The 144,179-nt window shown below is 37.4% G+C and overlaps 1 protein-coding gene and 1 pseudogene across 1 annotated transcript; one reads left to right on the forward strand and one right to left on the reverse strand.

Moving 5' to 3' along the window:
• Window positions 1-22,527: 22,527 nt before the first annotated feature.
• On the forward strand, window positions 22,528-82,398 carry RFX6 (regulatory factor X6). Its single transcript, XM_059399120.1, has 19 exons — window positions 22,528-22,750; window positions 23,063-23,219; window positions 25,964-26,087; window positions 28,072-28,133; window positions 40,712-40,789; window positions 42,018-42,045; window positions 59,031-59,138; window positions 62,908-62,985; window positions 63,089-63,202; window positions 64,777-64,826; window positions 67,358-67,517; window positions 68,607-68,751; window positions 70,207-70,316; window positions 71,295-71,412; window positions 73,408-73,530; window positions 74,194-74,400; window positions 75,569-76,081; window positions 77,133-77,345; window positions 82,223-82,398. The coding sequence occupies exons 1-19, from the start codon at window positions 22,528-22,530 to the stop codon at window positions 82,396-82,398; spliced, it is 2,787 nt and encodes a 928-aa protein (XP_059255103.1).
• Window positions 82,399-120,263: 37,865 nt separating this feature from the next.
• LOC132017330 (large ribosomal subunit protein uL22-like) lies at window positions 120,264-120,855 on the reverse strand (annotated as a pseudogene).
• Window positions 120,856-144,179: the final 23,324 nt, after the last annotated feature.

Raw genomic sequence — 144,179 nt, forward strand, 5'->3', positions numbered from 1 at the left:
AACAAATAGATAGAAACCTCTCTAGTATGGCTGAAAAAGATAGTGTAAAAGATAACTAATTTAGAAAGATGATTTTACATATGAGTGCTTTATAGAATCCAAGTTGGTTAGTCAACTGACCAGTTGTTTCAATTTAGCTCTTTGAACCCATGATTGTCCTCATATACTCTAGAAATAAATGTACGCAATTCTTTAAATTTGTAAGTAGAAAATGAGAGTTGGAAATAAGAAATGAGGTTGAGTCATATATAAATTTGTGCTGATAGACTATTTAAAAAACTATTTAAATTCAAGTTAGTTAACATATATTATAGGATTGGTTTCAGGAGTAGAGTTTGGTGATTTCATCACTTACGTACAACACTCAGTGCCAACCCCAACAAGTGCCCTCTTTAATACTCATCACCCATTCAGCTCATCCCTCCTACCCAAATCCCCTCCAACAACCCTCAGTTTGTTCTCTTAACTGTAGAGTCTCTTATGGTTTGCCTCCCTCTCTGCTTTGACCTTATTTTATTTTTCCTTCCCTTCCCCTATATTCGTCTGCTCTGTTTCTTAAATTCCACGTAGGAATGAAATCATATGATATTTGTCCTTGACTGAGTTATTTATCATAGTACCCTTTAGTTCCATCCATGTTGTTGCAAATGACAAGATTTCATTCTTTTTGATGGCTGAGTGATATTCCATTGTATATATATATATATATATATATACACCATATCTTCTTTATCCATTCATCCATCGAGGGACATAGACTCACTCCATATTTTGGCTATTGTTGATAATGCTGCGATAAACATTGGGGTGCATGTTACCCTTTGAATCATATGCTGATAGACCATTACCAAATTCCCTGAGGTACTATCAAAGGTAAACTGATTATGTAGGAATTCAGGGCTTTAGGGAAGTGTAGGAAGAACTTGGATCATTGATACTTGCAATTCTATTCTGAGGCATGCTTTATCTAAATTAGCCTCAGACAGTTAGCTGGCAATTGATCCAAGTTACTTTTCATTTGCCTGTAGATGCTTTCCTTTCTTGGGAAAGAGGCATATTAAACTGCCTATTGTTTGTGTGTATATGTGTATGTATATACATGTATATACATATACACACATACATATGCATATATACATACATACATATATATTTACTGAGTGTCTACTAGGTCTCTGGCACTGTTCTGGGTGTGGGAAAACACAAGTGAACAAAATGGGAAAAGGGAAACATCTCTCATGAGGTTTACATTCTAATGAAGGAGGCAAACAATTATATCAAATGTATGTTTATCATATTTTAAAAGGTATTAAGAAGGTTGTGAAGAATAGTAAAGCAGAAAAGGACATAGAAAGTTCCAGAGTAGGGTTGGAATTTTGGTTAGGCAAGCCTAGAAGATGATATTTGGGGAAAGATTTAAAGGCTCTGGTCATGACCCAGGGTCCTGGGATAGAGCCTGCATCAGACTGCCAGCTCAGTGGGGAGCCTGCTTCTCTTCTCCTTCTACGGCTCCCTCTGCTTATGCTTTCTCTGTCAAATAAATAAATAAAATCCTTAAAAAAAAAAAAAAGAAAGAAACTTTTAAAGGTGAGGGAGGGAGCCTTGTGGATGTGGGAGGGAAGAGTTATCTAGGTAGAGGTGAGTGCAAAAGCCCAAAGAGGGAGAAGAGCAGGAAGGCCAGGGTATTTGGAGGAAAAGAAAATAAGGCATAAAGTAGTAAGAAATGATTTAGAGAAATGACAGGGGACCATATCTTGAGGGCCGTACAAATCATTGTGAGGATTTTGCTTTATACTCTAAAATGGGAACTTACTGGACGGTTTTCAGTAAGAGAGCGATATATTTTTCATTCACATGTTTAAAAGGATCATTTTATGTCTGTTGAGAATAGATTGGAGGTGAGTTGATAGCTGTTGCAATAATTTAGGCAAGATAATGCTGGTTCTGATAAATCTGGTAATAGTGGAGAAAGTGAGAAGTAGTCAAATTCTAGATATATTTAAAAAGTTGAGACATCAGAATTTGCTGACGTCATTACTTAGAAAAATTACCAATTCTAAAATTCATATTTTTTTCCTTTCTCAGTTTCCATCCGTATATACACAAAGGATGAATCTGCTAAAACAGATTCAGAAGGTCGTGTTATTTGGTTAAAGAGACTATAACTTGAGGTAGATAAAAGCTCAAGAAAACTATATATTTCTCAATATTATTATATTATTATTATATTTTTCCCAGAATATTCAGATAAAATGGAAGAAAAGATAAAATGCAAACTGTTTTTTTTCTCTTAGTAAGTATGTAATAAATATAATTTTTAATGAGGTGTGGCTGAAACATTTAATTTGGTCTTCATGGTTCAGTCTTTGTGTTTACCTAACAGTAACAAAATAAGTCTAACTTGGAAAATGAAAAGATCAAAGAGTTTCCTCATTTGGCTTCAAAAAGGAAAACAGGAAAGGAATAAAAGCTGATACTTTTCAAGTTTTGAACTCTGTTACTATCTCTTTGTATATTTTCACATCTCACTTTCTTGGTTAGTTTAAATCACTATAATTTACTGTACTAAACAAGAAATGATGAAAGCATTTTCTTGTAATTATAAAGTAAACAAAAAATTTAACTCCACTTTAAAAAAAAATCTTTTAGGGGACATACACAAGAAAACAAGACTCTAATGAGTTAGAATTTCAGTGAAGGAGAGAATCCCTACAAAGAGAAGGCGTCTGATGACTTCCTGACATGGATGCTACGAAAATCCAATGGAGAATTTTATGTGAGTTACTAGAAAAAGAGAAAAAGAATAAATTCTCTAGACCAATGTTTCCTACACTTCCTTAAGATGTTATTAATTGTCCTTTGATAAAATGATTTTTTATCTAAATAAAATAGGAGACACTTGGGTGGAGCTAAGTAGTCCGACCCCTTCTTTCCCTCCCAGGCTCCCAGGGTTCCCACTTCTCGGCCTTTATTCACCCTAGAGAGATAGGACCACATGGAGCTATCTTCCACAAGGTGCATGATCTAAGTGTTTAGCCCATTTGAAAATGAGGTTTGTCCATTTAAGGAGATCTTTATAAATTCTGCTAAGCAGAGACATTTAAAATATTGTTTAGCATTCTGTCCTCTGTCTTCTCAAATCCCTCTCTATTGTTATTTCCTAAAGTTTCAGAGAAAAGTAATGTCTTATTTAGGTCAAGAGGACACGTTCAAGGAAAGAACTCTCCTGGTAAATCCGGAAAGCATTGTTCTTTTGTTGCTAACCCAACAGCTCCCAAGTAGATGCCAACAGCCCCCAGCCCCGAGATGGAAGCTACATTTGCTATTGAGTGCTGTGGTTTCCTCACTGGAGAGATAACCTTTGTTAGTTTCACTAAATCTTTGGGCTCTTCAGTCTGAAGGGGCTCCCAGGATGAAACAGACCATCAATTAGATATTTACACGGAAGTATGACCTACAACAGACAGGCTTAACTTAGTCTCTCTTTTAAAAATCGATAAATGAATTTTGATGTCTTATTAGGCAGATGAAAAATAAAACAGGAGTCAACCAAGGGTGAGTTAAAATTCTCTACCACCTAGCAGTTGAAAGAGTTTAGGCAAGTAACATAACTTCATTTCTCCATTCCCTTCTTTGTAAAATAGAGCTAATAACCTTGCCCACCTAGGCCTGCTTTGCAGATACAATGTTACCAAGTATAGAGAGCACCTAATTTAACACCTGGTACCAGTAGCTGCTTAATAGCTATTATTAATAAAAGGAGAGGATGTCAACTCAGGCTCTACTCTAGTATTTTCAGTAAGTGAGTCAGACACAGGCCCTTATTTGTATTTTGTAATCCACTCTCGAACCCCTGAGTCCCAGACTGAGATGAGGTATTGATTTAGAGTCCACTAAGCTGTCAGGAGGCAAGAGGCTGAACCATTGACTTGATGCAATGAGAAGGTCTCTCTATAGGAGCCCCAGAGTTCACCTTCTAGGCTGAATCCAATCATTTTTATAGTCATTATGAAACCTTATAGGTTATTTATTATTTGGGGGGAAAAGTGTCATTAAAAATAGGTTATGCAATATAATAAGGCAGCTGTTTATTCACAGGCCTTTTTTTTTTTTTTTTTTTTTTTTTAAGTCAGGAACAAGTCTTTTAACAACGCAGAAAAATGTTGTTCAACATCCCCACCTACTGGTAACTCTACAGAATAATGTATTACAATTACTGAAAGAACTGAAAATCGCTAGTTTTCCAAGAAATACATTACTACTACTAATGACAATGATTAACGTGCACTGAGCACTTATTTGGTTTGGAGAACTTTTCAGAGCTTTATGAAATGATAAATCACAGAATAATAAAATAGTTTTTGGATCGAGTCAGTCTCCTAAGGAAGAAATAATTTTCAGCATTATCACCGGGCAAGAGAACAAATCATTGCCCCAGTCCAAAGCAGGATCTTGGGTCCACGCTGTCTTAAGTGCAGAAGGCTGCCATGGCCTCCTAAACTGCCCCTCTGCCCTGGGTTTCCCCTCAGGCCTGTCCACTCTGCACTTTGACACAAATTTTCTCATGGTGATCAAACACAAAGAAAGGATTTATGTTTTGAATAAGCTCCCCCCACCAAAAAAAAAAAAAAAAATCTGAAAAAAAATGAGCAGAGACAATAGTCTTAAAATGAAGTCTTTCAATGGATGGGATTGGACCTGTGAGAGAAAAGGATGCAATGATGAAGCCCAGAGACAACAGGGCAGGAAGTATTTGACTTGTAAATTTGATTTGACAAAATGTGTGATGATGTCAAAGCAGATTCCCTACCCTGATTAGATAAAGTTCTCGTAGGCTAGGCTGAGGGAAGCCGAAGATGGGGCAAGTTTGTGATCTAGACAATGAGATCCTAAACCTGAGCTTGAAGCTGGTATTACAAGTATTTAGGGAAGGAAGGAGTGTGGTTTTTTGTTGTTGTTGTTGGTTTTTTTAATAAGTGGAGGATTGATTCTTCTCCTACCCACTTAAGCCCCCATGTTGCATCATAAATGAAACAAGATGGGATTGGGAGGGAGACAAACCATAAATGACTCTTAATCTCACAAAACAAACTGAGGGTTGCTGGGGGGAGGGGGTTTGGGAGAAGGGGGTGGGATTATGGACATTGGGGAGGGTATGTGCTTTGGTGAGTGCTGTGAAGTGTGTAAACCTGGTGATTCACAGACCTGTACCCCTGGGGATAAAAATATATGTTTATAAAAAATAAAAAATTAAAAAAAAATAAGTGGAGGATTGTAAGTTATTTGTGGTCAGAGAATAGACTATAGAGATTGTCATAAATCCTTTGACACTTCTTTCTTAGGGACATGTGATATGTAATCTGTGTCCCCTCTCCTTGAATTTTGGCTGATTCTGTAACTTCCATGATCCATGCAATATCACAGAGGTGACCCTATGCCAGTTTTCAGGCCCAGCTCTGAAGAAATAAACTGCTTCCACTTCCTGATTCTTGGAACAGTCAGGGAACGCCACAGCTCTATGCAAAAATCCAGTAGTCCCAGTCCTCCATGGTGGTGGCACTATGTGTAGGTTGACAATCTGAGCCCAACTGTCCAAAATGCTAGACCCATGAAGAAGCCATCTTGAACTCTCCAGAACAGCCCTTCCATCAGCAAAATACCACTGAATGACCTCAGTTGATGCCACGTGGAACAGAAGAACTACCCAGATGAGACTTGTCTGAATTTTTTACTCATAAAGCCAAGAGGTGTAATGAAATGGTGGTTGTTTTGTAAGATTCTTTTTAGGGTAAATTACTAGCCAGCAATAGATAAACCAGAACATTCCCCTGCAGTCCATCCTCAACTCAGAAGCCAGAGGGAGCACTGAAATATAAGTCAGATCTGTCCCTTCTTTGTCCAGAACTCAGCAATGGGTAAAGCCCAAAGTTCTTGCAGTGATCTTCAAGGCATTACATGATCCAGTCCCTATTACCTATCTAACTTCTCTCCCTGCTTCTGTCCTCCTCGCTCATCCATCTCCTGCCACACTGGCCTTCTGCTCTCCTGAAAAACAACTCCACACATTCCTGCTAATGTCTTTAGCAATTTCCTCTGCCCAGAATACTGTCCCTCCACATGGCCACTTGGCTAACTTGGCTAACTCCCTCTTCTCCCTGAAGTATTTGCTCAAATGTCACCATCTCAATGAAGCCTATCCTGCTTGCCTTATTTAATGTTATTAACGATCCTTGCCCTGCCCCCATATTCCCACCACCCCCAACACTCTTGGTCCCACTTATCTGGTAATATTTTGACTTTTTCCCATATTTACATGCTTTTAGCCTATTACACAACTTGTTTATTCATGGTTTTATTAAATTGTCTATCTTCTTGGCTGGAATAGAAATTCCTTAAAGACAAGATCTTTTTCTGTTCCCCCCCCCAACTGATGAATCCCAAGTGCCTGGCACATATAAATATTCAGTAAATGTTCATTAATTATTGGAGTAGATGAGTTTACCTTGAATTAATAAGGTTACATTATCTATCGCCAAGCAGATATAGGACATCCAGAAGTAAGTTTAGTTTAGTTTTAGAAAGAAAAGTATGTTAAACCTTAGCTCACCCGAATTTTCTGAACATGCAGACATCTTCTGTACTGTATTTTTTTGAACCAAAGACAGTACACAAGGCTTTAATCTTGTCAACAGTTAGTTTTCCAGTTAGAAAACAATCACTATCATTGTCATCACCATCTTCACCAGCTTTGTGACTGCTTGCAAACCCAAAATGCAAAACAATTTTACTAATGTGATTCCTTTTGTGAGACAATAGGCAAAGCAGAGCCTCAAATATTTATTTTTTAAATTTTTTCTCTAATGGTTTCCCCCTTGTGAGCCCAGTTAAACCCCAAGCCTCCTTGTTTGCTGAGTGTTTTGACCCAAACGGGTGCTGAATTATGTCAAATGCCTTTTCTGTTTGTTTGTTTTTCGTTATTTTGTTAAGGTAGTTAAGATGTTTGTTTTTCCTTATTCCGTTAAGGTAGTGAACTATATTGATTGATTTTAGAATGTCAAAGTACACTTGCATTCCCAGGATAAAAGCTCTTTTTCGAAATGGCTCATCCTTATGATATCTTGTTGGATTCAATTTCGTTGATAATTTTTGTGTAATGTCTTTGTCAGCTTTTGGTAATAGGGTTTTGCTGAACTTATCAAGTGAATTAGAAAGCATTCCCTCCTCTGTTTTTGTGAAAATTTGTGTGAGTGACATTACTTTTTCCTTAAATATTTGATAGGAAACTCTAATGAAACCATTCAGACCTGTAGTTTTATTTATGGAAAAGGTTTGGCTTGTGATTTCAATTTTTAGAAATATAATAAAGCTATTCTGATTTTCCATTGCTTGTTGAATCACTGTTAATGAGTTGTGTTTGGAAAAAAATTGTCCATTTTGTCTAGATTTTAAAATTTATTAGTCAAACCTTGCTCAGAAATATTGACTTCTGCTATATCCAGGACCTATAGTAATACCTCCTTTATACTTGAGAGTGGTCATTTGTGTTTTATCTCACTCTTTAAATTATTCCTGGTAGGGGTTTATAAATTTGCTAATCTTTTCAAATATTCAACTTTTTGAGTATTCTTTAATGTTTGTTTTTTATTGAAATGATTTTTCCTCATATTTTTATTATGCCTTTCCTTCTACTTACTTGGTTTTAATTTGCTTCTCTTTTGCTAACTTCTTGAGATGGAAACTTAGATCACTAATTTTAAGCCCTTTTTTCTTTACTAGTGTACTCATTTAAAGTTACACAGTTTCCTGTAAGTACTGTAATAGCTGAATCTTACCAATTTTTGTTCAAAATCAAATTTGGATAGCTTATATTTTTGTTATCATTTAGTTAAAGGATTTTCTTTTTCTCTTGTGATTTTTTTTTTTCCCTTTGACCCATGTGTTACTTAGGAATATATTATTTCCAAATATGTGAGGATTTTCGAGGTATCTTTCTGTTGCTAATTTCTAATATAATTCTATTTAAAACAAGCCCTGTAAGATTTCAACCTTTTGATATACACTGTCTTTATAATCTTAACATTAAAGTTAAACCCAGGGGTGCCTGAGTGGTTCAGTTGGTTAAGCATTTCCTTCGTCTCAGGTCATGATCTCACTGTCCTGAAATCAAGTCCCACCTTGGGCTCCCTGCTCAGTGGGGTCTCTGCTTCTCCCTCTGACTCTCCCTCTGTGCTCTTTCTCAAATAAATAAATAAAATCTTTTAAAAAATTAAAAAAATAGTTAAGACTAGAATTTCATTATCTACAACATGCATTCATATTTTCACAAATTTTCATGAGTACCAATTCTTCTAGCTTAATATTTGGATTCATTCACATCAAAGTGGATGATGAAACAACTGAAAGTCTAAGAGATGCCATATGTTGGCACTGTGGAATTACTTTTTCTCTCCAGAGGCTTGTAACTACCAATACACTTGGATAGGGTCGAAACAGAAATCATCCTTACCATGACCCTGACTCAACTAAAATTCTTCTTTTTTACCTTAATCACTTCCTGTCTCAACCATTGCAATTTCCTTTTTTTCTTTATAGTCATCTTCAATTTTCTTATTTCTTACTCTAAGTGAATTCTGAAGGCAGCTGGGGATCCATAGATTATTTAATGGAAACATTGTGGGAGAATTTTCCATTAGTCTAATTTTCCTTATGTGGTCCCCTAGCAAGTCGTATAATGACCTTGATAAATGCCCTACTATTTCTGGAGGGATCAATTAACTTTTATGTCTCTCATGTCTCCCTTCAAAACTAACTCATAGTTAGAAACAGATCATCAACCACCTTTTTGATGTGATTTAGGTTACAAATTAGTGGTTATAATGGCTATGCTGTAAGGATGAAGTGGCTATTTATTCAGTTCATAAAACTGAAGCTTAGTTCACCATACTGTCAGTTGGTGAGTAAGCTTATATGCGACTTGAATTTACATCTGATTTTAAGTTGCCCTACTTGTCAGTGGGTTACGTTTCTGGAGATATGAGTAAACAGAAATTACAAGTAGATCAACCCGCAATGTGTGATCGTTATTTGCTTTCCATGTTAACGTAATTGTTGCTATAGTATGCTTTTATACTATGTGACATTTAATTCTTAAGTTGATGCATTATTTTCAAAGTTACATATTCTGATTTATTTTGATATGCCTAATTAATGTAGAAAGATACAATGTTGAACTAAAATTCAACCAAGTTTGACATGTTTAGGTTGGTAACTCTAATTTTTAGTACTACATGATTTAGGAAAATGATCAATAAGCATTTTTATTTGAAATATTAATTGTTTGATGTTTTAGCTATTTTTGGTTTTCCAAAGTTAATATCAAAGTTATTTTTTGACTTCTTTATCTCTTATTGATTTCTTCTACTCATCTTTATTCCTTTTTTTTTTTACCTGGAATACATGATTTTTTTAAAGATGCTGACATGGAAACAAGTTCTATTGCCTTTCTATAATTTTGTACTTTCTTGTTTTATATTTTGTATTTATATTATAGCCTCATATTTTATGTAAAGTAATAAAAATTCTCTTGAAATTTCACTTCATGTCATCAAAATAGCTAACTGAAAAGGCAAGATATGTAAGTTGTACATGCTTTCTAATACAACAATTAAATTATTTCATTCAAATGTAAATAACAGTTATCAAGAAAAATGTTCTACATGTAATGCTATGTCCACTTAATAGTATTCCATAACTGACTGTGGAAATGGGGAAACTCTCCCATTTCCTTCTTTACAATGAGCTGGAAAAGGGCCCAGCAGCATCCTGGCATTAGCCTTCCTATTCTTCAAAGTAGAAAAGATAAAGCCAGTGCCAGGCTTTGCTGAGGGCATGCAGTGATGAACACTAACAGAGTGATGAATGTTCCCAGAGCATTTTCCCAAGAGGATGTCTTCAAAGGGATAGCATTGATCCCCTGTCTCTTGCAGTGTTCAGAATCTCTGGTCTGTTTCCCTCTTGCTCATGTGTTTACCCCAATGTGCTGTATAAAACTTGGCCATTTTCTACATGAGCCATGGTATGGAAAACCGGGAAAGCACCACTGAGGCCACTAAGAGATTATGATCACCTTCTCATTCCTCAACCTGCCCACTTGACTCTCCCCCCCTCCTTCTTTTCACTCTCTCCTCCACACTGCCTTTCCAAATGAGCCATAATCTGCCTGAAAGCATCCTCTATTACCTCTCTAAGATCTTAGACTATGACTTAGGCTGGGACACAATATCCTTCCTTGTGTCTTCTGAAGCCCGATTTTCCTTGTCTTACTGTGAGAAATTCATAATATGTGATACTGTATGGATGAAATACATTTATGCAGTAATACCCTGGTTCTGAATGTGTATCTGCATATTTCACATTTACTTTGGGTAATGCTGATGCAGATGGTCCAATTTCAAGAAGGATCATCGCAATCCTTGTGTTAAATATACCAACTACCTTTTCTCTTGACCTAATTTACTATGTCATTCTCTCATTACTTATCCTCTACTGGCACCCCAAATCAGTAAGTTATGGAAAGAGTAGCAGTTACTGAGCAACTCGAGTTGATAAATTGTTCAGTAAAGATGGTGTATTGAGCTCAGAAGCTTCAGACAGAGTGAGGGATGAGGAATAGATGCATTGCACACACAATCTTAGAACCACGGCCTGGAGTTAGTAGGTAAAGTTATCCATTCTGCTCAGTGACAGGTTACAGAATTCATGACTTAAGCAAAACTAATCTTCTGTAGCTTGAGGAAATTACCTGAGTTCTCAAGAATTATTGATTTCAATATTGTATTTAAAAAGTAATTCATTCATCAAAATTACTATAATTTTAATTATTATATACAGAAAAATGATTACAATTAACATCTTCACATGTCTTTTATATAAAATTCGAAGGATTGGAAGGCTGAGGAAAAAATGAAAGCCACAATCTTTAATAATCTTGGAACAGGGATTCTAAGTAAAGGAACCGTTTAGAGTGTATTTCACAACTAAGGAGTGATTTGCATAAGTCCACTGAGAAGATAAAGAAGTTTGGAACCAGTTTGACTACAAACCATTCAAAACAAATGTATGAGAAATCATGTATACTGCCTTAAATTTTAGATCACCTAGTTTCTTCTATATTTCTTCTATATTATCCATGATAGTAGGTAAAACATAACTAAAATTTTATGCTTACAATGTAAGTATTTTAATTTCAATTAAATTTGCCCTGTTATGATAAGAATAGTAAGGCTGAAAAGCATTCTGGTCTTGCCCAGTGATTTCTCCCAAATGAACACTGCTATGACCTGGAACAGTTTATTGTCTTCCTCTTGTAGACTACACATTATATTTTGAAATTAAATGCTCTATAAACTAGCAAATCTTATTATATAATTTATTATTTGGAATAGTAGGCACTCCAACCCCAATGCACTAGGAAAATATGTGGTAACTACTGTAACTAAAAAATTCAAAAATAAAGTTGAGTTTGTTGAGCCTGAAACACTATTCATTTATTGAGAGGATTTAGGGCTCACACACCCATACTGTGTGTCTCTGTGTGAACACTTCTTTTTGAAAAAGCAACTGCACAATTCTTTGTGTTTGGAAGAAGAAGTTTGCCCATGAAAATTATATTCCTCCTATAGTATGAAACTTTAGGGATCTGTTTGAAAGTGTACTGGGAGACCCCAAGTTGTTTCTCCCCAAAATGGGATGTGTGAATGCCTATCTCTCTCTCTCTCTGTACGTGTATAGCCACTTGTGTGAATTCCTAAAGTCAAATAGAAAATAAGTACATATAATCCATACATACAGAGCTATAAGGTAACAATTATTTTTCTTTTAAAGATTTTATTTATTTATTTGACAGAGAGAGATCACAGTAGACAGGCAAGCAGAGAGAGAGAGAGGGGAAGCAGGCTCCCTGAGAACCTGATGTGGGACTCGATCCCAGGACCCTGAGATCATGACCCCCAGCCGAAGGCAGCGGCTTAACCCACTGAGCCACCCAGGCGCCCAACAATTATTTTTCATTTGGTGTTTTGGTGTATTATTACTGCATTGGATCTTTATATAAACCCTTTGAAGTAAGTTTGATTATTCAAAACTTCCCTCACCTTTGAGTTCTATTCTTCCTTATCCAAAAAAACAAATGTAAACAAACAAACAAAAACCATGAAAACCAAACAAAATCACTGCACACTCCGTTTTCAGACTGTTTTCCCACTAGCTACTGCTACTCCCAAGTCTCCGAAGTACGACCAACTTTTTGTGGCAGTCAGGGGATATTGTCCTCGACCCGCAAGGACAAGAAGCCTGGTTCGGATGCATCTTCTCTCTCTCTATTTCCGCAAGTCTACACACTTATATATGCTTACATGACCAATCAGCGAGCAGGGTACAGAGGGGAGCGAATCAGGCTGTGCACCTAAACGAACAACTTCGCTAGCAACCAATGCTGTTTACTTCCTCTTTGGGCATTCCACTTAGTCTCATGAGGCAATCCTAACCTGGCAACTAGCCAGGCACCATCTTTTAATGGCGGAGGCTGCCCTGGCCAGGGGCCTGCCTCGGACAAGGGGATAAACTATCAGCTAGCCTATTACTGTATCAGTTAGTTTTTGCTGTGTAACAAACCACTTCCCAATTTTAGTGGCTTGAAACCACAGTTATTTTCTCGTGTACAGTTCTATGGGCTAGCAATTTGTGCTGAGCTTAATCCTGAGCCTCACTCATGACAGTGCACTCAGCTGGCAAGTTAGCCAGAGGCTGGTTATTTTAGAATGGCTTTATTTACATCACTGTCTTGTAGTTTGTTCTAGTTATTGGCTAATTCTAGCTGGCAACTAGAATAATGGGTATGACATGTTTCTGGCAAGCTAGTCTGGGCTTGGCCACCTGGTAATGGTCTCAAAGTTTTCAGCATCAGTGAGAGAATGCATAAATGCTTTTCAAGCCTCTGCTTGATGTCTGCTAATGGCCAAGGTTAGAGTCAACATAAGAGGGGATTACCCAATGGCATAAATGAAGGATCCATGAATCACTGGAGGGGCCAGTACTGTAAAAATTTGTCATAATCACCAAGAATGTATCATTACATTCTTGAATTGCCTCTTTTTTTTCTGCCTTTGCCACCATTGTCCTAGGCCAAGCCTTATTTTTTATTTTTTTTTAAGATTTTATTTATTTATTTGACAGACAGAGATCACAAGTAGGCAGAGAGGCAGAGAGAGAGAGAGGAGGAAGCAGGCTCCCTGCAGAGCAGAGAGCCTGACGCAGAGCTCAATCCCAGGACCCTGGGATCATGACCTGAGCCGAAGGCAGAGGCTTTAGTCCACTGAGGCACCCAGGCGCCCCCCCCTTATTTTGTTTTATCACATGGTTTTCCTAACTCTCCTCCTCCACAATCCACTCATTCTTTACACTTTCATCCGAAAACCCCTCAGTGATGTGTTATTATTAGTTGCAATGTGTATCTGTTAGCTTGAACAAGGCCCTCAAGATCTGATCGCAGCTCATGATCATTCATGTTCCGTGATCTCCTTATCCTCCAGCTGCACCCAGCCACCATTCCTCCAGCCAGCCATGTCTTTCTTGCCTCTGTGCCTGTGTACATTCCGTTTCTTCTGTCTTCCACCTGTGATTGCATACCAGACCTTTAAGATTAGTTCACATGTTATACTCTCTATGAAAATTTCTCCCTTCTTGGACCAAGGCTGCCCCTGATCTGGGCTGGTCATTCTTGCCTCTGTGCTCTTTAAGCACTTTGTCCTTACCACCATTGTAATATTTATCATGTCGTATTAAAACGTATCTGCCTTTTCCACTAGACTGAGAGTACTGGATGGAGCAAAATCATGTCTTACTTATTTTTGAACCTCTAGGTCATAATAAATCATTTTTGGTAGAATGAAGGAGAAGATGGAGGGTTGACATTATTTTCCATTCATTTTTATAACAAATATTTGGTAGACATCTACTATGTGTCAGTTGTTATTTAACATACACATCTAATATTTAATTTGATCAGCAGGTCATATTTTTGCTATTTATTATACTTATTGTATATACAGTATATATTCTCAAATGTAAGAAGTTCTCAAATACACATAAAGCAGCATATTACTTAGTTTTGTATAAGACTAACTTAACCCATTTTCTTTCTTCACTATTGCAAGCATATAATTCATTTTATATTAATCTAAAAAAGATCATTAGACTATATTTTAATTGGAAATGAAGAGAGAGCTAAGTGGTTATTTATATGTGAAGGATAAAAGTTACTGGAGACAGTGAACATAAAGTTTGAACAAAGTAACTTTCCATAAAAATAGGGTTACTTAATTTATTTAGAGAAGTGAATATTGAAATCTTTTAAATCTATTCTTTCCATTTTTAACAGTAGCATTATAATAAAAACACATCTTTCCTTGGCCTTAACATATATTATGTATGTGTATGCATCCCTAAAATTATGTAAATATCTTTTTTATAAACAAGTATAGGTCAACTTTTACTAAAGATAAAAAAGTTTGGGGTGCCTGGGTGGCTCAGTGGGTTAAAGCCTCTGCCTTCGGCTCAGGTCATGATCCCGGGGTCCTGGGATCGAGCCCCGCGTCGGGCTCTCTGCTCTGCAGGGAGCCTGCTTCCTCCTCTCTCTCTATCTGCCTCTCTGCCTACTGGTGATCTCTGACAAATCAATAAATAAAGTCTTTAATTAAAAAAAAAAGCTTATTCCACTTTTTAAAAATTTTATTTTGAAACAATTTTAATCTAGAGAAAAGTTATGAGTGTAATGTAAAAAGCACCCATGTACTCTCTTCTTCCATTTCTATTTTCCTAAGCAACACATAGAACAACAAATAAGTGACTTGCATCAGTCACTCAGTAGAATTTACAGTATGGAAAGTTACAAACCAAGAAGAACATCTTCTCACAGCCTTGAGGAAAATCTGAAGAAATGTCTGGACACTGGACTGGGTTTCAGCAGCTCTCAATCAAGGCACTTGTGATTCAGGGCTGAGTTATTAGGTCTGTGCCCCAGTGCAGGCTGATGTCCCTGTTCTGAATTTGAGACACGTGTCTGTTTTTGGAATGATGCTAGTAAAAGGGGTAGCTGTTATTCATGAGTTGCCTGTCTGATAACATTGTGTTTGGCAATGACTGTAGTGTGTTCTGGGACAGAGTCAGAGCCATTAGCTGAGCAATTAATTTACATGGAAAGTCCTCTTATTTTCTTTGATATCTCCTGAAGACAGCAATCTGGGAAATAACTTTTCTGTTCCATGCAAGACCTGCCCACTAGTCACCAGGAAATGCTGATTCTTCCTTTAAATCACCTTAGTGCCGACCACTCACTGCATTTCTAGCCAGACACTCCCTTTCCTGGTCCGGATCACTGCCCAGATGTAATCTGGCTATAGCGGTGATCTGCAGTTTTGGAAAAAATGGTTCTGCCCATACAGAGACTAAAGCCATCAACTCTGTCTCCTAACTTCTAACTGGATGAATTTCATCTTTCCTTTTTTTATTTTACTGACTCCTTCAGTCTTTTCAATCATTTCTTAACCTGCCCTCTCCCTTCTCCTCTTCATTCCCTATTTCCTATTATTTCCTTCTCATCCTACATGCAGTAAACACAAAAGAGAGAAAGAGAAAGTTAAATTAACATGGCACAACCAAGTTTGAAGGACGAAGAAATGAGACTTGAAGAAGGAATTAAGATATAATTTGTTGAAATTTACAGGGCAATTACAAAAGTAATGACTCATATTTTAAGAATAACCCTGTGAAGTTTGTCCAAACTAGTGACTTTTATATGGTAAGAATGTAGCAGATTCTTAAGTAGTTTTTTTTTATATCCCTGACTTTGCTTATTAAAAAATTTTTTTATCGAGATAAAATGCACCATTTTGACCATTGAAGTGTATGCTTCAGTGGTTTTTAGCATCTTCACAATGTTAGGCAACTGTCACCTCTCATTCCAGAACATTTTCGCTACCCAAAGAAGAAAGTCCATAATCACTGAGCAGTCATTCCCCATCACCTTCTCCTTCCAGCCCCTGGAAATCCCTGATCCACTTTATGTCTCTACAGATATGCTTATTCTGCACATTTCTCATAAATAGAATCAAACAATATATGGCCTTTTATATTTGACTTTATTTATGTAGCATGTTTTCAAACTTCATCCATATTATGGTATGTCTCCGTGCCTCACTATTTTTTATGGCTGAATAATATTCCTTCTTATGGGTATGTCAAACTGTATTGATCTGTTCAACAACTGATGGGCACTTGGCTTGCATCTACCTTGACTCTGATGCTTAACTCTTCTACAAACATTTGCATACAAGCTTTTGTGTGAACATGTTTTCAGTTTTCTTGAACATAAACCTAGGAGTGGAATTCCTGGGTCATCTGGTCACCCTGTTTAACTTTTTTAAGGAACTGCCAAACTCTTTTCCACAGTGGCTGTACCAGTTTACATTCCCACCAGCAGTGCACAAGGGTTCTTTTCTCTCCACATCCTCACCAACATTAATTTTCTTTCTTAAAAAAGTCATAGCTATTCTAATCCTAGTGGGAGTGAGTGGTTTCCTTACTGTGAGTTTGATTTGCATTTATCTAAGGCTGACGATATTGAGCATCTTTTCCTGTGCTTATTGGTTGTTGTATATCTTCTTTGGAGAAATGTCTATTCAAATCTTTTACCCATTTCTAAATTGGGCTATTATCTTTTGATTATCAAGTTGTAAGAATTCTTTGTATGTTCTGGGTGCTACACTCTTAGTAGGTAGATGATTTTTAACTATTTTGCCAATCTGTTTGTTGTCTTTTTATTCTCTTGATAGTGTCCTTTGATGCACACATTTTAATGGAGTTCATTTTGTCTATTTGTTCATTTATTTCCTGTCTTTTGGGTGTCATATTTAAGAAATATTTGTTTAATCCAGGGCAATGAAGATTTATACTTAGATTTTCTTCTAATAGGTGCACAGTTTTAGCTCTTATATTTAAGTCTTTGATCTGTTTTGTTGTCATTTTTGTATGCAGCATGAGGGAGAGTTTCCAATTCATGTGGAAAAGCATTTCTCTTGCATGTGGATATCTGATTTTTTGAGCAGCATTTGTTGAAGTTTATTCTTTCTCCATTGAAGGGTCTTGGTGTCTTTGTCAAAATCAGTATCTGCTTCATGTATTTTGGGGCTCTGTTGTTAGTTCATAACTGTCCTTACTTTCATTTGAAAGTAACAACTACATGAAATTTATTACCTGAAGGCAAAATAAGAAGTCTTTTCTATATTTAAAAAGCAGTCTTGGTGAAAAGAAGAAAAATTAGAGGAGATATATGATTTCACATGTTTTATAGTAATGACACCTCTGGATTATACTACGCCTAGAAATAGTCTAGGAAAGGAGAAAGATGCTTTTCAGAATCATTTCGCAATGAAAGAGGAAAAAATTTCTTCCCTTGCCTATGAGCACTAAAAGAGATCTAAGTTGCAGAATGAAATATTAGATACCTTTTATAAGGGCATACTGCTTCAAGCACTGTATTAGGTTAGACTTTATAATATTTCATTTAATTCTTACATAAGCCCTATAATGTGATGTTTCTGTCAGCAGAACTTGAGTGAAGTAGTCATCTACAAGTGATTCTTAAAGAAATATTTCCAGGAGAACCAGGTAAAGGAGTAGAGGTAGCAAGACAGTGAATGGGAGGAAACCAAACAAGGATGGGATTTCAGGAATAGTCCAGCCAAAGATGCTTCAGTGTAATTCCACAAAGGAGCTCTGAGTTGTAACTTGCAACTCTGGCTTATCTACTGTTAGGTCAGAGAACTAGGCTTTTACTTTCCCTAAGCACCAGTTATTGGCTAAGGGATACCCACGGAGTGTGCAGACACTGAGGCTCTTGGGCTCTCTGTGACTGTGGGCAATGGTGGTCTGGTAACCAAGAGCAGTCCCTGTTCTCAGGTGGTGGCAGTGGAGCTGGTGACTGAAAACAAATGGAGTCGGAAGTTGGAGAAAGAGTGCTCAGAAAATTTAGAGAGAAGTTAACAAAGGTTAAGTACCCAAAGACACAAAGAGAATGAGTGCAAATGTGTGTGACTCCAAATTCCTTTTCTTTCCCCTTTAATGTGTTGCTTCCAGTCACAAAGACACTGTCATTGGAACTTCCAAGAATCTCCTATTTCAGATATCATTATGCCCTTTTAAAAAAACTGAATAAAATTTTTTAGTTTTTTTTTAAAAACTCAGGATCTGTCAAATTGCAAACAGAATTCTGCGTATATAATATGTGAGTTTATTCATGAGCCTTCTCCCCTCCTCTGGGGAGAGAGTTGATGGTTTACATAAATTTCTTAAAGGGAATTTAAAAAGCTAAGGGTTAAGTATCACTACTTAAGAGGTGCCTGGGTGGTTCATTCAGTAAGCATCTGCCTTCAGCTCAGGTCATGATCCTATGATTTCCTGGGATGAGCTCCGTGTTGGGCTCCCTACTCAACGGAAGCCTGTTTCTCCCTCTCCAACTCCCCCTGCTTGTGTTCCCTCTCTCGCTATCTCTCTGTCAAATAAATAAATAAAATCTTAAAAAAAAAAAAAAGAATCACTATTTAAGAGATCATTCTCCACATTTACCTATTTTCCTGCCTAAGATCTTATGACTTTTATCATTACATCTTTAAAACATTGGTCTCATGAACTCAAGTTAATTAAACTAATTAAAAATTTAAAATTAGGTAATGACACTCCTCCCCACCCTGCCTTGAGCACTATTTTCACTTGTTCTTATAAGTTTGAGAAGAATTGGCATTAATTCTTTTTTTAGGATTTCGTGTAACTCACCAGTGAAGGCTTTTGTCCTAGGGTTTTCTATGTGGAAGTGGTTTTTTTTTTTTTGGTTTTTTTTTGGTTTTTTTTTGTTTTTTGTTTTTAAAGATTTTGGTTATTTGTTTGAGAGAGAGAGAAAGAGAGGGCACAAGTGTGAGGGTGGGTGTCCAGAGGGAGAAGCAGACTCTCCACTGAGCAGGGAACCCAACATGGGGCTCATGGGGCTCAGACTTAAGGGGCTAGATCCTAGGACCTTGGGATCACAACCTGAGCAGAAGGCAGATGCTTAACAGACTGCCTTACCCAGGCGCCCCTCTGTGGACATTTTTGATTACTGATTCAATTTCTTCACTTATTATAGGTCTATTTAATTTACATTTCTGATTAGGAGCACAGAACTTAAATGTTATACTGTTTGGCAGATGGTTTACTTAAAATTAGGCAAAAAGTTCACTAAGGGCATTAAATGAGTTTGATTTGTATTTCCATTGTTCAATTCAACTGGATAATTGCCAGATATTCATTTAGTGTCTGTATGACTTACACACACCCACACCCAAACACACACAATTAGCCTGGATAACAAGAGGTCAGTATTTTTAAAAATTCAAAAAGAATTCCCAATAATTTCCCTGAATTTTTTTTTCTGATTATGTGATATAAGCAGCAGAGTCTTTTTATATACACATAGATAATCCCTAGAACTTTTACACAATGAGTCTGAGGGTGTCTCTATAAGGGGAAACATTCTAAACTTGTAGAGCTAAGCTCCATGGACTGAGAAAGTTCTGGGGCTTTGGGCGACTGAGTAGAGGAGACTGATAGACAAATTTTCCCTGGGGGATGGGGCAGGTAATAGCCTCTGATCTTTGACCTGTGGGTGCATGGATGGGTGGGTAGCCCCAGCCTGAACCCAGCTGCTGGAGGTACCAGGTAGGGAGAAAACTTTTTTTTTTTCTTTTCAGCGTAACAGAATTCATTGTTTATGAACCACACCCAGTGTCCAAGCAATAGTGCCCTCCATAATACCCACCACCTGGCTCTCCCAACCCCCCCCCCCCCCCCCCCCTTCAAAACCCTCAGGTTGTTTTTCAGAATCCATAGTCTCTCATGGTTCATCTCGGCTTTCAATTTCCCTCAACTCCCTTCTCCTCTCCATCTCCCCATGTCCTCCATGCTATTTGTTATGCTCCGCAAATAAGTGAAACCATATGATAATTGACTCTATCTGCTTGACTTATTTCACTCAGCATAATCTCTTTCAGTCCCATCCATGTTGATACAAAAGTTGGGTATTCATCCTTTCTGATGGAGGCATAATACTCCATAGTGTATATGGACCACATTTTCCTTACCCATTCATCTGTTGAAGGGCAGCTTGGTTCTTTCCACAGTTTGGCGACTGTGGCCATTGCTGCTATAAGCACTGGGGTACAGATAGCCCTTCTTTTCACTACATCTGTATCTTTGGGGTAAATACCCAGTAGTGCAATTGTAGGGTCATAGGGAAGCTCTATTTTTAATTTCTTAAGGAATCTCCACACTGTTCTCCAAAGAGGCTGCACCAACTTGCATTCCCACCAACAGTGTAAGAGGATTCCCCTTTCTCCACATCCTCTCCAATACACGTTGTTTCCTGACTTGCTAATTTTGGCCATTCTAACTGGTATAAGGTAGTTTCTCAATGTGGTTTTAATTTGAATATCCCTGGTGGCTAGTGATGATGAATATTTTTTCATGTTTCATGTGATAGCCATTTGTATGTTTTCATTGGAGAAGTGTCTGTTCATGTCTTCTGCCCATTTTTTGACATGATTATCTGTTTTGTGTGTGTTGAGTTTGAGAAGTTCTTTATAGATCCTGGATATCAACCTTTGTTTGTACTGTCATTTGCAAATATCTTCTCCCATTCCGTGGGTTGCCTCTTTGTTTTGTTGACTGTTTCCTTTGCTGTGCAGAAGCTTTTGATCTTGATGAAGTCCCAAAAGTTCATTTTCGCTTTTGTTTCCTCTCTCACGTTGGATTCCTCTCTCACGTTGAGGTCTTTTTATCCATTTTGAGTTTATCTTTGTGTACGGTGTAAGAGAATGGTTGAGTTTCATTCTTCTACATATAGCCATCCAATTTTCCCAGCACCATTTATTGAAGAGACTGTCTTTTTTTCCATTGTATACTTTTCCTGCTTTGTCAGAGATTATTTGACCATAGAGTTGAGGGTCCATATCTGTTCCACTGGTCTATGTGTCTGTTTTTATGCCAGTACCATGCTGTCTTGGTGATCAGCTTTGTAGTAAAGCTTGAAATCAGGTATCGTGATGACACCAGTTTTGAAAACTTTTGACAGCAAAAGGATGCCTTTCTCAAGTAATGCTAAAAATAGGATAATGTTCAAATATAGGTAATCTCAGCTGCGTATGCCGGGTAATGTTTTTAGATTATATTACTCCTCTCTGTAATTCACCCTTCACCCATCTACCATCATGAGTCCCATTTTGGTTTTTCCTAAGTAAAATTTTGATGTAGTTTAATATTAAATTCAAGTTCAGGGGTGATTTCTCTCTCTAATGCTCCACAAGAAGATGGCAGGTTTTTGGCTGTGGTGAGGCAACGGGAGCCAAAGCACATTCCTTGCCTTTCTGGGGAGCACTAGGCATACAGTAGGCAAAGGACACACGTCAAAAGAGCAGAAGATGGAAGGAATGAAAGATTCTGTGGCAGTCAGGCAACACACACCTGAACTCTCTACAGATTTCTCCTTCTTAAAAAAAGCACAAGTCATTTTTTTTTTTTTTTTTTTCACTCCGCATGACTCTCTTGTCATTTTGGCTTGGAAATGAAGTAGGGCGATTTCATCCTTCATCTCAACAAATGTCCATTGCACTATCCTTAGGTATAATAGATAAGGACTTGTCAGGGATGCTTTAAGTCCCAAAATACTGCAGGGAGCGAATGAATCCTCGAAAGAGGTGAGGTCTGGGATTCTGAGCCCTTGTACACCCAGGAGCACAGTAGTCTGGACACGAGCGGGACGCGATGGCGTCTGTCTCCACGTCTCTGAGAAGAGCCTTCACCAATCCCTAAAATTAATCCGAGAAAAAGCAAACCAGGCTCAGGGCTGCAAAGACTGAGAGCCCTGCTCTCAGGTCCTCCTCTACCTGGATCGCAGAATCAAGGCTGCTCAGCCAGGGCGTCGTTTGTGTCTGAAGAGCCTAGGGATGGGGACAGCTGCAGCCACGCTTCCCTCGGACAAAAGAGTGGGGATTTCTCGGATCTTTCTGGGAGCTTTGAGTGTGAAAAGTGTCCTCCGGCCCAGCACACGTTGTGAGAAAGGGATGAAAGAAGGGGCGAGAGGTGGGGACGGGGCCTCCCGGTGAGACTGGCGCAGCTGGGGAAGTGAGCTCCGAGTTTAGCATCTCCCGGGATCTCAGACAGGTGGAGAAAGGCACCTCGGCCCACCCGGGTCCCAGGTCTGAGCTGTACCTGGGCACTGGCTTCCTTCTCCGCGACGCCGGGGGGCCGGGGAGCCTGCGGCCTCCGCCCCCGCCCCTGAGGCCGCAGGTCCCCAGCCCCGCCCAGCCCCGCCCCGCCCTGGGCTCTGGGCTCCGCCGGGCGCCGGCCGAGCGGCGGGTGCCCAGGTCTTCCGCGGCCAGGAGGATGGCCAAGGTCCCGGTGCTGGAAGACGCCTTCCTGCAGGCGCAGTCTACGCCCCAAGTTTCCCCTGAGGCTCCGGAGGAGTGCTGCGTGCAGCTCCTGGGCAAGGGCTCGCTCATTTACCCCGGGGAAAGGGTGTACCTGGCGGCTGAAGCGCAGCCCGGGGGCGCCCTGGGCAGCGCGGAGACAGGGGAAGACCCGGAGCTGCTGGCGGGAGTTAAATCAGGTGAGTGCTCCGGCCCCGCGCGGCGTGTGGCTGGGAAGCGGGTGAAGTCTAAGAAGGGCATCCAGTAATAAAAGTAAACACACCACAAACATAACAGACATGTACAACATTCAAGTACAGACTTCTGTGTTTTCCCCAGGAAAATGTCAACTAAAAATTAACTCTAAGGGATTTTGCGTAGTTCTCTTCTCATCACCACCCCCCCCCCCCCCGCCCCTTAGATCACCCCGTTTGACGCCAGGGTACATTTAGAGACTATTTAATTGATTTTCAATTCTGATTTTCTTTATCATCCTTTCAACTTGCAATCAGAAATGCATTTGAGCAATGGTAACTTTTCCTCTGAAGAAGAGGATGGAGAGAGTCACGACAGCAAAACCAAAGCAGCCGATCTACACCTCTCTCAGAAAAAAACCATCACGCAAATGATGAAGGATAAAAAGAAGCAGACTCAGCTCACCCTGCAGTGGTAAGACTCCCAAAAGGGTACCTTTCAGCACCTGTTGAGTCTTAAAAGTCAGTATCTTAAAAAAAAAAAAAAAAAATCTTCAGAATCCGCTTTTTTCAATTTGATTTTCCCTCAGACTTTTCAGGGAAAGTTTAAAATGCCAATAGGAAATTTATTCTTTCCCCCCCCCCACTGAATATTTGGAGTGGAGATGTATTCTGGTATTAATGAAAAATGATATGCAGTACAAAACCCCATCACTTTGTTCATTATTGACCCAAACTATAATTTTGTCAAATGTCAGCGATAATGAATGTTTTTATGTCTTTTTGCATAACATACAATCAATTTGACCTTTAGATATCTGTTATGTGGTAGTTTTGTGTTTATAAAACATGATTCTTTACGACTTATGAGGAGGAAGGATCTTAATATTCTTTATCCATATGAGGGCAAATTAACAATTGTGTATTGGTCATTTGGTGAAGTATGTTTGAATTAGAAGACATAGAAAAATCAGTTAAAATGTTACTAGTAACTTAAATAAATGTTCAACTATTTTTATAACACCTGCGAATTGGATTTTGTGGAAAATCTTTCAGAACCAAGAGTATGCCAGTTGGTTTTCTACGTACAGAGAGCATTTTGTAATATTATCTAAAAGGAAGAGAGATCTAAAGTAAAAACTCTAAGCTTTCCCATATACTGTGAAGAAATAAGAAAAAAATTTCCTCCTGAATTACAAATCGCAAATAATTAAAAAGGTCTATTTACTGATAAGTTGTATACAATGTTTATATGTAAAGTATGATCTAAACCTTAGAAAAATACAGTAGAAAAAATATTATCTAAGAAACTACCACAAAAATTATTAAATTTTATTTTCAGTTATTTGGGTTACAATTCACATGTACTAAATTTTTGTACTATATACTTAAACCTTTTCAAATATTTGAAATATGAACTGAATATTCTTCTAAGGTTATGATTTAACTGTTGAAGTTGATGTCAGACTTACTGGTTAAAAATACACTGGAGCAGTAAATGCTTGAGTTAATTATCTGGAATATTTGGGATACAACTCTTTTATTAGGATAATTGGAGCAGAAGTGTTGATTAAAGATACATTTTGGAAAGTTGTTGAGTGATCACTTCCAGTTTTTCAGTTCAAATCAACTGGGTGGAAACAAACTTTTTTTTTTAATTTTATAAATATAATTGGTTTATAATTAAGGGAAGAAATATCATACCCCAAATTAACATTGCACTCATGGCTAGGATTATTTTGAAGATAATGACAATGTCTACAAAAATATCAAAATGGCAGAGAAGTTGACATTTCATACCTGCCATTAAAATACAATCTTTAAATAGTTGAATGTTTTCTTAGTGATTTTCATATTTTTTGAAACTATAAAATTCTGTAATTTTTGTTTGAATTTTTCATACCCTTTCCTGTGAAACAATCTAATGTATATTTTTAAAAAAATGAATGAATTAATTGTATTTGGAGAATTTCTCCTTAAGATTGTGTAGATTATTAGGGAGGTTAAAAATTACAACTGAAAAATAAAGTGAAAAATTTGACTGAGTAACTCCAGTTTTCAACCGTCAGCCAGGAGTTTGGTTTCATGCATGCAAATTTTACTGGGGTTTGCTTCTTTTTTCCTTTCTCCATGGAAAAATGGACATCTGATGCTTTACATCTGATGAACATCTCTTTTAGCTTTTATCTTCTATGTCTTGGGAATCTGTTAAATCAGAGATCTTGGATAGTTGAACTCAATTTTAATCTGAAAGTGTACTCTTTATTGCATTGTTCCTCTATAGGAATAATTATAATTTTGCTATACATAAAATGGGTATACACAAATTTTGGTCAAAATCACCTACTAAATTATTAACAAAACGGGGAATACAATCTACAAGTTCTGAGTTCTTGAATGCTATGCAGATATTTGTAGCAAATATGTATTATCACATTTGTTATATTATATTTATTATATTATCACTTTTAATTGCAATTGTAGACATTCAAATTAAATGGAATTATGTCTAAATTTTCAAAATTTGCATAATTATGTTTATAACAGAGTTGAATTTATATATGTCAGTTTGGAAATGTCTTTAGAGACATACATGTTGTTTTAAGTGTATGCTACGGTTTAGGGTTGTTACAGTACTGATCACAGCAAAAGGCAGAGGAGGAGAAATAGATCAGTACCATTTCAGACTTAAGTGATGTGAGTGTATTCTGAAGTATTTTGCAAATAAATGTATCATCATGCTTCCCTAACCATTTAGGGTTCAGAACTATTTTGTGAGTGAAAGTCAGAGATTGTAGGTATTTGCTGGCCTAAAACCGGGCGGCCCTTTAGGGCTTAGAACATCCTCTTAAAAAAAAATGTCATCTTCAATTTCACCATTCCTGTTTTTACCTCACAGGGCAAACCATAATGAATAGGGAGGATTTCCATAGAAGTAGGACTTGTTCTTTGGGATATAGACCAGGGAGGAGTGGTATTATGTTCACCATGGTATTTTAACTGCACTAACAGGTGTTCACTGGGGCTGTTGCTCTTCTAACATTAGTTCTTGTGATCTGACTTTTAATAATATCCAGAATAAAACAAATCTACCTGGGTCCACTCATGAACTCATTTATATAGAGTGTGTATTCAAAGCAGTCATTAGACTAATGTAAAAGGGGAAAGGAGAAATAAAGGAAAGGTTGGACCCAATTTTTTGCCTTTTGTTTTTTTTAGGCTTGAAGAGAATTACATAGTATGTGAGGGAGTCTGCCTTCCACGGTGTATCCTTTATGCACACTATTTAGATTTCTGCAGGAAAGAGAAATTGGAGCCAGCCTGTGCAGCCACCTTTGGAAAGGTAAATGACATGTATTGGCTACACTACTTAACAACTAAAGTCATGTCAGGTAGACAGAGTAGAAACACGTTCATCTGAGCAAGTTTTCATGTAGAATATTCAGAAATTTCTCTCATGAACATAAATGAAATTTCTTACGGGTGTATTTGAAACTACTATGTGATTTGTCTTGATTTTACCTACTATAGGTTTTACCTTGAACTACTTTATGCTTTGAATATTAGAACCCTGGCTATCAGAAGACTTCATGTGACATTAAAGGCATCTCCTTTTGAGGAGTAACATTTTCCTTCAAAGAGGAATGTATTAAGAAGTATGGTAATGGCCTGTACTGAGAAGTGAAATTAAGTAGAAGTGACAAGTATCTTGTGGATGCAATTGGTGGTTGTGGTTTTTGTTTTGCTGGTTCAAGTATATGTTTTTTTTTTTAAAGATGTTATTTATTTATTTGACACACACAGAGAGAGATCACAAGTAGGCAGAGGCAGGCAGAGAGAGAGGGGGAAGCAGGATCCCCGCTGAGCAGAGAGCCTGATGCGGGGCTCGATCCCAGGACCCTGGGATCATGACCTGAGCCAAAGGCAGAGGCTTTAACCCACTGAGCCACCCAGGCGCCCCCAAGTCTATGGGTTTTTAATAAATTTTTACTTTCTTTCGTTAAGAGTTCCCTTGATTCTCCACTTCACTCTGAGTATGAATACACCCCCAAACTCCAAGACGTTGTGAGAGGATTGATTAAATATTGCTCAGTTAAACACATTTCTTTCTGCCCAACCTATATGGTTAGGATGGGAATCTATAGAGTTGGCATTACTCTATTTATATATGTTGGCCTTATTTCGAGAACCGAAAACCTTGTTCTTTGAGATTCTTCTTATGCTCGGCTGTCTTAAGAAACCGAGGATAGCGCAGAAAAAATGTAGGAAGCTTAAGCTTCAAAGATGGCATCTCATGTAAACTGAAATCCAAATTTTAACCTGTAGAGGGACTCATTGTCCAGGAAATAATGAATGCTATAGTCTGGCTTCTCAGTTTTTGAAAATAAAATAATATAAAATAATAAAATAATTAATAATAAATAAATAATAATAAAAATAAAATATAACATCATTTATAAATTTAATATGAAAACCTATCTGCTTGTGGGAGTCAGTGTGATATGCTGCATGGTAATCTCATGATTTAGGTTCTGGCCTAGACAGTGACTCATTTGTTGTCAGACCTTCTGAAAGCACTTCACCTTTTCGAAACTCAGTTCACTCACTGCCTAAAATGAGGAAGTTGTGGAAGGCAATTTCTAATGTCTACGTTAGCACAGCTGTTTAATGAGTCCAACTTATGGCGGTCTTCTTGACTGTTTGGGGAGTCATGGAGCCCCTTGAGAATCTGATTAGAACCACAGAACCAGTCCTCAAGAAGTGAACATTTATAAGAACTTTGCCATGGAGCCCTTAGGATATCCCACAATTTCCTGTTTCCAATAGAAAAGATTTCATTTTTTAATTGCTAATGCCAATTTTTAGCAAATTTTAGAGAAAGGAACATAGAGAAGAAAACATTTAAAACACTGCTGTGGAGATCTGGTAAGGTAAAGAACATTTCCTGTGTTCTGGCAGGGTTGGAGATGGAGATATAATTGTGGCAAGCCTCTGGATAAAATTATTATAAAGATACTCAAATTTTTCTTTTAAGTACATAAATAAAGTAACAGTTGCTTTGGTAGTCACGTTAAGCAAAATCAGATACTGGCATGATTCACCCTGGAAATTGAGACAAGAGCAGTGAAATAATCTCATCAGAAAAGTATCTTCCTGCCTCTGATAATATATTATTGCTTATCAATATGGTATATGTACGATGTTACTTCTTCCAGACTAAATATACTCAAAGTTTAACATTTACTTTCTCTAATTAATTGGTTACAAGTTGCTTGCAATAGAACCACATACTTCCTAAAAACTAAAGTGATTGACTTTCCTTTCAGACAATTCGCCAGAAATTTCCCCTCTTAACAACTCGGCGACTTGGAACCAGAGGCCATTCAAAGTAAGACCCGCTGATGAGCATGTATCAGTGATATGTGATACCTGTATGTGAGGACTGACACGTGTAAAATTAAGGATTGTCTTTATCAGTGAGTGGAAGCAGGTATTCTCTTCTTGATGAAGCAGATTTTCGCCAATTGTAAGAACTAAGAAGAGAAAAAAGTGGATTTTAGAATGACGTTTAAAAAGCAAAATTTATACTGAAAATTGTAATACATCCTTGTTTCTGATGAAATAATGTAAATGAACCATGGTCATAATCTTAAGGCCACGACTGAAGGCATCGGTGTCCTGAAAGGAGAGTGCCCATAGCTAAGGAAGTGGCCAGATGGAACCCACAGCACTCCCAAAGGCAAGGCCAAAGCCAGGGGTTGAAGCATGATTCGGGTTCTTTCTCTAGGTTTCTTTTCCAGGTAATGACTTCTTAACATCTTCTTCTCTTCCCTTCAAGACAAATGATCTGCACAAATGACTTCTTTGGTCATCTCTTCATGTAGATAGAAACATAAAGTAAGATCTCTCTCTTGATAGCTTCAGCTTTTCTTTTCTCTTGTGGCCATCTCGGTAGGACCCCCAGTTTAAGGTTCTCATTCGTCCATGATTGCCTCTGCCCTCTGTGTTTTCAGTGTTGCCTCTCCTTCTGCCTACAAGCATATTCGCATCTCTTCCAGTTAATAAAAATAAAATCTTCTCAAACCTGCTAGACTCTTCACACTTGCTCTGTTCTTTTGCTTCTCGTTGCTGTTCCTTGAAAGAGCAACTCTGCTCACTTCCCTGACCAGTGTTCCCATGCCTGTGTCCTAGTGCCTGTCTTTACCGGAATAGAAACTCCATGGCTCATTTTTACCATTAGTCATCTTCCTTGGCACCCATCTAGCGTGTGAACCTGCTGACAGAGCCTTCTCGAGATAAATCAGTGTATGAAGTGTCTCCCAGGGTTTCCCTGTCACAACACTGATAACTCCTCTTCCATCTTCTGCTATTCATTTGCTAGCTCATGCAGCATCTTCCCCTGTCCTAACATCTAGTTCAGCATTGCCGGATGGAATACAACACAGCCACGTATTTATTTCAAACGTTCCTAGTAGCCACATTGGAAAAAGTACAAAGGAACAGATCTTATTTGATTTTAATGTTTCATGTAATCCAGTATATCTGAAATGCTGTCATTTCCCCAAGTAATCAAAATGAAAAACATTTGAGATATTTTATGCTCTCTTTTTTTCTCTGCTAAGCGTTTGAGCTCCAGGCTGTATTTTATACCGAGCTCACATCTCCATTCAGATTAGTCCCGTTTCAGGGGGTCAGTACTCACGTGTGTCCAGGAGCCGCCCAGTGGGGTAGCTCAGCCTTAGTCACTTGCCAGAAAGAATAAATCTCACTTTATGAATTCTCTTCAACGGGTCTCTCTCCATTCTCACTTTCATAATCTGGCCTTCACTCTGTTTTTCCAGTCCACTTAATACAACTCTTGAAATCAACCTTCTGAAACTTTTAGCAGCTCATGGCAGATTTTTCTCACCTTGACATTCAAGGTCCATTATGGTTTAGTCACAAGCCATTTGCCTACCTTACCACCTGCTTCTCACTTCTCAGCATGGAACCTGTGTTCCCATCAAATTAGGGCCAGTACCCTCTGCCTCTTCCTCAGATGTCATTCGTTTGTTCACGCTGTCGTCCTCCATGGAAAATTCCCTTTCTCTTGCAGGTATGTTGAAAGCTTACCCATTGAAAAGAATGCCTCATGAACTCCCTCTTCTTTTGAATTTTTACTTATCTCTTGATTTCTTTCCCCCCCACCCAGGCATAATTTTATTTATTTATTTATTTATTTTTAAATTTTTTATTTTTTATAAACATATATTTTTATCCCCAGGGGTACAGTCTGTGAATCACCAGGTTTGCACACGTCACAGCACTCACCAAAGCACATACCCTCCCCAATGTCCATAATCCCACCCCCTTCTCCCAACCTCCCCCCCCCCGCAACCCCCACATTTTGTTTTGTGAGATTAAGAGTCACTTATGGTTTGTCTCCCTCCCAATTCCATCTTGTTTCATTGATTCTTCTTCTACCCACTTAAGCCCCCATGTTGCATCACCACTTCCTCATATCAGGGAGATCATATGATTTCTTTTTTTAAAATTAATTTATTTTTTAAATTTCTTTTCAGAAATTAAATGAATTAACAGAAATTAAATGAATTAACATAATTCATTTTTTATGCACTGTACCCAGTGCTCCATGCCATATGTGCCCTCCATAATACCTACCACCTGGCTCCCCCAACCTCCCACACCCCCGCCCCTTCAAAAGCCTCAGATTGTTTTTCAGAGTCCATAGTCTCTCATGGTTCATCTCCCCTTCCAATTTCCCTCAACTGTATGCTCCCTCTCTGTGCCCTCAGAGCAGTTCATTCGTACCTATCTTAATGTGAAATTAACTTATCTCTTCCCCCTCAAAAGATACTATTTTGTGGATAGAGACTTTGTTTCATTCACTTTCATAACCTTTGCTACATAACAGATGATCGATGAATATTTATTTAACTGATTCCTATTAATGTTAATAGGTCTGAGAAGAAGTGATAAAATGCCAGATTGAAAGCCACTAAGTAAGTTCTTCCCTTCTAACCAAGTCAGGACTTGTCTTTCAAAGTTCAATCAGTTTAACTGGCTGATTTCTAATGAATTTGACTCCTACTGACTTGTGTAGGTGGAGGAAAGATCAGATAGTGTTTGACGTAGGTAAGTAGTAGGAAAAGAGCCAAAGCAATGCAGAGAAATCCTCTTCATGGGTCTGCAGGAGGACAGGCAGGCAGGCTGCAGAGAAAGCCAATTAATCCTAGAAGGAGCCTTCAGGATTAGGGATGAATCATTAACCGTGTCCATTGTGACACTCTGAGGCTCCAGCGTTTAGGTTTAGGTAACAATATGTGGTAACTTCAGGCAATTTATCTGACATCTAAAAGCAGATGTGCCCAAGAGGGAAGCATTAATAATTTGAATTTTTTCCTACCTTCCTGATATGCCATTTGCTTTTTGTAGCTTGCTTATTATATTCATGGTATTTTGATATCCTGGGGAAAAGGCATGTTCCATAGGGAAACTGAGGATGTTGAATGATACAGTGAGATGGAAAGTTTGTGTATCTTGCAATTGACAATGTTTTGATGTAATTATTCTTAGCCAGATAGTTTTCCCATCTTTATTTATTTCTAAGAGTTGCCTAGAGTTAGGAGCATGAAGTTTAGAGTTGGGCAATTCTGAACTTTTATTCTATTACTCCCATGTATAGTCCCTGTGTGACACCAGATGAATTGTTCAGTTTTTCATCAGTAAAGATGGTATACAGTGTCCGTATCACAGGTTTGTTGTGAGAATTAAATGAGTAAAGTATAGGAATGGGTGGAGAAAGGAATATGCTTTCAACCTGACTGTCCTTGATAATATGAAACTATCCCCAAATCAGCAATGCAATTAAAAGTTACTATTTATCGAGCACTGCACACACATACACACAAGAACACTCGCAACCACACACTCTCAGATCCTTACAGTGACAATACAAGATGGAATTACTGTATTTTACAAATGAGAAGACTAGTTCAAAGATGATTGACTTGCCTGAAGCCACACACATGCTGTAAAATAACAATGTTGGCATTTAAGTCAAAGTTTATCTGACTCTAAAGTTTGTGCTTTGTCAACTAGTAAATCCTACTTCCCCCCTCATATCAGCCATATCAAGACAATAATTATTTAATTGAATTTTTGATTTTTTGAGGTATAAATTTCATTTCATCTGTTTTAAAAACTTACTAATGTATCAGATTTTTCTGATTCTTTCAGAATCTTTTAGATTCTTTTTTAAAGATTTTATTTATTTATTTGAAGGAAAGAGAGAAAAAGAGTACGAATATAGGGCAGGGGAAGAGGCGGAAGCCAGTTCCCCTGTGAGCAGGAAGCCCTATACAGGGCTGACCCCAGAACCCTGGGAACCTGGACCCTGACCTGAGCAGAAGGCATTTGCTCAACAGACTGAGCCACCCAAGCTCTCCTAAACAGCTAATATTTTCTGAAGCCTTAATCATAAGGCACTTTAAATTATTTTATATTTATTTAGAGATATTTATGTTTTATATAAAAACAAATGTGTGGCACAACCACACATTTACTTTTTTTTTTTTTTTAAGATTTTATTTATTTATTTGACACAGAGAGAGAGATCACAAGTAGGCAGAGAGGCAGGCAGGGAGAGAGAAAGGGAAGCAGGCTCTCTGCTGAGCAGAGAGCCCGATGTGGGGCTCCGAAGGCAGAGGCTTTAACCCACTGAGCCACCCAGGCGCCCCCACGCTTACTTTTTGCTTTTAATCTTTGTCCTGAACATTTCTCTATGTTGGTATATTATCTTTATAGTCATCATTTCTAATGACTAGTTAATATCTCAAAAGTTTAATATTTTTGTGTCCATAGAAATATAAAAATATATTAAAATATAAAAAAAATATAAAAAATATTTTATGTCTATAGTAATATGAGTTGGTGAAACTGAATGAAGAAGTAAGAATATTTTGGAGAAAGAGGAATTTATAATTTCTCCAAATTTTACCATTATTTTGCAAAACTTATTTTATTGCAGTAGTGTTTATAATATCACTAGATATTTATTGAATTATTTTTAAAAATAAATAAATTTAGTATTGATTTATTTTTACTTCTGTGGATCATATATTAAAATATAATAATATACAGCTGCCTAATGATTGTTATTTAAAAACATAAGCTCTCAATTTTTGCCCAAATGTCATAGAATAACTAAAGTATGTCCAGTCATTTCATTTGAGTCCTTCAAACAATTTATTTTAGATCATGATTAACTCAAAAGATTCTTCTGTATTCTGGGCAAAAGATAGCACCACTGTTTCTAAAACTGTCCTTGGATACCTTTAGGGTTCATCAAACCTCTTCAAATTTTATTCCCTGTATAAAATCTGGTAGTTGGGGAAACACTGTTCTTTGTGAGGAAGAGATTGATTAGTAGGATCTAAAAAACAGGAGTGAATTTTGTTTCTGTTTTCAGGTTCTGTTTCTCTAAGTTCTGACATAACTGAGTATTAAAATGATTGGTCCTCACTCCCCACCTTTCTGCACATGCTGCTACTTCCCCTCATGAAAGTGAAAGATGAAAAAGTTTAACTAGATAAAATGAAGCAAAAATTTACTGAACCAAAGGAAGAGATAAAATATATAAAACATACATTAAAAACAAACAAAACACCCTGGGGAACCTGGGTGGCTCAGTCAGGTGTCTGCCTTGGGCTCAGGTCATGATCCCAGCATCTTGGGATGGAGCCACATATCTGGCTCCCTGCTCTCCCTCTCCAGCTCTCCTTTGCTGGTGTTCCCTCTCTTGATATTGCCCTCTATCATAAATAAATAAAAACTAAAAAAAATAATAATAATAAAATAAAAACAAACAAATAATCCAAATGGACAGAATCACTAGGTAGATACCACAAATCACCAGGTATCATGCAATGTCAAAATTAGAAACAATTAAAAATTGAATAATTGTTTCCAGGGGCCTGTCTCATGTTCTACATAAGAAGCCATTGCTGCCTTTGGTTATGGGGGGAGAGGGTTGGGCAGAGAAGGTCTTTAAAAGTTAACACCTGAGTGAACCTTGGGGACAAGGTCAGTGAGTTTACAGAGACAAAGTTCTGCTCTCTGTCCCTTCCTTCACAGTCACCATCCCCTCCCTGCCAAGAAGCCCCAGTGGCAGACTCCACACATTCTCAATACCAAGATAAAAACTCACTTTTGAGTTTTTTGAGTTTTTTGTTGTTTTCTCTTTGATTTACTAACAATGCCAAAATATACATTTGATTTTTTTTTTTCTGTGCAGTATTTTCGAAATCTGGGTTTTGAAAAAGTAACTGAAACAAAATCAGATAGGCACTAAAGAGTAACTAATGAAAAGTAATTTTTGCCTATCATGTCATGAATGGATTATATCAATAATCAATCCATTGATATTTTTATCAGTGTATAAAGCATGGTGCTAAAGTTTTTAAGATGCAAACAGTGGGATCAAAAATTTTTCACTATTAATATTCATTTATTTAATGAGCATTTTTGTTCAGTATCGGTGCTGACTAGGCCCCAGGGACATAGCGATGAAGAAAGAAGACCTGTTTCTCACCCTTGCTCAGAAAAGCTCAGAAGAATAAGGGAGAACACAGTGGAGACCACCATGTAGATTTCATGTACACAGTAGACTGTTTGATTTGAAGTTACATTTTAATTTCTTGTAGACTTTGATCAGTTGAATCTTGGTTTTCAGACATGATGGACAAAAGCTATTATCTTATTTATTAGTAGTGATTTAGTGGGTTAATAAAACTGATATGGCAGCTGCTCTTATCATAGTAAGTTATTGCAAGTCCCTGAACAGCTTAATCCCATCATTTCCTTATCAGTGATCATTTGTGTAGTGTAAACTAACATCGGGGCTACTAGCTCAGTGGAAACATATGTTTCAGGAATTCTATATAATGACTGAACTAGAAAAGAAAAACTATAGGGGCAAGTAGAAATTTATCAGCAAATGAAGAAAAGTGTTAGACACAATGTAAATACTTTAGTAGTAAGAGCGGCAATAATTTCATTTGTCCTATTAAAAATTTTTTATATTTTATAACATGTTCACCTCAAAATGCAGACATTCAAAACTAATTAATAAATCTTTATTGCTCAAATGTAAATGGTATCTGTCATTTGAAATAAGGCTAAGGGCAATTGACACAAATGAATGAACACAATTTATTAGATAATCACAAAGATCTTTGCATTTTTTAAAAAGATTTTATTTATTTGACATAGAGAGATTGAATGAGAGAGAAAGACAGAGAGCAAGCACAAGCAGGGGGAATGGCCTGCAGGGGAGAAGCAGGCTCCCCCTGAGCAAAGGGCTCAGGATCCCAGGATCATGACTTGAGCCAAAGGCTGCCCCTTAACTGACTGAGCCATCCAGGCGCCCCACAAAGATCCTTGTATTATGCAAATTTTCTGAGAGAAATAAGCTAGTCATACCCAGGATTTTTAAACATTTATCACATATCCTTTTAAATAAAAATGGATACGAATCATATATAGAGAAAAAACTGAAATGTTTGGAAATTTTTATTCAGAGTAACCCACAGAATCAGCATTGGGTAGCGGTATATAAATTAAAATAACCAGCTAGCACACACTTGTGCAACCCTTACCTTTTATTTGACATGCACCAACCATATGTCTTTGTTGTACTGGAATATTTCTGGCAAATATTTCCTAGCAAGATTTATTTTAGGGGAATATATTAACAGTAAAATCATGTTGTAAAATGTTGGGCTTGAGATGAAAAATCCATGTATGCTTTGCATGAAATTACTCTCCCTGGTTTTATGAGGTTTACCTTTAGCTGTTAGGAAGACAGAGCTGCTCATTTATTATCTCTTCTCTGTTCTCAAAGACATTAAATCATCACTCAAGTGATAACATGTATCTAGTAGACTAAAAGGAAGGTTAAGGGAGAAAGATTATTTATTTTATAGGTTCCAGAAGAAACTAGATATGAAAGTGCTAAAGCATTACAGTGGTCATTGCGAAATATTAAGATTTATATTCCTGGCCATAGTCTTTCTGCTTAAATACACTGACTTCATGTCCTTTGTACATATTGTTTAGCTATACCACGCTTGTTTGACCCCAGTATTTTACTGGTGACGTAGGAATGCTTGATACGACAAGGCTGTTATTGAAACTGTTGGCTATAAGGGAATCTGTGTTTTATAAGGGTCTAAATTTCTATCACGAGACATTGATTCATCCTTCAATAAGCGAGGGTTTTTCTATACAGTAATTTCTAAGGAGAGTATCAATGAAGGAAAAGATCCAGTTCCTTTCCTCTAAACCTTATAGTTTAGTGGGACAGCTAAGCCATGTAGAGACACACCAGTGGTATGAGGTATAAAGCTACCTAGGATAAATGGCCAAGAGAGGAGAGGAGCTTAAAGGACAGAGAGATTAGATTCATCTGAGAAACCAGGCAAGCTTCATGCATTAAAGCTATGCCTTGGGGTGTAAGTTAAGAAACCATGACAGAAAGGAAGAAGGGCATTCCCAGTGAAGTATTCAATCAAGTAAGGGTGCCGAGGCGAGAAAACACATGATTTGTGGAGAGCAAGTAATTGTGACAATAATAGATTAGTTTAAACAGTGCTCATGGTAGGGTTAAAGGAGTTAGTATATTTCTTATATTTAACCTATAAAAAGGTTAAAGGAGTTAGTATATTTCTTACACCATGTTAGACAAGAAATTCTTTAATCTCTACCAAATTTAAAATTGTGCTAATATATTTAAGTATCTGATACAAGATGCATGGCCTTCATTGAAAAATTCCTGTTTGTAAAGTTTTCCTTATAATGCAGTTACTTCTAAATTTTTTCATGTCATTTATTTAGTCAGCAAATGTTTATTGATTTCTATTATAGGGAGCTTACATTATAGAAAGGGTCTTTGTTTATATATGGATTATCAAATATGAAAAATCCAGATCAGTGGTGTAAGTCTTGGTGATTCCTGTTAGATATCAATGCTTGCTTAATAAGATTCATGCTGAGCTAGGAGTATTTACGCTGAGTGCAAACATATTCAAAACATCGTCACTTAATGATTTCTAATTACAAACAAAATTGAAATACAAAATTATATGTATATATGTATATATCTATATATCTTTTGCTTATATGTATGTGTGTGTGTGTGTGTGTGTGTGTGTGTGTATCTTTTGCTTCCCAAGTATGAAGGCAACATAGCCAGTTGAAACAGAGTGCTCAGTTGTGTCTGGGTTGATAGTGTCATTTACTTTTGGCCCGTGAATAAAATATAGCATTTTAGGGCTCCTGGGTGGCTCAGTCAGTCAGTCAGTTAAACGTCTGCCTTCAGCTCAGGTCATGATCCCAGTGTCCTGGGATCAAGTCCCAGGTTGGGATCCCTGCTCACTGGAGAGTCTGCTTCTCCCTCTGCCCCTCCCCTCTACTCCTGCTCTGTCTCTCTCTTACTCTAGCAAAAACAAATAAATGAAATCTTTAAAATACAGTGTTTTAAAAGGATTTTCTTTTGCTGGGGTTGGAGCAGGGGTATGGTAAGGTATAAAATCTAGACTCTGAATGTAGTTGGAAGCATTACATACTTCTGTTTTTTTTTTTTTTTAAGATTTTATTTATTTATTTGACAGAAAGAGACAGCGAGAGAGGAAATACAAGCAGGGGGAGTGGGAGAGGGAGAAGCAGGCTTCCCGCTGAGCAGGAAGCCCAATACATCCCAGGACGCTGGTATCATGACCTGAGCCAAAGGCAGAGGCATAACCCACTGAGCCACTCAGGCACCCCCATACTTCCATTTGTGAAGATGTTTTTCCCTAATGACTGGAAAAGAGGGGGCATAATAATACAGTCCTATTAGAAAAATAAGGAACCAATGAATTGTGTCATGAGAATACCCTTTTCTTAAAAGTCATCAGTACAAAAAAATTACAAATTCATATTAGTCAATATTATTGAGTCCTAAAGGATGGTGCAGCTTTTTTTTTTTTAAAGTGACCATAAGGTGATTTTAAAAAATGGAAGTAAAATATGCCCAGTATTGGTCAGTGTGGTCAGTGTTCCATGACTGGCAAATGGTATGGCTCAGGATGCCATGAACAAGGGTGTAGAGAAGCACATTCCTGACCTGATTTTCCATGTCTGTTTTGTCATTGTATTGACATCTAGCATAGTCGTCAAGACACAGTATGTCTTCTAATACTTGTTCAAATCCTGCTTATCCTTTCTACTTGTCCTAGGCTTTTGTCTACCTCCGGGCAAGGTAATTTCTTCTCCAATCTGCGTGAAGAACCACCTTACCATAGTATGATAGTATGTGCATGTTGAAAAAAGGATCATAGATGAGAAACAAGAAGATCAAAGTTCTAATAAAAGAAAATGATCAACTTTTAAAACAATGCTTACCATATATTACTTTAGCAAGTGGCTAAAATACAGTTATTTAAACTCTAGCATCTATAGAATAAATAGAGAACTGTGCCAGAGAACATGAAATTACAATATATTTCCATTATAATTGATCCCGCTTTTCTCAAACATCCCTTGCTTTATCTCTTTTAACACAAAGACATTCCCTCTGCTATCTTTGTTCCAAAATTTAATCAAGAAAATATTAATACTTATTTCAGACTCTTAGGTTCATTAACTAATTCTAATATACTTGGCCCAATAACATCTAAATCTGCTCATTTTTTGTGGTTTTTAGGTATTTCTCCTTATCTATAGCTGTTTTGGAGTAAGGTCTTTGCGACTTAAATAAGCTTCCTTCTTTTAATTTCTCACTGGAGAATTAAGTCAGGTCCATATTTTGGAGTTTCCATCGCTCTAATCCTTCCTTCATCTCCAATATACTCTGTTCCAATATACCTTAGGGGTTCTTCTTTTCCTCATCTACTCTAAGATTTTCTTATTTTAGATACTGTAAAACAGGAACAATTATAAACCTCCTCTGCTCAGGTTAACAGACTCCTTATTGTCCTTGTATTGAAAACTTGTTCCCAGTTCACAGAATTCAGATAATATCTCCATTTACCTTGATCATCCCTCATACCATTTCTCAAATATGTTTATTATAATAAATGTAATTTTTGTTTTCATATTTAAAAATTCTTTCTTCTCCATCTCAAGTAGTGCAGGGTCATTAAAAGTGACTTCTTTGCCCTTAGAACTTATTGGGAGAGAAGCCATCTCTGGGCCTCACAGTCTGAAAGGCTCTCTGCTGGCCCTTCTCCCACTGCTCTTTTTCTCAGGAGACTAGGGGTCCATAGCTTGAGTAAATATGTCCACTGCAAGACCACATTCTCTTTCTAGCCCACATTGCAGGTCCCTGGGGCCCCAGAATTCTCTGTCCAAACAGCCCCACGCCTGCCTTCTCCCTCCTATGTGGGACTCTTCCCCGGCCCATCCTGAAAAGGGTGCCGTGCTCCACCAGTTTAAATAGATCTGAAAGGTGACCACAGGTAATAGCTCTTTGGTGGTGGTGGTTGAAGGATTGGATTGATCTTGGACATGGAGGCTGTGTGTTCACAAGAGGTTCCTCATAGTGAACAGAAGAGCAGGGCCTGGGAAGAGAAGGGTTGAGGATGGCTCTTCTCCCACCACCATGTTCACACATGAAGAGTTCTAAATTCAAACCCACCTACCCGATCATCATGGAGGTATATTGTCAAGATAGAAGAACAGGGGTATTTTATTGAGTGGTTTGTTAGCTTGACTTATATTTAAATACTTAAATATATGGTATTGGGCTTTCATTTGTACTCTTGTCCTAGACCTTGAAAATGTTTAGGGGTGAATTTGCTCTGCCAAGCCATTTATTTATTTATTTATTTATTTTATTGTTAGATCAGAAAAGGGGCCCCTGAAACAGATCCTTCACTTAGTTGTCCACTTCAAACCCAGGTGATGATGCTAAGTAATAAAATTTTAAATATGGTCACATTGAAGTCTTATGGAAAGCCCCTTACTCCTGTTTATTTCATTCCTTACCTGGTTTTAGATGAATGCAAATGGAAACAATAGATAAGGAAGCAAGTGCTGCTGCTGCATGGGTTATGGGAGGGGAAGAAGAGGGGATGTAGAAGTTAGCTGGTGTTGGCCACACTTCCTCAATCCCCACTATTTGATGAGCTTTTGTATAATAGTTGCAGTGTTTGTACTTGGGTATATCATCAGTCAGAATTCTGCAGTTGAGAAGAATGAGTTGCAACTTGAGAACTGATGAAATGCTATTCTTGTCTGTAGCTCAGGATCCATAGACACATCTATAACAAATTATTTGTAACACTGTTACTTTCCATGTTGCATGTTTCCATTGACTCATGACATAGTTTTCCCCTCATTGTTGCTCAAAACTTTGAAGTGAAAATGACAAGGAATTGGACTTCTCATTCCTCATGAGGAAAATAACTTGGAGGATCACATGTTCCATACATATCCCTGTGCATGACATTGGTGTCTTCCTCCATGCAATGTCATACTATTTTCTCCATCCATTAAATACACTGTAAAGGAAACCTATCATTTTCTTGTTCAACTGACTATGTTCAAATTGAACAGCAGTTTGCAGATAGATACTTGGTATACTTGGAGCCTGTGCTGACATTTACAAATTTAGGTGACTACATTTAAATGTCTACATTGACAAATGTTTTGGTTTTTGAAACCCAATTTATTTTAGGGGTTCGTAGGGGATTAAAAAAGGGGATCCTTTTTTAATCCCAGAGCCAGAAATATGACCATAAGTAGGGCTAAACACCATCAAGGGGATTTAGCACATTAAGGTGCTATTTGAAAAAATATCAGGAAAGGAAGTGATAAAGGGGTTGCAGTTCTTACTTGTGCTTTCCTTCAACTATGCTTTAGTTTCCTTTTCCCCTTCAAAAAATGCTTTCATTAACACAGAGCCGATTCCTGTCCTTGCTCTAGGTATCATTATTATGGGATTGGCATCAAAGAGAGCAGTGCATATTACCACTCCGTTTATTCTGGAAAGGGCCTGACAAGGTAGAGTTCTACTTTTTTCAAGACGAGTTCTCTGCATTTCTTTACCGATGCATAATAGCAATTGAATAAGACTCTCATTTTGTTTATTGGAATGTTTTCTTTAAAGCATCAGACCTTAATTTCAACTTTGTATGGACATTTACAACGATGTGGTCTAGATTACCAGGGAATTTATATAATTGCTATCATTAATGAGAAATTGATAGTGAACAAGATCTCCCAGAGAGATGAAAAGGAGAAATCAAGGAAGCAGAATTGCTTTTAAATTAGTATTTACTCATAAGACTAGGTCTGTTTTCAGGCTGGTTTCGATAAAATATAGGCAGAAAAATGTATTTTTTCCCCCAAGGGATAAACTGTTTTAAAAATCTGTGAGGTTGGGTTGCCTGGCTGGTTCATGAAGTCGATAGAGCGTTTGACTCAATCTCAGGATCCTGAGTTCAAGCCCCACACTGGGTGTGGAGCCTACTCAAAACAAAATAAAATAAAAATCTATGTGCTCGATCAACACCTTACAGAGATGAAAAGTTTATTATAAGTCATCTCTAATAATACATTCTTTGAATACCAGCTTACCTTAAGTGAGTTAAAGCTAATGACCTGTGAATCTGTATGAAAGAAAAAACACAAATGAATATAAAAGAACACACTTCTCTAATCTATCCTTAGCTATCAAAAGGAGGTCATGAATAAGTGGGGTGACATCCAACAAAACCAGTGATACTATACAATTATTATTTTTTAAATACTGGATCTCTGAATAATTAAATCTGCATGTTAACTTATGGTAATCTGCTCTTAGCTTGCAAAGGAATAAATTAATTTGAAAAGTAAAGTAACTTGTATAAAAAAATCATTTGGGTCACCTAAGTCATACCAAGATGAACTCAGATGTGGTAAAGAACATAATGGTGGCTTACTGGCTGTATTTACTGGAAAATGAAGGTATAGCCGGGACAAAAATAAATATTTCATGTCAAGTGTGCTTTGCTTGCCTCAGATCCTATCTGATTTCCTTAAATATTCTTCATTTTACTTTCCCTTAATAGTTTATTTTTTAAGTAACTTGAGAAGAATGTGTGGGTCTCTTTGAAAATCAAACTGATTTCTCCAGGTTTATTTCACTAATCATGATCGAAGTCACCACTTTAGTGGGCCTTCTGCATTTCTTTGATTGCTGTAATTTTATATTTCTATTTTAACTAATGAAAATGTACTGATTTTTAAGGTTTTCTGGAAGCAAGCTGAAGAATGAGGTAAGAATTATTTTAATTTCTATTTGTGTCTGCCATAACATGTACTGCAAACTGAACAATAAGTGCTAACCATCCTTGCTGGCAAATATGCCAAAAAATGTTAATTTCTGAGGAGCCTGTTGAATGATTGAGAACTTCAGACAGAGCTAAGTTTGATTTGGGGCAATTGATGTTTCTTTACATGTACATACTGAACAATTTCCAGTTAGCCTAGGAAGGGAAATTTTTCAGTTATTCTTGCCTAATATCAGAAACTTAAGAGATTGCAAAAAAAGACCATTCCTGATCTAAGAAATTTCCATTTAAATATAAACAGAAATCCTAAAGCTGGGGATATGGAAGAAATTGGTATTTGGAATATACCCATTTAGACAAAACCTTTAATAGTTATCAAGAAGCCCAAATTTTATGCTGTGGTTTGTTTGAACCTCATGTGTGTGTGTGTGTGTGTGTGTGTGTGTGTGTGTGTGTGTGTAGGCAGTTTGCTGATCTCTTCTACAATGTGGAGATGGGGTGGGAGCCAGGGAGAAAGGGTACGTGTCTCTAGCACGCACACACTCAGGCACTTTCTCCCTAGACTCCTCTCCCTACCCCCAGCCAAGGAACAAATCAGCAAACTGCTTTTATCTAAATGAGTTAGACTACCATTAGGGACTGCATGGCTAATTAGGCACACGATAAGGCCTTCATTATCCTTAAGTTATCTAATCATTAAAAAGAGGTGCCACAGAACTAAGGGCATATGACAATGTGTTGTGTGGTAAATCTGAACCTGAGGTAAATTGTAAACCCATTAGTTTGGTCAAATGATGCAAGCATATTACCTTAAGAAATAATATAAAACCCCCAACCCTTTGAAATGACCAATTTCTTCCCACCAATGCTTTTAATACAGTTAATGGCTAATTACATAATAAAATCCTCTAGATTGCTCTTTTTATCAATGAAATAATAGCTCTTTATTAGATAAACAATTGTGAAAGTGCAAAAATATTGACTTAGAAATACACTTCAGTTGACTGAAGTTTATGTCAATAGGGAATTTAAGTAATTTCTCTCAGGTGTTCTTTCTACCACTTTGATGAGGCTGCTGGTGCCAGTGAGCCATCAGCTCTTACAACATGTGTATGGCAAGGCTCACTTTACAGAATAAAGGAAAAAGTGCTTCTCGGGTGTACTGTTTCCTCCTCAGAGGAGTCCACTACAAATGCAGATACAGATTTCGTTAATAAATTTAAAATATAATACTTTCATTAGGCTACACAGCCTATATTTCCAAAGACACCTGAAACAATAATAGAGTATCGTTATTGTGATGATTATAGAAATGAACACGAGGGCATCCTAAAGACTCAGAACTGCCCCAAATACTTTAAAAAATGATAATAGAATATTTGTTTAACAAAGTCGAAATTTTAAAAAATTACTTTGTACCTGAGGTGATCAGCCATCATAGTTTGCTCAGGACGTGAGACTTTCAGTATAAACCTACATGTACTTCAGCTCATTTGAACACTGATAACTGTGAGGTAGGGAAAATAGGTGTTAGCATTGCTAATTTACAACAGTTGTATTTGCTTTTTAAAATATTTTGAATAAAGTTCTATTTTTTAAAACTTATGGGCAAGATATTAATGTCTAGGCATATGGAGTTAAAGGTACTAGGGGACAAATAGTGAATGGACAGATTTGCTTTTTTCCAGTGTAGCAGGAAAACATGTCTTTAAAGTAATTATATGTGGGGCACCTGGGTGGCTCAGTGGGTTAAGCCTCTGCCTTCAGCTCAGGTCATGGTCTCAGGGTCCTTGGATCAAGACCCACATCGAGCTCTCTGCTCAGCAGGGAGCCTGCTTCCTCCCTTCTCTCTGCCTGCCTCTCTGCCTACTTGTGATCTCTGCCTGTCAAATAAATAAATAAAATCTTTTAAAAAAGTAATTATACGTAATTACAAAGGGTATCATAAGTGTTAACCTAGTTGAAGTGGTTAAGGACATTCCCCATAAGAAGTGACATTTAAGGAAAGAACTGAGAATAAGTGAGGGTTTGGAGGAGTGGATTTGGGGAGGAGAGGACCGGTGGATAGAATAGAGGTAACAGCATAGGTTAATGTTTCTCAGACTTAGTATTACTGACATTTTGGGTGGCATAATTCTGTGCTGTGGGGGATGTCCTGTGCACGGAAGGATGTTTAGCAACATCACAGTGTCTCTGGTTTCTATTCACCAAATTCCACACCCTCCCCAACGTGACAACCAAAAATGGCCTCAGATCTTACCAAATGTCAACGAGTGCTATATGGGAAGGCAGACAAGAGGAGCATCCTGTCATAGATATATGCATAAATCTGGATGAGAATATCTGGACTAGGATAATAGCTCTAGGGATGGAGAAAAGTGGGTGATTTTAGATAGGAAACTGGAAAAGAAGCAGGCAGAAAGAATAAAAAGATAATGGGTTCAGTTTGAGACTTACCGTATTTGAAGTGCTTATGAAATATTCTGTATAGACTTGCAGTGAGCAGCTGAGTATGTGACTGGAACAGAGTACTTAGCTAGACATTTACTTTGATGGGGTTTGAAGCCATGGTAATGGATAAAAGTGTCTAGGGAAAAACCCAAATGATAATGGAAGAGGCCATAAGAAAAGAGTTGTGAAAAGCAGGGAAAAAAGATAAGGGTTGGTAAGATAACTGAGGAGAACCCAAAGAGGTAAGAAAAGGAAGAGGAGAATTTAGTGGCACAGAGGCGAAAGAATGCTTTCAACAGAAGGGAATGGTTACTGCTACAAAATGGCGCTAAAAGTTCATGAAGACAATGGCTGAAAAAGGTCTATGGTATTAGTTAACCGGAGAGAATCAATGACTTTGGGAAAAAAACTTTTCAGTGGAGAGCTGGGGTTTGATTGGTTTGTGAAATAAGTGGGAAGTGTCAGTGAATGTAGAAGATTTAGCCAAGTCGAGGGTGATAGTTGGAGGAAGACTTGAAATTTAATTTTGAAAGATGATTAGACTATCATTCTAATGTTGGTAAGATAGATCCAATAAAGAGGCGAGACTGGAGATATAAAAGAGAGGGGAAAGCTGAGAGCCCAGGGAAGAGCTTCAGAGTGGAGGAAGCGGCTCTAGAGGGAAGGAACACTTTTCTCATTAGAACAGGAAGAGGAAAAATTTAAGTTCAGTTGCAAGTAGATTAGTAGATTTTGTGGCAGGAAATTGAGGTAGTTTTGTGGTTTTATATTTCTCTCTGAGGTATTATTAGTCAGTTAGGTTATCTGTAGTGAGTAAAAGTCATGGGGTAAGAAGAGTTTGAAGAGCTTAAAGAAAGCCCCAGTTCTTCTCAATCAGGATGCCACAGAGTTGTAGCCCTCGGGACTCACTGTATGTAAGGACTATAGGTATGTAAGGAACAAGTTAGGCATATAGAATGGTACTGGCCAAATAGCATCCTTAGGAAAATTCTGAAAGTGGTCATTCAAATCTTTTTCTATAGGACTTAATTTTCTCATAGATACCCTACTAAGAGAGGTGGAAACAATCTCTATGAAAAACAAGAAATGTAGGGCATTATAAAATTAAATTGCAGGAACCAGAAGAAATGCAAAATATTTAGGAGCAACCATAATAAGAGAAGCTTATTACCTACTTGAAAAAAATACAGGCATAAAAGAAATTTTTATTTATTTTTTTAAATCTATTTTTTAAAAATAATGGTAACTATACTCTTTAATCCCTATCCCCCAGCTCCTTCATCCTCCTAGCTGGTAACCATCGGTTTGTTCTCTGTAGTTAAGATTCTGTTTCTTGGTTTGTCTCTCTCTCTCTCCTTTTTGATCCTTTGCTCATTTGTTTTATTTCTTAAATTCCACAGAAGAGAGAAATCATATGGTATTTGTCTTTCTCTGACTGACCTATTTCACTCAGCATTATGGTCTTTAGCTCTATTCATGCTGTTGTAAATGGCAAGACTTGATTCTTTTTAATAGCTGAATAATCTACTTTATATATAATGTATATACATATATATGTGTATATGTATATATGTGTGTGTGCATATATATATACATACATAGACTATCATGCGTATATATACGCATATATATGTATGTATATATATAGATCAATGCGTATATATATGCATATATATATGTATGTACATATATATATGCACACACACAAATCACATCTTTTTTATCCACGGGCTGTTTTTATAGTTTGGCTTTTATAAATAAAGGTGCATGTGTTTTTGTATTTTGGGGGTAAATGCTCAGTAGTGCAATTCCTGGATAACAAGATAATTCCATTTTCAATTATTTTAGGAACCTTCATACAGTTTTCTAGTGGGAGCACCAGTTTGCATTGCTCCCAACAGGTCAAAGGGCTTTTTTTTTTTTTTTTTCTCTCCAGATCCTCACCAATACTTGTTGTTTCTTGTTTTGTTGATTTTAGCCATTCTGACAGGTGTGAGGCAATATCTTATTGTAGTTTTGCTTTGCATTTCCCTGATGTCAAGCATCTTTGCATGTGTCTGTTGGCCATCTGTATGTCTTCTTTGGAGAAATGACTTTTCATGTTTTCTGCCCATTTTTAAATTGGATTATTTGTTTCTGGATATTGAGTTGTATCAGTTCTTTATATATTTTGAATATTAACCCTTTATCAGATATGTTACTTGCAAATATCTTCCCCTATTCAGTAGATTAATTTTTAGTTTGGTTGATTGTTTCCTTCATTGTGAAGAAACTTTTTACTTTAAATGGAAATTTTAAGTGAAAACACATATCCCATTCCTGGATAGTTATGCTAGATATTATAAATGTACCAATTCTTCCTAAATTAATTTAGACATATAATACCCCAATACAATTTTGAGTGGGTAGCTAATTTTTGGAAGTGATTAAAATGACTGTACACTTGACCTAGAACAATATGCAGAAAGTAATAGTTAAGAGAAAGGTAAACAAGAATAGACAAAATGGACCTGTCTGCGAGATATCAAAATATTATGACACTATGATACAGACTCAACTGTAGGTGGAACAAATCTACAACCAAGATTAGATACCTGAAAAAAGACCCTAGTATACATAAGAGTTTACTGTACAATCAAAGAGATATTGCACCCAATGAAGGAGAAAAAAATTTTTCTTCAGTGAATTGTCTTATGTCCTTTTTGGAAGAACATGTTGTATCAAATAAATAAATAAAATCCTTCATCATATAAAGTTAGAAAAATGAACTATTTTGGAAAAAATATATATCTCCTTCCTTGTATGAATTTCATATAAATTATTGAATATAAAATATACTTAGAAGGGAACATTTATATCTACCTCATTTCTGAATGATTCCATTTTCTAAGATGAAAACAATTTAAGAAATTTCAAAGGAAAAATATAGAAGGGAGAAATTAAAAACTACTCTGTATCAAAAGCATCATATATAAAATTTGTAGTCAAAAGAAAGACTGGAGAAAATATTTTTAGCAAATATGACAATGGGATAATACTTCTACTAATAAGGAAATCCTATCAATTTATAGAAAAATATGAGGACAACACAACAGAGTAAAAGACGTGAATAGAAAATACACATAAAGAAGAAAAGGCCAATAAATGCATGAAAAGATGTACTGCCAATAAGCAAAAAAAAATTTTTTTAATTATATAATTGTCAAATATTAAGGAATTACTATGATGGTGGAGATGGTCTGGTAAGATAAGCTCTTTCATGTCCTTCTGGTGAACACTGAACAAACACCCTGGAAAACTGTTGCAAGGCCTGTATCAGGTCTTTAAAGTGTTCATACTCTTTCTCCCACAGCTTCACTTTTGCATGAATCTCACATAAAGAAGTAAGAGAAAATGCTTATAAAATGTCATGCAAAAATTGTGATTGGCTACTGTAAAAAGCTGTGTGCCCCTAAATTACTACTAATAAAGAAATGCTTACATCATTTATAGGACTTTTATGGGACTGAATATTATTTCACTTATTTAGAGTCTCTTTTAATGACATGGAAAATGTTAAATAGGAAGAAAAAGGAACACAAAAGCAAATATATGCATATATGGTTTCATATATGTAAATAAAATTGGATATCCATATGTCATAGATGAGTGACAGGATTAATATTCATAACTATGCTGTGCAATATAGTAGCTACTAGCCCCATGTAACATTAATTATATAAAATATTCAGTTTCTCTGACATATTAGCTACATTTCAAGTCCATAATAACCACATACGGTATTGGACAGTGCAGACATAGATCAATTTCATCATCACAGAAAGTTCTGTCAGATAACGCTGCTTTAGAATATCTAAAATATTCAACTCCATGATAAAGAGACAACCCAATAGAAATATAGCATTCCATATGAACGTGCAATTCACACAAGATGAAAAAAATAATTAGAAATAGTAGGGTGTGTTCATGGCACCCCTTCTAACTGACCAGGTTTCATAACATATGGCTAACAAATATATTGAATACCATTCTTCTCCATAAACATATGAAAAAGGCTCAGCTCAATCAGGGAAATTTTAATCAGGAAAATGCAAATTAAAACTATGATGAATAATCATTCCACTATTATTTGAATAACAGCAGTTAAAAAGTCTGAACATAAGCATTGTTACAAGTATGGAGCAAAAGAACTCCAAGGAACCATACGAGGGACAGTCACTAGTAAAGACAAAGGTGCACACAACTTATGACTGCATTCCTGGAGAAAGCTTCACACTGTGTACACGCAGGCACATTGGAGTGTGGTTGGTGATCCCAGAATGCTGGAAAATCAATGTCCATTATAATACAGTGAGAGAATAAATGTTAATATATCTATACAAGGTGATACTACAGTGCTTTGGAAGTGAATGCATTAAATCTATAAGAATCAAATTAGATTCATCTCAGAAACGTACAGTTGAGCGAGAAAACTCATTGAGTATAGGATACATACTGTATGGTACCAGTTTTAAAGCAATAGCATATATTACTTTAATGTATTTACATATGGGATTAAGTTTTAGAGGTTTAAATGGGAGCAGTGTGAACTAAATAAAGAACATTATTTCTTGTGGGGGAAGGAAGGGAACAAGATTAGGGAAGGCTACAGAGGACGCTTTTGTATTTCATATGTGTAATGTCTCAATCAGGTTGGTTAATACATGGCTATTTGTTACATTTTATCTGTACCTTTTTAAAGTTTTAAATAGTTCATGATATAAAAGTGAGCAAATGGAAAAACAAGAAAAGTAAAACAAAAAGACAAGAAGAGGATGGTAAGAGTAATTATCAGATAGTAATATGAATTTCGATTATTTTAAATTTTTACTCATAAATGTAATGGTTCAAATTTCTGAAATGTCTTAGAGAATGTTTCAGAATCGTTTAATCCTCGGGAATAACACTAAGAAAACCTAGTCTCAATACTTTGTCCTGATCGAAGAAAGCCTTTCTTTTCCTGTGAATCTCTAGCATGAACCAAATTTTGTTTTAACTAAAGCTCCAGTAGTGAAGTTGCCATTATTTCTTAGGGAGTCAGCCTCTTGACTTCGTACCTTTCAACCAGGAAGTTTCCCTGATAGCCTGAATTTCCTTCTCCTTAACATCGACCATTCATGGCCAGTTTAACAACTTTGCACCGAGATAAATAACAAATCCTCCCTCCTTGGTATATGCTTTGCAAATATTTGCGGAGTGTTATCATGCTCTCTTTTAGTCATCACTTAGCCAAACTGTGCTGCTTAAAGCCTTTAATCTTTCCTCATAAATCAGACCCTCTTGCCTTCTAATCATATTGTTTCTTTTCTGTAGGTTTCTTCTTGTTTTCTTTGGGACATAAGATTTTTAATAGTTTACCCAAGAGTACTGAAGTCATCAGATGAGGGGAACTCTCCCCCACCCAACACACACCCCGGCCTATGACCTGGCACCAATTGTAGTGCAATTAAAATAGCAAACATATTAGTGTGATTAAAATGATCATGTTTTACTTTTTTCCCTGCTTGTCAATTGTTCCTTTCTTTTTGTTCTAGACAGCATATTATTATTTGATTTATGCCAACTTTGCACACCATTGCTAACCCAACATATTTAATTTTTTTAAATTTTCTTGGGCACTTTTGCCTCCTGTTGATGTTCCACATGTTGCTAGCTGCTAGGACACAAAACTACTTATTTAGATGAGAGTTTTAAATAGATATTTATATAGAAGACATATAATATACTTCATTCTTTAATATGTGTTTCCTTAGCATGCAAACATTTTTTTATTGAGAATTTTTTTGTTCATCACACACACAAACACACACACACACACACACAAACACACACACATTTTAAAAATAACCATAAGATAAAAACTCAAGACCCACCCCACAGACTAACAGAAAGAAGTCCTCTGTGTGCTCCTACTCTAATCACTTTCCCTTCCCTACCTACAAAAAGTTACTGTTCTCCACAATTTGGTGCTAATCACTCCGTTATTTTTCCTCAAATTTGATCAGTTATGAATATATATCTAAACAATGTGGTTATGGTTATACAGCAATATGAATGTACTTAATACACTGAACTGTACACTTTAAAATGGTGGATAGTTCTATGTATTATTTATCATTGCTCATTTTATTACTGCGTGTATTTATTTGTCCCACATAGAATAGAATCATTTTTCAGTGACTTTCTGGTTTCATTCAGCATTAAATTTTGTGATTCATTGATGTTGATGTACATATCATTTTTTTTTAAGATTTTATTTATTTGACAGAGATCACAAGTAGGCAGAGAGGCAGGCAGAGACAGAGGGGGGGAAGCAGGCTCCCTGCTGAGCCAGAGAGCCCAATGCGGGGCTCGATCCCAGGACCCTGGCATCATGACCTGAGCTGAAGGCAGAGGCTTTAACCCACTGAGCCACCCAGATGTCCCTACATATAGTTTTAATACCTTTATTTGTACTGCTGTATAATATTCCACTATAGGAAAATATCACAATGCATTTATTTATTCCATTGTTGGTGGATTTTTTTTTTTTTTGGCTGAAAAACAATATTGCTATGAACATTCTATGAACAGGTACAGAAATGGAATTCTAGGTTCTAGGATATGCTTAATGTTATTTACTGTTTACAATTAAGTTGTTTTCCAAATGGCTATATTAATTTATGTCTGTCCAACTGTGTGTGAGCATTCCTTTTGTTTCACATTCTCACTGATACTTGGCCTTGAATGATATTTTAGTTCTTTCTAGTCTGATGGGTGTAAAATGGTACCTGTGATTTTCATTTGAAAATTATTTTTAGTAACTATATAAAAAATATAAGCTTACATTTTTGGGGATTTTTATTGGCCAGTTTCCTTCTATGAAATATTTGCTCAGATCACATAATTTTTCTATTTTAAAAATTTGATTCTTAGGAGTTTTTTTATATTCTAGTTATTAATATCCTGTAGGTTATGTGTTGTAAGTAACTTCACCCTGTTGGTGGCATGGCTCAACATCCTCTAGTGTCTTTCCAGAAGATATTTTTTAATTTTATGGTTCGTGTTTTTTTTGTATCTTGTTCTTAAAAATTTGTAGATCCTAAAATATTTTCCTATATATTCTTTGAAAAGTAGAAAGTTGCTCTTAGCACTTAACTTCTTATTTCATCTGCAATTTTTTGGTTTTTTTTTTTGTTGTTGTGGTGGTGGTGGTAAACTACACATAGAAAAATTGACTTTCTTAATCATTTTTAAGTACACAGTTCAGTGGTATTAATACATTCATATTGTTGTGCATTCATCACCACCTCTATCTCCAGAATTCTTTTAGTCTTGATAAACTGAAACTCTAAACTCATTAAACAATAACCCCTCCTTACCCTCCCCCCAGCCCCTGAAATCTGCCATTCTACATTCTGTCTCTATGATTGTAATTACTCTAAGTAGCTCATATATGTGGAATCATATATTTTGTCTTTTTGTGACTGACTTATTTAACTTAGCATCATGTCCTCAAGGTTCATTCATGATATAGCATATGTCAGAATCTCCTTCTTTTTAAAGGCTGAGTAATATTCCATTGCATTTATATACAACATTTTGCTTATTTATTCACCTGTCAGTGGACGCTTGGATTGAATAATGCTGCTATGAACATAGGTGTGCAAATGTCTCTTTGAAACCCTGCTTTTAAATACTTTGGATATATACCCAAAAGAAGAATGACTACATTATATAGTAATTTCTTATTTAATTTTCTGAGGAATCACCATACTGTTTTACACAACTATACCATTTTATACTCCTATCAACAGTACATAATCATACATGTCCTCATCAATATTTGTTGTTTTCTGTTTTGTTTTGTTTTGTTTTGTTAACACTGGTCATCCTAATGAAGGTGAAGTGGTATATCCTTGTGGCTTTGATTTAAGTTTCTCTAATGATTAATAATGTTAAATATCATTATGAAATGAGCTTGTTGATTAATACATATCTTCTTTAAAGAAATGTCAGTTCAGGTCTTTTGTCCATTTTTGAAGTGGGTTGTTTGTTTTATTGTTAAGTTTTACAAGTTCTTTATATGTCCTGCATATTAATCCCATATCAGATATATGATTGGAGAATACCTTCTTCTATTGCATTGATTATTTTTTTTATTCCATTTGCAGTGTTCTTTGATGCCCAGAAGTTTTTCATTTTTATGAAGTCCAATTTGTCTGTTTTTGTTTTTGTTGTCATATCTAAGAAATCATTGCCAAATCTAAGGTTATGAAGATTTTGTCCTGTCTTTCCTTCTTTTTAAAAATATTTTATTTATTTATTAGAGAGAGAGTACAAGCAAAGGAAGGGACAGAGGAAGAGGGAGAAACTGACTCCCTGCCAAGCAAGGAGCCCAATGTGGGACTCAATTCCAGGACCCTGAGATTACAACCTGAGCATAAGGCAGATGCTTAAGCAACTGAGTCACCCATGCACCCTGCCCTGTCTTTTCTTCTAAGAGTTGTATAGCTTAGGTCTGATATTTTAGGTATTTGATTCATTTTGAGTTAATTTTTTACATGGTATTAAGTAAAGGCCTATCTCCATTCTTTTACATGCAAATATCCAGTTTTTCTAGCACCATTTGTTGAAAAGGCTGTCCTTTCCTTATTGAATATTGTTGGCACCCTTGTCAAAAATCATTTGGCATGATACGCTCTAGTTCTGGAAGCTTTTAATCTCTCCTTCTATTTTCAATGATAGCCTAGCTGGATATATTGTGAGGGTTTATTTCTGGGTGTTCTATTTTGTTTCACTGATCTGTATGTCAGGTTTTATGTCACCTCTAGTTTCTTTTGATTATTGTAGCTTTGTAGTAAATTTTGAAATCAGAAAGTGTTAATTATCCAACTTAGTTCTTTTTAGGGGGGGATTATTTTTACAATTTGGGATCTCCTGGATTCCATGTGAATTTTAGGATCTGTTTTTCTATTTTGATAAAAAACCGTCATTGGGATTTTACATTGAATCCTTGGGTTGCTTTGGGTACTATTGACATCTTAACAATAAATTTTCCAATTTATGAACATAAGATGTCTTTCCACTTATGTTTTAATTTCTTTGAGCATTGTTTTTTAATTTCCATTAACAAGTCTTTCACCTTCTTTGTTATGTGAATTACCATGCATTTCATTCTTTTTGATGCTATTATAAATAAAATTGTTTTCTTAGTTCTTTTCAGATTTTTTCATGTTGACTGTATCCTGTTACTTTGCTAAATTCACTTATTATTTCTAATAGGGTTTTTTGGTGGAATCCTTATGATTTCCTAATATAAGGTCATTTCATCTACAAACAAATAATTTTACTTACTTCTTTCTAATATGGATGCATTTTATTTCTTTTTCTTACCTAACTGTTCTGGCTAGGACTTCCAGGCCTACGTTGAGTAGAAGTGTTGAAAATGAGCATTCCTGTGTTGTTTCTGATCTTAAAGGAAATATTTTCAGTCTTTCACCATTGAATATGATGTTGTTGTAGGTTTTTCATATGGCTTTTTTTTTTTTTTTTACCTTGAGGGACTTTATTTGTATTCCAAGTGTTTTGATAATTATTATTACAGAATTGTGTCAAACCTTGTCAAATTCATCATTTGAAATAATCCTGTGTTGTTTCCCCTTTAATCTGTGAAGTGGTATATGACACATTGATTTTTATGTGTCAAACCATCCTTGCATTCAATGAATAAATCTCACTTGGTCATAGTGTATAATCTTTTAAATATTTTGCTGAGTTCACTTAGTATTTTGTTGAGGATTAATGCATGAATATGTATGAGATTTATTGCATTATTTGGTTTTGTTTTCTTATGGTGTCTTTGACTTTGGTATCAAGATAATTTTGGCCTCATAGAATGAGTTAGAAAGTGTTCCCTCTTCCTCAGTTCTTGGGAAAACTTCAAGAAAGACTGATGCTATTTCTTCTTACATGTTTGGTATAATTTACTAGTTAAGTCATTAGGATCAGAACCTTTCTTTGTCAGATTTTTGATGACTGATTCAATCTCCTTACTTGTTATAGACTGATCCAGATATTCTCTTTCTTTGTTGCTCCACCTTGGTAGAATTTGTGCTTCTAGGAATTAATCCATTTCATCTAGGTTATCCAACTTGTTGATGTACAGTTTTCATGTACAGTCTTACAGTTCTTGCTTAGTGGAATCAGTTTTTTATTTATTTTTATTTTTTTTTTAAGATTTTATTTATTTATTTGAAAGAGAGAGAGAGAGATAAATCACAAATAGGCAGAGAGACAAGCAGAGAGAGGGAGAAGCACTCTCCCTGCTGAGCAGAGAGCCCAATGCGGGGCTTGATCCCAGGACCCTGGGATCATGACCTGAGCTGAAGACAGAGGCTTAACCCACTGAGTCACCCAGGAGCCCCAGTTTTTTATTTTTTATTTTAGTTATTTGAGTCTTCTCTATTCTTTTTTGAAGTCACTCTACCCATGAGTTTGTCAATTTTGACCTTAAGCAACTAACCTTAAGTTTCATTGACTTTTCTTTATTGTTTGTATATTCTCTATTTCATTTATCTCTGTTCTGATCTTTATTATTTCCTTTCTTCTGCTCACTTTCAGTTTAGGTTGTTCTTTTCCTAATTCCTTAAGTTGTTCATTTAGATTATTGACTTGAGATTTTTCTTGTTTTTTTTTTTTCAAGATTTTATTCATTTATTTGACAGACAGAGATCACAAGTAGGCAGAGGCAGGCAGGGAGGCAGGGAGAGGGGGGAAGCAGGCTCCCCGCTGAGCAGAAAGCCTGATGTGGGGTTCGATCTCAGGACCCTGAGACCATGACCTGCACCAAAGACAGAGGCTTAGCCTACTGAGCCATCCAGGCGCCCCTCTTTCTTGTTTTTCTTCTTCTTTCTTGTTTTTTAATGTAAGCATTTATAGCTAAAAATTTCCCGTCTAGCACCAGTTTTACTGCATCCTCTAGTTTTGATGTGTCATATTTCTACTTTCATTCATCTCTAAGTATTTTCTATTTTCCCTTGTGATTTCTCCTTTGATCTGTTGGTTGTTTAAGAGTATATTTAATTTTGGGTGTCTGGGTGGCTCAGTGGGTTAAAGCCTCTGCCTTTGGCTCGGGTCATGATCCCAGGGTCCTGGGATCAAGTCCCACATTGGGCTCTCTGCTCAGCAAGGAGCCTGCTTCCCTTCCTCTCTCTCTGCCTGCCTCTCTGCCTACTTGTGATCTCTCTTTCTGTCAAATAAATAAATAAAAATCTTTAAAATAAAAAAAAGAGTATATTTAATTTCCACAAATTTGTGAATTTTTCTGTTTTTCTTTTGCTGATTCATCTTTACATGAGTGTTGTATCTATTCTTGGTTTTTTGCATTTCTACATTTCTACACACATTTTAGAATCAGCTTATTAATTTTCATAGAAAACCCTGATGGGATTTGATTGGAATTGCATTGAAGAAGTAGATCAATCTGTAATATTTCCACAACACTGAACCTTCTTATTTATAATTTAATATCCTTTGATAAAGCTTCTTTTCTTCTCTTTTTGGGGAGGGAATGAGGGTGTGTTGGGGGAGGGACAGAGGAAGAGGGAGAGAAAGAATCTCAAGCAGACTCTCTGCCCAGCATGGAGCCCAATCTGGAGCTCAATCTCAAAACCTTGAGATCATGACCCAAGATGAAATCAAGAGTTAGACACTCACCTGACTGAGCCACCCAGGTGCCCCAGTTTGATCATTTTCTTAAAGACACTTTGCACTTCTTTTGTTAGACTTATTCCTAGGCATCTTCTAATATTTGTTGTTATTTTATACAGTGTTGTTTTTATTGCAGGTTCTTAATGTTTGTTCCTTGGTTTTAGAAATTCAGCTGACTTTTTTATTTATCTTGTATCCAGCAGTGTTGCTAAAAAATCTGTTGTTAATTGTGACAATTTTTGTGCAGTTTGTTTTAGTTTTTAATATAATCAACCACATCAGTTGTAAATAATGCTAGTTTTGTTTCTTCCCTTTCAATATGTACTCTTTCATTACTTTTTTTGGCCTTACTGCTCTGGTCATTAACTTTAGTACAGTGTTGAACAAAAGATGCTAGAGTAGGCAACTTTATCTTATTTGTGATTTTTAAAAGAACATTTATAGTATTTTACTGTTAAGTATGATATTTGCTATGGATTTTTGATAATTATTTTGATTTTTTTGATATTTTGATTATTGAATGATTAAGGAAAATTTCTTATTTTTCTAGCATAGGCAGAGAGAGAGAGAGAGAGAAGTGAATGGTAGCTGGATTTTTAACAAATGCTTTTTCTGTATCAATTGAGATGATTATAAATGGTATTTTCCCCTCCCCTTTCTTTTCTTCTGTCAATATGGTGAATTTAAGCCTAGCTTGGTTATAACCATTCTTATAGACTTTTGGATTTGGTTAGCTAATATTTTGTTCAGTACTCTTTCAAGTATGATAATAACCAAGACTGGCCTGTCCTTTTTCTTTCTTTTTCTGTCCTTGTCTGTCTTTGGCAAAGAAGTTTTCAAATGAACTGGAACAAGATTCTTCTTGTCCACTGTCTAAAAAAATCTAAGTTTGAAAATATCTGATTCCTGAATGCTTGATAAAACTCTCCTATTAAATATCTTCTGAACCTGTTTTTCCCCCTCTTTGGGGAAAATTTTTTGATTATTAATTATATTTGCTAATGGAAATGAGACTATTCTCTAATTCCTAACTTAGATTTTACACAACACTATGTATTGACATTTTTTTTTCAGTTTCTGTTTCTCTCTCTCTTCTAATTTCACTAAATTACTTCTTGGGACAAATAAACATGATTTTCCACCCATGAGAAAAGATATAAGAAAAAAGTGTTAACTTTCCTATAATTAGAATTTGAGTGCCTATCTTGAATTATTAAGACTGATTAAATAGAGTAGATTGGGATTAACTGTGCTAACATATCAGTTCATGATAGTTAATCATGTATAACTACATGTATAATCATGTAGTTCTTTATTAAATTTATTTTTTACTTAAAAATTTTTTAAAGAGTTATTTATTTATTTGACACAGAGAGAGAGAGACAATGAAAGAGGTAACACAAACCAGGGAAGAGGGAGAGGGAGAAGCAGAAGCAGGCTCTCCACTGAGCAGGGAGCCCAATGTGGGGATGGATCCCAGGACCCTGGGATCATGACCTGAGCCGAAGACACATGCTTAACAACTGAGTCACCCAGGTGGTCCCCTTTATTAATTTCCTAAAAACTATTTAATCAGAATAATTCTTCTCTATCCATACTTGAAAATAGAGGGTGCAAGGATGAAAACTAAAACCTAACCTGAACGTACTGCACTTTTAATATAAAATTTTTGGAAAGTTTATATCAAATCAATCAATAAGAAATCAAAATATCTAAAATATCTGCATTAAAGAAAAGTCGTCCTAACTTCTTGATTTAGCACATAAGTCTGTAAGTCTACAAAGTTTGTGAATGATAAGACAGGGTAAGAACCCAACTTATGTAAGTATTAATTCTTCAATATGGCAAAGACAAATGAAGAAACACAAAAACTCTAGAAGAAAATATAGGAAAGCTATGAGAAAGAATGAAATTTTGTCCTTACCAGGAATACCTTGCTTCCTTTACCATAATCACAATTTCATTCTTTGCCCCAATTTTTTTTTTTTATTACAAACCTGTTTGTTAAATCGTTATTTGAGGGGCAAGAACAATCAGTTATGACCTGGGGAGACTGATTTACTGAGGCTCTGGTTCTGTCACAAATATGCATTCTCCCTTTCTGTGTGGATTTTTTGTAACTATGTCAATCCTGCAGCATTGTATATTATTTGTTGTTTGCCACTTTTTCTAATTTTCTGAAAACTACCAGAGGTGTACTTTCCCCTCAAGGGATTTGGAAGGAGAACACTTATCTAAATATGGGTAGGGGAAGGTTGAGGTGAGAAAGTTCAGGGTACTAATTTGGGAATCAGAAGACTTAGAGTCCACTTACAATTCTACCACTAATTATTTCTGAGACTACATAAATTAACTTCTTATCGTCTTGTTTACTTAGTCCACAAATGATTTGGTAATCCATAATGGATTTGGCAGTTCTTGATCCCTTATAGTTAACATAATTGCAATAGTTCTAAAAGTGGATCTTTCAAAACTTGTGCCATTAACAAGTGTGAATTAAAATTAAATTTCTAAAAGTTGTGCAAACTGACAATACTCAAAAGTAAAGCCCAAAGTAAGAAAAATATCCTGACTATGAAATTGCTTATGGTTTAGAAGCAATAACTCTGCCGACATGTCTTGTTTATTCAACTGAATGATCTAAACAGTTTATCAAAATCTCCTTAACTGTCATCGTGGTTTGCAGGATGAAGAAGAATGAAATTGTATGGGTTTCTATTTTATTAGAATTGTATTTTGGATCCAAATAGTTGATAATGATCTATTTCTTTCCATTTTTCCTATTATAGGGTGGCTTCACTCGCAAATATTCACTAAGTTCAAAAACTGGAACACTTCTTCCAGAATTCCCTAGTGCTCAACATCTTGTGTACCAAGGATGCATTTCTAAAGACAAGGTATCAATTAAAGATACTTCTCTATTGATTTTCTGATATGTTGGTTCCATATCTCAATTTGCTGGGAATCTCATGGCACTTGCAGGAAGCAGTCAGAAATCTGCATAATCAAACATAATTGACTGATTTATAGGAGGGACAAATGTTTACTAACATTGATTAAACACTTTCCAATTAATTATTTACCATCTCCATGATAGTATGTAATCAGAAGTTGGTAAAATAAACCTCAAAAGACTACAGAGTATTTTTTATTTAAAACTCAGTATCAAGGAAGAAAATATCACATACAATTTCTTTAATTATAAGTTTTATGTTTTAATTAGCCTCATATCATTTCAGTAAACAGTCATCAGACACTTCCCTGGGACGGAATTTATTCCAAGCATTGAGGGGTAGATACCTGGATGAATGCAAGCACTATACTAGAAGTGGGCAAAGCTTCCTTTCCATTAGAAAATTCTGTGCTCCCTTATATATTTCCATTTTTTTTGAAAGTTAAGGAAGAAACAGTTTCATGGGATTCAGTTCATAAATAATCCTCACTGTGACTTTTCAGTGCTTATAGAGTAAAGTCTAAGGATAAATCCTCCTCTATTTCTGGACTTCTAAAGTCATTTCTAAGTATCTACTGAATGACTAACAGTTCCTGCTATTAGTATTAAACCAGGGCAAATGATTTCTGCATTCTTCTTTCAACCCAAGTTAATTTGTCATTAGTACTTAAGAAAAATACCTCTTTTAAAAAACATTTATTTACTTATTTTATATAGAGAGAACGTGCACAAGCAGGGCGGGAGGGACAGAGGGAGCGGGAGAAAAAATCTTAAGCAGATTCTGCACTGAGTGGGGATCCAGGGGTGGGGCCAGTCCTGGGACTGATCTTACAATCTTGAGATCATGACCTGAGAAGAATCTAAGAGTCAGACATTTAACCGACTGTGCCACTCAGGTGCCCCTTAAGGAAAACACAATATATATATATATATATATATATATATATGTTAAGTCAGTTCATATTCTTGAGGTACAAAGAGCACCTCAAGAGGAGTATGAATAACTAATGTCCAACTGGATTACATTAGTAGTGGGATTTCTGTGGAAACTGGCAATATAATAACATATTGACAAAAAGATCTATTGACAGGTAAGTCGAGATGCACAGTAACTTACGGGGTTCATTCTGATGACCTACTCTTCCTGTTAAGAACAGGCAAAATATTGAAGATAATTCTCACATGCTGATTCCAAGCAAGTCTCCTGAAGTGTGTCCACTTTGTATCATTCTCTCCCATCATGTTTCTCAAGGTTATCACATCATTTTTTTAACATTATAGATGTTATGTGATATTATGACTTCAGTAAATGCTAACATATGGCAGTCTGTGGGGAAACCTGTGGAAATCAGTGACGTTCCAGGCAACATGGTTCTTTGGGGAGGGTATTGTTGGATCCCCCATGTGGAGAGAATTGCTTACATGCAAACATATCATGAAGATGTTTGCTGTGTAAATATTCCTGGTGAGACAGATGGGATGGGGAGAGGAGCAAAGAAAAAAGAGAAGTGAGGACATCTTCCTGTAGTTTCTTTCAGTTTCTCTGCTAGTCTCCAAGGAATTCCTTCCTGTCAACTTAAAAAACTGGTAAATCATTTCTCACTCAAGTATCAGGATGCTTAAATAACCCCTGGTTTCTAAGGACATTCCCAGTGGTCCTTATCATGAGCACCAGGGACTAACACTTCTCTTTGTCCCTTGAAGACAGCTGGACCCTGCTTTTTACCCTCTTAGCCAGTAGCCAAGTTCCCCAGATAACTTGTCAGTTTCTAGCAAGAGGGGTGGGCTGAAGTGAAGCACTTTATGCCCCTGCTTTCTTGAAGCAGAAAGGATGGGACTTTCCAGGGAGAAGTTGATCCCAGTGAGGTGGGGGGTTGGCTGAAGCTGAGGGGCCACTTTCTGCCTCTTTATGGTGTCACTCGAGGCAGTTGCCACCCACCCCCCAACCACATACTCACTAACTTCTCTTGAGACAAGCCTCTATCTTTCATACTGTCTTTATCCTTACTTTTAAACATGAGTCTTGGCAACCTATATAAAAATGTATTATGCCTCCATCAGAAAGGATGAATACCCAACTTTTGTAGCAACATGGACGGGACTGGAAGAGATTATGCTGAGTGAAATAAGTCAAGCAGAGAGAGTCAGTTATCATATGTTTTCACTTATTTGTGGAGCATAACAAATAGCATGGAGGACATGGGGAGATGGAGAGGAGAAGGGAGTTGGGGGAAATTGGAAGGGGAGGTGAACCATGAGAGACTATGGACTCTGAAAAACAATCTGAGGGTTTTGAAGGGGCGGGGGGTAGGAGATCGGGGTACCAGGTGGTGGGTATTAAAGAGGGCACGGATTGCATGGAGCACTGGGTGTGGTTCAAAAATAATGAATACTGTTATGCTGGAAATAAATAAAAAATAAATTTTAAAAATGTAATATTGCCTAAAGTACAGAGCTTGTCTCAGTTCCATCAATGGTGACATATTCTGCTAGAGGCGTCCTGTAGTCAGCATACAGTTAATCTTGCAGGGAGATTAACAAGTTTGCACATCACTGTGATAGAGCCTTGAGCTACACCACAGGGGTGTGTGCTCTCACTAGGCTGTAGGGATAAAGGCTGGAGAGCAGGTTAGAGTAAGACACTGCCATCACCATCACCGTCACCATGTTGGGATAAAAATAGCTCCAGCAGTCAATCTCTCAACATGTGTTATGGATTATTCCAGACACCTTGTTTGCGTTAATTTGTTTAGTCCTCATAACAGCCCTATTAGAAATTTACTGTTATCATCATCTCCATTTTCCAGGTGACGAATTTAGAACACGCAAATGTTACGTGGCTCGCTTGACATCCTATAGCTTGTGAGTGAGAGATCAGAGCTGGTATTCAAACCTAGGCAGTCCGTGGGCACACTTCTAAGCTTAGCTTTGTTTGTTGAAGTATTATTTAGTAATAAACCATTGTGGATTTTAGAATATATTTACAACTTTTAGCTATGCTATCCAAATGTCTGTGGTAACATGGAAACAGAGACTCTTCCTAATAGACACTCACCATTCAGATCTTTCTCGGGTATATTTTCGAGTCATTTGCTCTTACTAATTTCAGATAATATTTAGTAAGATCTTCCTGTGTACCAGACACTGCTCTACGTGCACCATATCTTTTTGAATCTGGGTAATATATCATTCGTCCTACTTAAAGACAAAAAGCTTAGGGTTCGGAGACCAAGCATCCTGTGCACAGTAGGGCAGGAGAACTGAGCACTTGATTTTAGCTGACCCCACCACCCACACTGGAAACCACTAGGCAACACTGCCCAAGAACCCACTTATTACAACTGTATGAAGAGGTAATATATTTCACCATTTTATGTTTATTCCTGCAACCCAAGATAATCTTCTTACTAGGTAGAAAAACACAAGGCTGCTTTGGCTCACAGCTCCCTGAACAATCACCTTTTTTCATTGTTCACGTGACGCTATGCTGTAAGTGTTGGTTTGCTTGCCTTTCTCCCTTCACAAGGCTGTAGGCTCCTGGAAATAAGAACTGTGCCTTTGGTTTTGATTCCTCGACATTGAGCACAATGCCTGGTACATAACAGGAGTTTAAAAAATGCATGTTGAATAAATGAATGAACCAATGAATGCATAAACAAATGAAGGCGGGGTTGAAAGGACTCTTTGGTTAAGCATTGTCTTCCTTGAAATAGGTTGATACCCTCATAATGATGTATAAAACTCACTGCCAGTGCATCCTGGACAATGCAATTAATGGAAACTTTGAAGAGGTAAGGGTGACAAAGAATGCTTCGCTGATCATTATTGTCCTGTTCTTTATGAGTTCACATTAAGAAAGAATTTTAATGTATATACTTTTTGCTTTATAACTAGATCCAGCATTTCTTATTACACTTTTGGCAAGGAATGCCTGATCATCTTCTTCCCCTGCTTGAAAACCCTGTTATCATTGACATTTTCTGTGTTTGTGACTCAATTCTTTATAAGGTAAGCTCTTTGGGGTGTCTTAAACACAAACAGTGTATGTTTTAATGAGCATTGTGTCTACATTTTCCCATTTTACTTATAATAAATTTGTTATTTCTGGATGGAGAAACAATATTTTTTTCTGATGAGAAAGCAATATTTAATAAGTATCTATTTTAATGTACATTTATATGAAAACAAAATTTCTGTTTACATTTAAGAATGATTCTAACTGTCCTATAGTTGCTAATAATACATGAAAATTTAGTTAATTTTTAGTAACTGTTTAAGGTGTTCTCAGAATGAATAAATAGCATAATGGCTTTTTCACTATTGGTGTTCTGGGGGAAAAGCAGATTGAAGCACCCTTGTGGGATTAACATCCTAAAAATACTGGAAATCTCTAGCTTTAATGAATTAGCCTTGATTTCTGTTCTCAGACCAAATAAGTCTGCAGAAGGGTCACGAAGACATCATGAACCTTGATGAGCTGGTTGGCCTTCTAGCCAAACATTTATCTGGGAAGATGGAGACACTAATTTCTTGGTAGTGTGTCCCTTAGTTAGAGCAACACTAAGGTCCAAGCTGAGGGAGAAAACTGCATTTCAACCTGGGTAAAGTTGTTTGGACTGTCATTCAGTACCTCCAAGAAATATCCTTAAAGCATATTCTTTTTTATTTTCCTTTCCAAATGGTCTTTTTTTTTTTTTCATCCAACACTAAAGTCCTAAGTTTAAGGACCTTTAAATGCACTCCTCATGGGGTACCTAGGGAGGCACAGTAGAACGAGTTTCTGCAGCACCTTCATTCCATCTGTAAGGAGGGGTCAGCTTTCAGTCTATAAAACAGCACATGATTACCAAGGTCAATTCATTGTTAACTAACTTACTGGGCATATACATTACTCTCTCATACACATGGAATACATGTGCATTTTGCTGCTAGGACACACAGGCTTTTGTAGATTAGTGTCTACCCAAATTTTAAAATACGTTTTCCTCTAGACCTCTTGGTCGTCTTTGTCAAGCCGGACCACTCAGTTTATCAGTGGGCTCTGTGGATCTGCTTTGCCCATATCCTATTTGGTCCCCACTTCCTTAGTCTAATTTTTCCTGAGCTGGGATCAGTCATCTCTATCTAATTTCTTCTTTCTATGAGTTCTCATTCAAGTCCTATTCATCTTGTCCATGTTTAGGGCTTAGTCTAGCCCTTCCTTTCAATATTCTTTCTGTTCTGATAATTAACTCTCTGGACCCAGTATAGCAGTGTTACTTGCTTAACCTAGTATTGTAATGTTTCTAGATCCCCACCCTGCCTTTCTCTCTCTCTCACTCTCTCTCTCTCACACACACACACACACACACACACACACCCCTACCTCACACACACACACACACACACACACACACACCCCTACCTCACACACACACACACGCACACACACATTCATTTCAGAGATAAAAATATAACTTCCAGAAATGAGTTAATATATCATTTTCTAGAAAGCTAGGAATACAAAGTAATTGACAAATAAGTGTCTTTCTATGAAAATACTAAGTAAGGATTTATGTTAACTCTTTTTTGCTGTGATTAAGGTTCTTACAGATGTTCTCATTCCTGCAACAATGCAAGAAATGCCTGAAAGGTAGGTTCAGTCAATAGAACTGGTAATTTCTTAGTGTAGGGTTTAACCCTATCCATCATATTAAAGGAAAACATTAAGTAGAAATTCATTTGTTTATCAAGATTACTTGCCTGTTCATGTCCCTTTGTAGTAGCTAGGAGATGTGCCTCAATCCTTATATTGAAGCCTCAATGAACAAAATTGATGGAACTATCCTGAAATCCTTTTAATAGAGTGAAACCCAAGTGAAAAATAAATATTTAGGTGTCATTGACCTTGAAATAGTGAGAAAGTTTTTCAATGGAAACTGGCTAAAGGAATGTAAGTGGGGATAACTGATGGAAAATAACCACAATGATAAAAATTAAAGAACTATTTTATCTTTATTATTAACTTTGGTCTTAATTGCAAAATCATAAGGTAGCATAACAGAACTATTACCTTCTTTTAATGAAGATGTGTCTTCATGTGCCTTTTGATCCCTTTCACCCATTTTGCCCCCACCCCTGGAGACCCCCATCCTCTCTGGCACCTGATGACAGATGGTAACTAGACTATTGTGGTGACCAGTTCCCATGTATACAAATGTCAAATCATTATGTTGTACACATGAAAATAATATAATGTTGTCAATTATACTTCAATGTAAACATCTCAAATTGAAATGACACCTGAAGATTTTTCATAAAATCTTTCTGATGTGTGAATAATAAAAACTTGAAAATAAAAAGCCAAATTTTGATCTGTAAACAATGTGTAATGAAAAAGTGAAATTTGTTTTAGTATTTTGGAACACAAATACATGTCAGATGAACATAGTTGATTCTCAATAAATGCATGATGATTGATAAAACAAATTTTTTTATTTACTTTTTCTCTAGATTGTTTTATTTATTTATATAGTAGCTGGTATCATTCTAATCAATCGTTTTTTTAAATTATCGATGTGTAACCTTGAAACATCTAGTCTGAGCTCTGAATTAAGTACTCCTAACCCCTCTATGTCACAGGGGCACCTGGGCGGCTCAGCCAGTTAAGCGTCTGCCTTCTGTTCAGGTCATGATCTCAGGGTCCTGGGATCGAGTCCCACATTGGACTCCCTGCTCTGACTCTGCCCAGCTCATGTTCAGTCTCTCTCTCTCTCGAATAAATAAATAAAATCTTAAAAAAAAAAAAAACACTTCTATATCACAGCAGAATGGCTGCACTTAATGGCAGACATCCGGCCATGCAACTGATCTAATAAATAATAGCTGGCGTTTATTAAACACGTCATGGGTTTGAGACTACATAAACTATTTCACTTAACTCCTCCAACCACCTGAAATGACTATTTATGTATTTATCTATTAAGTAGGCAACTGGTTCTTTGTAGAAAATGAAAAACATGCACAAATACATTTAAAAAGCTCTCATAATCTCTCCACATTCTTAATGTATTAGGTTATTATTTCGTAAACTTTTTTCTAAGAGTATCTGAAAAATAGACACATTTTGAAAAAAAGGAACCATGGTATACATATTAGTGTGGTATGATGTGAAAATCTTTCATATAAAATACAGATCAGCATTATCTTTTTAAATGGTTGCATAGATTTCTAGCACCTGAAAAATACTATACTTTATTTAACCTATTCCTTATCATTGAACAATTGGATTTTTTTAAAACACAACTTGTCAGACTATTCCCTGGAAGCTATTATGATACCATATTCACAAATGAGGAAACTGGCAGCAGAAGGAATTAATTTATTTGCCCAGAATCAATGAATTTGTAAGAAGGAGAGCCACGATTTTAATTGAGAGCTCTCGAACTCCACTTCTGTTCTTTTTCCTCTATGATGTTACTGCTTACCAGTATAAGTGCCATCCCAAATGTAAATTTAGATCTCTTTTATTGGGATGTAGTGTGTAGATGGTTACTGTTTTTTTAAATTTTTGTGTATATATACAAATATTGTGTATATGCACAACTAACATTTGCAATTTTCTAAATAGGGTCCTGTAGTAGATTTTCAATTATGTATCTCACAGTTATATTTGGACTATCAGAATAGGTTACTAGAAACTAACAGTAAATATCTGAAATGGCACTATGTTCCCTCTGTGATGTCTCTCAGGAAGCTGTTGAAATCAAGATGCATACTTATATTTCCCCAGAAATATTTTATAGAAAATGACTGAACCGTGAGCTAATGTTAATAAGGTATTATTTATTGATTACCCTCTGCATACAAGGTTAGACCAGAGAAATTTCCATGAATTATTTTATAAAAATCCTCCTAACAATCCTGTGACAAAAATACTAATCTTATTCCTATTTAATAGATGAAATCAGAGCTTGAGGAGACTGACTATTTTGACCAAGGAGATAATGGCAGACCTAGGCTTAATCTATCCGAGTTCAAAGTCATATTCTTGAAATCATAGAATAACAGTATACCTCCATTAAACTACATTTATGTAATGCATTTTGAACAATTTAGCATTTAATACATAGGCTTTTTTTCCTCTCTCTCTCTCTCTCTCTCTCTCTGTGTGTGTGTGTGTAGCTTATTAGCAGATATAAGGAATTTTGCTAAAAATTGGGAACAGTGGGTTGTTTCATCCTTGGAAAACTTGCCAGAAGCTCTAACTGATAAGAAGATACCTATTGTGCGAAGATTTGTATCCTCCCTGAAACGACAAACATCTTTCTTACATCTTGCTCAGGTATGCTGGTATTTGAGTCACCAAATTTAAAAAAATGAATTATCTGATAGCAGAGTAAGAAATTTTCAGAGATTGGAGATCAAGTAGGCAACAGTTAAATGCAACATGAGATGCCAGAGTGTATACTAGAACAGAAAAAGGACATTAGTGGAAAAATGGATGGAAATTTGAATTACTACCAGTGTTGTAGCGATGTTAATTTCCTGATTTGGGCAATAAACAATGCTTAGGTAAGAGGATAGTATTAGAAGAAGCTGAATAGGGAGTATATGGAAATATTTTGCACTATCTTTGCAGCTTTTTTATAAATTTAATATTATTTCAGAATAAAAAGTAAAAAAGACACAAAACTTCTGAATGCAGTATAAAATGAAAAACTGTTATTTGCTACATGAATCCAGCTAATAAAAATTAAGGTTGTGGTGACTGAACCCATGTGATATTTGATACTGTGAAATCCACAAACAACACATGTTAAGCTACCAACTGATTTGGGTCTTTTAAATAGGGAGAAGAAAGTAATCCTTAAATTACTGTTTGTATATTGTTAAAATGTATTTCCCCTCCCCCCAGATAATTGTTTGCTTTGTGAAAGTTTCTAGTCCCCTAAATTTTAAAAGACCTGGTTGTGATAGTTCCAGATAAGAAATGTAACCCTGTGAAATCCTTATTATGTGACCATGGATTAAAACATTCATTTTCTAGGGGCACCTGGGTGGCTCAGTGCATTAAAGCCTCTGCCTTCGCTCAGGTCATGATCTCAGGGTCCTGGGATGGAGCCCTGCGTTGGGCTTTCTGCTCAGCAGGGAGCCTGCTTCCTCCTCTCTCTCTGCCTGCCTCTCTGCCTACTTGTGATCTCTGTCAAACAAATAAATAAAATCTTCTAAAAAAATAATTTTCTAGTTTCAAAAATAGTTTTCAAAGCTTTAACAGAGATGATCACAAGTCTCAGCTATTGTTTTTAGTTTTAAAATAAGAAAACATTCATGATACTCTTCTTTCAAGGAACTATTTCTCCGGTAGCCAAAACTTTCCTTTAGATAAATCATCGATAATATGATTTAGTGTCTTTATACTTTCTTCACGCAGATTGCCAGACCAGCTCTCTTTGACCAGCATGTCGTGAATTCCATGGTATCTGATATTGAAAAGGTTGATTTGAATAGTATTGGATCACAGGCCCTTCTCACCATTTCTGGCAGCACAGACACTGAATCTGATATCTACACGGAACGTAAGTTTTCCCTCTGTTTAGAGCTGGGTCTCCCAGCCTTGCTTCCATTGACATATTGGGCTGGATAACTCTTTGATGGAGGTGGGAGTGGGAGTCCCCTTAGACCAAAAAAGAACTGTTTGAGAAAACTTGGTTTTTAGAAACTTTTTTAATTAGAAGAAATTGTCCTCTACTTGAAAACAATTGTAGGTACAGATTGTGGAAAACCTGGAAAATGTAGAAAATATTCAGAGGAAAATAAAAGCCACTCATAATCTCATTGCCTAAAAATAACCTGGAAATAGTGGAAATGTTTTTGAGTGTTGTGTGTTTTCTTCCAGTTTTTTTTGTTTGTTTACATTTTTTTAAGATTTCATTTATTTATTTTTCAGAGACAGAGAATAAGCACAAGCAGGGAGAGCGGCAGGCAGAGGGAGAAGCAGACTCCACACTGAGCAGGGACACTGATGCGGGACTTGATCCCAGAACTCTGGGATCATGACTTGAGCCAAAGGCAGATGCTTAGCCCACTGAGCAACCCAGGCATCCCGGTTTTCTTTCAGTTTTACATTACATGCATATACACTTCCCTGTGTTTTACACTCTTAGCCTCATATAATATATGATGCATATCAAAATGATATTTCAACATAATACTGTTTTTCAAAGCAGAAATTCCCTGCCCAGTTTTGGACAATCCGACAAAATTTACAAAGGCAATATGTGTGACTGGACAACTAGGCTCTGTCTCTCAGCTATAGCAAACCACTCCTTCCCCGCTCTCTTTCTCTGAAAAGACATGTGCAGCCTCCGATAGGCTGTTGCACAAATGATTGGCTGCTCTCTGGGGTGGTCCAACTTCAGCTTTGCTTTCTGTTTCCTAGCAAAAATTATATTATCCTTGGGGATTCAGTAAGCTTCAAACTCTTTAATAAATGATAGTCCTAAATGGCCCCTTTAACTTTTAAAAGATAAAAGATTCTTCATGTAAGCAGCTCAGTTTTGCAGTGAAAAATTTAATTTTCCCTAAAGGTAAAGGATAGGTCAGAAAGCAGGAGATCAACTAGTTTGGCTTAGCTCATTCATCAGTTTTCAATGAATCTGTTGCATTTAATGAAATCTTCGGATTCAGAATCAATAATCAGCTATAAATGACAATTTACTCTTCCTTAGTATATAACATACTTATATAATACACAAGATTTTATTCCAATTTGTACCAAGAGACCTAAAATTATTATTCAAATTTTGAAGAGTAAATAACTAAGGATGTTTTTGTTACTTACTCTCAGGATATGAAATAATTCTTTTAATTATTTATTTAATTTATTTAATTTTATTTATAACATATTTAATTTCATCTGTCTTTTCCTTTTATGCTATAGAATTCTTAATGATTTCTAGCTTCAGGTTTTCTCTTGGGTTCAAAATAGAATAATATTGTGTTGTTGTTGCTGTTTTTTTTTAATATGGTAGATGACTCTATCACAGTGTTCCAAGAACTGAAAGATCTTCTTAAGAAGAATGCCACTGTGGAGGCTTTTATTGAATGGTTGGATACTGTGGTAGAGCAGAGAGTTATTAAGGTATATTTCAATGACAGATTCACCAAATAGAATTTTTAATAGTAAATGCTAAACTGGCTATAATTTCTTGCATGATGGGGGAGGGGTGATTGTGTGTAAAAATGCTTTGAATAGCATTTGAAGACTTGTAAATAATGTGCTCAAATATCAAAATTAAAAACAGGTCAGATTTGATAGTGTCAGGCAGATTCAGTTCTATTTACCATTTCTTGACAAAGACTACAAGGCACTATGCCTTCCTTGTCAGTCCATAAAATTAACAGTGGAGTAACATCAATAGTGAAAGACAAAAATTGAGAAGACTTGGCCCTTTTTGTAAAAGTAAATTTTCATATATGCTGACAGAAAGTGTGGTTTTAAGTGTTTCTATTTTTAAATTCTGGGAGCACAGTATTTTGTGTTTTCTATGTTTTTTCAACTCTTTCTGAGAATGTGCAAGTCATCCATCATGAAGCAAGGCAGTAAGAGCAAATAGATCCATCACTACTAGTTGGTGTTAGCCATGCCCTATCAAGGAAACTAGTTGTAGAGTAGGGACGTTTTTTTTTTTTTTTTTTCCTCTCCTGGAAGAAAACAGATTATCATTCAGGAGCAGAGAAGTTAGAGTTAATCATTCACAGAAATATATAACCCTTCTTTGACACTTCACCTTCTGTTCTTTTTTGAAGTTCTGTCAAAGAAAAATGAGACAAAATATTTTTTATTCACAAAAATAATTTGTGAATTATTTTATTTTGTTGTCCAGTTCTGTTAGGTAACAAAACCATACAGAATAAAGATCTATTAGCCTTAAAAATGACAACAAAGACAGACAGACATTAAAATCCCTGGACAGGTCACTATATCTGATAAAATAAATTGCACGTCATGCCATCTGTCCATTTGTCAGACAGCTTCTCAACCTCTTGATTTTATGTAGGATGCATATAGTAACGAGATGGCAGATTTTACAGTTTCGTTTTGTTCCTTTACTTGTAGACCAGCAAACAAAATGGAAGATCTTTAAAGAAGAGGGCTCAAGACTTCCTGCTTAAGTGGAGCTTTTTTGGTGCTCGAGTAATGCATAACCTCACCTTGAACAATGCATCCAGTTTTGGTATCTCATGTACTTTATAAGGCTCTTCCTCCCTGAACACATTGTTCACTCTCCAGTCACAGTTCCTGTTGGTTTTTAAACACGGGCACTGTCACTTCTCAGATCTGATTATCGAGCCAATAGACAATGGTAGTAACGACCCTGGCTTGTGGAGTCAGACCACAGGCAGTTAAATCCTAACAAAATACTGCTTCTCTCTGGCTTGGTTTTAACCCAAGCTGCCTCTGCTCACTGTAAAGGGGATGAATATTTATAGCAGAATTACCAACAAGAGCCAAACTATGGAAAGAGGCTGAATGTCTATTGACTGATGCATGGATAGAGAAGACGTGGTCTGTATACAATGGAATATTGCTCAGCTATAAAAGAGAATGAAATTTTGCCATTTGCTACAATGTGGATGGAGTTAGAGTGTATTATGCTAAGTGAAATGTCAGTGAAAGAAAAATATCATGATTTCACTCATATGTGGAATTTAAGAACTAAAGCAGGTGAACATAGGGGAAAGAAGAAAAACAAAGAGAGAGAGGCAAGCAAACCATAAGAGACTCTTAACTATGGAGTGTTCTTAACTATAAAGCAACTGAGGGTTGCTGGGGGGAGTGAGGTGGGTGAGGATGGGCTGTACGGGGGATGGGTACTATGGAGGGCACTAGTTGTGTTGAATATTAGGTGTTATATGTAAGTGATGAATCACTGAATTCTACTCTGAAAACCAATATTACACTGTATCCTAACTAACTAGATTTTAGATAAGAACTTGAAGCCCTTAAAAAAAGGGAGGATGAATATTCCTTTTATTGGGCTGTATGGGCATTTTAGTGAGATGATATTCATGAAAAAAGCAGAGTCTAGTACCTGTTGAACACTTAATGAATAGCAGCTATTATTATTACATTCCATCAGTACCTTTTTTTGTTAAACAAGCAAGTAAACAATCATTAGTACATCATTTTACAAAGACACTACTCATTGCAGTATGGCAAATTTTTCATCTTTTCCAGGAACCCCATAGGTGCACTCCAGGAATCAAAGAGCAGCTGAGAAGACATGCTCTCATATTTCTCTGAAAGATCTTTCCTGATCAACTTGACTTATGAAACAAATTGAGTCAAGTTAGCTTTTTCAAAAATTGAAAACCTTCGTTTTCCTAAAATTTCTGGGACTCTGAATTTTGCAGCCATAATGCTAGCTCGTGGACAGCACTTCTGCATTTAGTAGTTGCTTTTTGAGAAATCTTCATATTATAAATAGGTTATAGTTAACTAGATGGTTTTTGTTTAACTCTCAGTGGAATTAGATAAAATCAGTGAACTTGCACTGAGGGATGAACAAAATGTCTTGAGCCTTTTATTTGAAATCTCTTGCTTAAATGTAAGGTTTCTGAAAATATATATTGAAGCCTGACGTTATGATGAAACCAGCCTTTTGCTGGGAAGCCTGTGGAATAGTTCAAAGAAGTTTAAGGTTTTCCAGGACAACTTCCAAATGAAAATGACTCTTTTGCTTTTGTCCAAACCAAGGAGAACTTTGTTTCAGGCTAGAAAGACATCTTACTTGATACATTTTTTCAGACCCTAGTGGTCATTGTCTAATTATTTAGTACAAAGTAAACAGAAATAGAGCAGAGTAGAGCTCATTCTCCCCAGGCTAAAGCTTATCACGCTCCAGTGTGTGCCCTCTTAAAGCATAAAGCATGTCTCACTTTCATCCGTATTTTCCTTTGATGTAATTAGTGGCCAAAGAGCTGGCAGGACAGTACACACAGTAAGCTGGGCAGGCAGTACACAGAAAGATTAGAGACTCAGGTTAAGCATGTTGGTCTTAGCAGGTCATTTAAAGTCCAACAAGTATTTGTTGATTTCAGTTGCTCCTTGTAAAGTGTTGTGAGATGGTCACAAAGATAACTCGACCTCTCTCTCTCTCTCTCTCCTTCTCCTTCTCTCCTTCCTTTCATCTGACATTGCCCTCTCCCCATTCCCATCCACAAACAAGGTTCTTTCCATTTGATCCGAATGCTTCTGGATGAATACATTCTCCTTGCCATGGAGACCCAGTTCAATAATGACAAAGAGCAGGAGTTACAGAATTTACTGGACAAGTATATGAAGAATTCAGGTAATTTAAAAGTATGTCTTGCTTTGCATGTTTCTTTCTTTGAGCCTAAATTCAAGAGTTTGTAAGTACATGTGTAAACAGCTCAGAGGTTTCTTTTCCCAACCATGTCACAACTAACACAGGATGGTAACACTTATTGAAACACTATTTTTTTTTCTCTCCGCTATTTACACATAGAGTAGTCAAGGGATTTTACTGGAAGTTCTGGAGGATAGAAAATGGATGTTCTTGTGAGAATTTAAATGAAGGTGGTGAGGTGATTATAATAAAAAATAACCATAATTCGAGACAACACCTGTGGTATACCACCTTATAAATGGCATAGATATAAGTTCTATAGGAATTTGGAGAAGGAAGAGAACATGCCTATTTGGGATGTGATGACTTGCACTTTGAAGACTGTCCACTCCCAAAGTGGATTCCTTAGTGTCCCCTCAGAACACACCTCACACTCACAAAGGTACAGATTATAATGACCACAAAACCCCAGCACCACTGCCACAACCCAAGACCTGCCAGCCTTGGTTCCCATGGAAGATATCCTCTGGAGTTTCCAGATTTATGACATAACCCTAAAACCTTTTCAGTTCCCTTTCTTTGGGCTCTTTATTAGGAATATGGGAATGATGTTAGATTTTCCATTAAAAAAAAAAATCTTTCCAGATGCAAGTAAAGCTGCCTTCACCGCTTCTCCAAGTTCATGCTTTCTGGCCAACCGGAATAAAGGGAGCACTGTTTCCAGTGACACCGTGAAGAATGAAAGCCATGTGGAAACAGCCTATCTTCCTCTGTCGTCCAGCCATCCTGGAGGCTTACCCTCTGCTCTGCCCCCATTCCCTGCTGGGACTACAGACACCATGCCACTCCCAGGTACACTATGGGACACTCAAGCTGCATGCCATCTCTCATGAGGCTGTTCCTTTGTTTTCTTCAAACTTGGTAACATCCAGCCATTCCAAGAATTAAAAAAGGCTTGTCTTAACTTTTCTTAAAGCTTTATATTTTTGTGACTTTTTCAGCATTTGTCATTCACACTTTTATCAATACCATTATGAACATAGATACCACACTGTGATGTGCTCACTTAGCTATGCTGGAAATACAAATAATTAGTTATTTTCATTTAGTAGAAGAAAAAATTAGATTTGTTATATATAAAATCTTGAAGATGCTTTGAAAGTCAAAAAAATGGTCTTCCTATTTATTTTTGAGTTTATGTCTCCTTCACTAAAAAGTAGATATGGTCATTTTAGGATAACCATTACAATAATTTTCCTCTTTGGTCTAGAGCTCCCTTTGTGTACATCTGAATGCTTAGTGGCTTGGCTTGAACTCATTACTAGATACTATTTTAAGTCTGTTTCTTGCCTTATGTCTTTTCTGAAATTCATAGGTATAACTTCATTGGACACACAGAATTTTAAACCTGGAAGGGCCTTTTAGCTCAGGGGCACAATCCCACCAGTGGAAAATCAGACTCTCAGGGAGTAGGTGGCATTCATAACTCATTGTTCGTCAGTAGTGTTTGCATGATGTTTTGAATCCGCTGCTTTGAAGCTGTGGTTGTTTTGACATTACTGCCTTTTCCTTTTACCCTAAGAATCAACCACTTAGCATTCAGCTTGGTTTTTAATTATGAAGAAATGTGAAGATCCCTTGACCTTCCCAAGCTTGAGCTGTAACTATCTTCGTACCCATGGAAGCACGAAGACATCCTGGACTTTTTTCCACAGTTACTAATACTAAATGTCTTCATGTTGTGAAATATACATATATTGCAATGGTGTTATTTATTTATTTATTTATTGTGATGGCATCTTTCATTTTATTTTTTTTTCAGTGTTCCAAAATTCATTGTTTATGATGGTATCTTTTAAACCCAGGTTTTAGTGTTCCCCAGTTCTGTTATTTTTAGAGAGTGGGAATGAACCAAATTAGAAAAAAAAATATATTAATACATCTTTTAGATAGTTTTTAAAGATGTGTGCCCATTTATTTTAATATGCCACTGGTGAATGCTCTGTGAATTTGTTTCCAGGTCAAATGGAGCCTTCCCAGAGTACTGGTCATCTGATGACACCACCCATTTCTCCAGCCATGGCAAGCCGAGGAAGCGTCATTAACCAGGGGCCAATGGCGGGAAGACCTCCAAGTGTGGGCCCCGTCCTGTCAGCCCCATCACACTGCTCAACATTCCCAGAGTCCATTTATTCTACCCACCCTCAAGCCAACCATGACTTTTATGGGACCAACTCTAACTATCAGACTGTGTTTAGGGCACAGCCTCACCCTCCATCAGGACTGTACCCTCATCGTCCTGAGCATGGTCGATGCATGGCCTGGAGTGAACAGCAGCTTTCTAGAGACTTCTTCAGTGGCAGCTGTGCTGGGTCTCCATATAATTCTCGACCACCTTCCAGCTATGGACCATCCTCACACAGCCAAGATACACACAGTATGCAGTTTTTAAACACAGGAAGCTTCAATTTCCTGAGCAACACAGGGACTGCCAGCTGTCAAGGAACAACATTGCCTCCTAGTTCACCTAACGGTATTGAAATTTTTAAAGAATCTTTCTGGGTTTTGAGATGGCAAGAAGGCAAAAATCAGACAGTGAGCTCCACGTCTGCTGAGCAGCATGTCACCCCATGTGAAGTTTCTAAAGCTCATGGAATCTTATATATATGGAGCTCATTTCTTCCACATATAAATATGTCCCTAATTCCTGTGGTTTCTTAAAGTTGCTGTTCTAAATGCCACAAATGATGAAAAATAACTATGTCAAACTGTTTGAGATCTCCCTTAATAAGTCCAAGAGAAGAATGTTTTGTCCATTGAAAATATTTCTAGTGAATAATGTTTCTTCTGGAGAATTAGCAGCAGATCTTACAACGTAAGGACCCAAACAATGTCCCTGTTAATCTGATAAAACACTTAAAGTTTAGGGAATTGGAAAGATCTGTAGACTTCCTCAGCCCCCAAAGAAGGCTCAGTGTCCTCTCTCTTAAGTGTAGGCCAGTCCTTCTTCCAGAAACCTAAATCTGTGGATAAAATTGGTATTTGACAAGTAGTGTAGTCTTTATGAGAAGTTAGTCGTGCTTTCTTTGTTTATAGGAAGATCCTGTTAATTTAGAAGAGGAAAATATATGAAAGAGGTGTAGTCATATATCTGAAAATTAACAATAGGATAACTCCTTTGTATTTTTTTTAAAGATTTTATTTATTTATTGGGGGGGGGGAGAGCGAGCACAGGCAGACAGAATGGCAGGCAGAGGCAGAGGGAGAAGCAGGCTCCCTGCGGAGCAAGGAGCCCGATGTGGGACTCGATCCCAGGATGCTGGGATCATGACCTGAGCCGAAGGCAGCTGCTCAACCAACTGAGCCACCCAGGCGTCCCACTCCTTTGTATTTTTAAAAAGAAAAAACCAGCATAGTGAACCATATCCATATACAAGCATGGATCCAACTCTATAGTAAATGGAGATGTGAATGTAATACCATGGATCTTTAGGGTTCTACTCTATTACCTTGTCCCTTTTTTTCCTTCCTGGAATATTCTCTGTAGTAAGTGAAGAGTACATGCTCGACATTTTCTGTTATAGGATACTATGGAAGCAACGTAAACTACCCAGAGCCTCATAGACTTGGATCGATGGTGAATCAGCACGTGTCCGTCATCAGCAGTGTTCGCTCACTGCCTCCCTACAGTGACATCCACGATCCACTTAACCTTTTAGATGACAGTAGTAGAAAGCAGACCAGCTCGTTTTATGCAGACACATCACCTTCAGTTGCCTGTCGAACTCCAGTAGTAGGTAAATTATTTTAGTAGTTCCTGAAAACATTTTTAAAAAGCTGTGAACCTCAGGTATGTAGTTTTACTTTGGAGGGTGACTGTTGAGGTGAACCGGGCCCTCCTGTTCCTAGAGGTGACCTATCACTTTGGATCTGAAGTCTTATTTTTGTATTAGTAACAGTCTTCCCAGTTCCCAGTATATATGTCACTGCACAATCTAGTGCTAAATCTGTTATTCTTTCAAAAGCTGACACCTCTTATGTTTGCAAAAAATAAATCAAATCCATCAGATGCAGTTGGAAAGACTTTAAGTTTTACAAGGGCAGGAATGATGTCTTTTTCTCACTCTCTCTTGTTCACTGTTGGACCCAAGGGCAGTGCCAAGAGGTGTCTTTGGACCCCATAATCCCCAGCAGTACCCCCAAAGCCACTCCAGGTTGAAAACAGTGGTGATTTGTGATAAACGTTACTGTTGTTTTCTCAATTATATGTAAAATGGGATTAGACAGCTCTGTAGAAAATGTTGTTATTTTTATTGTTCTGATACATACAGTTTAAGTAAAAATGAGCAAAACTGTGTGTTTGCCATGAAGTCCTCTAGCATCTTCTTGCAACCAGGTTGCTCTCCCTGTGAAATCTCTGTGACATACTAGATGCGTCAGCAGCAGCCACCAAGTGTCTGCCACAGAGTAGCAACTCCATACATCAGTGCATTGGGAAAAAAGGGATAAAAATATATGTGGATATATATATATATATATATATATATATATATATATATATATAGATTTAGTTTCCCATAGCACAAGTATAGTTGCATGTAAGTATCAAGGCAGAGTGTTAATGCTTATATGCAATGGTTGAAATCTTCCAGTGGAATAGATTTCAAGCTAGCATAAGTCAAGAGCATTGACACCCAACTGAAGCATAAGGGAAGATGAGATAAATTCCATCTCTCCCCTCTCAGTGTGCTTTTCCAATAACTCAATAGGAAGCACTTCTTCCTTTTCCGTGACCATCACAGATGCTCCCTGAGCAGAGTTTAGCAGCTCATCTCATGCTATCTGCAGATGGTCATTGCTTCTAGGTTACTCTAATGAAGCAGAAAATTCCACTTCAGGAAGTTTCCTCACCATCAGACTAAAATGTACGTGTTGCTATTGTTACTATTAGTTCTGTTTACTCGTAGAGATAGTGGAAGCTTTGCTGGAACATAGCTTGGGTGTAGGATGGATTCTAAGCTTTAGTTGTCAGAGATGGCTTATAGGTAAATAGCAAAGAGGGCTTCTGAGTGAAAAGAGAGACTAGAGTAAGAGGTAAGGAGTGCAAGGGAAGTTAGGACCCACTGTTTCCTTAGTTATAATGACTGGTTTTCAGGGACAGAACAGGTAGTTAGAAAAACGAGATAAACAGCAACGAGAAACCAGCAACCATACATGAAAGAAATGTAGTGTCGGCGAGCAAGTTGGTCAAATTCTTGAGAATCTACTACTATGTACCAAACTTCATTATAGACATGAGTTTATAACGGTGATTGGGATGGAGTTCTATCTATAAGAAGTTTACATTCTAGTAAGGAGATATAAGACAGTAGATGCATAGACAAATGCATTAAAAAGATAATGATGGATACTCTGAAGTCAGTTAAGTAGGGTAAAATGGCAAATAGTTATGGAGAAACTGCTTTTGGTAACATAGTTGGGAAAAGAATCCTGAAGCAGAGACATTGGAGTTGAAAGCTGAGTCATGAGGAAGCATTGACATGAAGACCTGATGGTGGAGTTCTAGGCAGAAGAAATAATAAGTGCATAGTCTCCGAAAGGAGAACAAGGAAAATTCAGTGGACAGAAAGAAGGCCACTGTGTTTTGAGCATAGTGAATGAAAACAGTAGAGTAAAATAAATCAGTGTTCATAGAAGGTATTGTGAACCAGGGCAGGGAGCTTGGATTCTGTTCTAAGGGTAATGGGAAGTCATCATCGTAGCATTTGAGAGGAGTGACAGTCTACTCTACACTTCAGTAACATCATCCCGGCTGCTCCCTGCACAATGAGAGGGTGTGGCAAAGGTGAGGGTCATGAGACCAATGAAAAGGCTGATATGTTGGTTCAGGTAGAAGAAGACGGTGGTTTTTTTGTTTTTGTTTTCAAATTTTTTTAAATTTAAAATAAATTAATTAACATATTGTGTATTATTAGTTTCAGAGGGAGGCTTAAGTGATTCATCAGTTACATGTAACACCCAATGCTCATTACATCACATAATGCCCACCACCAAGTTACCCCATCATCCCTACCTCCCCTCCAACAAAACCCAGTTTGTTTCCTATTGTTAAGAGTCTCTTAATGGTTTAGCTCCCTTTCTGATTTAGTCTTGTTTTATTTTTCCTTCCTTTCCCCTATGTTCATCTATTTTGTTTCTTAAATTCCAAAAAGGAGTGAAATCATATGATATTTGTCTTTCTCTGACTGACTTATTTTGCTTAGCCTAATACCCTCTAGTTCCAACCACATTGTTGCAAATGGCAAGATTTCATTATTTTTGATGGTTGAGTAAAATTTTGGTATATATATGTATATACCACATATTCTTTTTTTATACAATTTAAAAAAATATTTTTATAAACATATAATTTATTATTAGCCCCAGGGGTACAGGTCTGTGAATCTCCAGGTTTACACACTTTACAGTACTCCTGGTAGCACATACCATCCCCAATGTCCATAACCCCACCACCTTCTCCCTAGTCCCCTCACCCCAGCAACCCCCAGTTTGTTTTGTGAGATTGAGAGTCTCTTATGGTTTGTCTCCCTCCCAATCCCATCTTTTCATTCATTTATTCCTTTTCTACTCCCCAAACCCCTCACGTTGCTTCTCCACTTCCTCATATCAGGGAGATCATATGATAGTTGTCTTTCTCCGATTGCCTTATTTTGCTAAGCGTAACACCTTCTAGTTCCATCCACGTCGTTGCAAATGGCAAGATTTCATTTCTTTTTTTTTTAATTTTTTATTTTTTATAAACATATATTTTTATCCCCAGGGGTACAGGTCTGTGAATCGCCAGGTTTACACACTTCACAGCACTCACCAAAGCACATACCCTCCCCAATGTCCATAACCCCACCCCCCTTCTCCCAACCCCCCTCCCCCCAGCAACCCTCAGTTTGTTTTGTGAGATTAAGAGTCACTTATGGTTTGTCTCCCTCCCAATCCCATCTTGTTTCATTGATTCTTCTCCTACCCACTTAAGCCCCCATGTTGCATCACCACTTCCTCATATCAGGGAGATCATATGATAGTTGTCTTTCTCCGCTTGACTTATTTCGCTAAGCATGATACGCTCTAGCTCCATCCATGTTGTCGCAAATGGCAAGATTTCATTTCTTTTGATGCCTGCATAGTATTCCATTGTGTATATACCACATCTTCTTTATCCATTCATCTGTTGATAGATATCTAGATTCTTTCCATAGTTTGGCTATCGTGGACATTGCTGCTATAAACATTCGGGTGCACGTGCCCCTTTAGATCACTACGTTTGTATCTTTAGGATGAATACTCAGTAGTGCAATTGCTGGGTCATTGGTAGACCACATATTCTTTATCCATTCATCTGTCAATGGACATCTGGGCTCTTTCCATATTTTGGTTATTGTGGACAATGCTGCTATTAACATTGGGGTGCAGGTGCCACTTCAAATCACTATGTTTTTATCCTTTGGATAAATACCTAATAGTGCAATTGCTGGCTCATAGGGTAGCCCTATTTTTAACTTTTTGAGGAGCTTCCTTTCTGTTTTCCAAAGTGGCTGTACAAGCTTGCATTCCCACCAACAGTGTAAGAAAGATCCTCTTTCTCCACATCCTTGTCAACATCTGTTTTTTCCCAAGTTGTTAATTTTAGCAGTTAATTCTGACTGGTGTGAAGTGGTATCTCATTGTGGTTTTGATTTGTATTTCCCTGATGCCAAGCGATGTTAAGCATTGTTTCATGTGTCTGTTGGCCATTTGCATGTCTTTTTTGGAGGAATGTCTGTTCATGTCTTCTGCCCATTTCTTTTTTTTTTTAATATTTTATTTATTTATTTGACAGAGAGAAAGAGATCAGAAGTAGGCAGAGAGGTAGGCAGAGAAAGAAGGAGGAAGCAGGCTCCCTGCTGAGCAGAGAGCCTGATTTGGGGCTCAATCCCAGGACCCTGAGACCATGGCCTGATCTGAAGGCAGAGGTTTTAACCCACTGAGCCACCCAGGTGCCCCTTTCTGCCCTTTTCTTGACTGGATTATCTGGGTGTTGAGTTTGATAAATTATTATAGATTTTGGATATTAGCCCTTCATCTGATAAGACATTTACAAATATCTTCTCCCATTCTATAGATTGTCTTTTAGTTTTGTGGACTGTTTCCTTTGCTGTTGAAAGTTTTTCATCTTGATAAAGTCCCAATAGTTCGTTTTTGCTTTTGTTTCCCTTGTCTTTGGAGATATGTCTAGCAATAAGTTACTGCTTCCAAGGTCACAGAGGTTGCTGCCTCTGTTCTCTGGGATTTTGATGGATTCCTTTCTCACATTAGGTCTTTCATCAATTTTGAGTTTATTTTTGTGTATGGTGTGAGAAAGCGGTGAAGATGGTAGTTGTAACAATAGAAGTGTGCATGGAAAGAGGAGGTAGATTTGGGATCTATTTGGGTGATAAGGTTGTCTCTTAACTTAAGTTTGAAATTGAGTTTCCTTTGTGAACTGTGCAGAAGAAAAAACAATTTCTGGGAAAATAGCATAGCTATTGTGCTAAATACAAAAATAAATAAAGAGGCTTAGAGTGAGTGGCACTTGCAAAGAAAAAATATCAAATTTTTTTTGTAGTCAATATTCAATCACTGATTATATTTTCCTTTACAGCATCCAGCTTGCAAACACCAATTCCTTCCTCCTCATCTCAGTGTATGTATGGAACTTCCAATCAGTATCCAGCTCAAGAGACCCTGGATTCCCATGGAACGAATGGTAGAGAAATGGTGTCCTCTTTACCACCCATCAATACTGTGTTCATGGGAACAGCAGCCGGAGGCACTTAAATCAATAATGTTGGGTGGGGAATGAAACCAAAAGTCTCTACTGCTCAAATATTACTCACTCAGATTGCCATCATAGTAAAGAAAATGGAGTATACAGTGACAGGACATTGTTTTTCAAGTCACTGATACAAAACTATGGAGAACTCCTTAATGAGTGGAGATATTTGCAGACTTTGCCTTGCACACAAATGGTTTAAAATGTGATCTCATTATTAATTATAGTTTCAAACATTATCATTGGAACTAGTGGGGCTTTGAAGATGCAAACATTTCAGCTATGAAGATTTAATATTTTGCTTCCTAATTTATTGAAAATCTATGTGCTCCTTCATCTTTGGTCTATAAAGGGAAAATATTTAATGCCTTAAAATAAATTTAATTTATTAGGGTCTCAGAATCACTGTTTACTATCCCTTATTTGACCAAAAGTCAAATGTGTATGTTCTACCTCCTATGGAAATGTTTACAGGGTCAAGACTTAATTAAGTTCATTCTAGACCAAAGTTGCTTGACTTTCAATCCTGGGCATTAGAGTGATGATTTCTGTTACATAGCGATATGTCAATTCTATGTAACTGAATGGAGATTATAAATGCTTTCTCTCTTTACTTAAGAGAGATAAGAAGAAATGAAAGAAATAAAGTATGAAAATATTTTTAAAGCCTTGATCTCTCTCAGAGCTGTTACTGTTTCTGAAGAATGCTTGGGATTTGCTGGCAAAGCTCCTTTGGCTATTAAATTTAAGACTACAGCTGGTTGGTCAAAACATCAGAATTCAAGAATATTTACAAATCATATCCATGCATATAAATATAAGGAAATTGTGGCAGATAGACTATTTGAACTTCTTCAGATTTGGAAGCAGTCTTTCATCAAATACTTGGCTTAGAAACTTGAGAGTGAAGGAGTGTTCAGGGATCATTTGAATACAAAGGGAAATTTAGAAGTGAGGAATTCATTCCATATGAGTTAATAGAATTTGATACACCATCTCTCTAGCTCTATTTCTTTCTCTTTACTATGTGTCTTAGCTGAGAAGTCTGTTGTAAGATCATGGCCTATAACGGCAAACCTCCATTAACTTCACAGCCTTTTCCTATACTTGCACGACAGGCCTTAGATTATTTGTGTCAGGGACTGGGTTATACTGTGATCTCTGGATACATTTTTAAAGGATTTGTAAGCCCTAAATACCCATTATACATCATGATGTAATTTCGTGAAGACAAACTGTGGAATTGTTTTCAGCAAGCAATAAACAATGAATTGTGGACTTGCCGGAGTGTTGCTGCCCTTTGCTCAGTAGCGTGCTTAGTAGCATGTAGTTTATGAGCTAATTAATTGAGCAGAAAAATTTTGCAACAGTAACAAATCATGAGAAATAGCCATAAATGTTCTATTATTTGCTGTAGTAAAATCGTTAGAGTACAAAAGGGAGTGAAATGAATAAAGGCTTGGACTGAAGGAAAGAACAAAACAGCTTTAAAGAAATGTTTGGACAGAAGTCTTGAAAATTAAGAACAAAATTTCCATTGTATAGTAATTAAATATGTATTCAGCATCTGTTTTGTGGAGACACACTGGAAAATGCAAGTTGAAAACGATGAAAATTAAAATACAAAGACAGTAAAACAAAAACAAAACAAAACAAATAACCTCCGCCAATACCTTTACTAAATTCTGATGTAATGATGAAGGGTTGAGATGATAGGAAATGGAAACTCACAGAAGATTTTTGACTAAAAAGCAGTATGGGGGAAGCGATGTTTGAGAAACTGCCAGCCGCAGCTGGAAAAGGAAGTAGACCAGACAGAAGTGGAACTAGCCCAATTGCTAATTTGGAAGCTGTTTCTCTCATCCAGATGTCCCACTGAGAAGCGCTGAGACTACATGGAAGCTAGAGAAAGGAGCGGGAGAAAGAAGGCTAAGCATCATTCCGAAGAGGCGTGAACATCATTTAGTACAATCAAAGGACTGGCGACTGACTAGATAGAAGGGATTAAAAAGTAGTATGTTAGTAGTGGCTCTAAAGTTTTCCTTAACCCTATTTGCAGAGCATTACAGTGTAAATAGCTGACTGTAGATTGATAGCCCCTTTGTAGATGATGAAAAATGATCTGGAGCAGAGAGAGTGCAGAAGACAAGTGAACATTGTCTCTGGGCTTCATGTGCTCCTGGCTGATGATAAGGTACTAAATTTTGACATCAAGAAGACTAACTTGCTATTTTCCCCATGAGGTGGTACTTGAGTTTATCTCTATTAGATGTATAATAATTTTCTCAGAGTGGGCACTATTGGCTTTAGGGCAGAACAGTTCTCTATTTTACAGGACTATCCTGCATACTGGACAAGACTGAGTATCTCCATCCCTCAAACACTAAATACCAAAGCAGTCTCCTCACCCAGCCTTGTGACCACTAACAACATCTTCCATATTTCCAAATGCTGCTGGAGAAGCAGTACCAGTCATGCATGAATTAGAAGAATTTGAGAATTGTTTCTTTCATGAATCGAAAGCTTGGATGCTCAAGGCATTGTCTGCTACTCTTTAGGTTAATTTTAATGTAGTTAAAGAATCTTGCCTAGCTTTTTAGTGTTTCTGTTTTTTTTTTTTTTTAAGATTTTTATTTATTTATTTGACAGACAGAGATCACAAGTAGGCAGAGAGGCAGACAGAGAGAGGAAGGGAAGCGGGCTCATTGCTGAGCAGAGACCCTCACGTGGGACTCAATCCCAGGATCCTGGGATCATGACCTGAGCCAAAGGCAGAGGCCTCAACCCACTGAGCCACCCAGGCTTCCCATTGTTTCTGTTTTTAAAAGTAAATAAATGATTCTTCAATTAATTTTTAGAAGCTGTGGAGTCTCAATTATAAAGAAGTGACCTGTGCAAGCTCATGCTTATGGGAAGTCCAAAATTAAGGTTGGAAATAAAAATGTTAGAGGTTTATAAATTCAATTCTCGGGGTACTACCTTTCAAATATTGTGTTATAGCAGTTATAATAGAAATTGCATAATGAAAAATGAATGTTTCAAATAATTCAGTGGATTCTTAATACAATTTAGGCACCAAGAGCCTATTTTATAATAGCTTGAATAAAAATGAAAACCCAGGTATATTGTTACTATAGAATTAAAGGTCAGGAGCAATCTGGTTTATGTTCCTCTCTCTAGGTAGTACTATACTCGTACAAGTTAGAGCTCTCCTCAGTTATATGTTTCCAAGTATGGTTTCAGCTTAGAAATGAGTTTTTAAAAAATTAAGCTAAATTCCAGTTACAGTTGTGACCTAAAACCTTTCTCTTTGTTTCTGCTTTGAAAGAGAAAATTCCATGAGACCCTCAAGGTTGCCCAGATCAAGAGTCCATTTTGCAAATGGGAAGGGGAATACTTTTATTGTCATGATGTCTAAAGAGAGCAGGTGCACTGGCATTTAGTGTCAGGACCCAGGATGTGAGTATCCTGTAATATGTGGAACCGATTTGCACAATGAAGAACTGTCCCACTTCAAAAAAACAATAGCATTGTAGGTAGACCAGTAGGCTGTGAGAAAAGGTTCCCCAAACTTTGCCCTGCAGTGGTGTTCTATATTAAATGGTATCTACCTAACCCAATCATAAGATTTCTCCAGGAACTGTGACTACGAACCTCATGCACACAGCCTAGAGAAGCAAACAAGCAGTAGAATATGACTAGGAGCAGGAAGAAAGAGAGAGAAGGAGAGCTAGAGAGAAGCCAGGTTGTGAGGGGGTCCAGCAGGCAGCAATGGGTAGGTCTCTCTAACAGGACACTGATACGACAAGTACCCAGAGCTAGATCTCTAGAACACCAGAGCTGACAACTGTGCCATCCTGAGTAGTGAGACACAATGCCCATTTGTCTGTCCTCTGTCCTTCCAGATTTATCCTTGGAGCCCTTAGTGACAGGATCTCCATTTAACCATTCAGTGTACACCTGCTCTGCCTACGCCACCAGTCCACAGCACTATGGGTTTCCTCTTTTTCAGAAAAACTTGATAAATAGTAAATTAGAGGCTCACTGGTGATATTTTTCAACCACTGAATTTATGCTCATACAAATGCAGTCCACAAAAACAAGACAAAAAATACTGCCAATTCTTGAAAGTGAGCTCCAATGGTGTATTCTCCCCCACTCACACATCCACACCCCCCCCCAATAAAAAAGAAAGAAAAGAAGAAGAAAAGAAAGAAATAAGGGAAAAACCCTTTGAAATAAATGAATTCTGAAATCCAAATCAAAGTTTCAACTTTTCAAAAAAAAGCAGGAGACAAATGAGTGTGATATTGGAACTCCCTAAAAAGGGATATTATAGGCACTCATATTTCTTTATAACAAGGAGAAAAATTAATTGTTATACAAGTCTCCCATTAACAGCTCTGAACTCTTCTGAGGCCTGGAGTAGGAAACTGGTCATACTATATTTTGAAGGCAGATTTATAATCGCAGGTGAGTTATAGAAATTTAAACATAAACCTTCCAGAAGAGTAAACAATAGTGATTATGGCATACGGCACATTTTGTACTTTGAGAAAGATAAGAAATGATGAGTTTATATAAAATGTTATTGTACTATCTCATTCAATTATTGAATTCTAAATTAAATGCTCAGGTTTGTAAATGGAAGAGAACACAACTTGTCTGTTCCAAAAGCACACCAATGAACTGAAAAGAAAATAAATTTCAGTTACTCTTGATTATAGGTGTTAACAATGGCTGGGAAAGATTGGTAGCTGCAATGAGTAATTTATTCATTAATTTTGAGATATTTCATTACAAAATAAGGTCCTATCTCTGTTCTGACTGGTAAAAGGGCTTTCAATTTTCCAATATCAAAATCTGATAAATAGTGCTAATTTTTATTGATCTTGGGCATATAATATTATGGTAGAAATGTTTCTCATAAAAATAGTCTAGTGCTGTGAAGTGTGTCAACCTGGTGATTCACAGACCTGTACCCCTGGGGATAAAAATATATGTTTATAAAAAATAAAAAATTATAAAGAAAAGTCTATTTCCAGAATGAGCAAATTAATATATTTGGTTTTTTTTCCTTTTTTTGTAGAATTTAATCCAGTTGGAGAGATCCCTGATTTTTTCCCTCAAATTCTTTTCTAATGTCTATAATTTAAGTCATATTCATGCAGGTGTTTATGGGGATAAAAGTGACCACTCATCCGTTTGACCATTTTATTTGTCATATCTAGAAATTCTGTCATAACTAGAAGGTTCTAGTTCTCTCTGTCCACTCAATAGCACAGGAAGCTTCGGACATACATACAAATATAGAATACTTCTAGATTCTATTCTTATTAAGAACTTTGTCTCATTATTTATAAATATTTAATTTAATGTCAAAACTTAAAATTTATTTATAGCTTGAATATTTTAATGAAATGTCTCCGTCACTTCTTAGGCTTGGCCAAGTTTTGTCAGGGAGTTAATATGTTGAAGGTTCCAAGAGATACTCAGTATTATACCACATTTTAACAAAAAACAAGTATGCTCACACTGATAACAAGGACAAGGTCCCTCCCTTACACTTTATGAGGTAAGGCAGACATTAAGCTATGCATTTACACAACTGGTTACAACCAAGAAACAATTTATTGACATTGTGAAAAGAAGTAAAGCCTGCTCAGAGAAATAATGAGAGCTGAGCCCATGAAGATATTTTCAGGGCAGGGATGGGGTGAGAATAGCTGGTCAGAGAAATTTTTTGCAAGAAACATATTGAGACTGGAAGGGTAAGTGGGAAGCTGGTGATGCTGGGGAGGAGGTAGTGGAGGGGGAAGTGTTGAGCAGGCAGGATGAGTATTCAGGACAGGAACGCAACCTTTAAAGAACCTATGAGGGGAAGTAAAAGATGAAAAGATGTGGCAGAGGATACCTGGGTGGCTCAGTCTGTTAAGTGCCTGCCTTCAGCTCAGGTCAGGACCCTGTGGTCCTGGGTTCGAGTTCTCTGTGGGGCTTCTTGCTCAGCGGGGTACCTACTTCTCCCTCTCCCTCTCTTCCCCTGTTTTTGCTCTCTTGCTCACTCTCTTCCTATCACAAGTAAATAAATAAAGCCTTAAAAGAGAGAGAGAGATGTAGCAGACCCCAGAGAGTTTGGAAGAGCATCCTGAATAAATCTAGAGGGATACTCCCTAGGCTTTCAGATTTTAATGATCATAATGACTTATTGATGAAGCATAAGAAATACGACTGTGAATATATATAAAAGTATATTAGACAAGGCTGGTAAGAATGTCAAGATGAGATTTTTATGAATTCTGAAATGCTAAAATATTTTCAATGAACACCACTGTTTTCCTAGAACCTACTACTAAAAATAGCCTTTAAGCTCCTTTTATGTGTTCTGTGACAACACATAATTAAGGAAATCAATATCATCATTTTCTTTTTTTATTGAGATATAATTGACATGTAACATGATATTAGTGTTAGGTGTTGCTTTTCTTCATGAAGGTCTTAATTTGGTTCTCTTTTCAGAAATGAGTATTTCAGCCAATAAAACTAGGTTTAATAGAATTCTCTATTTGTTTTCCACAAATTCAACCCCAGACTTCCTCCCTTGAAAAATGTATTTAAATACCAGGTAAGAAAAAAAAATATTTTCTTGCTTTTAAATGGCATTTTCTATATTGCCCACGTGATTAATTTTGACCCAAAAGTTTAAGGGAACTAAAGGTGAAAAGCAGGTCAAAACCAAGATTTCTCAGTGTGATGTGGTGACTTTACCTCTTAAAATAGATGTCACAGAGTCTTTAAGTGAGAATTGGGTGAGGAACATGTTTACAAAAGTGAAAAATTAACTACTCAATATGATACCTGCTCTAAAGTAAAGAGAAACCATTGTTTTTATTAGTTAAAAACAAGGGTGGTGTTCTTACCAATCGATAGAATGAGGGTCATGGTTTACAGCCTTCAAGCATCTTTAAATACACGGAGGCAAATATGAGTTTCGTAGGCAGTTTGTTAATCAAGATTTGCCATTTAGCTTTGTGTGCTTTAGCTTATTAATGCTTTACGCATGATCCCTGTGGAAAATAAAATTGTTCCCATTTTTTATATTGCAAAATGGCAAGATTTCTCATCTTTGAATTTTTGGAGTTATATATTTGTACTATTTGCCATCCCCTCTCCCCATACATTATTGTTTTTCACTTATTACTCATTGTCCAGATACTTCTACAATTTATGATATTCATTTCAACATTCTGCTACCCAAAGAAACGTCAGTCAGAAAGTGTGCCTGAAGATGGTACCAGATGTATTTTCACAGGAAGCTGAGTTTTTAGTTGCCTGAGGGAGGGGTTGGGGCATTTGGACGACACACTGACAAAGTAAACCCTCTGAAAGTGGGACGCCTGAGTGGCTGAAGCATCTGCCTTCAGCTCAGGTCATGATACCAGGGTCCTGGGTTGGAGCCCCACATTGGGCTCCCTGCTGAGGGAGCCTGCTTCTCCCTCTACCTGCGGCTGTCTTGCATGCTATCTCTCTTTCTTAACAAATAACTTAATAAAATAAAAAAAATAACAAATAACTTAATAAAATAAAATATAAAACTTTGAAAAAGGAAAAGGGGGCGCCTGGGTGGCTCAGTGGGTTAAAGCCTCTGCCTTCAGCTCAGGTCATGATCCCAGGGTCCTGGGATCAAGCCCCGCATCGGGCTCTCTGCTCAGCAGGGAGCCTGCTTCCCCCTCTCACTCTCTGCCTGCCTCTCTGCCTGCTTTTAATCTCTGTCAAATAAATTTGAAAAAAAAAAAAAAAAAGAAAAGAAACCCCTCTGAGAGTTCATTAATCCTTTGATGAAAGATAGCCCCTTGGCATATTAGCAGTTCTCTCAAATAATTCTCCCCAGGGAATATAAGGGAAGAATGGACAAGTGAATTGGGGAAACCAGGGAGAATAGCTTGACTTTATCACAGACCTCAATGCTAAGTGGCTTGTATGGCTTTTCCTGGGGTTCCCTGTATTTAAAAAGATAAGACCATTAAAGATTGAGAGAAGGGTGCAGTAAGGGCTAAGAAGTATCCTAGTCTTGAGTTCTAGGAAAGACACTGCCCCAAGAACCACCTATTTGCCTTACACAGCAGAGCTGAACTGGTTTTTCAAATTTTTATTAAAACATGAAGACAGGATTAACATAAGCTATGATTTTAAAATAGAGACAAATTGTGGAGAAGCATAGAAAATGCTTTCTATGGAGCAGACAAATCTGTGCTTGAGACCACACTAGTTATGTGACAAATATCTTTCCTGAGCCTCATTTTCCTCATCTGTAAAATGGGTTTAATAATATTATCTACCACAAAATGTTTTTGTGAGGGCTAACTGAGCTACTGCTTATAAAATACTTGGCAAGATAGTTTCTGTCATATGGCACAGGCTAAACAAATAGTAACTGTTCTTAGTTATCATTATTCTTCAAATCCCAGTGGAATCGGTAATGTTACTGAATGCAATGCCAACTGTTCTTGTGTGCCCTTATGGGTAATGTAGACTGCTATATTGCTAAATTCGTGTATCAAGATAACCTAAGCTGGTGTAATTAAATAAGAATCTATTATGTAACAGTAAAGGAAAAAAGCAAAATGTAGTAAATCATTAACTATCCCAATATGGTTATATAGAAGTGACTCTCACAGGATACAATATGGTCTGATTGTTTAGATATGAAAACATTATTACAAGCAATATTTAAAAATAATTTGTGTCTATACATATTTAACCAGTTTCAAACGAGGTAAATTTTTCTTTGATTAATCAGTAATTCTGGGAGTGAGCTGTCAATGTTTATTTCAGTCTGATTTGTTTCCACAGGATTGTAATAAACAGCTATAAAAATATATTTTAGGGCACCTGGTGGCTCAGTCAGTTGAGCATCTGACTGGCGCAGGTCATGATCTCAGGGTCCTGGGGACAAGCCCCTAACCGAGCCCCCTGTCGGGCTCCATGCTCAGGCTCTGCTGTACAGCAGGGAGTCCACTTGTCCCTCTGCCCCTCCTCCCACTCGTGTTCTCTCTCTCTCACTCTCTCTCTCAAATAAATAAAATCTTTTAAAATATATGAGATTTTTTCTGTGAAAATTTATATTAGGAAGAAAATACTTTTCATTGATTAATTTTTATTCCCCCTTAAAAGTCAATTAAATTAGTATTTCAAAAAATATACATGGTTACATTTATAATAAAAAATTGTTAAGTGTTGGACATTTCTAATGTCTTCATAACTGCAAGGCTGGGGACAAGGTGTTTTCTGTTCTCTTTATTATTGCTATCAGGAAAGCCTTTAGCTTAACCAAAAGCACTCTCCCAAGCCACTAAGCTGAACAGTCGATTACTGGGCGTCTCCTCCAAGATGCTCTGCAGGAACCCAAGGCTCAGCACGCTCAGAGAGGGAGCCATTCGCTTCATTCTCGGATTGTGTTCTCCCCCTGTTTTCCCTCTTGTCATTATAGTGCTCTGGAAGCCAGAAATCAGGAAGTTATCTTCACCTTTTCCTCCTTGCCCCCTTTTCTGGTCCCTTTGTTCCTTCTGATTATCTTTCTGAATTCTCATCCTCCTTGTACTCATGGACAATGTCCCAAAGCAAACTCTCATCTCTTATTGGGATGCTGGTATTAGCCCAACTCAGTCCATTTCTCCATCACTTCCAGATGGATCTTTCTTAAACAGACCATACTGCACTGCTCAAGACCATTCTCCAGCTTTTCTTTGATCTCAGAACAAGGCCCAAACTCATTAGCATGGGCCTAGGGCTTTTTCATTCTTCCTGCTTGGACCTAATATTAATCAATATAATGCGTATGCTCTTTGGAACTTTGTCTGCAGATGGAAGGTTCATAGGATTTTTAGATGTCTAAAGTAATCACTCTGTATGTACTGGGATTTCCTTTATGTTTTATAGTCAGAGTAGAAAGTGTAGCAATGTGAATGATAAATGGTCAATAGAGATAAAATGCTTATAAAAATCAATAGCTTTAATAGCTTTAAAATATTTCAGGACATTGGCATTTGACACAAACAACACCGAAGGCAACCTCATTTAATGGAAAATTTTGGCTCCATCCTCGGTCTTTCTAATGTGTGACAAAATGATATTGAAAGGCTGAGGAAATAGACCTTGATAGACCTCAATGACGTATAGGCAGATAGAGGCTTAATTGAGGCCAAGGCTGAGATTTAAAACAAGTTAATACACAAGAATTCAATAAATAAAATAAACTCTCTTCCTCTTCATCTGCTTCTCCTGTGTTGGGATGATTCCTACTCAACCTCCTGGTATAGATGTTGCATTGTCTGAGAAGGTTCCCTGGAAACCCCAAAGTCCAGGTTAGTGTCCCTCCTATAAACTCCCTTTAGATCCTAGACCTATTTTTTCAGCATGACACATCACATACTATTTTTCTGTCTTTTGGACTTGACTATAAATTCTGGGGTGGCTGAGGTGATTGTTAGGTTTACTGATGTATTTCTCCAATAAACACATGTTTGATTAAAATTGCATGTTAAGGAACACTTTTGAATATAGAATGAATAATCACCTTTAGGTCCATTGCTCAAGATGCTGTGTACCAAACAACCCAATGAAGCCAGAGCCAGGGTGAATCAACAATCACTGTCATCTCACAAGGGCCTAGACCTGCACAAAGTAGAAACACTGACCAAGACTGGGCTTGCCCTGGTATAGTCACCAATCTGAAACATGACTTGGAAAGGAGAGTCGTGCTATTATTTTTGTGTTTAGATTTGATTTTATTTTGAATCGTAATGCTGAAATATATTCTATTCTAAAACTAAGATCTAATTACTTCTTTTAGTAGTCTAGGCCCTCAGTAAATATTGATTAACTCACTGATTGGTTGATTGGTTGCCTGGAAAATGCCTTTGTAAGTCATGGTTCCACATACACATTCTAAATAAATGCTTGCACTTTTGCTTAACAAGACAGAAGGTAGGGTGTTAACATTATTTGCAACAGAGAAAAAAATTAGAATGAACTTAGATGATCATCAATAGATGGATAAGAAAAAAAAATTCATGCAACGTAATACTATACTTAGGCAAAATTAATGAATTAAATCTACACATATTAACAAGAATAAGTCATTACATAATCATGTTGAGTGGAAAAAGCAAGTTTGAGAAAATAGGTAAGATCCAAGATTTATATAAATTAAGAAAACATAAAGTATTACTTGTTTATGGAAATACATATGTGGTAGAAATATAAATATGTTGTTGGGAGGTGTGTATGGTTAATCCTTGAACAACACAGGTTTGAACTACCTAGGTCACTTATGTGCAGACTTTTTTCTATAAATACAGCATGGTATTATATATGTATTTTCTCTTCCTTATGATTTTCTTAATATTTCCTACTCTCCAGTTCACTTTATTGTAAGAATATGGTATCTAATACATATACAAAATAGTATTAAAATGACTGCTTATGTTCTCAGTAAGGTCAACAGTATGCTCCTAAATAGTAGGCCGGTTAAGTTTGGAGGAAGTCAAACCTGGCGATTCACAGACCTGTACCTCTGGGGATAAAAATATATGTTTATAAAAAATAAAAAATTAAAAAAAAAGTTACTTGTGGATTACTTTCTTTTTTTACATGTCGATTTTTGACCATATGGAGGTAGGTGGTGCTACCCCTAATCCCCGTGTTGTTAAAGGGTTCGCTATACTTTTTAATAGATTTAAAAATCTCATAATTATTTCTTAAATTACAATGGAGAAAAGTGAACCCTAAATTGGGAGAACCTATTCGGCTTAAAAAATTACAATTTTAGGGTGCTTGGGAGGCTCAGTTGGTTAAGCGTCAGCCTTTGATTCAGGTCGTGATCCCAGGTCCTGGGATAGAGTCCCACATTGGGCTCCCTCCTCAGCAGGGAGTCTGCTTCTCCTTCTGACCCAACCCCCCATGTGTGCGCTCTCTCTCTAATAAGTAAATAAATAAAATCTTTATTTAAAAAGATAAAAAAAAATTAGAATGTTACCCATAGATGTTAGTTCAGCAATGCAGCAGCGAGTGATATAAACTGTATATTTTTGGCAGTTTAAGTCTCATTGGCCAGTATTCCTAACTCTGGGGAGGCAGTTAGGTAGTAATAAATGGTTTTGTTAGGTAAGATGGGGAGCAGGTTTTTCCCTTGCAGAGATTTAAATATTTTTCTAATTCCTAAAGCAAAAGATGTTCAGAAATGCAAAATAACAGGAAAAATTCACATATAAACTCACTTTTACAAATAGAATCTATAAATGCTATTTTTATACACGTACACATGCTTCTATGCATATACAACCCAAGAGCATCTCTCTGTGCACACTTGGATTACACTTAGTAGTAGATGATGAACTTTTTTTCTGTCCTTTAGTTTCCTTTACCAGAAGATTCTTAGTAGCTGTTAGAATTTCCTCAGATGGATATATTATAATTTGCTTAACCAATTTTCTACAGATGAAATTTAGACCAAAAAAAAAAAAATCTAGACTTAAGAAAAGAAAAAGTAATTTTCTGATTCATTAGAAATACTATGGTCTAGAATATTTTCTAATCTAGCATTGTTTTCACTGAATCCCAACATGAAAATGCATACACTCGATTTTTGTTTTAAATGTACGAAGTCATCCATGAACTAAATTTTCCAGGTGCTTTTGGCATGTCTGATGTCCAGGAGACAAAACCTCTGTGACATCTCAGTCAGTTTTTAGCATGTCTGGGAGTTGGCATGCTTAGACTATGAATATATCCCCACAATGATTTTTTACCTGCCTACTTTGGGAATGGGAAAAACGGACGTCACACTGAAAGTGTTTAAAATAAAATTCTTAGGGAATGACCACATTATTTAAATATTCTTAAGTGGGAATTATTTCCATATTGATACTGGATATGAACATTCAACCTCACTAAAACCTTATGTAATATATTTGTTGAAATAAATTTCTAGGCACAGATGGAGCTGCTCTTGTCCAGGGTGCCATGTCAGCAAACAGAAACTTAGATCACTAAGTGTTTCTGTAAATGCCGCCCTTGACAAATAACGTGGTATAACCTGTCAGCCGATCCCTAAATACCAGGCCGGCTCTGGCCTTTATTGCTTCTTTCCTTGTTCTTTTTTCCTTTATCCTATAAAAGCTTCCTGCTTTCCATCCCATTTTGCAGTTTTCTGAATGGAAACTATCATTTCATGAAGTGTTAAATAAAACTTGTTGGTACTACTGAAATTTTCTTCTCTAATCACTTTTTAAACAAATTCCATTAACATTTATCCTGTAGGTAAAGAGAAACTCTTTTGATTCCTCTAGAATAGACAATCACAAAATAGTCTTGTTGGTCTCATTGTCAAAAAAGACCTTCTGACACATGAATATCCATGTTCGCGTGTCCCTGAGGATATGCCAGTGGTCTAGGTGAGAGATGATGAACGAATTGCCCAATGGAAAACACAAGTAGAGTGAAGTAGGGTAAATCGAGCAACCATGCTGAGTGAAATTCAGGCACTGTGGAGGTCATGATTTGATCCCCTATCAATGTCAATGTCACAATTCATTCTTTCAAGTTCAGTTAATATTGATGAGATTATAAACACATGGCTCCCTCCCTTGAAAGTATTTATCCATGCAAACACACCTCTCAATAGCCTAGCAACTCATCTGCCTTCTGCTTTCAAGGCTAGATGTATCACACATTCCCTTAGATAAAAGGAATTATTCGGACAAATCTTCCTCACATCCCCATGAAGGAATAAAATCCAGTTTTCAACCCAAGGTCAGTTCAAACAGTAGCATCGAACAATCAAGGACTTTTCTAAGTTATGTTGAGGAGACCAACTTGCGCTGGGACTGGTTTTTCTGAGGCAGGTCTATGTGCTTGTTCTTCTATTGGAGTACAAATAACTCACAGGACGAAGCCCTGTGTGCTATATAAAAGCTGTGCTTGGAATTCTTTGGGTTTCTACAATCTGTATAATCAGTGAGGAAGATACTACAATATTCCAGGTAAAAGGTGGTTTAGGCCTCAACTCTAGTGATGAATTCAACAGGTTTCAAAACAAGAGAAGACAGACTTGATTAATTGGCCATGGGGGATGGACCTGGTGGACAGTGTGATGAGAAAGAGAAGAGCCAGTCTGAGACTTGGTCTGTGGTGATGCCAATAAGGGATTAGGAAGTAGGAGCATGTGTGTTTCCGTGAAAGATATATGGGTGAAGGGTCACAAGAAATGTAATCATTTCATGCAAATTAATTCTATTTTTTGAGATATTTTTGAGGTATGCCTGGATGGGCCTGTTTCTATTCTAAAATTTGGGGGGAACAGCAAAGGTTGGAAATTTGTGCTTATTGGTCATTAAGGTAAGGTGTTAATTAAAACTGTAAGTGACAAACTTACTGCCCAGGGAGAATCATAGGTAGGCAGAACAGTGGGCCAAGAGAAGATCCCTGAGAAAAGTCTTGTGTTTAAAGAGAAGATACTGAGAACGTTCATGAAGGAGACTGATGGTCAGAGCTGGGAGCAGAGAAAGGGGAAAGCTGTGACCTGAGGTCAAGAAAGTGGGAGAATTTCAAGAATATGTGATGGTCAGCAGGGACAAATGTAGTATAGGTGCTCCATAAGAAAAGGGTTGGAAAATATCTATTGGGTTTGGAAAGGTGGAAATCAGTGGGCTGTTTGAGGACAGTTCTAGTGGAGGATTCTGAGCAAAAGTCAGCTTGTATGGATTTGGACTGAGTTGTAAGTGGGAAGTGAGAAAAGGAAGATAGTGAGTATGGAACATTCTTTAAAATTTCCTATAGAGTTCGAAGAGGGCTGTTTGTTTTTCTTCTTTCTGAGTGGGAAAAGTTTAAGCAAGCATATGGATTACAGGGAAGTAACTGGCATAGTAGAAGTCATTGAAGTTATAGGAGAGGTGGAGGTTTTAAGGAGTGACATAGTGGAAGAGATGTTGTCATCCGGGCTTAGCTGCATCACTTGGATGCATTAATTGTTATATGTCTTCTCACTATTCACATACTGTTCCTTATCTCTTCACACACATTGTCAGTACCTGCAACAGGACCCATCCGTTTGTAAGTCTTGTTTTTCCAAGCTCTCCTGCAAAATCCTGGCAGAAGAAAAATGGGATGGACCTGGTGATTGGTGAGTGAAAGCAGAATCTAGCCAGAAAGACTTCTCTACTCAATTCCGTTCTTCTTTCTTAGTTTCTACATCAGTAATAAAATGACCACATGATCTGGTTTCCCTCATCCAAAAGACAAGATCAATTATCAAAGCTATACACCCACAAAGCTTAATGATGAGGTGGAGATTACTGCAAAATCCAAATTAATGGGCACATCTCACAGGATTCTCTGACTTCTTGAATTGAATTCGTGTAGGTTTTAAGCCAATGCATTATACACACATGTATGGAGAACACACAAAGATATATTATTCTCCTTGTCCCTAAGTGGAGTAGGAAGTTCTGATATAGGAATAAAATGCCATAGACATATTCAGGCTAATCTAGAGGTGGATATTAAACTTCCAGCTTTTTATAAAGCACACAGTAGATATCCTTATGCCATTCCTGACCCCCAACTCAGCCCTCAGACTCACTCTTCCATCTCCATGTGTGACCTGGAGGACAGAGTAAGGGTTAGAAGTGCAGTGAAAGTGTCCTTCTGTGCTTGTAATATGGCTGTTCTTTTAACCTGGAAATTTAATGCTTTGTCTTTTTGATTTCATGAATGCGTATAAAATTCAGAATAGTCATAATGTGAAAATAGTAACATCAAAACAGTATTTTAGGATAACATGTGACTTTTCTTGGTGTCTTTGTCATATCTTCTTCTCATTCCTAATCATCTCACTTTCCAACAATGACCCTCTCCTGTTTGTGTTTCCCTATCTTTCTCTTCTGAAGCTCATAGCTGTCAAGACAATTCTTTGTTCACTGCCCTCATCCCACAGCCAACTATCAATTCCTTCCACTAGCAGTTCTAGAAGCCTCTTCTGAAGTAATTGGTATGTCAATCAACAAATCTTTTTTTTCTCTTTTCCCTTTATTTTTAGAAATTTAAAAATTATTTTTATTAACATATAATCTATTATTTGTGCCAGGGGTACAGGTCTGTGAATCATCAGCACTCACCATAGCCCATACCCCCCCCAGTGTCCATCACCCTGCTGCCCCAACCCTACCTCAACAAATCTTTTTGAGCACCAAGCACTCTGGTGCTGAGGTGTAACATGAGTTCTACAGAGCCAATGGCCATAACCAAGGATACTTCATTTTATTTTCTGATGCTTGTCTGCATGGAGAGCAGCACTAGTAATTAAAATCTGTCTTACACCCCAGAAATAGCATCTAGAACCAGACATGGACAAGAAAGGAGCTTGTAGCATCAGTATGGCCCGGAAGCCCAGGGGTGTTTAATGAGCTGTTCCATCAGAAACTTGGGAAATCTCACCTATTAACATCATTTGGAATGACTTGTATTTGAAAAATAGTCAGGATTCATAGGAACTCCAAGATACCGTACAAATTTTCCTCAAGTTCTGGAAGAAACATATTAGGGTAGCAAATATTGTGAAAGCCCAGGAATGAATTCCCTTACTTTGTCTTTCTTCACAAACAGAGACCATTTGTTCTGGAAACCATGATTAGCAAATATAGAATTTCTTGTTTTCATGTTTCTTGGTATAATCCTGAGAATTGTGCCCTCTGCCTAAAATCTGAAAAAGAAGAAAAGAGGAATGCAAAGACAAAAATGATGATGCAGGTGAAGAAAATGAAAATAAACAAGCAAACAACAAAAGCAACCCATCTGCAGCTCTTTAGATTCACAGAAAGGAGGAAAGGACACCTTTCCATTCCTCCAGTGGCAGCCCTTCCATATGCATATTCAAATGAAATTTAAATATTCATTCTTGTTGTGCTGGGGGAAGGCCTTTATTTCTGTCCATTTTTTCTTCCTTAATGGTGGCACAGATGGACTCACAATTGGAGACCACGTAAAGAGATTCTATTTCACAGGTGAGCTAGGAAAGCTGGCCTACCTTCCTCTGGGCTTGGTTGATTATTACCCTTGATCAAATAAGAAGCCACATGTTCCAGCTGCCCTTATGCCCTGGTTACCACAGTGAGAGAAAGAAAAGGAAGAAAAAAAGAGAAACAGAAAGAAGACTCAAGACAAGATAGATACTCTTACATGAATTTGCATAGCGTCTCTGAGCCCTAGCTCTTCTCATGCGGTCAAATTCTTCACTTTTAAAAAGAACATGAAAATGGGTTGCAAGTGGCTCCCAATAAATCCTGTACTCTTGCTGTCATGGAAATGATAATCTCCTGCAACATATTCAAATTAGAAACGTCATCTAATATATGCATAGAAAAAAGAGAAGGGTGAGGGGTGAGAAACAAGAATAGGGAAAGAACCAGAGAACAGTTACTGTTTTTGATGTCACAGGGATCCCTAGTAGGGTATGGATTTTCTGGGATCCATGGAGCTACCGCAGCGGTCTGCCCGCTGGCAGTAAGAACGAGAAGTCATGCTTAGAATCCTCCATATTCTTTGAGACTTTGGAAGTGCTAGCATTTAAGGAGGATAATAGGTTCATTGAGCAATATCTTCTTGCTGTCCATTTGAGCTTAACACATTCAGTTGATATTTGGAGCAACATTAGCTATTTCTGAAAGCAGACACTTTACAAAATGAGATGTTCCCCCCCAACCCCAAATGAGTTTTAAAACCTGGTGCTCTTCTGAAACACATGGAAACATGAAAACATTTCCATGTGATAGGGGGTGGGAAAGTGGATAACAAACTAGTTTACATAATATCACACTTTTCTTGAAGACATACATTTTGCAGGAAGGTATAACCATAACAAGAAAATGTTGGGGAGGGAATTTGGCCTCATTTTCTTTCTAATGAATTTCCAGGGTAGAGGAAATTATAGGAGATCTTCTGTTTCACAATTTCTTACAATTATTAAATTTTGTTCATTACTTTGTAATTAGAAGAAATATAAAACATTTTGTATTGTAATGTATAAGCTATCAAGATTTAGGAGTTGGTAATTAAAGGGTAGTTACAGTGGCAATCCCAAACAACGTTGAATATTTTATTAGTGACCTGAGGCTAAAGTGTGTTTTCTTGAGAATTCTGCCTCTGAGCAGCCCTGTTTGAACCTGATGAACCAAATATGTAAATAGAACAACCTTGAATACTTGCCATGTTCTCAAGGAAATTCTTTGCATTATCTCATTGTATTGGCCCCAAGTCAAGGGGAATGATTGGTTGATGACCAATTTGCACAAAATAAATTTTAGAGATATTGTTGCAATTGCCCAAGGCAAGCAAGATGAAAACTGAAATATAGCAAACTATTTGTAGCCTTCCAGCTGAAACCAGAACTAAAACAATAACTGCTTCATTTAGACAAGTAAAAGTTTTTGGAGAATGTGTTTAGTGGAGGTAAATAAATAGGAAGCTTAGAATGTGAGAAGATCTCAAATGTGAATGACAAGAGGATTGGCTGGAATGATAAGAGTGGGGGAGAAGCATCAAGTCAGCTCTAGAATGATGTCACTCTGGGCATGAGATTGCTTGACTTGAAGATAAGTGTAGCTTTCAATTTTTAAAGGGAAGTGAACCTGAGAAAGGGCTTTGGTTTTACTCATTAACTTTAAAAGATTAAAGACTAATATTTGGGGGGGCACCTTGGTGGCTTGGTGGGTTAAACATCTGCCTTTGGCTCAGGTCATGATCCCAGGGTTCTTGGGTAGAGCTCCATATTTCCATCCCTGCTCAGTGGGGAGTCTGCTTCTCCTTTTCCATCTGCCTGCCACTCCCCCCTGCTTATGCTCTCTCTCTGTCTCTCTGTCAAATAAATAAATAAAATCTTTTAAAAAATGACTAAGATTTTGAAGTCTAGCATGAACACAATGCCATTTTATCTGACATTCTAGGGCTGATGAGGCGGGGAGGGAATTGAGCAGTGTGCAACATGCTCACCTCAACAGGAGGCTCAAACTCAAAGGTCATTCTTTTGACATCCACAGTCATTTGCTCAATTCTGATAAATTTCAAATTACAGAGAAAAGGGCTTTGCACTTTCTGACAACTTGAAGCCTTATATCCTACAGTAAAGATTACTTTGAACTAAATTGTTAAAAGGACATTCTTCCTTCCATAGTTGTTGACCAAAGTGAAATCAACATCTCTTTCCAAAATCATGGGGATAGCAAAGGGCAAAATGTATTTTTACTAGTTGTATTCCATATTAAGTCCCCATCATCTGCTTCTATTACTGTTGCTTATGTGCAACAGCTGAAAATGGATGGGTTCTGGGCCCAAGTGGGGCATAAGTGGCTGCCTGTGCGGAATCATCAGTGTTTCTAGCCACTTTTTGAAAATGAACCTCCATGATTTTATAGAATAAACAATTTTTACTTGGTTGCTGCTGCGGAATTTGGTCTGTCTCAGAAAGATTTTGTCATTGGCTTAAATAGATGCCTTCCATTCCACGGCCGCCTTGTTACCCCGACTCCTCGAAACAAGCATATCCCAGATTAAAGAGATAGCTGTCAGTGTATCCACAGCTTGAAGATAGCTTTTCTTTTGCACGGCATTGTCTGTAATCTGCTGTCTCCACGATGAGCATCTGCAACGGGCTTTGTCAAATAGAGTCAGATTGAGATCAAAGCAGTGGACTTTGTAACGGGTTGACTGGCAAGAGGAGAACAACCATGGAAGAACAATCGAGTGGCTGATGCACAGCTGATGGGTTCCCGAGCTTTCTTTCACATCTGGTTTACCTCATTTTATCTGTGCTGATAAGAATAAGGAAAGTATTTGAACTGGACAAAGGTTAATGATAGCATGTTATTAATAATATTCACATAAATGCCTGAAGGAATACTTGTAACTGACCAAGCAGAGCCAGATTAGTCGTTCAGCTGTGATTTCTGCTGGACAGTTTTCCCTCCAGAGAGACTTCAAGGTTTTCCATCCCACCTCTCCCTATCCTCCATGCTCAGAGGGAAGGAGTTGGTCCACAGTCCAAGGAGGCACCATTGATCTGTTGCTAAGCTATAGCTGGTTCATGAAAGCACCTATCTCTCAACCAGGAGAAATTCTCTACTCCATGGGGATTGTAAACCAGATTGACTTTTAAGGAAGATAGAAATTCTTTGATGTTCAGGGTTCTAGAAGGTATTGCTTTATGAACTGATTGTGGCATGTGAGATAGGGTTTTTTTTTTTTTTTTTTAATCCATGGAATGTTCAAACAGTTAAAAATCCCAGGAAGTGCCGAAATAATTTCTATTTCTTAGAAATTCTTTTCCTTATCTTAGCTTTAGTTTATTTTGAAGCTTATATATTTTTTTCACAGATTTTCTAAAGTTTTCTTCCATTTAGAACAGTTACATATCGTCATGTGCTGCTGGATTATGAGTTTACAATGCTTTTTATAGGTATCAGAATTGTTTTGGAATATTATGAACAGTTACGAGCTCATCATAACAGACAACAAATAAAATTACGCATCTCTTATTTTTCTAAACACAGATAGGATACATTTTCATGAAGTTTTTGCTTGTATTTTATATCCTTTGTAATCAGAACCATCCTATAAACAATTTCTCACATCCGTGGTTTCAAGGGTCAACTATGTTATTGATACACTCAACTGAATGAACACTCTAATTTTTATGTGCCTAGTAATTTTTGTGTGTTGCTAAAGGTAAATTACTCATCTTCCATTTCAGGGTAAAAGGACCTATTGGTTGTCTGACATAAGCATGGTTTTAATAATAGCTTCTATTAATATGGTCACAATAATGCTATAAAAGAATAAAGTTCTGAGTTTGGCAGAGAGTGAGTAAATGTGTAAGAGAAATCGGATACTCTTAACTATTTGTGAACCTTCATGACATTGGTGGTAACAGTTGTTCAATAGGCAGTTATCACATATTCATTATGGCTCTCTTATAATAAAAGTAAATAAAAAATAAATCTACCGAGTGTCTGCTGTGGTCCAGGCATGGTGCTAAACAGATTATAGCCATTACCTTAGTAACTCTGCACATCAGCCCTATGAGGTAGGTACTTCTGTTCTCTCCATTTTACAGATAAGGAAACTAGACACTGGAGACATTAGGTGGGCTCCCCAAAGTCACATATCTAGGAAGCAGCAGGATTGAATTAAATCCAAGCATCAGGAAGTTAAAGCTTCCATTCTGAGACAATACTGTTCTGCCTAGGATTGATACTGCGCCCTGTTCCTCGCCCCCACCACCCGCCCTGATAGCACCCGTCCCAAGGGATAGTCATCTATTGCTGGCTTGCCATAGGCCATTTATGAGGAATCTCTGAATTGGACTTTTTGCTCAGTCTCCAAGTTATTGGTGGGGGGGAATGATTCAACTAATGATGAGTTTTATGATACTTGGCAGTTACTTCCCTACTTTGTTTCTCTCCCCAGATGGACGTACATAATATGATGTCAGCCAAAGAGAACTACAAAGTTGCCTTAACAGTCCACTATTAAACCATATCTCCAGGTATTTTGATTGATGAGCTACATGCAACTGAGCAATGTAATGGATTGAGACAAACAGATTTCCTCTGTGCTTCTCACATGCCCGGCACTGTGCAAAGCATTTGGCCACATTATCTAATAAAGACCCCATAGAAACCCTGTGTCAGAAATACCTCTATTTTCACTGTTTTATAGATGACAGGACCTCAGGTTAGGGAAGTTAAATGACTTCCCCACAACCACAAATGAAAAAGTGATATGGCCATGACTTGGGTCCTGTTCTGACTCTAAAGTTCGTACTTTCAAACCCTTTTTGCTACATTTCCTCAATACAAAATGTGCAATTTACTGGTAGTTCAGGCAGTATGGATCGTTTGGGCATGAGGGATGGAATTTATTTCAGGCTCTTTAAAAAAGGTTTAACAGAGGTGCAAGAAGGGGCCACTCTTTTTCCTCTTCTTTCCGGGAAGAGAAGGCAAGACGTAGAGCTTCTTTATCACCACAAAGCCAATACATTTCCTAAGCCACTTATGTAAAAAGTATTTTCCCCTTCTCTGAACATTCTGTTTGAGTCATGAGCCCTCCTTATTCACTGCGATAAGAAGCAGGCTACCCACGTCAAAAGCACACTCTTAGGGGCACCTGGGTGGCTCAGATGGTTAAGTGTCTGCCTTCTGCTCAGGTCATGATCTCCCGGTTCTGGGATCGAGCCCCACTTTAGGCTCCATGCTCAATGGGGAATCTGCTTCTCCCTCTTCCTCTGCCTCCCCCTTGCTCATGCTCTCTCTCTGTGTATCAAATGAATAAATAAAATAAATAAAATCTTAAAAAAAAAAAGGCACACTTTTAGAATCCTGACCATATCATGGCAAGTTGGCAAGGAAAATTTCCAACACTTTGTAATGTGTCAAAACCTGTCTTTAATATCACCCCATGCCTTCTCTAATAAATTAATAATAATAGCTCTGCCTGTGCAAATGGAAACAATAGGCCCTTGGAAAAGAACAGCAGGGATTTTCTCTGTATTTCCTGTGAGTTCTACGACAGGCTTCCTTTTCTGTCACTCAGAATTTCTCCTCCTCTCAGTTAACAGATTAAGGCCCCAAAATCAGGACTCTGAAAGTTAAAAAAAAAAAAAAAAAAAAAAGGCAACTGTAGATTTTTTTTCTTTCAAGATAGAAAGGAAAAAGAGTTTACCTTCTTACCACAACAGATGGCTTTAAATGCAGTGATTACAAAATTCTGAAGGTAAAATGGTTTAATTACAAAGTCAATACTGCCTCCAACCTGAACTGAGTCTAGCGTAAAAACAACAGACGGAGCAGAGCAAACGCTAGGACAATGTTTAACCAGAACTTTGCATAGCTACTGCAGTAGGGTTTTCCATGGGGCTTCAGTAAACTACAGAGCACATGATTCTGTGTTTCTACTCCTTGCATGTCCTCAAGAACGAAGAGTTCTATACATTCGCACCTATTTCCCTATGTGATAGATGTACATACACGAGTTGTGGGGAGGTCTACTGGAACCCAATATTATGACACAGTATGCAATTTTAGTGAAAATGAGCAATTAGAAAAAATAAGGATGCAGAGAAGGAGTTTGACGCAGAGATGAGTTTGCAGTTCATTAAAAAAGGACGTCATTAGAAAAAAAAGAAAGAGGACGTCATTCTGAAATTATATGTTCATAAGACTCATGTCCAACATTAAACTGTCAAAGAAAAAGCAATGACATACTAAGAAACTATTCAATTGCTAGATGTTTTATAAAATTGCTTTTTTAAAAAGTCACACCAGAGGGCAAAACTTAAGCTGAACATCTTTATAAAAATTATCCTCTTTTTTCCAAAACAAAAAGAATTGGAGGAGATAAAAAATTACTTGTAGATTAAATTTTTATTTCAATTACATTTATACTACTGAAAAATAAAATTAGAGTGCCTGGAGAAAGCTTTCCTACATGCCTAACAATAGGCTCATATCACAAGTGACTCAATTAGTGAAATTTTTTTTCATCTTATCCATGAAATGGAATTAGAACCATCCACAAAAACAGATGTAAAAGAAAACCACATGCATTTTGCTTCAGCTGGTATGTTCTTGCCTCACACCCACTGAGCATTTAGTATAGGCAATTATAGGATAGTTAGGGTCATTGAACTAAGCAGGTGTGGGAGGATCTAAATAGTTAAATAAGATAAACATTTCTGATGGTCTTATCTCTGCACCTTCTGATCTTAATAAATGTCACCAGGATAACCTAAAACAACTCTTCTAGCAATTCTTTACTGGGAATTAAAATCAGAAGCATTTTGTGATTTCTAATCTGTTTAGGTTGTTCTGGAAGGAAAAATCGCCCATTCTAGCAGGAAGTGCCTGTGACGATGTTAAACAACATTTGGAAAGGTTGGTGTTGAGGTTAAAATGTGAAGAAAAGAAAAGCAAAAAGAAATAAATACTATGTTCTAAAAATGAAAATTACTAAAAAGGTACCATTTTAAAAACATTACATTAAGGCAAAGGAAGTTGCTTTCTGAATCATAATTACCACACTTCATTTCACTTTTGGAGACGTATGAAGATTTAATTACCCCAATTCTTAGTAATAAGACTTATATCTAGTGGCTTATGTCATTTCATCCTTTGCCATACATTTTCTAAAAAGCCCTGAGGCAAAAAGTGAACAACTTACTCTTCTAAAACCCATGATTAAATTAAGAAATTCTTTGTTATTCCTCAGCAATAAGTTCTTGAAAGCCATACATTTAAAGTTGATTAAAAAAAAATTTGATTCATTTTTTCATTTCCTCCTTGATAGACAACCACTCTAATGTGTTTAATGTATAACTTAAAAAAAAAAGTTCTGTACTGCAATATCATAAAAAATAGTTCCGTCTATCCTAAGTGTGCAGCTTGACTGAACACACCTGTGCCATCAGCCCCAGGATCAAGGAGCAGATGTGGCTGGCACCCCACAAGCCTATCTTGGGCACCTTCTAGTCACTGTCGGCCAAGGGGAGCCACTCTCCTGACTGAGCAGGAGAGATTACTTTTGCTTGCTTTGTACATTCTAGAAACAGGACCATACCATTTGCTCTCCTGCATATCTGGCTTCTTCAGCTCAACGTTGTGTTTTTAAGATTCATTCATGTTTTTGTGTGCAAGTGAAGGTTGCTTATTTTTACTGCTGTATAACATTCCAGGTTGTAACTATTCGCTGTTCATTTCCCTTCTGTTGTTGAGATTTGGGTATGTTCTGGTTTTGCTCTTGCTGATAGTGTTGCTGAGAACCTTCTGGTTCATCTTTTGGTGAACATATATCCATAGTTCTGTCAGGTCTTTGCCCAGGAATGGAACTGTAAGTCACAGTGGATACAACATGTTCACCGTTAGTCAATGCTGCTGAGGCTGTGTTACAGAATGAGTATGTGTGCTGAGCTCTGATCTTGTGCACTGTGAACTATTGTTTTAAATGCACATGTTTTTACTTAAATGAGTGATTTTTATGTTATGTATCTTATTGTGTTTCCTACTTTTTTTCCCACTTAGGATTAAGATCTGTGCATGCTACTATGTGAACATTGAATCTATTGCTCCTAACTGCCCATTACCATGTGATGATGAATAGTGACTTCTATTTTTTAAAGATTTATTTTAGAGAGGGGGAGCACACAAGCTGGGGGGAGGAGGGGCAGAGAGAGAGGGAGAGAATGTCAAATAGACTCCATGCTGAGCCTGGTGCCTAATGCAGGGCTTGATCTGACAACTCCGAGACTGAGACCTTGACCTAGCCACCCAGGTGCCCCCCAAAGTGACATTTTTGTAATAATAGGAGAATGATTTCATCCAGACAACAAATGCTATAGGCCCACTTAAAACCAGGTTCTTAAATACTATTTGATCTTGTGGGGAAATATTCATGAAAATCAATACTAGGAAAAGAAATATAGAAAACCACTTATAAAGTATGATCCAAATTTTATTTTTAAACTTGTATATCTGAAAAGAAATACACCAGATGTAAACAGTATTACTATGATATAGGATTTATGGTGCTTTTTTCTTTATATTTTCTGTATTTTTCAAGAACATTACAATCAGAAAAAGGTAAGTAGAAAAACAGAATATGTCACCTATGAATTCTGTCTCATTGACATGAATTAAAAGTGTTAGAAAAGATTCTTTTTTTATATCTCAATCATGCTTTCCCATTATATTTCACATCATTGTTTTTATAATTATCATTTATGGTTTGACTAAGTCATACTGTAATCCCTTTAAATATTATTTTGTTTTAATATCTGTGTTTTCCTCTCTGTTTGGTCTTCAACTTCTACTCTGTGCCTTTCTTCATTAGAAAAATTCATTACTCGGAGTCACTACATCCCTTACTTCTCAAGGGAGCAGTTTCTTCTGCCTAACTGTTGATATTTTTCATATTGTGCAACTCAATTATTATGGAAAGACCACATCCTGTTGGTTCATTTTAAGATGCCTTTTCTCTTCTCAAGTTCATGCCTTAATTAGGCAAATCATCATGTCTACACTACACTGAAAATACTTTTAATTATATTTGCTAGTGTTACTAAGTAGAAATAGAATCTCACATAAAATGAGTCCTTCTACAATTTCAATCTGCATTAGAACAAGGATTCATGTTACTCAATTTTGCTTCTACTTTAACCTGCCTTTTATTCTTGGTTATAAGCAGAGCTGTTAGTGGGCATTCCCTCAAGCAGAAACAAAACCTGATGATTAGGATCAGGAGACATTTCCCGGTTTAGAAAGGACAGTGGTGGTCATTGAATTGCCCTGATGACCACACAGGTTGGGAGAACTTCCCAAACTTTCATAACTGTTTAGAGCTCATCAGGAACAAACCAGAGACTGCATCTTGGCTTCCTTTCCAAAGCTCTTTCAACCTCCCTCTGGTGCTTTCATTCCAGCCTAATTTTAGAGAAGAAGTTATTCTCTCCATTGTTGTTGACAGCTAACTTAAAAAGAACGGTACAGAAAACCTACACACTGCCATTTTGTTTTAAGATGCCTTTTCCCTTCTTATGCTCATTTACCAATGCAATACATTATATCTAACCCACTTTGAGAATACTTTACTTTATAGAACAGATTAAAATTTGTCACATGGGAATGGTCAACCATGGCTGCACCATGACTTTCATGAGCCTGAGGCAGCATTATGTGTAAGCCTCTTCCTCCATATCAAAATTCCAAAAATGGAAAAGCTTGACGATCTGATCAGGTGAAAACAAGTAAAGGAGATAGAACAGAGAAACAAGGAGGGGGTACATGATGACGAGGATCTGTCCATGCAGCTGCCTGGATAGAGGACTCCCCTTGGACTGGCCCACTTTTGTCTCCTCCCTCCCTTGCCACATTCTCTTCAAATTGCTCTAAGAAGCTCTTAGAAGGCCACCACCATGTGCTCCCAAACTATCATGCCTGCTTATCTTCCTTTCACAGAACTCTTCTGTCCTTTAGCTCATCACCTCCCCCCACTCCCAGGCCCTATTATCTGTAACTAGCAACCTGGAGCCCAGAAAATCACATAAGAAAACCTCCCCAGGTATTCACAGACGGTACTGCACCAGGGGGGAGTCACTCTTCATTCTTTCTTTCCCACTGTAGTAAAAAAATAAATGCATGCCCCAATGACTTGTGACTCTCTAAACTGTCTCCTCCATTTTGGTTTCCTGACTTGATGGACTGACCATAGAACTGAAAACGCTGGACAGAAAGCAGGGGTTCTCCCTAGAAGGCCAGCACCCTCCTCGTACATAGTGAGGCAGCTGGCTGGCCTCGCCTGTACCCAAGGCTAAAACGTCATGGTGTAGCGCCTCTCGATTTCTGATCCATCAAAAAATAACTTCAAAGCAGTGTTCAATCCAAGGGTAAATAAAGGAGAAGACCTCTACATTTTTAAGCTTTTCCTTGGCTAACAACTTGTACTAATGATGGCAACAAAATTATTGGAGCCTGCAATAAGTCATCCAGTGGTCAAATAGGTCACCTTATGACCAGTATTTAGATTTAAATATCCTTTAAAATTAAACACTTTGGAGTTATTAATGTTTCCTTTCCTCTCAAAATTTCTGTGTTGAGAGGAGGTATGGGAGGAAATGTATTAGCAACAGTAGGATGTGGAGAATAACTCTAAGTACATTAAACATCTGTTGATGGAGCTATTAGCACAGTTTGTAGATACCGCCACCTGGCCCTTATTCCATTTTGCTCGATCTTTAGTGCCTGAAAATATACTGTAGCAACCATGTTCCACTTCTATTAAATCTTTTACTACTGCATTAGAGGGAACATAAGTGTCAATCAGTTCTCATTGAGAGAAAAAAGACCTACTTACCACAAAAATCAAATGGCAAGAAGAAAATGCCAAGGGTTAAATATCACTTAGCATCTCAAGCTGGCTGTGTTACTGTCTGTACAAGAGGAAGTCTTTGAAACAGCACTTGGAGGTGAAGGAGATAGCGCTGTATAATCACATTAGTCAGGTAGGAGAATTTCAGCTTCTTCCTTTATCACTTCTATGGGTTATCTCCAAGTGCAGTGTTGGATTTATCACAGACAGAGAGTTAAATAAAACAGGAAAGGCCTCCATCTTCCCTGAATGTTAAGCCTAAACTGATTGTTCTTATTTGGTAAAGCATGTGAACAAGGGCTTGTTCTGAAGTGTCATCAGATGTATAGAGTCCAAATAATAGCATAAAAAGTTCTCTACTGAAAGGAACATTTAAATTCAATCTGATTGTTTGCCAGATTCAGTTGCTTGTGGTTATCAGACTGAAGCCAGCCCTTTTTTGCTGGCTGGCAACCAGGATCTGGTCTTTGTTTCCAGACAATACTCCCATTTCTTCTCAGGCTTTCCTGTAGCCTGCCCGCAATATTGGGGGCTCAAGTCTCTCTACTTGGAGTCCCCACAACTCCCCCTCTGTTGCATCTGTCTTCTGCCTCCAGTCAGAGGAAGTTATTTGCTTTTAAGAGTCCTTGTGATTACAATGTGCCCCCTTCCTGGATAATGCTGGTTAATACCCCTATTTTATAGTCTGTAATGTAAATTATATCTGTAAAGTTACATATTCACAGGTACCAGGATTTAGGGCATGGACATCTTTGAGGGAACAGGTTAGACATCTCCTGGGCCTATTGTGGTGGAGGTGCCTAACCTTGTCTTTCAAATTAATTGGGAGTTTATTAGACAAAGTGTGAAGGACATTGCTGACAATGGGAGAAAAGAAAACCAGTTAGAGAATTACAATTCTTGCCATTCATTCCACATAGCTAGAATACTGGGACATTGTTATGTGTGGGAAGGGTGTGGAACAAGACATAGTCTAGAGAGATGGGCAGAAAACTAGATGTTGAAGGGTCTTGTGTACCACAAGGAGGAGCTCAGAATTCATCACAAGAACAATCAAGAGCCCTCAAGGGATTCTGAGCCTGAAGCTCATGAAGGGATATGTGGAGAATAACAAACAGGACAAGGGCTATGTTTATTGCAAGAACAGAAGAACTTGTACAGAAAACCATGTGTGAACACTTCTGTGATCCAACAAGTGAGGAAGAGGAAGTGGCCATGCAGAAACCTGCCAAAAATGTCCCAGATACCCAGGGTAGACTCAGGTGCTCTGATTTCCTACTTCTTGGTGGGGACCATGAGAGAATCCTCAACTTCAAATTGTCTCCTACCCTATGTCTGAAGATCTTTATTTAATTTTAATTTCTAAAATATCCCTAGATAGACATCAACATTGATTAAAATTTTTCCTTCTTTTTCTTTTTTTTTAAATCAGCTCTCCCTCTCATCATGGTTCAATTCATTAAATTGGCAATTCATTTAACAAAAAATATGTGGAAAATCTACTCTGTCAAGCATTAAGTACTGTGGAGTAGCCATTCCCACCTGTAAATTAATATAATTCTTAATATAATTATTAAGCTGACCTTCTTAATATAATTCTTGACTTAGGTCAGCTAAGAAAATCACCAGAACTGAAAGGGTAATCACATTTCAGAAAGCCTCTGGAAAGATATTCCCTAGGTGGAAGGAACATGGTGGTGGGTGGGGTGAGGGGGGGCAGAAACATTGAGGTGTTCAGATGGGGAACCTGAGAGTACTTGAACTTGGACCAGAAGGTGAGAGTTCCAATACAGCCACAGATATAATCTTACAGATCCAGTATTTATCAAGGTGAAGTTCAATGGCTAATGTTTAACCTGACTTTTTAGTGCTTACTTAAAAACATGGCGATCTGGATCTGGTAAATTTACAATTTTTACCAACTGCTGGGATGGTTTTTGCATGTGCTGAGGGAGGAGGACCCTTGACCTCGGCCTGCTCAAGCTCTCCTCATTGACAGATGAGAAATGGGGCCTAAGAAGGTCCCCTTGTCAGTATCAGCAACAGAACTGGGACTACAACCGTTGATGCAGGCCTTTCCACAGGGTGTTCTGTCCACTGCCTTGCACTTACCTGTACAACTGAACAGGAGCCATGGTGTCAACAGGAAAACCTGGTCCTAACCCAGTGGACCTCATTAGAAGCCACAAACTGGACTGAGCTGTGAGCAGGAACTCAGAATTGTTCTTGAAGTATAAGCCTGAGAGGACACTGACAAAATAACTAAAAAGCCAGACTTAGGGTAGAAGAGTGTCTCAGAAGAAGTCAGAGGGCATACCTCCTCTTAGAAATCTCAGAAGTTGGGCTGAGGCTGAGTCTGGATAGGAATAATATCTCCACATGGTAAGGAAATTATAACAGCATTGGCAGGACAGTACTTTAAACTTCTAAGGGGTAGCAATAAAAAAAACCGTCATGGTCCCCAAGAGGAGAAAGTAATCACATGGAAAGTCACAGGCTTGGTTGGGACACAGCAAAGGAAACTGAGTTTGAACAGAGGATCAAAAAGTCACTGGGAGGAAAGAGCAGGGCTATGTTCACCTCTGAAAGAGGTGAGCTCAAGTTCTTCCTGCTGGCTTGTGCTTCATTGAATCCAAGAGCAGAGAGAATATGTAATGGAAATCCTGACCATAGTACTTCTCCACCTGGGCTATGTTCCAGGGTTGGGGACCAAGGGGTTCTCCTTGCGCTCTCACTACCCGCCATGGGTCCTGGAGGAATCACAGCCCACAGGGTTGCTGTGAAACCTGCCCCCCTCTCTTGAGAAAACAGAGGTGTAAACACTTTGAGATTCTGTGAGGGAATAATGGAAGAATGTGAAAATATCTTTTGGTTTCTGCAGGTACCAGTTGGTTGATCTCATCTCAAGTTTGAAGTAAAAGGATTCTGGATTGAACTTTGTCTCAGTGACATTTCTCCTGAAGAGGCTGACCAATGGTGGAGAGGAGGGCTGCCTAAACTCTTTTGAGCTGCTGCTCCATGTAGAGACATTAATACCATATGTCCTCTCACTGAATCCTACCGCAATCCCGTGTGGTTGCTAAAGGGGTTCTGCTTTGCCAGTCAGGATCCCAGGACCCAGCGAGAGGATGTAATTTTGGCTTGGCAGTGGCGCACTAGGAATCAGTGTGAGGTTTGGTGCAAATCCTATGGGTTATCCAGGTTTTAAAGCTTCACTGGGGATGAGGGGTGCCTGGGTGGCTCAGTGGATTAAAACCTCTGCCTTCGGCTCAGATCATGATCTCAGAGTTCTGGGATCAAGCCCCACTTAGGGCTCTCTGCTCAGCAAGGAGCCTGCTCCCTCCTCTCTCTGTCTGCCTCTCTGCCTACTTGTGATCTCTCTCTCTGTGCCAAATAAATAAATGAAATCTTTAAAAAAAAAAAAAAAAAAGCTTCACCAGGATGCGACTGAACCATCAGGCTTAACTGGAACAACTCAGAGTGGGCTTCAAACTCTTTAAAGCAGTGATGATGCTCCTTCAAAGAAACTACACTGCGTTCCCATCTTACAATGAAGGGATGTGTCATTGCCAAAAAAGTTAGGAAGTAAATGATTTCAGAAAAAAAAAAAAGGCCTTCCCTACCCAGAAAATATAGCAAATCATTTCAACAGAAATCTATCTTTGTGGTCCTTGTTTGTCTAATTTCTCCAAAGATAAAATTGGTAAATTTGATCTCACTCTTCAGATTGGCTTTTATGAATCACTCACTGACTAACATCTTTCAGTGCTTTCTATGGCTGCTTATTTTCACACTGGCAATTTCAGACATGGCTTCCAATATCAGCAAGCTCTCTATTTTATATGAATATAAATCAGGCTTAACTGGAACAACTCAGAGTGGGCTTCAAACTCTTTAAAGCAGTGATGATGCTTCTTCAAAGAAACTACACTGCGTTCCCATCTAACAATGAAGGGATGTGTCATTGCCAAAAAAGTTGGCCTTAGAACAAGGCCTTAGAGAAATTGAATGACTTGTCACAACTTCTTGGTAGCTTAATCAGGACCTACCCTTTCTACATGTGAGACCCAAACTCAGTCAGGTCAGCTTATGAACTGAGCCCATAGTGTCTTATGCTTCTTCATCCAGCCCAGAGCTGAGGACAAGAACCCACAGCCCAGCAGCAGCATCATTTCATGTTTCAACTAGACACTAGGTTTCAGCAAAACAAAACCATCTGTTGCATTAAATTAAATGTTACCATGAGTCATGTTGGTTTTGTAATTTTCTTTACATATGATTTGAAATTTCATTTTATTTATTAACTTTTATATCTAGTATTGTGGCTTGACATGCATAACTGATGTTATTATATAAAAAATGATTTAAGTTAACACTGGGGAGGGAGTCCTTAAGAATAACTTTTATTTATAATTCAAGTTTCAGAGATGTAACTCTACTATTGTATTTGACTGCTATCCTCACGAGACAGGTGATTACATTCTAGTCATATCATTGGGAAGGAAGGTAAAATGGCACTACTTAGAGAACTGTGGTGTCAAAACATTTCTGGGGGTTCCTGGGTGGCCCAGTCTGTTGAGCCTCTGACTCTTGGTTTCAGCTCAGTTCATGATCTCAACGTTGTGAGATCATGCCCCGGAGTTGGGCTCTGTGCTCAGCAGGGAGTCCGTTTGAGATTCTCTCTCTCTCCTCCTCCTCTGCCCTTCTACTTACACACTCTCCCTCTCTCTCTAAAATAAAAATAATAAAATTTCTGAACTTAAAGGGGAGATTATCTTGGGTCATAGTAACTTCTCTCATGAGAGCTCAAGAGTTCTAAATTACAAGCATGTGTATTTCTCCTTATAATGCTGTATATTAATTGAATTCTAATATATGAATGAAAAACACAGTTTTATGTATAATGAACAATGCATCTGTTTTGCGTTAAAGCTTTTGTATAGAATATTAGAACTTCAAGGGTTAAAAGGACTGTTAAATTCAACTCCATCTGGGCGCCTGGGTGGCTCAGTGGGTTAAGCCGCTGCCTTCGGCTCAGGTCATGATCTCAGGGTCCTGGGATCGAGTCCCGCATCGGGCTCTCTTCTCAGCAGGGAGCCTGCTTTCTCCTCTCTCTCTCTCTACCTTCCTCTCTGCCTGCTTGTAATCTCTCTCTGTCAAATAAATAAATAAAATCTTTAAAAAAAAAAATTCAACTCCATCACAAACACATGCACAATGTTTACAATTAAAAACAAAAAAAAAAAAAACGAGGCCTTAGAGAAATTGAATGACTTGTCACAACTTCTTGGTAGCTTAATCAGGACCTACCCTTTCTACATGTGAGACCCAAACTCAGTCAGGTCAGCTTATGAACTGAGCCCATAGTGTCTTACGCTTCTTCATCCAGCCCAGGACAATGCCTGCCTTCCCCACTGGGCTCAGAGCTTTTTGAAGACAGGGATTTCTTATACCTGATTCCTACTGTACCCACAATGCTGGGCACATGTTTAATGAGAAAGAGAGGCAGGGTAAGGGAAGGGCAGAAGAATGAGATGAATAGAAAGAAGGAGAAAGGAAGAAAGGAGAGAAGGAGGAAAGGAAGAAAAGAAGAGAGGTCTGCTGCACAAACTCCCAATCTACTCTTGTTACTATACCATACTCCACCCAAAACTTAAAATGTCCCACTTGAACCAGCTGTGTTGCACAAGGTCCTGGGCAGATGCTCTAGACAAACCAAGTGTGAGGGGAAAAAATGGTGGGAAGATCAAGCAATGGGTGAGGCTGGGGAAGCGAGCAGCCAGGGAATCTCACCGGGGTCAGTGGGGAGGCGTGCGTGTAAAGGATCTCAGTGACTGCGACATGGAGCAGTGAAGACAGCTCTAGCTTTGACACTGATAAACTTGGATGGGGGCACTTACCAGCCACGTGACTTTGAAGAACTTAGTTGTCCTCCTTGAGCTCTAGTTATTTTTGTTTTTAAGATTTGTTTATTTATTTGTGAGAAATTTGCACGTGGGTGCAGGGGGCGGGGGGCGGAAGGGCAGAGGGAGAGAGAATCTCAAGCAGACTCTGCGTTGAGCTTGGTGCCCAACTCAGGGCTGGATCCCTTGACCCTGAGATCACCACCTGAGTGGAAACCAAGATAGAAAGGCTCAATAGATTGAGCCATTCAGGCGTCCTAGGTCTAGTTCCTCTGGTTTTTCATATGTGAAATAAAGACAGGGTTATTTGCCTTAGAGTGAATATGTATATAGTTGCTAGCATGCAATAAGCACCCAATGAGAGCTACTTTTAAATTATTATTATTATTATCATTATTGTTATCATTATCAGCAGCAGCATGTCAGCATCAGAGATCTTTGAACATACAGAAGGAAAAAAATGGTTGCATATCTTCGCTTTCACATTTCTAACAAGCTCCGAAAGGGTGCCATGGGGCTGGCCTATGGACTACACACTGAGAGGGCAGGTTGGACCCTCCTCCAGAACCACAGTCCAGCAAGATCTCCAAGTGATTCCTAGGTACACCAAAGTCTGAGCAGCACTAATCTAGAATACAGATTTTCTGATGCAAGAGGAAAAGTTCTTTCTGCAAGAGACATTATGAAGACTAATTCGCATTGCCCTAAACAACAGCAGCAAAATGATGTTAATGGGACCCAGTGTCTCGAGCTCTCTTCTCCCTGGGCTCTGTGGGAAGAACCTGATGCCCAGGAGTTAAACCACATGCATTGTCACGGAAGCAGCTAAGCTGGTGCCGGTCTCTCTTGCTTTTTATAGAATGAGGATTTGACAGAGCCGGGCTGGTGTGTTCTTAGAGTGTTACGGTGAGGCCAAAGTGGACCAGCTGCTCTCACGGTCCCTTTAAGCCTTTCTTTCTGTGGCTTGGTTCATTTTCAAAGGCAGAGAGTGGAAAAGGTGCCAAGTGTTTCAGCCTGTCCACCGGAGCTAATCGCCCCACAGCTCTGCACAGAAAGCACTCGTTATGGCTTCACCTTTGCTGACTCACTGTGAATGAAGAAGCAGCTGTCCCACTCGTCCTCGGGCTTCTCTGTGCAAGGTTTGTACCCTCAGTCTTTATCACCGGGGCCTGTAAAGGGACACCTGGTTGGACACAACAGGGCATATTTCCCATCCTGAGCCTCTGTCCTTAACCTAAAGTGAGCAGTACAAAAATAAGCTCCTGCCTCCCTGTTGGCTGGGCTTTGAGGAAATGGAAATTGCAAAGAGGAAAGAGTATGCGAGACTTAAATAAAGGGGGAGAATTGAAGTTTCTTCTAGCTCTGAGGAAGAATTAAAATCACACACAAAGAGAATCTTGGATTTATGACCCCTGGCTCCCCATTAGCACAAGAATCTTATATGCCTGTGGGGTAAAGACTGAATAGAATCTGCTTGTGGCTACTCATTTACCAACCAGGAGCTCCAGGGTCTGCAAAACTGAGGTGAAGCAGGAAACCAGCGCTTAGAACAGGGTGTCTAACTGCCCTCTCTCCGATCCAAAGAACCTCATCCTTTCCTGGGTCTGCAAATCCGTACTCACTGCTCCCCCTGCTGGAAACACCCGAATAGGTGACCAGATGTCTAAATTCCAGGTCGGTCATTGTATGTGGTCCTCTAGGAACCAAGCTCCTGCTCCGAGGTATAAAACGGCATTTTGAGGCGGTGGGGAGAGCAGGACCTCCTGACATCTTGCTGACAGTTCATGTTATGGGTTAGAATGAAAAAGCGCAACCGCCTGAGTTATTTTCCACCGGAAAGAAAAATTCAAAGGCCCCAAGTTAAAACACCTTCTAAATAGCAACAATATAAAAATATTCCAGGGAAGAATGAATAAATATTCCTCACGTGCTAGTGACGCAACACTTATGCAACTACTTCTCTCCTTTTTCTTTCCCATGAATCCCCAGCACGGAGAGTGCTTCTTTCTCCCTCTGTGAAAATGAAAATGCTCTTGGCATGCAAGCTGAAATGACTATATTACATTATTTAAACCAGAATAAATAGCTCACTGTGGACACAATATAATCTATTAAAAATATTTTCCTCTTTCTACTTTCTTTCTTTCTTTGTTCTCCATGTCTAAAATAGTTTTGGGGTGAAAATCCTTCCCCAATCTCTCCTGTTGTCATGAGGAAGCTCTGTTTTCAGGTGATAATTTTTCAATTATTAAAATTAAAAGATAATTAAAATTAAAAGATGTTAAAATTAAAAGATAGTACTCCCTTCCAGATACTCACGATCCAACTTCAACAGTCAGGGCCAATCCAAAGTGTTTATACCCCCTTTAGCTTTCTTCAGTTGTACTATTTTCAAATAACTTTCGTACATATTATTTCAGCCACAAATATTCCAGTATTTATTTCAAAAGGTGAGGATTTTTTAAAGTTTAACTATATCATTATTACACATAAAAAGTAATACCTCCTTAAAAACAAGTATCCAGTAAGTGTTCAAATCCCAATTGCCTATAAATATTATTAATTTTTTTTTACAGTTTATTGCAATTAGGTTTCAAATACCATGCTTACACTGTGCTTAGTTGATATGGTTTTTAAGAGATTTTAATGTATAGATTCCTCTATTTACTCTACTTTTTTTTTTTTACAATTTATTTTTTATGAAACCAGGTTTTTGTTCTATAGAATATCCTTCCATTAGGATAGGATTTTGTTGATTGCATCTCTGTGGTATAGTTTAATAGATTTGGGGGTGCTTTTATATTTCTGTATATTGTGTAACTGTGATAAAAATAAAATACTGCATTTTTGGGAAACAAAATTGCTATTTTGACCTAGGAGTCAGCAGATTTAGGCTCAATTCTTTTTAGCAAGACTGCTTCATAGGTATGGTGTGTTCTTCCACCTAGAGGCATCTAATATCTGATCATCACTCCTTTTGTCCTGTTGCCAACTTTCAACACTCAGTGACTAAACCATTCATACATTGTGGGTAGAAAAATAATGGTATTCTAATTCAATGACTTCTTATTCATTTATTAATTGGAATAGTTCTACAGAAGTATACTAGTATTTCATTACCTAGTGATAAAGTTTGGATAAGAAAGGCAAGACAAATGACTGAATATTTCTCTCTTAATGCCAGTTATCAAAATAATGAGTGGTTCTTTGGAATCCTCCAGGGGTGACTCATTAGTTTTGTGCCTAGCCATGCATTCTTAAATAACCTCTAAGGCTAGTCTTAGAATAGTTGGGTTTTGACAGAATTCACAGATTTCCACAAATTAAATAAAAAATTTTTCTTTTCATTCTGTCATTTTCTTCAAACTGCAATACGTATTTTCTTTCTTTTTTTTTTTTTTAAAGATTTTATTTGACAGACAGAGATCACAAGTAGGCAGAGAGGCAGGCAGAGAGAGAGGAGGAAGCAGGCCTCCTGCTGAGCAGAGCTCAGGGAGCAGAGCACCGGGATGCGGATGCGGATGCGGGGCGATCCCAGGACCCTGAGATCATGACCTGAGCTGAAGGCAGAGGCTTAACCCACTGAGCCACTCAGGCGCCCCACAATACGTATTTTCAATCTTTTAGTTGGTGTTTTCTTTCCTTCAACTTGGGTTTCCCTCTTCCTTCTTGCACATTTGAACATTTATTTATAATCCAACTATCTCTCACCCTGTCTCATTTGTAAGCCTACTCAGTCATGCATTCTTTTTTTTTTTTTTTTTTTGGTCTATAAAACAATGCTTCTTAAATGACAACTGGGTGTCAAGTACTTTCCTAAAACAGAAAGCCTCTTTTTCCTTGGAATTACATTCCGATGAAGAAAACAGGAAACACAGACACAAAAATGCGCACACAGAAGTGGACACACACTTTTTACCTCAAGATATAAAACACGCCGTCCTGCTTTCAATTTCAATACCATCCTCTTATTTTGGTTCCCTCTTCTTCTTTTTTATTTTTTTTAATTTTTATTTGCATTTATTCTGTGCAAATTTACTCCCGGGCCATAAGTTTTTGTTTCTTCAGTTTCTTCTGGCATATCTTTTTCTTCTGTGCAACCTTCTCTTCTGGTTTAGGAACAATCTGCTCTTTTTCAGTAAGGATCATCTCAATGTGGCAGGGAGAGCTCATGTATGGGGTAATGCGACCATGGGCCCTGTAAGTCCCACGCCGCATCTTGGGGGGCTTCGTTCACCTGAATGTGCTCAATGACCAGAGAATCGACATCTAAACCCTGAAGTTCAGCATTACTCTCTGCGTTTTTAAGCATGTGCAGTAAAAATTCAGCACTCTTCTTGGGCCACCGACCTTGTATCCAGCCCCACTGTTTGGCCTGGGCACACCTACCAACTCCACCATTGAAGCGACGGAATGGCACACACTGCTTCTGCAAAGTGACTTCTTTCAGATACTTGGTGGCTTTTCGGATATGCATACCCTTGATGGCCTGGGCAGTTTCACGTGTGTTCTTAAAGTGAACACGGAGATTTGAACCTCTTGACTTGCATGATTTCGTAGGGTTTTCCGGGTCAAGCGAATAGCGAACCATTTTCTCACCCCAGGCCGCTGAGAGGAAGAGCGGTTCCCTCTTCTTCTGAGTAGGACCAATAGGTATCCGTTTTAGAGCCTTGTGAGTTATACTGGTAAAGCTGAGTTTTGGTTGGAAGTTCACAGTAAGAAACGAGGTGCAGAGGAAGCAGAAGGATAAGCCAGCTTCTGCCATTGTGAATGTGCACGTGTCTCTGCTTGTATGTTTGTATATACTGCTGTGCATGTGCGCTGACCTGGCCGATCGTTAATCAGGAAATTTGGGGACGGGAAAGTAGTCTCTGAAACTGACAGTGGAGAACAGGTGACAGAGACTGGTGTTCATGGCTGTGTTAAAGGCTGCCGGCGCAGGGGTACAACTGTGACTACTTGATCTCCGTGCCTTAAGTAGCATTTCTTAATATGATACCTATTCTAATTTTAGGGGAACTTACAAAAGTGACTGATGTCAGGCCATATGGAATAAAAAAGAGTATTTTTTTAGGGGTTGGGAATGGGGATTATTTAAAAAGCTTCTCAAGTGATTCTAATGTGCAAGCAAGATTGAGAAGTTGAGCCTATATTAACTGGCTTTGTGCAAGGTAATGACGGTAATGAACAAGTAAATCAAGTTTCCTAGTAGTGTCAGTAGGGGGCAGCACTAGCTCAATAATTAATTCAAACTATGGTCATGGATGTCTCATTGTATTAAACAGATTTTTCAATATTTTAAATTATATATTCTACTTTTATAAAAATACTATTCTTATTCCAGAACTATGTGAGCTTTAACTCTATTTTATAGCTCTATAAAATTTAAGGTAACTAAAAATTTAAACTTAATCTAGATTCTGAACAGAAGTTAGCAATTTCAGCAATGACCAAGAGGTCCTTTTAAACTATATAGTTTTAAAGCAACATTATCTTAAACCAGAGATGAGCAACTCAATAATGTTACCATAATAAATAATATTTAGGTTTTGATAAAAGTTTGAGAAAATCTCCCTGGATTGGGTAAATTATATAAAATATTTTTAAGTAACACAAGTTGTCAGTATGAGTGATTTTAATCGTAAAATCTCAAAGGACAAAATGTGGCAATAAGAGCAAGAAAGACTTCCTGTGAAAGTATTTTACAAAACTGCTTCACTATCTTAGGATAATCAACAAGTGTCTGCTGCATTATTTAGATTCAGCAGATGGGAGAATTCTTGAGCCAGTAACTAAGTCCTGTTTTATGTAAAGAGTCTCATTTATTTAAAAAACATGAAAGTGCTTGATATTTTTTAAATGTCTTTATCTCCGCACTGTATATAACATGAGTGGAACCCAATGATAATATAATCGAGACTGTACTTCTATCTGTTTGCTCCATCTTTTGTCACGTTTTGGTACCATTTGGAGTGAATACTGAAAATAAATAAAGGTACGTAGTCATTTGCATATAGCACCCATCCTCATACGTACACAAATGCAAACTACACACCCTTCACCCATTGATGCTGGACTTCAAAAAATGGTGTTTGTATTACAATTTTGCTTCCATCCATAGACTATATTGAAAAATTCTCATTCATGTAAAAATTATCATTCAACAACATAGCCTTAAAATTCACATAAATTGCACTTTTATACTCCAGAGGTCTTGACTTGTGCAAGCAAAACTTAAGATTTTTCACTACGTCTTTATAGCACTTGCACAAGACAGAAGATAATAAATTAGTTATACCCAAATTTTCTTGGTGGAAAGTTGCTTAGAGCACAATAAGAAAGGGAGAAACCCTCAAAGACAGCTCACCTCCTATAAATAATCTCTTTTTGAGCAAAGTAATTTTGTACCCAATCCCTTTAATGGAAATACTTTTCATCTCTAGAGATGCCAAATTGCCTGTGTATATGTGACACCCATGGTTTAGCTTATATAAATGAAAAGCATAAAATATGATGCTAACAGATACAAAGAGGAATTTCCACGTTAGGATACAAGGACGATAAGCATTTGTAATGCCATGTTCAAAACACTGCCACTCCCAAGTCTGCTGGTCTCCTTCCCTACAGTCATGGGAGCTGTTTGATCATTTTACTTTAACGTTCGAGAGTCAACTGACTCCCCACTCCCTTTGCCACAGGCCGGCAAGCTTAGGATGGAAAACAATTTCGACATTCGCCACTTGGACTCCCGCCCTTAGCAAGCACATTTGTTGTTCATACATGGTCTTTTGGCTGCCTTCTCTCCCAGCCATCTGTTAAGAGAGGCATTGTGCCTGCTCAGATGGGATGGTGCCACTATATCTAAGAGACTCTCACAAAATATATATGTCTTACCTACCTCCACTTCACAGATTTCTAAGCACTTTATTTACTGACCAGGATTACATTTTAAAAGCCAACAGAGCTGAATAATTAAGGGCTAAATTCTGTCCCGGTAACTTGTGAGGTTCCTAAAAGAATTATTCCAGACTTACTTTCAATGGGTGGACAATGAAATTGAATGCTGCATTTTCCATGATTGAATACAGGATATAAATACAGCTGCGCGCATCATTGCTTTCTCCTTTCATGTGACCAGCCCTGAGAAAACAACGACCATACACCTGTTATCCCCTCTTCCTCGGGCCACACATGTCTCATCGATTCACAGAGACTGTTTAGGCACTTGGAATATTTGACTTGCGTATAATTAATTTTGGCTCAGTCTACACGCGCCCCGATTATCATTAGCAGGCTGTGGTAATGATAATAGATTTACTCTATGTAATCCTCAAGGACGGAGACCGCCTTCCCAAAGAAGTCTGGTCTGAGCCTTTTGCACCTTTCAGCTAAGACATTTTCAAGTTCACCATTTCCCCTCAAGGCTTAAAGGTCCTTCTTACCAGATTCTTAAACACCCGGCGTGGAGTGTGAGCACATCCCCAGGTCTGTGTCGAGTTTCATCTTTCCGCTAGCTAGGTCACCATGTTTTGCAGCCAGATTGTATGTCCTTCTGCATTTGGCTGGTGACCATTTCACACTTCTACATCTGGATTGGAAAGCAAAGCTAATTTGGGGAGCCAACCTAACTAAGCCAGCCAAACACCACCTCAATGAACTCTAGCCCTGAATCATACAATAAAGATTACTGTTGTGTATGAACATGACCAGATTTCATCATTTGTAAGTCTTTTTCCTCCTAAATCCCACTTAGAAAAGAATGATTTCTTAGCTGAAAGTAAGCATAGAAAGTTATTACCTAAAACCACGTATTAAAAAAAATGATTACTAAATACAATGTATCATACTCCTGGTGAGGACTAAATGATAATTAGTAATTTGATTTTATGTGGAAAGCGAGGCTATAATTTTTCCCCAAAGTGTATGGCAAGGGATGCAGATAGACTATCGCACTTGATCCAGGGAGGCTTTGGGCATGCTGTGGGTGGCTTTGAGTAAAGTAGTTCCCCAGTGTGAGGAGCATTCTGCACAGAGTGAGGTAATTCTGTAAGTGAGGTAATGAAGATCCAAAAGAAGAGTATCTGGATGGAAAGGGCAAATGGCAGAAGGGAGTTCTCATGAGCTGAACGGGGGTAATGGGATAGGGAACACAGTGAAATGAGCTCACTGAGTCTTTCAGGGGAGTGCAATAGGAGCCTTGTAACTGAGGATAAGGAATCCGACCCTACAGTCCAGTGTGATGGGAAGCCGTGTGGGTCCTGTGAGCTGAGCTGAGGTATGGTGATCCAGGCCAGGCTTAGCCTGAAAGTAGCCTAAAGAATTCGTCACGGCGGGACAAGGACTAAGAAGGCAGATGGCTAATGGCAAACTGAAGTGCTCTAGCTGGGGAGGGACAAGTATTGCCTTTGACTCTCAGCTCTTTGAGTGGAAACAGCATGTATATCCTGCACATCATTGCATGTCTAGGGCTGAGTACAGAACAATAGCATATAGTGGGTGCTTGGTGAGTGTAGTTAACCAAATGAGTGTGTAAGAAAAGAGTGTTTCTGGTGATGGTTTGAAGAGCACTAACATTCAGCAATGGAATGGCTCTTATGCCTGAATGACAGTTATTATTACAAAGCTTCTTGGGGGCACCTGGGTGGCTCAGTGGGTTAAAGCCTCTGCCTTTGGCTCAGGTCATGATCTCAGGGTCCTGGGATCGAGGCCCACGTGGGGCTTTCTGGTCAGCAGGGAGCCTGCTTCCCTTCTTCTCTCTCTGGCTGCCTCTCTGCCTACTTGTGATCTTTGTCTGTCAAATAAATAAATCAAATCTTAAAACAAAAAACAAAACAAACAAACAAACAAACAAACAAACAAAAAACAAAAAAACAAAGCTTCTTGAGTTGGTACCAGAGGTGGATGTATAACAAGCACCTAAGTGTAAATTTCAGGTCCCTCACTTTTGTGCAGGTCTCCTTCCAAGATCCCGGAAGGCCCTAGCAATGTGTATATGTCTCATCTCTTTTCGTAAAATCATCAAAAGAAAGATAATTTAACAACACTAAATAAGACTACTATCATTTTCCACTCTGACTTTCTCTTGGTCATTCTGACCTTCATTTTTGGGGTGGCATTATTGCATAGACATGATCCTTTTTTGGAATCCGGTTAATAGAAAGTTGAATTGAAGATTCAATGAGCTGTGGTCTAGTGAAATACAGTTATGAAATTTGCAGTCATTTTTGAGTATAGCTAAGTCCTAGGAATACTCCTTCTGCCTGCTGTGACAACTCACCTAGTACTGTGACACAAGAGGCCAGGAACAGAGGAAATATCAAACAAATGGCCTGCTGGCAGAGAAAATTTTCTGATAGTGTCCTATAACCTCAATACCCAAAGAATGTGCAGTAGAGAAGAAATGGGGTCTTAACTATTTTGAGGTAGAAGCTAGTTTTTAGAGAACTTTTCTTCTTATCTGACGTGTAAAATTATAAGTCAAATTTTCCATTTTCATTAATACCTAATCAAAAAGGAAGTTATTCCCCTGGAGAATGTATTTGGTAATGTGGTACAGAGTATTGCAAACTCACCACGTATTTTTTTTCCTTTTTGATGGGAATCTCATGAAATGAACTTATTAGAATTTTTATTCTAATAAAAATTTAAAAAGCTTTTGTCAAAATTACAAAGAGTGATATGTCTGTGTGTAAATTTACACATTTATGTATCCCATTATCTATAATAAAAAAGGACCTTTAACTTATCAAGAAGATACAATAATTATTAGCACAGCACCTGAGAATTGAGTCCCAAAACACATAATGCCAAAATGAACAGAACTAAAAAGAAATACAGACAATTCAATAATTGTTGGATACTTCAGTACTCCATTTTCAGTGATAGGACAACTAGACAGATGATTAACAAGGAATTAGAGGACTTCATTACCACATAAACCACTAGACTTAATACACATCTATAAAACATCCCACTCCAAATACCAGAATACCCATTCTCAAGTGCATATGGAACATTCTCCAAGAGAGAACATATGTTATTCCATAAAACAGCCTTGATAAATTTAAAAGTACTAAAATCATTCAACTATGTTCTATGACCACAATGGAACAAAATTAGAAAAGAGTAACAGAAAGGAATCTGGAAAATTCACAAATATGGGGAACTTAAGCAACATACTTGTAAATAATCAGTGGGTCAAAGATGAAATAAAAAAGAAAATTAGGAAGAACTTCTAGATAAACAAAGGAAAACACAACACACCAGCTCCCAAAAGATGCAGCTAAAGCAGTGCTTAGGGGGAAGTTTAGCCATATATGGCTATATTTGAAACCAAGAGTTGTTTATCTTTTTTCTTTTTCTTTAAATATATATATTTTTAATTTTTAAACAATTTCTACACCCAACATGGGGCTTGAACCTGTGACCCTGAGGTCAAGTTGCATGCTCCATTGACTGAACCAGCCAGGAACGTGAAAAGTTTGTTTCTTTGAAAAGACTAACAAAGTTTATGTAAGTTTAACTACAGTTATGATAGAGAGAAAACTTAGGTTCCTAAAAAATCAGGAATGAAAGAGGGGGCATTACTACTGACCTTATAGAAATAAAAAGGATTATAAAGGAATACTATGAGAGACTGTTGGTCAACAAATTATATAACCTAGATGAAATTGATGAATTACTAAAAAGACAAAAACTACTGACTGACTAAAGAAGAAAATCTGAATAGATCTGTAACAAATAAAGAGATTGAATTAGCAATCTAAAAACTTCTTAGAGGGGTGCCTGGGTGGCGCAGTTGGTTGAGCAACTGACTCTTATTTTCAGCTGGGGTCATCATGATCTCAGAGTCATGACTTTGAGCCCCATGTCTGACTCTGCTCTTAACTCTGCTGTAGCAGTGAGCAAATTTTAAATAAAATTAAGTAAATGATTCCATTTATCCATTCAAAAAAGAATAAAATATTTAAGAATAAATTTAACAAAATAAATTTAAGACTCATTCATTGAAAACCACAGAACATCACTGAAAGAAATTAAAGCAAATCTGAATAAATGGGAACATACCATGTTCATATATTAGAAGATTTAAAATTGTTAAGATGGTCATAATCCTCAAGGCGATGTACAGATTCAATGAAATTTTCATTGAATCTCAGCTACCATTTTTTTCAGAAACTGACAAGATTTTGTAAAATTCCTATGGAAATACAAAGAATTTTGAAATAGGCAAAAAAATCTTGGCAGAGAACTAAGTTGAGAACTCACACTTACACATTTCAAAACTTATTAAAGACCATTATAATCGAGACAGTGTGGTATTGACATAAAGATTTATACACAAATCAATGGACTAGAATTTAGAGTTCAGAAATAAACCCTTCCTTTTATGGTTAATTGGTTTTCTACAAAAACACCAAGACAATTCAATGGGAAAAGAACAATCTTTTCAACAAATGAAACAGACAATTAGCTAGCCACATGAAAAAGAATGAATTTGAAACCCTGTCTTATGCCATAATAAAATATTAACTCAAAATGGACCAGACTTACAACAACTACAGTCAACAAAAGAAAAAAATAGATAAATTGGACTATATCAAAATTTAAAACTTTTGTGCATCAGAAAACACAATCAAGTGAAAGTGTAACCCACAGAAAGGGAAAAAATATTTCCAATCATACAACCGGTAAGGGGTTACGAATCAGAATATATACAGAACTTCTATAACTACACAAAGAAAACCAAACAAACTGAATAAAAAATGAGTAAAGTTCTTGAGAAGACATTTCTCCAAAGAAGATATATATCTATAAATGGCCAATTAGCGTATGAACAATGCTCAATATCATTAATTATTAGGCAAATAAACATCAAAATCACAGTGAGAGATCACCCAGTAGGATGGCTATTATTAAAAAGAAAAAACCCAAAAACAAAATAGCAAGTGCAGACCAGGATGTGGAGAAATTGGAATTCTTGGATACTCTTGTTGGGAATGTAAAATGATACAGCTGCTATGGAAAACAGTATTGTGTTCTTTAAAAAAATAATAAAATTACCATATGAGCAAGCTAAAGAATTGAAACCAGACAGTAAAGTATATATTTGTACACCCATGTTCATAGCATCAATATTTACAATAGCCAAAAGATGAAAGCAATTCAAGTTTCCATCAGCAGATGAATGGACAAACACAATGTAGTACACACACGCAATATTGTTCTGCCTTAAAAAGGAAGGAAATTCTGACACAGGCCACAACATGGAGGAACCTTGAGGATATTATGCTAAGTGAGATAACTAGTCATAAGAAGTACAAAAATTACATGATTCCATTTATATGAGGTATCTAGAGTAAACAAATCTATAGAGATAGGAAGAATAGTGATTGCCAAGGACTAGGAGAGTAGGAAATGAGGAGTTATGGTTTAATGGGTATTGAATTTTGATTGTGCGAGATGAAAGGAATTCCGGAAATGGATGATGGTGATAGCTGCACAACAATGTTGCAAATATACACATGAAAGGACCATCAGCATCATTGATTAGGGAAATGCAACTCAAAAGCACAAGTACCATTTCACAGAATTAGGATGGCTATAATCAGTAATCAATAAATGTTGGTAAGGATGTGGAGAAATAGGGAGCCCTCATACATTATGTTTGTGGGAACATAAAATGATGTAGCCATTGTGGAAAAACAATTTGGAACTTCCTTAATAAATTAAACGAAACTACCATAATGACATAGCAATTCCACTTTTAAGGTATTTACTTAAAAGAAATTAAAATATAAACAAAAATAGTATCAATACACACAAAAAGTAGTATCAAATGTGAGTAATTATTCATAGCAGCCAAAAACTGGCAACAATCCAAATGTCTATCAACTGATGAATGGATAAAAAGAATATGGTATATTAATACAATAATATTATTCAGCCATAAACAGAAATTAAGTACTAATAAATGTTACAACATCCGTGAATTGTGAAAACACTATGCCAAGTGAAAGAAGCCAGACACCAAAGGTAACATATTGTATGTTCCCATTTATATGAAATGTTCAGAACAGGCAAATCTGTAGACAGAAATTTGATTAGTAGTTGCTAGGGTTGGAGTGGAGAATGGGGGATTGACTGCTAATGGGAGCAAGTTTGTTTTTGGGGTGATAAAATTGTTCTGGAATTAGATAGTGGTAATGGTTGCAAGGAATTGTAACTATACTAAAAATTGCTGAATTGTACAATTTAAAAGGATTTTAAATTAAAATTAAAATTAAATTTTATGGTATGTGGATTATGTCATAATTTTTTAAAGGTTCTTTAAAATATTATTCCACTGTTTTTTATTTTTTTAATTTCCATTCTAATATAGTTAACATACAGTTTATATTATTAAACTGTTAACATACAGTTTATATTATACAATACAGTGATTCAACAGTACCATACATCGCATGTTCATAGCAAGTGAGCTGTCTTCTAATTTTTACTTTCTGAATGCAAATGTATCTTTAAAAAAATTTTTTTTCAGTTGGTATGAAGCAATCTGATTGTACTGTCTGATTGTACCATCAGATTGCACAATTGTACCATGCTTTGGTATGGTTTTTGTCTAGTTTTCGGTTGGTATGAAGCAATCTGATTGTACTGACGGATTGTACCATCAGATTGTACAATTGTACCATACTTTGGTATGGTTTTTGTATAGTCTTTCATGTCTCTTGTGTTTATGTTTCATTGCAATTCTGGGATATGTGAGTTTATTGCTTTAATCATCAAATGTTTAAATTTTAATGCATTATTTGTTCCCCAACTTTTTCTCCCGTTACCCACCTCCCTCCATTTTGGGCATTCCAATTACATATATGTAAAGCTGTTGAAAGTTGCTCCAAAGATCACTAAAGCTGTAGAGTTTTTTTCAGGACTTTTTCCTTTCTTAATAATTATTTTTTTATATTCTCTTTAAATTTACTAATATTATGCAGTTTCTAATCTGCTACTAGTATCCTTCGTTGTATTTTTCATCTTACACATTATAGTGTTCATTAAAAAATTCCAGTTTTGCCTTTAAGAAATATCTTCTATGGCTCTCTTAACATCCTTAGCTTTCCTCTTTCTTTTGGGACATGTGGACTACAGTTATAACAACTGCAGTATCTTTACTTGTTAATTCTGCCATCTGTGACATTTCTAAATCTATTTGTATTCATTGGCTTTTCTTTCTTTTTTTTCCTCCAAGTTTTTATTTAAATTCAAGTTAGCTAACACATCATGTAGTATTGGTTTCAGGAGTAGAATTTAGTCATTCATCACTTATGCATAACACCCAGTATTCATCACAAGTGCCCTCCTTGATGCCCATCCCCCACTTACCCTGTCTGCTGCCCGCCTCCCCTCCAACAACCCTCAGTTCATTCCCTATAGTTCGGAGTCTCTTGTGGCTTGCCTCCCTCTCTGCTTTTATCTTATTTTATTTTTCCTTACCTTCCCCTATGTTCATCTGTTTTGCTTCCCACAGTATACATATGAGTGAAATGCTTGTATGGTATTTGTCTTTCTCTGCCTTTTTTCATTTAGCATACTCTCTAGTTCCATCCATGTTATTGCAAATGGCAAGATTTCATTTTTTATTGCTTTTCTGATGAGTCACATTTTCTACTTCTTTGTACCCCTTGTATTTTTTATTAAATGCTAGATGTGAATTTCACCTTACTGAGTATTAGATAGTCTTGTATTCCATTAAACATTCTCAGTTTCCATTCCAACAGGCAGTTACGTTAACTTAGAAATCATTTTGTCCTTTCAAGCCTTGCCATTAAGCTTTGTCAGCCAGAGTTAGAGCAGCCTTCAGACTCAAGCAAGTTTTCTGCACTACTGAGAAAGTACCCTTCAGAGTAGTCTACCTGGTGCCATATATATTACAAGGGGTTTATACTGTGGTTGTTGGAATATAAACTATTCCGAATAACAGCTCCTAGAATTGCTCTACTTGACTCTTTTATTTAAAAGAGAGACTGAATCTTCCCCCCGAAGCTTTAGTCTCCTTACATGCATGTGCTGATCAGTCTTCAGGTATAGATGGTGAGCAGAGGGACTCTGCAGATTTCCCAAATGCTGTCTTTATGCAGAATTCTCCTCCAGTATTTTGTCTTGCAAACTCTATTGACCTTGGTATCCCTGAACTCCCAACTCCATCTCTTAAATTATGGGAAACTGGGGTTTGCCTGGGCTCCATTTCCCTGCGAGGTAGCCTGGAGACTCCCCAAGCATTAAGCTGGGCACGGTACAGCTCCTCTCGTTTGTTTCCCATCTACTAAGAATCGCTGTCCTGTGCTGTCTGGTGTTCAATGTCTGAAAACAATTGTTTCATATGTTTTGCATGGTTTCTACTTGTTTAAGGTAGGGCAGTAAATCCCGTCCTCAGTACTCCATGTTGGCACAATGTGGGGATCAAGTTATATATATGTTTTATATTCCAAAGTCTATGGAATGGGCCCATTCCAGACTGAGTACTGAAAATTATTACACTAAATTTTACCGCAGGTATTTCCAAGAGTTTCTCAGGTGATTCTTCCCATAGTTGAGTCAGCAAAGAAGACCAAGAAAAAGTAGTCAGGAACAGCTAATAATAATAACAGCTAACATTCTTACAGGGCTTACTATGTGCTGGGCAATTTTCTAAATGCTTTATAAATATTAGCTCATTGAATCCTTATAGGAATGCTACCAGGTAAATGTTAGTATCATTTGTCTTACATAAGAAGATTGTTAGTTATAGTCAATGAAAGCAAATTCCCCTGGAGTCAGTGAGTGTATGAGCTAAGATTCAAACCCAGGTAGTCTGGCACCACCGTCTCAATTCCCTTGTCATAGGGCATCTTCAGAATCAGAAGCATATGTTTCATAGAAGTTAAAAGAAGAAAGTGCTTCAGGTAAGAGGGAATACTCAATTGTGTTGAACACTATTAATAAATCCAATTAAGATGAGGATGGGCATGTCAGTTGGGATTGGCAACATGGAGAACATTGGTAACCTTGACATGAACAGTTTCAGTTCCTCAGATGGAAAAAAATCAGCTCACTTATAAGGTTTAAAGAATGACCAAGAGATGAGAATTCTATACTTAAAATCTAGAATTTTATTTAATTGTTATGTGTGTATGTGTATGTATGGGTAGGAATTGAATAAAATTCTAGACTTAAGGAACTATGTAATGAATAAGGTAGACAATTATAGTCAAATTAGTCAGATGTCTACTAGTATATTTAAATTATAATCTGGGATAATCATAGAACTGGTATGTTATGGTTATACTACCCACCAAATATTGTTAATCATTTTTTTCATTTGACTTCTTAACGAGCTCTTTTCTTTCTCTACTTTTATCCTCGCATTTTGCCTGCTTTGAAATAGAGACCTATCCCTCTGGCAGGAACACAGCCATGTCTGTCAAACTGTGGCCCTGACAATCACTGAGGCATTGAATTCCCCACGTACGTGCCTCTTAACCTGTAATGAGCAGCAGGGTACTGTAATTCTGTGTGTGAATTTCTGGGATAAACATTACAGGCGTTTCTTTCATTGGTGATAAATATCTAGGAAATCTCACTGCAATCTTGGCACAGTAAATTTTAAATCCAAGTATATCCTAGAGTCAAACTGGATGTGTTATGCAGGGATTAGAAACAAATTAGATAAGCAGTTTTGTTTGCATCTACCAGTTTTAAGAAGATATCTTATGGTATCAATGTATTCTTTAGAAAATTGGTTGGTTGTATAACATTCCATTATGCCTCTATTATTAAAGTGGCTGGTGGTTCCAATTTTTTTAAAGATTTTATTTATTTGACAGAGAGAGATCACAGGTAGGCAGAGAGACAGGCAGAGAGAGAAAGGGGGAAGCAGGATCCCCACTGAGCACAGAGTCCGATGAGGAACTCGATCCCAGGACCCTGAGACCATGACCTGGGCCGAAGTCAGAGGCCCAACCCACTGAGCCACCCAGGTGCCCCTGGTGTTTCCAAATCTTAAACTGGACTTTAAGCATGATGGATAGAAACTACACTTTCAGTAATAATAAACTCATTTTTATAGATTGAAAAGAATGTTCTGAGTGGGGATACACAGAAAATAAACACATTAAGCACATTCAATTATTATTTTGTTTGAATCCATATGATAAGTGCTCAGTAAATGTCATCTAATCTTGACTTTTGTTGGGCTGATATCATATTTATGTACAGAGATCAGCATAAAATCAGTGCCATGATCGCTGCCATTCTGGTGGAATAAGGCAATGGAGGAGAATTCTGGTCTGGAAATCTTTAAGCACACAGAAGATATTCATCTGGACACAGACCAATCTAGCCTAAATTGAAGAGGACAAATTAGATGACTTGTGAGGTCTATTTCTTTTTTCAACCGAAACAAAAAGGTAAACATCTTGCTAAATATTAATCCGAGTATGATGTACTTGGGGATAAACTTGCCTGACCACTTAATTCTGTAGTGTCCCTCACATCCATCAGCATGGCATGACTTTTTGGCTTTGACTGTTGGCACTAATGATGATCTTTTTAAAAAGCCCATAAATTCATCTGAATGAGTATCCGTGGCACAGATCAAGTTTTGACTGGTAGAGCCAAGTCATGCTCTTTCCCTCTGCTTTTCTTTGGCTCCCTGTCCAATGTTCCCATTGATTTTCCCACAGAGAACAGTGACGTGCTCAGCTTCCAGCCCATATGAAGCAAGAGGCTTATTAAAGTCTAGATACAGGTTTGTTTCTAACAAAACCAATGCCTGAAAATGAAGTATTCATTCCATCAGTATCTGATGACAGAAAACAACTGGTCTGACTAATGTTTTCATTAAGTTAACAGGTGTTTAATATCCTGAATATCATACACGATGTGGCTTAATAGAAAGAACATAAACATAGAAATCAGGAAGGTTGGGCTTAAAGTCTGGTTCTGCTCCTTATAAATGCCTTAACCTCTCTGATATTCAGGTTATCTATAAAATTGGTGTAACTGTGCTCACGCCATAATGCTTTATGAGAATTAAAATGAGGTAGCATATGTAAAGAGCTTAGGTTTTAAAGAAAGACAATGAATAATAGTATGAAAGAGAAGAGAATAGGAGATGGGTCTCAGAGGACTATAGTAATATATACGTAAGAAATGATAAAGTGGTGAGAGGTTGTTTTATATAACCCACAATGTTTCTGGGATCTATTCTGGTTGTAGGAAAAAGAAGGGGTGGAGAAAAAGTGGAGCAATAAACAGGAGGGCAGTGGGAGGTCCAGAGCAGAAGGGGACCGTGGAGATTTCAGATCGGAACACAGTAAGTTTAAGATACTCAACAGACATCCAAGTGGGGTTCACGGAAGAAGCATAGGCTGGAAATACAATGAAAGGCATCATCAGTATGTGGATGATAGTTGAACCCATGAGACTAGATGAGGTCACCAAAGAAGTACTTGGAAAAAGAGAAGAGCAGAGACCATAGGTTAAGCCTTCGACTCAGCCTTGGGGAACAACTTCATTTGAAGGTCAGACTGATGAGGATGTACCAGGACAGGAGACAACTACAACTGCTTCCTTTTCTGAATATATTTAAATTGCCTTTGAACAGCATCATACTATTGCAAGATAAATAGGGATTGCTATAAATTCTTAAAAAAAAAATCTAGAAAAGAAACAGCTCTTACAACTCTAGTATATAAATTAAAGATATAAAGAATAAATGTGTGCATGTATTTTCATAGTATCTCAACATCTTTTGTTTCCTTTTGTGAAAAACGTTTAATTGATAAAGAAGTTCAAAGGTACGAAGGATAAATCCTCAATATATGTTTTTATATCTCAGCTGCTGTTTCCTTGTCTTTACAACAGAGGTACATGAAGGCAAAAAGTTCGCCCCAGAGTTTGTCCTCCATGGCATCTTAAAAGCACAAAGGCACTAATTTATGTTTTGAAAGACAGGGCCTATTTCAACAATTTCCATTTTTCTGAGGACAGTCATTCAAAAAAATTCATCCAGTATACAAGGAAGACTTTATGTAATATAGTATTCCATAGCTGGGTGTTCAGACGTCTCTCATTTGATTCCCTTATTGGCAACTATTCATAACACAAATGCTTTTTGTCCTTTTCTCCCTCTCCCTGCCACAATAGACCAAGTAATTAACCAAGTGAAGAGGCTGTCAATTAAACACTGATACTAATCTAGGCATAAAAGCTTCTTTAGGGAACATTGGTTTTGAACATATTTTCAGCATTATCAGCATTGGTTTTATTCAGTCCAATTCTCATACAATCGAGTGCTCCAAATGTTTACACGCCAACCGGGCAACGCTTGCAACATGGACGACCCACACTGTAGAAACAGCGTTCACAAAGAATGTACAGAGAATAAGCTCTCTATTGTGCCTCCAAGGCCTGTTTTTCCAGGAATAGATGTTCCATCATTAATTAATGTCCCACATCTTTAATGATAAGATTGTCAAAGACAATTAAGGAAATGATTACAAGTGTCCTTGGCAACTGGAATGCCCACTGATTTTAGCTTACTTTCCCTAAGTGTGGCTTAAAGGTCATTTCTTTGAAGTGTGAAGACTTAAGCATGCCTCGCATTGGTGTCATTATGTACAAATGTTACACAGAAAGAAGACATCTTTTTAGCTTGATTTCTTTGGCATGAATAAGAAGATATTTAAAAATAATTAAATTTTTGAGCCATTGCTTCAACAAATAGCAAGGTATCTAGTATTAACTAATATCTAGCAATAAATGATCTTTGGGAATCACTAGGGTTTGTTTATTACCTACCTCGTTAACCTGTTTGATTAATTCATATACCGTTCACTGTAATTAACTTCCTTCAAGTAAATGTACCTGGGCCCTCACTAGCTATAAATGATTTCCTCCTTTCTCTTACTTTCACTTCAGTATGCATCCTTTCTCAGACTTGCCCAAGCCTGTGAGCTTGGGGCTTCAAGAAAAGCTTCCTCTTTCGAATCATTGTCAGAAACTGTGGACAGTCTGCAATTTTACCCTGCTTTCAAGCTAATACATTAGTTAGTCTTCCAGCTTCACAGATGCTAGCAAAAGACATGCACCCTGTGCATGAACTTCGCTACTCATCGCACAGCGAGCAGCATTAGCACCGTGTCTGCCACACTTCTCTTCACTTCCCAAGTGCCATGGATGTGAGACAGGGGTGCAGGTGGATGCTGCACACACAGTGACCTTGAATCGCAGCTGAAAAGCCCTGTGTTTAGAGACCTGAACCTTTTATATCGGGTGCCACCAAATCCATGTGACTTTTGCTCCAGAGGAAGAAACTGTCTTTACCATATTGGACAGGAAGCAAACCTGTCTTCTGCTCTAGAGGGAGACACTATCTCTCTCTTTAAAAGCTGTCTCCTGCACAAAAATCCTTGCAAAGATAAAGGTAATCAGCACCTCTAGTTAGAGGACTTGCGGAAAGATGAGAGGGCCATGGAGAGTCTTCTCCTAACACCCCATTTCTGCCAGACATTAATTATGAGAGAATGTCTGGCAGGGGAGCATTAACCATAATCACCTTTGAAGGAGGACTTCAAACTATACATGCTCCACTCCTCCAACATTCTAATGACCCTTTCCCCACCCGCTCTTAGCCCATTCCCCAGGCATGCCATTGCCTTCCTGATAATAAGACCTATAACATTTTCAATGGTTTTTCTTTTATGCTAGCCACACACGCACACAGAGTCATGTCTACTGCTCAATCACAGAAATTTATGGCAATGCCTACCAATAGCTTATTTGTTTCTTCCTTTCTTCTTCTAGCCCTAAGTTTCCATTTGCTTGTAACATTTCCATCTACTTACAAAATAACATATTGCATATATTCTCTATCATAAACTACCTTACAATATTGTAGGAAAGAAGCTGCATCAAATAATGGAAAAATTGCACAGGCCAAAATAATATAACTATTTTTAAAAATTTCAAAAACAGAGAGTTCGCCAATGACCTCGCCAAAGATATTTCAAAGCACTTCTGCGTGTTTATTCGTCTCATAGCTATTCCCCAAAGTACTCTAAAATATTAGAAAAGGTAAGAATAACAATTTTAAAAGGTAAGAATAAGAAACATCACAACAATGAATAAAACAGGTCAGGTAATTTTAAAATTCATATCGTTTCCTGATAATAATAGTAGCATATGTTTATTATATTAAAAATATGGGTTATAAAAAAATTAAATCATCTGCAGCATACTACCATCTGATATAAACAGTGTTAACTCTGTAGCTCCATGTCAAGCTTTGTATCTATCGATATTACTTAAATCATATCTGTTTAGGTTATTTACTAACTTTTTTTAAATTAACAATTTATCACGAGCATATTCAAGCTATGTTATTGGTGCTATCTGAAAACACAAATTTTAATGGCCTCATATATTTTTGTATTACATGGCCAGACCATAATTTATTAAACAATTTCCCTATGGTTTACTATTTGAGTTGTCTATAATTTTTCCAGTAAAAATTCTGTAGCACATAATCTTGTACTCAAATATTGGTGCATATTATGATTATGTCCTTGGGATGGATTCCTAGAAATGAAAAACTAGGTCAAATAATTAGGTGTAAGTCTCTTGAAGCACATGGGTCTGCTGCTTTTCCCAGAAAAACTGAATGAATGTATACTTGTGTCAACTGCAAATGAGAATGCCTGTTTCACCAAAACCTGGCCAGCATTGAGAATTATTTTACATCTTAGATTAATGAATTAAAAACAGATTTTCAGTGTTTTAATCACATTTCTTTTCTTATGAGTGAGGTTATTTTAAAATACGTTTTTTGGTCATGTAAGTGTCTTCTTGTGGTGAAACATTCAACTGTTGATTTAGCTCTCTTTTTCTCCCCTTTTTTAAAAAGAAGACTAATTTTAAAAAAAGGGAAAAAAAGAAAAACTGGATTTTTCTTAGTCATTAAATACTATTATTATTATTAAGGACATTTTTGCCTGTCTTATTTGCCATGAATACATTTTATAAGTTTTCCATTTTCTTTTTTTTTTAATTTTTTATTTTTTATAAACATATACTTTTATCCTCAGGGGTACAGATCTGTGAATCGCCAGGTTTACACACTTCACAGCACTCACCAAAGCACATACCCTCCCCAATGTCCATAACCCCACCCCCTTCTCCCAACCCCTCTCCCCGCAGCAACCCTCAGTTTGTTTTGTGAGATTAAGAGTCACTTATGGTTTGTCTCCCTCCCAATCCCATCTTGTTTCATTGATTCTTCTCCTACCCACTTAAGCCCCCATGTTGCATCACTACTTCCTCATATCAGGGAGATCATATGAAGTTTGTTTTTGAAGTTTAGAAATATGAGACATGTAAACCATCCCATACATATTATTATTTCTTGCATTGCTTTTAGGATTTTAAATTCTTTGTCAATTCTGAGATTAGTTAGATATTTTCTAATGTATTTTTCTAGTTTTGTGAGTGGTGGAAGTGTCATGTTTTGTGTTTAATCTTTAATTCACCCTGGGGCTGGACTCCCAAATGATAAACCAGCAAGGAATTACTTAGCTGAACAGTAGAGTTGAATCAAGCACCAGGAGAAGAACAGGAAATGAACCTTGAACTTTAGTTTCTTTCTTCTCAGTAGTGACTTCTACAGATATGGGCTCCACTTCTCTGTCCAAACCCTTACCTGATTCTGACTTTTAGGCTTGATGTGTTCTAGAGTCCAAAAAGTGAATCTGGAGAAGGCAACAACATGTGGGTTGTGGTTTGGTCATTCTCTAGCTCATGTATCTAAACACACTTTATTTAATCATATTTTTATTCTCCATCCAAGTCCTCAAAGCATGCACAGCAAAAGGGAGTGTCCCCATCCTCTTTCTATTTTTTTTTTTCTTCGCATTCCCGCTTTCTGAGGCAACTGTCTTCACCAGGTCCTTCACTGAGGAACCTGCATCATGAACAGTAGATTGCTCTACTAAATTTTTTATAGGTAGATTTTGAGGGTGCTTGGCATCAGCATGCCTAATGTTGACATTGGAGCCAAAGTGCCTAGGTTTGAATTTCATTTTCCTCATATAGGAACTGTATGAACTTGGGCAAGTAAATTAACCTTTCATTTGATTACTGAGAGTCTCTTCTGCAATGGGGGTCCACATACAAGGCGAACACTGTCATGTTCTAGATCTATCCAAAAGATCTATCCAGAAACCTTTTCACTAGACCTCCCTGTCACCAATCCTCTAATCTTGCCCCTTCTGACACCCTGATACTGTGCCTAAATCATTTGCTATTGCTCATGAATTAATACAGATTTGTACCTCAGACCAATTGCCCTTCAAGAAAAGTGAATACCCAGATATACAGCCATCTTCTAAAGAATTTAGTGCAGAGCTTCTAAAATGTTGAGGTACATACAAATCACTTGAGGATCTTGCTAAAATGAAAATTCTAATTTCAGCAGGCTTAGGATGAGGCCCGAAATCCTGCAATTCTGCATCTATTAAAAGGTTTCAAGTGTTTGCTGCTGCTGGTCTGAGAACCACATTTCAAGCAGGGAGGATCCAAGATACCTTCTTATTGTTTATCAGGCTCTATCATCATGATGTCATAGAGGAGGGTAAAATTAACAAGTCCCTCCGTCTAGACTAATTTCTAGAATCACAGTGTTGATATAGCCCTGAAGTAACTTGGTGAAAATATGTAGCTACCCTTGCCACAGAAAACAAGTCACTTTTAAGATTATTGAGGATTATCATGTGCCAGAGTCTCCAATGCAACTGCAGCTAGAATTGAAGTCACACTTGATTAAACTTGTCATAATTATTCTTATTCTCTAGGATCCATCACTCAATTACTTCACAAGGTACTATCACCTGATTTCCTCGGGGGTAAATACTGCTTTGGTCTACTATTTTGCCAATTAATGGGAACTCCACTTTATGCTTTCTATCAGTACTACTGTGTTACTCCACATGTTAGAAAAACGAAGACAGGAACTGAGATTCTGAAAGAGGCTGAAAAGGTATATTCCAACTACACATTTAAGAATAAGAACTGATGGGCACCTGGGTGGCTCAGTGGGTTAAGCCGCTGCCTTCGGCTCAGGTCATGATCTCAGGGTCCTGGGATCGAGTCCCGCATCGGGCTCTCTGCTCAGCAGGGAGCCTGCTTTCTCCTCTCTCTCTGCCTCCTCTCTGCCTACTTGTGATCTCTCTCTGTCAAATAAATAAATAAAATCTTTAAAAAAAAAAAAAAAAGAATAAGAACTGATGAAACAAACACCAAATGGCTTCATGGACTCTCTTAGCTCACTATGAGATTTATTCTCCACTTATCACCTGAATTCCATAAGCCTCCACTCTAAATGGGATTAGCCCAGCAGTAGCATTCTGGGTTCCCAGGAAATAACTCCAAACTAGGGGTCTGTAATCCTCCAAAATTCTAAATATTTCCTCTGATTCTAATCTAACCATCAGTATTTTCTGATTCTGAAAGTGGTTTCAGATCCCTTTCAGGAAGACTAGGAGGGATATTTACTGAAATCTTTGAGTCCGTCAGTTGACTCGGGTAATGACTCAAGTCAGTTCTTGGTTTAGTATATCTAGAGTTCCTTTGGTTATAAGGACTAATTAAGACTTTGGAGGGCTATCTATGAAATTCAGTCTTAGTGATTGATTAGCTGCTATAAAAATCCCAGGCCTGATGTCTTTTATGGTCCTCATACCCATTGTGATGCTTGAGGTTAAGTGTTGATTCCAGCTTCTTCTACCCCAGGATCCCATTATTCCAACAGAAATCTGAAAAGATATTTCAAAGACAGTATCACCCTTCCCTCTAGCTTCAAAGTGAACCAGTACAGCACTTTTCTAGGTAATTAGTCCTTGTTATCTAATGTATTTTTCCATGTCGTGATGATGTCTTGATGATTCTAAACCCTCTCAGGGGTTGGAGTTGGAAGGTGAAGTGGTTATACCTCAGAGATCTGCATTATACTCATCTTCATATTCCTAATCATTTGTATTTCATCTTCTGCATTAGGGTACAGTTTAGTATCTCAAGTTTATTCAATTCAAACCACTGTTGAGTCCACTTTTGGCCTAAAAACTAAGCAAACAATTAAGATAATGCCAAACTCCTCATGCTAGAACACAAAATCCAAAATCTCTGTTAAGTGTAACTGTATCAATAAACTCTAAAATCATGTTTTATCCTATCTGGTCTAGAATTCTTAGAAGCCATTACTTTCATACTTCCATGCCAGAAGTCATACTTCCCAGGTCCTACACAAAATAAGTTAGAAAAATGTTACAGTTCTTTTCGAATGTGAACCTTTTCCTCCTGGGTTGGTCTATAATTGGTCCCTTGGAATATGCTGCTATCTAGCTCTCACTATTAATCTGAGAGACACTGAAGAGTAATAAATATAGATCACGTGGAAAGTTGGCGTCCTCTTCCAAACTGGCTAGCTTGGATGAAGTCATAATAGAGACCATAAAAGACAAGATCAGTCACTCAACAGAGACTACTTTTATTGGTATAGAAAGCTCAGAGGGATTTGGTCTGAGACATTCCAAGCTGTGCCATTTCAAAATTTAACCATTTCAAATCTCAGCATTTCATTTTTTCCAACCAAAGTCTTTATTTTCACATGAAACCTGACAAGACTATAACATAGATCAACCATGTAATTATCAGCCGCAGGATCAGAATCTCATTTTCAGTGACATCAACAGGGTGACTATAAAAAGGAATAGTGTCTTTAAGGGCCAATATAGAAACTTCCATACACACACACACACACACATAACACACACACACACAATGTGTGTGTTATGTGTGTGTGTGTGTGTGTGTTTAACCTTGTCTTTGGCTCAGAATTTAAAGACCCCCACACAGTCATTTGCTTCCAAAATGCTCCAGTGAAACTCTAAGTATTTTAAGTGAATTTTAAACCTTCTGCAATGTTTTTTTGTTTTGTTTTCAGAAATATGCTCTTCCACCAAACCTTCAGTATGGTGCTTCTACTCTCTTGTTCTATAGGAATTTTTTTTTTATTGGTCCAAGTAGTTTGTTTCTTCTCTTTTCTTTTTTCTCCAATCTTTAATTGTGTTTGAATGAAGAAAAATCTATCTGGACTTGGAATTTACTAACAGATAAAACACCAGAATTATCCTCAGTTTTTATTCTCTCTGTGGGAAGAGATAAACTCAAAATATGCTGCCTAGTTTTACAGTAAGTATAGACCATGGTTATCTGAGCCATTATACAGACTACAGACTAACATTGTCTCCATATAACGACAGCCACAAATGTAAGCCACATACATAATTTTATATTTTCCAGTAGTCACATTGAAAAAGTGCTCAATATTCACATGTGTCTGTTATCTACAGTGTTGGTCAGTGCAGAGCCCAATAGTCAGGCAGTGGTATGAAAATCTCCATGCCTATATTCATCTGCAGGTAAATCTTTTTTATTTTCTTTTTATAAATATATAATGTACTTTCAGTCCCAGGGTACAGGTCTTGTGAATTGCCAGGTTTATACACTTCATAGCACTGACCACAACACACACCTCCACCAATGTCCATAACCACACCACCCTCTCCCGACCCCCTGACCCCCAGCAACCCTCAGTTTGTTATGTGAGATTAAGAATCTCTTATGGTTTGTGTCCCTCCCAATCCCATCTTCTTTCATTTATTCTTTTCCTACCCCCCAAGCCCCCAACGTTGCATGTCCACTTCCTCATATCAGGGAGATCATATGATAGTTGTCTTTCTCCAATTGACTTATTTCACTAAGCATAATACCCTCTAGTTCCATCCACATCATCACAAATGGCAAGATTTCATTTCTTATGATGGCTGCATAGTATTCCATTGTATATATATATACCACCTCTTCTTTATCCATTCATCTGTTGATGGATATCTAGGTTCTTTCCATTGTTTGGCGATTGTAGACATTGCTGCTATAAACATATGGGTGCACATGCCCCTTCAGATCACTATGTTTGTATCTTTAGGGTAAATACCTAGTAGTGCAATTGCTGGGTCATTGGGTAGCTCTATTTTCAACTTTTTGAGGAACTTACATGCTGTTTTCCAGAGTGGTTGCACCAGCTTGCATTCCCACCAACAGTGTAGGAGGGTTCCCCTTTCTCCACATCCTCACCAGCATCTGTCATTTCCTGACTTGTTAAATTTAGTCATTCTGACTGGTGTGCAGTGGTATCTCATTGTGGTTTTGATTTGTATTTCCCAGATGCTGAGGGATGGTGAGCACTTTTTCATGTGTTTGTTAGCCATCTGGATGTCTCCTTTGCAGAAATATCTGTCATGCCCTCATTTCTTGATTGGATTATTTGTTCTTTGGGTGTTGAGCTTGATAAGTTCTCTATAGATTTGGATAGTAGCTCTTTATCTCATATGTCATTTGCAAATATCCTCTACCATTATGTCAGTTGTCTTTTGGTTTTGTTGACTCTTTCTTTTGCTGTGAAAAAGCTTTTGATCTTGAAGTCCTACTAGTTCATTTTTGCCCTTGCTTCCCTTGTCTTTGGCGATGTTCCTAGGAAGAAGTTGCTGCAGCTCAGGTCGAAGAGGCCTGTATTCTCTTCAAGGATTTTGATGGATTCCTGGATTTCTGTCTCACATTGAGGTCCTTCATACATTTTGAGTCTATTTTTGTGTGTGGTGTAAGGAAATGGTCCAATTTCATTTTTCTGCATGTGGCTGTCCAATTCTCCCAACACCATTTGTTGAAGAAGCTGTCTTTTTTCCATTGGATATTCTTTCCTGCTTTGTCGAAGATTAGTTGACCATAGAGTTGAGGGTCTATTTCTGGGCTCTCTATTCTGTTCCATTGAT

The sequence above is a fragment of the Mustela nigripes genome, chromosome 5, assembly GCF_022355385.1.
Source record: "Mustela nigripes isolate SB6536 chromosome 5, MUSNIG.SB6536, whole genome shotgun sequence".
NCBI lineage: Eukaryota > Metazoa > Chordata > Mammalia > Carnivora > Mustelidae > Mustela > Mustela nigripes.

Excerpts from the sequence above, each read along its gene's own strand:
- RFX6 (XM_059399120.1), top strand. The coding sequence starts at position 22,528 with ATGGCCAAGGTCCCGGTGCTGGAAGACGCCTTCCTGCAGGCGCAGTCT. Across the intron at positions 23,220-25,963 it reads ACTCAGCTCACCCTGCAGTG|GCTTGAAGAGAATTACATAG; the intron begins GTAAGACTCCCA and ends TGTTTTTTTTAG. Across the intron at positions 70,317-71,294 it reads TAGAGCAGAGAGTTATTAAG|ACCAGCAAACAAAATGGAAG; the intron begins GTATATTTCAAT and ends CTTTACTTGTAG.